General features: G+C 43.8%; 28 protein-coding genes and 1 long non-coding RNA gene across 42 annotated transcripts; 13 read left to right on the forward strand and 16 right to left on the reverse strand.

Annotated features, from left to right (window-relative positions):
• Window positions 1-630: 630 nt before the first annotated feature.
• LOC119550384 (pikachurin) lies at window positions 631-16,720 on the reverse strand. 3 transcript variants are annotated; one of them, XM_037859034.1, is made up of 15 exons: window positions 16,547-16,720; window positions 9,672-10,125; window positions 8,042-8,158; window positions 6,195-7,002; window positions 5,849-5,967; window positions 5,436-5,782; window positions 5,187-5,376; window positions 4,990-5,126; window positions 4,710-4,927; window positions 4,568-4,643; window positions 4,352-4,504; window positions 2,860-4,283; window positions 2,698-2,799; window positions 2,117-2,220; window positions 631-2,055 (listed from the first exon to the last, which is right to left on the reverse strand). In XM_037859034.1, the coding sequence occupies exons 2-15, from the start codon at window positions 9,799-9,801 to the stop codon at window positions 1,901-1,903; spliced, it is 4,080 nt and encodes a 1,359-aa protein (XP_037714962.1). In that variant the 5' UTR covers window positions 9,802-10,125; window positions 16,547-16,720; the 3' UTR covers window positions 631-1,900. The 3 variants fall into 3 exon arrangements, with proteins under 3 accessions (XP_037714962.1, XP_037714963.1, XP_037714961.1); XM_037859035.1 differs by having other exon boundaries at window positions 5,849-5,964; window positions 16,182-16,720; XM_037859033.1 differs by having other exon boundaries at window positions 16,182-16,720.
• Window positions 16,721-19,260: 2,540 nt separating this feature from the next.
• LOC119550978 lies at window positions 19,261-21,077 on the reverse strand. The gene is made up of 6 exons (XM_037860013.1): window positions 20,863-21,077; window positions 20,666-20,788; window positions 20,463-20,609; window positions 19,866-19,983; window positions 19,637-19,806; window positions 19,261-19,523 (listed from the first exon to the last, which is right to left on the reverse strand). Exons 1-6 carry the CDS (start codon window positions 21,059-21,061, stop codon window positions 19,345-19,347), a joined length of 936 nt encoding a protein of 311 aa, XP_037715941.1. The 5' UTR covers window positions 21,062-21,077; the 3' UTR covers window positions 19,261-19,344.
• Window positions 21,078-21,945: 868 nt separating this feature from the next.
• Window positions 21,946-25,504, forward strand: LOC119549886 (FAS-associated factor 1). 3 transcript variants are annotated; one of them, XM_037858192.1, is made up of 13 exons: window positions 21,946-22,184; window positions 22,347-22,415; window positions 22,532-22,778; window positions 22,852-22,980; window positions 23,045-23,234; window positions 23,288-23,489; window positions 23,552-23,756; window positions 23,819-23,964; window positions 24,025-24,179; window positions 24,241-24,386; window positions 24,447-24,721; window positions 24,782-24,901; window positions 24,963-25,504. In XM_037858192.1, the coding sequence occupies exons 1-13, from the start codon at window positions 22,146-22,148 to the stop codon at window positions 25,119-25,121; spliced, it is 2,082 nt and encodes a 693-aa protein (XP_037714120.1). In that variant the 5' UTR covers window positions 21,946-22,145; the 3' UTR covers window positions 25,122-25,504. The 3 variants fall into 3 exon arrangements, with proteins under 3 accessions (XP_037714120.1, XP_037714121.1, XP_037714119.1); XM_037858193.1 differs by having other exon boundaries at window positions 22,857-22,980; XM_037858191.1 differs by having other exon boundaries at window positions 21,947-22,184; window positions 22,837-22,980.
• On the reverse strand, window positions 25,501-33,226 carry LOC119549887 (putative ferric-chelate reductase 1 homolog). Of its 2 annotated transcripts, none has more exons than XM_037858195.1 (8): window positions 33,096-33,226; window positions 28,262-28,756; window positions 27,863-28,194; window positions 27,149-27,300; window positions 26,461-27,082; window positions 26,288-26,400; window positions 25,930-26,058; window positions 25,501-25,868 (listed from the first exon to the last, which is right to left on the reverse strand). In XM_037858195.1, exons 2-8 carry the CDS (start codon window positions 28,738-28,740, stop codon window positions 25,749-25,751), a joined length of 1,947 nt encoding a protein of 648 aa, XP_037714123.1. In that variant the 5' UTR covers window positions 28,741-28,756; window positions 33,096-33,226; the 3' UTR covers window positions 25,501-25,748. The 2 variants fall into 2 exon arrangements, with proteins under 2 accessions (XP_037714123.1, XP_037714122.1); XM_037858194.1 differs by having other exon boundaries at window positions 25,930-26,085.
• Window positions 33,227-34,589: 1,363 nt separating this feature from the next.
• LOC119551843 (ER membrane protein complex subunit 7 homolog) lies at window positions 34,590-35,671 on the forward strand. Its single transcript, XM_037861416.1, has 4 exons — window positions 34,590-34,986; window positions 35,048-35,194; window positions 35,256-35,384; window positions 35,446-35,671. Exons 1-4 carry the CDS (start codon window positions 34,654-34,656, stop codon window positions 35,566-35,568), a joined length of 732 nt encoding a protein of 243 aa, XP_037717344.1. The 5' UTR covers window positions 34,590-34,653; the 3' UTR covers window positions 35,569-35,671.
• LOC119551842 (exosome complex exonuclease RRP42) lies at window positions 35,643-36,806 on the reverse strand. Its single transcript, XM_037861415.1, has 4 exons — window positions 36,670-36,806; window positions 36,423-36,619; window positions 36,202-36,367; window positions 35,643-36,148 (listed from the first exon to the last, which is right to left on the reverse strand). Exons 1-4 carry the CDS (start codon window positions 36,724-36,726, stop codon window positions 35,678-35,680), a joined length of 891 nt encoding a protein of 296 aa, XP_037717343.1. The 5' UTR covers window positions 36,727-36,806; the 3' UTR covers window positions 35,643-35,677.
• Window positions 36,807-36,886: 80 nt separating this feature from the next.
• LOC119550863 (proteasome subunit beta type-6) lies at window positions 36,887-37,884 on the forward strand. Its single transcript, XM_037859842.1, has 3 exons — window positions 36,887-37,024; window positions 37,090-37,564; window positions 37,649-37,884. Exons 1-3 carry the CDS (start codon window positions 36,980-36,982, stop codon window positions 37,801-37,803), a joined length of 675 nt encoding a protein of 224 aa, XP_037715770.1. The 5' UTR covers window positions 36,887-36,979; the 3' UTR covers window positions 37,804-37,884.
• LOC119550862 (monocarboxylate transporter 12) lies at window positions 37,874-42,647 on the reverse strand. Of its 2 annotated transcripts, none has more exons than XM_037859840.1 (4): window positions 42,464-42,647; window positions 39,613-39,728; window positions 39,091-39,555; window positions 37,874-39,031 (listed from the first exon to the last, which is right to left on the reverse strand). In XM_037859840.1, the coding sequence occupies exons 2-4, from the start codon at window positions 39,688-39,690 to the stop codon at window positions 38,162-38,164; spliced, it is 1,413 nt and encodes a 470-aa protein (XP_037715768.1). In that variant the 5' UTR covers window positions 39,691-39,728; window positions 42,464-42,647; the 3' UTR covers window positions 37,874-38,161. The 2 variants fall into 2 exon arrangements, with proteins under 2 accessions (XP_037715768.1, XP_037715767.1); XM_037859839.1 differs by lacking the exon at window positions 42,464-42,647 and adding an exon at window positions 39,848-40,019.
• On the forward strand, window positions 40,272-41,604 carry LOC119550864. 3 transcript variants are annotated; one of them, XR_005219503.1, is made up of 3 exons: window positions 40,272-40,467; window positions 40,523-41,279; window positions 41,338-41,604. It is a non-coding gene; the product is annotated as an uncharacterized LOC119550864 (long non-coding RNA). The 3 variants fall into 3 exon arrangements; XR_005219502.1 differs by having other exon boundaries at window positions 40,523-41,604; XR_005219504.1 differs by having other exon boundaries at window positions 40,560-41,604.
• A 1,591-nt stretch (window positions 42,648-44,238) lies between the features above and the next one.
• On the forward strand, window positions 44,239-48,449 carry LOC119550062 (GTP-binding protein 1). 2 transcript variants are annotated; one of them, XM_037858524.1, is made up of 6 exons: window positions 44,239-44,383; window positions 45,647-46,016; window positions 46,320-46,500; window positions 46,559-46,901; window positions 46,960-48,182; window positions 48,249-48,449. In XM_037858524.1, exons 2-6 carry the CDS (start codon window positions 45,746-45,748, stop codon window positions 48,259-48,261), a joined length of 2,031 nt encoding a protein of 676 aa, XP_037714452.1. In that variant the 5' UTR covers window positions 44,239-44,383; window positions 45,647-45,745; the 3' UTR covers window positions 48,262-48,449. The 2 variants fall into 2 exon arrangements, with proteins under 2 accessions (XP_037714452.1, XP_037714453.1); XM_037858525.1 differs by lacking the exon at window positions 44,239-44,383 and adding an exon at window positions 45,419-45,575.
• A 449-nt stretch (window positions 48,450-48,898) lies between these two features.
• Window positions 48,899-49,364, reverse strand: LOC119550064 (protein NCBP2AS2 homolog). The gene is made up of 2 exons (XM_037858527.1): window positions 49,160-49,364; window positions 48,899-49,098 (listed from the first exon to the last, which is right to left on the reverse strand). The coding sequence occupies exons 1-2, from the start codon at window positions 49,330-49,332 to the stop codon at window positions 49,014-49,016; spliced, it is 258 nt and encodes an 85-aa protein (XP_037714455.1). The 5' UTR covers window positions 49,333-49,364; the 3' UTR covers window positions 48,899-49,013.
• On the reverse strand, window positions 49,327-50,014 carry LOC119550063 (mediator of RNA polymerase II transcription subunit 9). Its single transcript, XM_037858526.1, has 3 exons — window positions 49,787-50,014; window positions 49,585-49,648; window positions 49,327-49,528 (listed from the first exon to the last, which is right to left on the reverse strand). The coding sequence occupies exons 1-3, from the start codon at window positions 49,984-49,986 to the stop codon at window positions 49,364-49,366; spliced, it is 429 nt and encodes a 142-aa protein (XP_037714454.1). The 5' UTR covers window positions 49,987-50,014; the 3' UTR covers window positions 49,327-49,363.
• Window positions 50,015-50,546: 532 nt separating this feature from the next.
• LOC119551017 lies at window positions 50,547-51,655 on the reverse strand. The gene is made up of 3 exons (XM_037860071.1): window positions 51,319-51,655; window positions 50,918-51,258; window positions 50,547-50,865 (listed from the first exon to the last, which is right to left on the reverse strand). Exons 1-3 carry the CDS (start codon window positions 51,584-51,586, stop codon window positions 50,713-50,715), a joined length of 762 nt encoding a protein of 253 aa, XP_037715999.1. The 5' UTR covers window positions 51,587-51,655; the 3' UTR covers window positions 50,547-50,712.
• Window positions 51,656-53,738: 2,083 nt separating this feature from the next.
• Window positions 53,739-76,660, reverse strand: LOC119551768 (cyclic nucleotide-gated cation channel subunit A). The gene is made up of 9 exons (XM_037861295.1): window positions 76,213-76,660; window positions 71,742-71,931; window positions 70,491-70,995; window positions 60,615-60,866; window positions 60,025-60,187; window positions 58,118-58,657; window positions 55,693-56,358; window positions 55,015-55,165; window positions 53,739-54,937 (listed from the first exon to the last, which is right to left on the reverse strand). Exons 2-9 carry the CDS (start codon window positions 71,840-71,842, stop codon window positions 54,787-54,789), a joined length of 2,529 nt encoding a protein of 842 aa, XP_037717223.1. The 5' UTR covers window positions 71,843-71,931; window positions 76,213-76,660; the 3' UTR covers window positions 53,739-54,786.
• Window positions 76,661-79,510: 2,850 nt separating this feature from the next.
• LOC119549052 (coiled-coil domain-containing protein 93) lies at window positions 79,511-81,847 on the reverse strand. The gene is made up of 7 exons (XM_037856748.1): window positions 81,652-81,847; window positions 81,388-81,596; window positions 81,198-81,327; window positions 80,843-81,142; window positions 80,423-80,781; window positions 80,251-80,364; window positions 79,511-80,192 (listed from the first exon to the last, which is right to left on the reverse strand). Exons 1-7 carry the CDS (start codon window positions 81,733-81,735, stop codon window positions 79,604-79,606), a joined length of 1,785 nt encoding a protein of 594 aa, XP_037712676.1. The 5' UTR covers window positions 81,736-81,847; the 3' UTR covers window positions 79,511-79,603.
• A 51-nt stretch (window positions 81,848-81,898) lies between these two features.
• LOC119549051 (protein arginine N-methyltransferase 5) lies at window positions 81,899-84,192 on the forward strand. 2 transcript variants are annotated; one of them, XM_037856745.1, is made up of 6 exons: window positions 81,899-82,356; window positions 82,404-82,863; window positions 82,921-83,086; window positions 83,151-83,313; window positions 83,373-83,884; window positions 83,947-84,192. In XM_037856745.1, the coding sequence occupies exons 1-6, from the start codon at window positions 81,981-81,983 to the stop codon at window positions 84,100-84,102; spliced, it is 1,833 nt and encodes a 610-aa protein (XP_037712673.1). In that variant the 5' UTR covers window positions 81,899-81,980; the 3' UTR covers window positions 84,103-84,192. The 2 variants fall into 2 exon arrangements, with proteins under 2 accessions (XP_037712673.1, XP_037712675.1); XM_037856747.1 differs by having other exon boundaries at window positions 81,900-82,356; window positions 82,419-82,863.
• LOC119549050 (kinesin heavy chain) lies at window positions 84,189-89,533 on the reverse strand. The gene is made up of 4 exons (XM_037856744.1): window positions 88,902-89,533; window positions 87,321-87,780; window positions 85,004-86,883; window positions 84,189-84,938 (listed from the first exon to the last, which is right to left on the reverse strand). The coding sequence occupies exons 1-4, from the start codon at window positions 89,046-89,048 to the stop codon at window positions 84,498-84,500; spliced, it is 2,928 nt and encodes a 975-aa protein (XP_037712672.1). The 5' UTR covers window positions 89,049-89,533; the 3' UTR covers window positions 84,189-84,497.
• Window positions 89,534-90,189: 656 nt separating this feature from the next.
• Window positions 90,190-95,860, forward strand: LOC119551687 (putative uncharacterized protein DDB_G0282133). Of its 4 annotated transcripts, none has more exons than XM_037861153.1 (3): window positions 90,190-90,692; window positions 90,760-95,299; window positions 95,355-95,609. In XM_037861153.1, exons 1-3 carry the CDS (start codon window positions 90,339-90,341, stop codon window positions 95,468-95,470), a joined length of 5,010 nt encoding a protein of 1,669 aa, XP_037717081.1. In that variant the 5' UTR covers window positions 90,190-90,338; the 3' UTR covers window positions 95,471-95,609. The 4 variants fall into 4 exon arrangements, with proteins under 4 accessions (XP_037717081.1, XP_037717079.1, XP_037717080.1 ...); XM_037861152.1 differs by having other exon boundaries at window positions 90,191-90,692; window positions 90,760-92,175; window positions 92,239-95,828; XM_037861154.1 differs by lacking the exon at window positions 95,355-95,609 and having other exon boundaries at window positions 90,191-90,692; window positions 90,760-94,906; window positions 94,960-95,093.
• Window positions 95,861-96,555: 695 nt separating this feature from the next.
• LOC119551711 (protein lin-32) lies at window positions 96,556-97,128 on the reverse strand. Its single transcript, XM_037861185.1, has one exon. It carries the CDS (start codon window positions 97,126-97,128, stop codon window positions 96,556-96,558), a length of 573 nt encoding a protein of 190 aa, XP_037717113.1.
• Window positions 97,129-99,082: 1,954 nt separating this feature from the next.
• On the forward strand, window positions 99,083-99,609 carry LOC119551222. The gene is made up of 2 exons (XM_037860459.1): window positions 99,083-99,160; window positions 99,212-99,609. Exon 2 carries the CDS (start codon window positions 99,326-99,328, stop codon window positions 99,479-99,481), a length of 156 nt encoding a protein of 51 aa, XP_037716387.1. The 5' UTR covers window positions 99,083-99,160; window positions 99,212-99,325; the 3' UTR covers window positions 99,482-99,609.
• A 465-nt stretch (window positions 99,610-100,074) lies between these two features.
• LOC119551317 lies at window positions 100,075-100,838 on the forward strand. Its single transcript, XM_037860612.1, has 2 exons — window positions 100,075-100,452; window positions 100,709-100,838. The coding sequence occupies exons 1-2, from the start codon at window positions 100,159-100,161 to the stop codon at window positions 100,739-100,741; spliced, it is 327 nt and encodes a 108-aa protein (XP_037716540.1). The 5' UTR covers window positions 100,075-100,158; the 3' UTR covers window positions 100,742-100,838.
• A 166-nt stretch (window positions 100,839-101,004) lies between these two features.
• Window positions 101,005-102,403, reverse strand: LOC119550677 (isocitrate dehydrogenase [NAD] subunit gamma, mitochondrial). Its single transcript, XM_037859536.1, has one exon. It carries the CDS (start codon window positions 102,269-102,271, stop codon window positions 101,132-101,134), a length of 1,140 nt encoding a protein of 379 aa, XP_037715464.1. The 5' UTR covers window positions 102,272-102,403; the 3' UTR covers window positions 101,005-101,131.
• A 484-nt stretch (window positions 102,404-102,887) lies between these two features.
• Window positions 102,888-103,472, reverse strand: LOC119550574. Its single transcript, XM_037859365.1, has one exon. It carries the CDS (start codon window positions 103,441-103,443, stop codon window positions 102,949-102,951), a length of 495 nt encoding a protein of 164 aa, XP_037715293.1. The 5' UTR covers window positions 103,444-103,472; the 3' UTR covers window positions 102,888-102,948.
• Window positions 103,473-103,596: 124 nt separating this feature from the next.
• LOC119550573 lies at window positions 103,597-104,271 on the reverse strand. The gene has a single exon (XM_037859363.1). It carries the CDS (start codon window positions 104,247-104,249, stop codon window positions 103,629-103,631), a length of 621 nt encoding a protein of 206 aa, XP_037715291.1. The 5' UTR covers window positions 104,250-104,271; the 3' UTR covers window positions 103,597-103,628.
• A 392-nt stretch (window positions 104,272-104,663) lies between these two features.
• Window positions 104,664-106,873, forward strand: LOC119551844. The gene is made up of 3 exons (XM_037861417.1): window positions 104,664-104,947; window positions 105,360-106,159; window positions 106,538-106,873. The coding sequence occupies exons 1-3, from the start codon at window positions 104,711-104,713 to the stop codon at window positions 106,818-106,820; spliced, it is 1,320 nt and encodes a 439-aa protein (XP_037717345.1). The 5' UTR covers window positions 104,664-104,710; the 3' UTR covers window positions 106,821-106,873.
• A 251-nt stretch (window positions 106,874-107,124) lies between these two features.
• LOC119551671 (MIEF1 upstream open reading frame protein) lies at window positions 107,125-107,538 on the forward strand. The gene is made up of 2 exons (XM_037861124.1): window positions 107,125-107,329; window positions 107,397-107,538. The coding sequence occupies exons 1-2, from the start codon at window positions 107,162-107,164 to the stop codon at window positions 107,433-107,435; spliced, it is 207 nt and encodes a 68-aa protein (XP_037717052.1). The 5' UTR covers window positions 107,125-107,161; the 3' UTR covers window positions 107,436-107,538.
• Window positions 107,403-107,955, forward strand: LOC119551670 (probable peptide chain release factor C12orf65 homolog, mitochondrial). Its single transcript, XM_037861123.1, has one exon. The coding sequence runs from the start codon at window positions 107,438-107,440 to the stop codon at window positions 107,879-107,881; it is 444 nt and encodes a 147-aa protein (XP_037717051.1). The 5' UTR covers window positions 107,403-107,437; the 3' UTR covers window positions 107,882-107,955.
• LOC119551669 (RING-type E3 ubiquitin-protein ligase PPIL2) lies at window positions 107,889-109,734 on the reverse strand. The gene is made up of 4 exons (XM_037861122.1): window positions 109,621-109,734; window positions 108,607-109,561; window positions 108,400-108,551; window positions 107,889-108,340 (listed from the first exon to the last, which is right to left on the reverse strand). Exons 1-4 carry the CDS (start codon window positions 109,650-109,652, stop codon window positions 107,926-107,928), a joined length of 1,554 nt encoding a protein of 517 aa, XP_037717050.1. The 5' UTR covers window positions 109,653-109,734; the 3' UTR covers window positions 107,889-107,925.
• Window positions 109,735-110,180: 446 nt separating this feature from the next.
• LOC119550866 (autophagy-related protein 9A) lies at window positions 110,181-113,028 on the forward strand. The gene has a single exon (XM_037859845.1). The coding sequence runs from the start codon at window positions 110,296-110,298 to the stop codon at window positions 112,843-112,845; it is 2,550 nt and encodes an 849-aa protein (XP_037715773.1). The 5' UTR covers window positions 110,181-110,295; the 3' UTR covers window positions 112,846-113,028.
• Window positions 113,029-119,131: the final 6,103 nt, after the last annotated feature.

A 119,131-nucleotide genomic window follows, 5' to 3' on the forward strand; every position in this document is an offset into this window, starting at 1 on the left:
ATACAAAAGTAAGTCTTAAAATTTGAAATAAAAATATAAGTTTACAGCTTGTATATATTTGGAGACGACTAAAGTTTAATATTTTTCTATATTAGATTGCTGAATTTGACTAGTTTCTTAGTAGAACTAGTTCACCATTGGCTAACCGGTTAAGTGCACGAAGCACTATTTTGAACCAGTTCCAACGGTTAACCGCATAAGGTTAATCAGTTCCAACCGCTAACCGCTAAGGCGCGCGAAATTCAAATTTATAAAATCCCCCTCCCCATAACACCAAAACAACACCGCTTAGAATCTTTTTATCTTTATTTTCTGCAAACCAATGTACGAAATTAAATATCTCAATGCCTCGACTTTCACTTGTCATATAAATAAGCTACATTGAATGTCGTTTAATTTAGTTTTACATTGATTGGTGGTTGTGATTTCTTTATTCATTTTACGCCATTGTTTCTATAGTTTCTCATAGTCATATATAGTTACGCATATGTGTTTATGATGTATATATAACTACATACGTGGTTGTTATCTCATTAAGCTACAAAATTATACTCATAAGACGAATACAAACGTTTCCCTCCTTAGTTATTTTTGTTTTATTTACCATTACCATTTACTTTGTTCGCTCTCTTTTACAATTGTTTCAACAGGCTATTCGGATTAGTTGTTTGTCTCGCATTTTAAAATTTCGCTATGGGATTGTTAAATTGCTTTGCGTTCGTTTTTTTTGTTTGGTTTCCATTAGCTAGTTGTTGTTGTTGTTGTTGTCTCTGTTTAGTGGTTGTAGTGTGTGTTGTATTGTTTAGTATAAATTGTTAAAAATCGCTCACAAGTTTTTTTTAATCTGGTTCAGCGTGTGTGTTCGAGTGTTTGGTGTCCTTACGTATGTCTTAAGTTTCTTTGGTGTCTTTAGTATCTTACGATTTTGATATAAAAGTTAATATAGGCAGGCGTGTGTATGTGACCGAGTGTGTTTGTGTGTGTTTTCGAGTGTGCTGACTTACGATCTAGTACACGCTACACATTTATTAACTTACCACTTAATATGTTTGTTTCCTCATCCTAACTCACATCATCTCATCGTATCTCATCCACCAACTTCCGGTCTTTGATTCGTTCGATTTTTGGACTAGACCTTCCAAGAAGCGCCAAATAGTACAGAATGTACAGTTATACAGTTTACAGTTCATAGTTTAAGGTACAGCAATGCGAAAAACGAAAGAATTGCCAATTTGCATTTGTAGCCGTGTTAGTTCGAGTGCGTGTTAGTATGTGTATTGTATCTGTGTGTGTATCTGTGTTACTGTGTGTGTGTGGTACAAAAAGATGGCAGCTCTGCATTTAAAGCGTAACGGTTCGTTCAAAAAAAGCGACCACACACTAAAGTATCGCTATCGATATTCGTTAATCGTCAATTTTCGCGCCAAATGGACAGCTTGGTTACTCAGATTTTTCCGCTCTTATATCTCGTTTCATATTCTATATGACATACTCCTCCGATATAAATCCTTTGCTAAAGTTATATATAAACTATTCCGATCTGAAGTATTGACAGTCACAGGCTCTATAAGAAGCGTGCCTTGGTTTTTTTGGTTTCTGGGTTTTGGTTTTTGGTTTTTCGTTTCCTCTGCTTTTAAATATATATATATCTATGTATGCCTTTGTATATACTCAATATGCTTGTATATAATATGTAGTATGTTTCCCTTCTAGATTTAGTTCGTCACTCCTGCGTCACCTGGTGTAAAAAAATGTTCCTCACCCTAACTCTCTCTCTCTCTGTTTTTTTTTGTTTTAAAAGCGTATTTGTACAAACACAAACCGACGAAGGACATTTGTGTGGTTAACATAACATTTAAACTAGTCGATATCAAAAGTCTTGAGGCGTGCGTGCAGCGTTTCATAGGAGGCCCGTCTCCACATTGTGCTCCGTTCCCAGCGTGTTGGGGTCGAAGTTCAGTTTCATTTCGCCGGCTAGGACGATTTCCGAGATGCATCCGACGATTCCGCTGAAGTAGCGCTGGTGCGTAAAGTATCCCACGTCGGGCATGCCACCTACAAAGCGCGAATTCTTTTGAATCTTTTCTGGAAGGGTAATTAAATCCTAGATACTTACCCACATACAGGCCCGTGTCTGTGTTTAGCTGGCGTAGTTTGCCAGGGGCTCTCAGTGTGGCTGTCTTTCTTCCATCCACCTCTAGGTAGCCCTCTTGAGAGTTTCTGAAATGGTATGAGATTAGCATTAGTAATATTGAGGTGATCAAACAAAAGGGAGTAATGTCTTTCGACATTTGCCCATACTATTTTCCAATCCAAAAAAAAATTGCATGGGTTAGGCTCAGAACTTACTATTCCTTTTTAGGATCAGAATGAATTATATTAAAGTGATCAATGAGAAATAATGAATGTCCTTCGACATTTACCTATTGTATTGTATATTGTATTTTCGAATCGAAATATGAGATAACATTTTTTAAAACTTATTTCCCAATTGGTTGAGTTCAGAACCTACCATTCCTTATAAGGTTTAAGATCACTCTAATTGAAGTGATCAACCAGACTACATTAATGTTATTCGACATTAGCACATTGTACATTCGAATCCACTTATAAAATAGCATTTCAATCAGCTCATTTAAATTGGGTTGACTTCAGATCTATCTATTCCTTGTAGGCAATATAGTTTTCAATGCTTACCTTATAGCTCTCACACGATGCCACAGGCCATCGCTGACCTTGGTGCCATTGAAGCGGATGTCAACCTCGCCAGATCCCAAATCATAGCGGAAGTGTAAGTACCTAGGGTGCATAAGGCAATATTACTTTCCAAGTTCAATGATAATCCCATATCTAACTCACCCCTGTTCGATGCCTAGCGAAAGGTAGTCGTCGTGCTCCTCCGTCGTTCCCTGGCGTCCCGTCCACAGGATCACCCCGTTCTCCGAGTGCGTCTTGATGCGCAGGTTGAGGTCGATGCTGTAGCTGATCACCTGGCTCATGGTGTCCGCGTCGTTGTAGTGGAAATAGCTGTCGCTGCCGGCAAAGCAGGCCCCAAAGTTCTTGCGTACCCCCTGGATCTGCGTTTGATGCTCGGCGGATAGGTCGAACTTCTTGAGGAGACTCCAATCGGTGTGGGTCTGGGGTGTGCTGGACTTGACTTCCTCCCCGGACTGCAGCACAGGCGTGAGAAGCTCATCATCGTTGTAATCGTCGCTGTACTGAGAGGTGTCTTCGTTGGGCAAACCCCCATCTTGACTGGGCTGCGAGGGGAACTGGACCTCCGCCTTCTTGTGACTCGAGTGCGCATTCGAGTTGGACATGATGCGCTTCATGTCCTGGGCCAGCTGCTTGCGCTGGTACTCCTCCGTTCCATCGGAGGCGTCGAACAGCGACTCATCGAACACAAAGGCGTTCTCATCGTCTTCTTCGTTGTTATTGTTATTGCTGTCACTTGATTGGGGGTTACCAGGGTTTCCGTCCTCCGCAATCAATGGCGACTGGCTGGCCGCCATGGCATCGCCGTACTCCTGCTGCTGCAGACTGGCCACCCAGTCGTTGTTATCCTCGAAGGTAAGGATGTCGCTGTCGGGGTTCGTCTGGAAACTCTCGTAGTGGGTGGGCAGGCGACTCAGTTTGTGGGTGAAGGCGGCATTGGGCTTCTGGTGGTGTTCATGCTTGCTGGCATGGTGCTTCCCAGCAAACCTGGGCTTGGCTTTGGGTTTGGGTGAAGCGGTGCTTGTGGATGGGGCAGGAGTGGACGTCTGCTGCTGCTGCTCCTTGAGCTCCTTCTGCTGCTGCTGCTGCTGCACAAAGCGGAATATGATATCATCTTCGATTTCCTCGTTGCTTAGCGCCCCCGCAGTGGCTTCCTCCAACCCCTCGGGATTTTCAGTGGTTGTGGTAGAGGTGATGGTGGTGGTGGTGGTGGATGTGGTGCTACTTGTGCTCTTGGCAGGGGTTAGCTTATGCAAATTCCTGTGCTTCTTGGAATGCTTCTTGTGCGCCAGGCCAGACACCTTCTTCACCGCCTCGCCATTGTCCTTCGTCTCGAGGACCTTGGACTTGTGGAGGGCCAGCTCGGGCAGCTGCTCGGGCGGCACCTCGGCGGCCTTGTTGCAGCGCTCGTTGTGGATGCTGCAGCGGCACTCGTAGCTCTCCATTTGGGGCACACACTCTGCCAGTGGGCCGCAGGGTCGCGCCACACAGGCGTGGGGGCAGTTGCCGATGTTGCTGCCGCCCAGAGCCTCCGCCACAATGCCCAGCGAGTGGCCATTGATGTCAATCTGTGAGGGGTGAACAAAGGTATACAATGGGAAATTGAAAACGGAAGTGGTGTTTCAATACTACCCACCTTCTGGATGCACCCAACAAAGAAAGGTTTGTACTTGAGGTCCAGGGGCAGGCGATCCACATGGTTGACGCCACCCACAAAGAGATTCTGTTCCAGCGACAAGTGCCAAAAGCCATTTGACGAGATGGTCATGACCTCTTGGTGCTGATCCACCTGGGGGAATGAAAATCAAGAGGTGAGCAAGGGAAGTTGAAGGAGACGTCAAAGACTTCCTACCTTGAGCACCGCTAGTCGTGCTGTTCGAGAGATCTTGATGGTGTGCCATTGACCCAGACTGAGGGAATGCTCACTTCTGTGAAGAGGAACGCCATACAATCCATTAGTGATTTCCTTTAAACGTAATAGGTGTTACACTTACCTGACTAAAGCTGGACCACTGCCCAGATCAAAGGCAAACTCCACAAAGCCATCGTTTAGGTAAAGGGCTATAAAGTCTCCTCGATGTTCCGGACCTGAGTAGAGTATTAGTCCATCTGCCTGCTCCGGCTTAAGAGTCACCTTCAGCTCTAACCAGATAAGGGCACTATCGCCCAGTGGTGCATAGCGCAGGAACGATGACCCATTAAAGGCGGGAACCTAAAAAGAAATACTACATTAGGACCACCGAAAGGGGAGGTAATTCGTCAAATAACACCAACCTGCAGATCCATTCGAATCTCGCAGAGATCTCCAACAAAACCAATGGGACACAGGCATATAGCACCTTGATCTGAGGGCAGGCACTTGCCACCATGCTGGCAAGGATATCTTACGCACTTATCCGTGGAGCAGTCCTCTGTGATATGATATGATGTGATATAAGAGGGAGTTTACAAGAGTATCCCTTATAACTTACGTATATCGAATCCATTAATGACATCGCCCAACGGATGCTCTGTGAACTTGTAGTCATGTTCGTTGGCTACAAAGCGACGAATGCAGCCGGAAAAACCCTCAGCTAAAGGCAATCGCTTGGTCAATCCAGTTATGTTGCCAATCCCACCCAGAAACACTGGTTCTCGGAAGGTAATGCGTGAGAACAAGCCCTGGAGAAGATTGAAATCGTATAGGAAAGGGTTTTCCAACTTTAGAAGGGTTAACTCACATTGGATCTACCCTGAACCTTGGTGCCATGGTTGAGCACCAGCCAGGCATCCCATCGATGACGATAGATAATCACTGAGTTCCACTCGTTGAGTAGGATGGTCTCGCGGGATCGTACGCTGCCCACACCGGATCCACAGTCGAACCAGAACTCCACGAAGCCCTTGTTCAATAGAAGTGCCATGAAGTCACCCGTGAGATCATCACGCTCTCCACTCAGTAGGATAATGCCGTCAAAAGACTCTGGACGGAATTCGATGCGGAGTTGAACATGCTTGTAGGCACCATGGAGAGCCGGAAATGCTAGCCAGGATCGCTTGGCGAAGCGCGGCACATGGGCTCGAATATCTGGGGGTTAAGGGAGTTACTAAATTGTAGTTTACAAGTCCTTTAATCCTCCTTTGAACCACTTACCCTCCTGGCAGCCCGTGCCCGTTTTGCCAAAGGGACAAAGACATCGAGAGCTGGCCGCAGTGGCCTCCAAGGCACAGATTCCATCGGGGCCACAATCCAGATTGCAAGTGGGTGTGCTGCTTTGGTTGATTAGACTTCATTAATTTAGTTTTAAAATATTACTAAGCTTATGCAGCTTTGACAGCCACAATATGCGTACATAAGTGGCTCCAGAATTCATACAATTTCTGCATACTTAAGTTGCACATGACCAACAAAGAAATGTTTGCCAAGAGGATACTCTAACCCCCCTAACTTTATATTGGTCGAGGAATTCCAACCCACTCTATATACTTTTACGACCCACCTGTCTGTTGTCATGGCTCCCACTGTAGATATGTTGGAAGTGGACTCCCTAGTGATATGCATTTGGACCTTATTGCTGGTTACAATGGGGTTCCTCCTCCGGTTCTTGGCCGTGTTGGTATTGCTTGTCTGCTGATATGTTTGCGATTTGCTGTTGCGTCTTAAGTTTAATTGATTATTGTTGACATCGTCGTAGACGGACATGTCCGACTTGTAGCTGTAGCTATAGTCATCGCTGCCATCCTCGCCGTAATCCACATCCACTTGGTTTCGGTTTTGGTTCTGGGTTCCCCCGTTTGAGCTGGGTGCCCTTCTGGTTGTTGTGGTCGTGGTTGTGGTGCTGGTGGAGGTGGTTTCCCTTGTGGTGCTTCTGCTGGGAGTCGGGGGCGCTGTGCTAGCCGCCTTGAAGTCGGCCACATCCGGTTCCTGACCCTCAGACTCTGACTCCGAATTGAAGTTGATGCTCTCCGCTGATATGTAGTAATCGTTTGAATTGACTTTCTGTTGCTGCTGCTGAAGATTCAGCGATTGCTGCTTCTGCTTCTGCTCCTGTGTCTCCGAATTGCTATCCTCCTGCTCGCCATAGTCGTAGCTATCTCCTTCGGAACCCGAATCGGATTCATCCTCTCCGTTTCCATTGCCCGCCGGCAATGCGGATTGCGAGTTGGATCCGGCGAACGGCGACTTGGCCATCTCCTTACCAACATCGTCGTTGGCCAACTTGGCACTGAACGAGGCGCCCTTCTGGTAGAGCACATCCTCGTCCGACTTGCCACGCCCATCCAAGCCATTGGCAGTGGCGTTAATTACTGGAAAATCAAAAAGGATCAAGTTACGGGGGATGCACAACGGAAATCATCCATTTTAATTAAATTCAGTGAATGAACATGAGAAATTAAAGAGATTAACGTTTTTAAACCCTTAGTAAGGAATCCTTGTACTCACTAACGTGAAAACTTTCACAAGGTCCTAATATGTTTGCCTTTTGAAAACGTAAGAAACTAGTTTAAGTTAATACTAAGACAAGTTAGTAATAAATAACTGAAAACAAAATATAGTAAAGTAAGCATATTCTTAAATGCTTCTTAATATATATTCAGTTAAAATATTTCTAAATAGTTAGCAAAGATCTAGTTAATCTCAAATTCTATAAATCGATGTGAACTATTTTTAGGATTATTAACTCAAAAAACCAAATTGCATCTCTATTTAGGCATCGCTTCGACTCAAAAAAAACAAAGAATAGAGTACTATCCATTTGATTTCAAGAACTTTTCTACTCAAAAAAGTGTGAATACAAATTTACCCTTCGCAATACTTCTGGGTGATCTAAATGATATTCTGAATAGTCTTAAATTTTCAAACATATTTTTGTTATAACTATTCATAGCCCTTCCATTAGCCAAACATTTGTGATTTTCAATGAGGGTAAATACTGCATGTTAGCTTTAAAACTGGTTGTATGGCATGTAATTTTTTTGACACACCGTCGAGAATTCACAAATTAAATGCAAAACATACACAAAAATATCAATTTGTCGGCCTGCCGGGGGGCATTGACATTGTTGTAGGGTCCAAAAACAATTGCAAAATAATAATTCCCCAAACAAACCTGAATTCGAACAAATAAATGAATAACAAGAGAATGGGGAATGCAAATTTAATCGCCGGCTAATCCAGATCCAGCCCACTTGGATGCCATCCATTACAGGTGATTTCCAAATAATAACCGAAATGGCAAATCAATTTTGTGGCCTGGCAGGCTAGGATCTGCATCTATGCATTCTCACAGCCATTCCCAATCTAAAACCCTTTCCCACATGGGATATACAACCATCCGGAACGCACCTTGACAGCTGTAACCGTTCTTGTTCAGCTCGTAGCCCTCGATGCAGTCGCACTCGTACATTCCATCGTGGATCTCGTAGCATAGTTGGTCGCAGGGGCTGGTGTGTCCGCAGTGGCCTGTTTTCGAGGGGGGTAGAAAGTAGAAAGGGGATTGTTCAGTTAGCATAGCCATAGTTATGGCTAAAGCCTTCTATAGATAGATGGACGATAGTGGGAGCGGAGCGTTTGGGAACTTTGGGTTTGGCCCGCTTTTCGGTTCATAATTTCAGTTCACTTCAGTTGAGCTTAGTTGAGTGTCCTGTCTGTCTACGTCTACGTCCATGTCTCTGACTCCCCCTCCGCTTATTCCTTCAGCCCAGGAGTGTGTGTGTTCCTGGGTGTGACCGACGTGTCCGCAATAAATTCTAATAAGCTTTAAGGACTTTGGGCCTGGTTTCTGGTCTGGTTTCGTCTGCTCCTGACTGTGATGGCATACGCTTTTCGTAATTTACTGCTGGCCCATGGCAGCATTTCAAATGCATAATGACTACTTAAATAACTCAGTTGGCCGATAGTTTTGCGTGGTTATTTTACGGTTAATGGAAAAGTTTTTGCCCTACCCCAGTTCGACGGCAATTTAAATGCAAATTCCATAGGCAGGGCACGGCAAAAGGATCAAAATCAGAGCCATTTGGCTTGCATTCTCAGAACCCACTCACTTGACACCGAATTTGTGCCATTGCAAAAGGAAGGAGGAAACTCGTTTGGGGAAAAATACACACATATATGTATATATGGGGAGAAGTAAATAAAAAAAGTAAAACATTACAAGCATTACGCATACGCCCGAGTGGCCCGGCACTTACGTCACACATTGTATTAAATGGAACGAACGCAGAGGCACTTTCTGAAGATGGAGACACGAACACGTCAGCTACTCTGTTAAAGTGCCATCAAAGGGGGGGTTTTGTAGGATGCACATGGGCGTAGGTGCGGACCAGGGGGGGATTCGTTTCCAACAAAGCTCGTGCATGCATGCAGGCTTGCTAGTTGATTAAGCAACTGTGGGGACGATTAAAGTGCACTGGACACAGAGGACAAGCACACGAACCCATTTGCATATGCACACAAGAGCTGGTTGGTTGTCACACAGCTCCCATGCCAACCCACCTCCCCCCCACCACCATCAAACCCCTTTGAAACTCCTTTGCCCGCCGGCCATGCATTGCGTATTCAAATTGAAATTGAAAAATCGCATTTTGTATGCAATTGAAATCGAAGTGTCAGCAGCACACATCAGCATCGTCGCCAATGACAGATTCGCCTCCATGGATCTGGAAATTTGACAACAGCCATTGCATAACTTTCGATCCCATACCATTCTGTTCGTTCTGTCCGTTGGGTTTTGTCCGTTCTGTCCGCTCTGTCCGTTGGGTTTGGTTTTGGTTTTCTGCTTTTCTGGTTTTTGGCCCACTCTCACGCATAATTAAGTCGCTCATTAATGTCAAAGGCTACACAATAGGGCCTCGTTTATTGATATCCCCAATGTCGACACCCCAAGCTCTTCAAAACTGAAATGCCCCAAAATTTCACAATTAGGCACTTGAAATCAGGGGAGGCATTGGTATGTATATTCGGTTGTCAAACGCACCTTGAAAGGCCGCCTCCTCGGGCTCCGCAATGGCACTCACTGCGGCGCTGGCCGTTGATGATGATGACAGGAGGATGAGGAGGAGCCACACGGTGAGGACCTGGTAATGGTGATGCTTTGAAGTTGACATGCTGCACTCTGTCCACAGGTGTGTGCGCAATGGGGCGTATGCTTGATGCGGCGAAGGGTTCAAGGGTTCGAGGGTTCCTCTTTTATTTTTGGGAGGGCGCGCTCAATTCAATTGAGTTCGTATGATGTGGAGTTCCAGTTACAGTTCCGATTGCGATTGCGATTGCGATTCCGAGTCCTTTGGCCATCAGCCAGCGGCGAGCATGGAGCGTGCATGCGTCTCAACGTTGCCTCCGCGACTGTTGCTCCTGTTCCTGCCGCAAGTCCTTTGGTCCTCCTGGCTCCGTACCTCCTGGTAGCAGAGCTCCTGCGGCCCTAGTACAACCTGAAAGTATGTACACACAAATGCGACACAAGCGCGCAATTAGTAGGCGGTAAAAGCAAAGGCAAGAGCTCAAGCCAACGCAAACGCAAATCAAGTGGTCATTATAATATAACCACAAATTGCTAAACACGCAGTGGCCAAATGGAACATCGCAGGTTAAGAGGGGGGTTGCGATGGGAAGGAACTGGGTGAACAAGGTGGCGAGCTTAACCATACACACAGAAAAAAAACGAGGTCTTACTTAAGATGGGAATTTAAGAATAATGCATACTTTAATGATTATAATCAAGAAAATCATATGATTGATAGGGTTATTTTATTATAATATCAGAATACATATGTTTAGAACTCAGTCTATCTGTGAACTCCTTTCTTAAACATTCGTTTTCCAGTGATTCTTAATTGGTTACAACGTTTTTTCATAATTTCATGTTAATTTGAACCTTAATTTAATTATGGTTTCACACAAAAAAATTGTAATTAGTCAGGAATCGCGGAAAAAACATAACAGAAGTTTTGTATTCATATACAAACATTATTGAGGTTACAAAAATTAAAGATTAAATTAAAAACAAGTGCGAAATGGTTAACTTTTTATGCATGCTCTTGTAATTTAAGGTTCTGGAAAAATCTAACGTTCTAGAAAACATTATTGGTATATGGTATGGTTGACATTGCCTTCAGAAGGTGTATAGAGTGTTCTTAGGTCTTTCCAAATTGAATAGATTTTAATTTCTCTCCATGCACACAGGAGCATAGGCTTGAGCTCTGGCATGATTCATGGCGTTGGTAAAATCAATAGGAGCCACCATGGCAACGCCGCCACAACAAATAGACAAAGCCCCACATCAGCGTGGCCACTCCTATTACCCACACCCAAAATGCCAACCACCTGACATGCCACCTGGCGTCCTACCTTAAGCCAAATACTGTGTGGTCGAGTAATTAGAAATCAATACGAGCACAATTCGGCAAAGTGTCTACCCTGCATAGCAAATAAGCGGGCATAGATACTTCGATGGGCAGATGGCAACAGTATTCGAAAAGGGCAAAAATCGAAGATGGAAAAATCCGAAATTTTCTTTCTGCCCATTTTTGGGGCCTTCTTTCGCTGGCCAATTTGAAATTGAAATGTCAAATGTCTTTGAGATGGAGGGGAAAACGCGTGCAAATGTTGTTAAGCCTTGGTGGCACACACACACACATCTCCTGTCTCATTCTTCTTCCTCTGTGATATCTCTCTCTCTCCCGCCATGCTGCCATCTCTTTTGCACACTTAACCCGTGCTCGAGAAATGTGTAGCATACTTACTGGGGCAAACATTGCAGCCGCAGCATCTCCGCTGTTTCGGTTGCTCTTCCTCTTCCTTCTTTGCTCCCCACTCTTTGTCTTTCTGCCTTTATTTATTTATACTCTTTGGTGCCCCTCCGGGGTTACGAGGCATCCAGATTCAGGAAGTCCCCCAGACGAACGGATGTTTGATTTGATTAATTAAGCTAACCAACGGGAAGTTGCCTCTATTAACTGTTTGTGCTGATGTTGCCTTATTTTGGTGTTTCATTCGGTTGTTGGTAAGTAGAAATTGGATGAAAATAGATGCGTTAAGAGCACAATTGTTTAAGACTAATTAGAAAAAATTGTTATATATAAAGGTATTCGATGAACTTTTGAACCTATATACATTAAGGTCTTAAATTTGGTACTTTTCTCTACTTTTACTGATTTAGTTTCCGCTGAACGTTTGAACCTATAAACATTGAGATCTTGAAAAACGATATATTTGGTAATTCCCCAATAAAATGTATTTTTACTCTTATTTATTTAGTTACCCATAGTCCATGGCCCTAGCATTTAGAGTTTTGTTAGTCTTAGTTTTGTAACAATTGTAACATCATATAAATTAAATGTCTTCTATTCCAAAACCGAAGGATAAGATCCTGACTTCCCTGACATTGGGTCAATAGCAAACATTACTCTGACATAAGACATCCCAATAAAGATAGTGTAAGCTTGCAATCGTTGTGAAAACTGCGTTACACGCTTACTATATATTTTTATGGCAATTTTCATATGCCTGCGCTTAAAATCGCGTTGACTGCCTACGGCCTCGAGAGGTTTTCCCCCACCACCCCCTACTTTCTCCCCTTGGGGTTTTCCTTTGCTGCACGAGTGTGTGTGTGTGTGGGGGGGGGGGGGGGAGAGAGGAGGTTTGGTTGTACGAGTGGGTAAGCACTCGCGATGGCTGTGCGTGCAAGAAACTTTTCGTTTTTTTATAAGTTTGACGTAAGGGCTAAAAAACCCATCGCCATTCCGCACTGTCTCAAGTTGAGACAGTCGAGGTTTCGTTTTTCGTATGTTTTTCTTGTTTTTTTTGGGGGCGACCAAATGTTGGCGTATTCATTTATATCGATTTTTCCACCTTGGCTATTTACACACACAGAGGCACACACACGCACACTATACGGTGAGGTTGACATACTACCCACATACTTCTTTTTGTATTCGCTTGTATTTGCACACTCTCTACGTTATATTTTCGCATTTCTTTCATTCGGGATTTCCCCCAGAACCAACCCGTTTTATTTTTTTTGTATTTTCCTTCTTTTTTTTTTGCATTTTTATTGCGTTTTTAATGGCATTTCTTTCCGGTACGACGCCTCCGAATGGCCAGCAGTGTAGAATGTTGAAGCCCAGTCTTTTGTGTGGGTGCCACCGTTGAAAGGGGGATTCCCCCAGTTTTCCACCGGCTTTACGTTTTCAAGAGCCCAATTGCAGGACGACGCCGATGTGTGTGTGTGTGTTAGTGTGTGGATGGAAAACTCATTATTCAGGTAAGCAGCGGCACAAAAACGTGCGCTCATTTGCCTGGAAAATGCGACCTCAGAAACTAATTAGAACGCATGGGCATCGGAAATTAATAGGCAGTCGCTCAATCTGCACAAAAACTTCCATCCAAAAACTGACTCCTCTTTAATAACCATACTTGATTCTTGCTTTTTTTCGAAAAAGTTGATCCAACCAATTAGCCTAATGGAGAAAAATGAATGCTTCAAGTGGCAGTGATTTAATTACACAATTAAGAGCTCATTGGGCAGCGGCCTTTCATCTGATAGTGAGTTGGCTTTGTGGAATCCATATTCGTCGCCGGGGTCATTTATCACAGATTACCGACTTTTATTTGAGTTGAGTGAAAGCTCTGGCATAAAGTTTATGCATCGTAAATCGTAAACTCAAAACTTTCGCCCACTACAGATAGTACGTGACCACAAAGTGAGGCGGAATTTTTTGCCGGAATGCCAGAGAGTTCCCCTTTGGTACCGACCATAACAAATGATCAAATTGCTCTGGAGAGTCGCAAACTTTTGTCCAGAGATACCACCATGGCCCGAAAACTATGGGGTTTCGGGTTCAGATTGCAGTGAAAGTGAGCCGGATAAGTGGTAAACGAATTATTCGACTGCCTTACCCAAAAAGTGTTGCCTGCTTTGGAGCGGAATTTTAACCATTTGTGAGGTGGCATAAACCTAAACCTCAGCTGGGTTTTCAATTATTTAGGACCTGCTCTCGATTCCATGGCTAGTTTATTGATTCAAAAGGCAAACAAGGCCAAACAAAATGGCAGCCAGCGGAATAATATCCATGGCTGATGTCACGCAAAAAACTTTATACAGAAAGCCAATAAAGGGGAAGTCCCCGGGCGAACGGAATCAGACCCACAGAACGGAAAAGTTAAGTTGCAAACGAAAACTAAAACGGCAACAGCAACAGAAACAGCGGTATACAATAAAAGTGGTGAAAAGAAAATGGAAAATGGGAAACAGGAGCGGAAAACAGAAAACAGAAGCTGAAGCTGAGGCAGCAGCCAAATACAAAGGGAAAACGTTAGTCCAGCAATAAATTGTGTTTTTATAAGGCAGGTAAATAGAGCACAAAATCCGTGGAGAGCCAATTGGATGGCCAGCAACCACAAAATACACACAAAAACAATGGGGGGTTGTAGATTCGAAGGTTCGGGAACCGAGGGTTCTTGAGGGGAGGAACTCGAATCAACTCGATTCACGCATGCCAGACTTCTGACTCCCCAAACTGTTCGAAATGACAGGCCAGAGACAACGCAGAGACAACCACAGTGGAGCCACGTTAATTGGGCTAATCTGCGACGCTATTACAGCACATTAAGGTGGTTTTAAGGGAAGCCCTAGGTGCACAGACCACCTATGTTCAGGGTTTTCCCTGACAGAGAAAGTAAATCACTCTGTAATATTATTTAAACACGAAATCTGATAAATATGCATGACCTTCTGGACAAGGATTTTTCATGAAAAACTAATCACAGGCACGAGATCTAATACCTCTTAACCTAAGTTGGTGCAAGAAAAAATTATTATACAGATTGAAATCCAAAACCTCTAACAACCATCCAGTAATTAAATGGAAAATATATTTGAGTTGACCTTAAAATAAATCCAATTATAATATAAAGCGGTCAGCAACTGATACGTATAAACCAATTGACAACCTTTGAACTACTATCTGCATCCGTTTTAATTAACTTAAAATATTCGGTTACCAAGCACTCAGAGTTTATATTTAGCGCAAAAACAATTTGCATGTGGCTTACATGAACTGTACAGAGCTTACATTGAAATACCAAACTGTGTTTACGTAGCTTTCAATAACAAACTAATAAATGTGATGGAAAAAAATTATTCAAAACGAAATCAACGAAAATATAATCCCTTGGTACGAATTTTCTGTTTTAGTAAGCCTCAGTAAATACATGTTATTTTTAAAGTATTGAATAAATATGATTCGGCAGTGATATGAACTATGGCCAATACAAACCAGATCCCCTTACCAAACCATCACTAATTAATTAAAAGGTTGTTTGGTTTTCTTCTCTAAAGGGTCTGTAAGCATACAGAAGTAATATTCAGGGGCATTTGGTTGAAGTCCTATGAGTAACATGTGTTAAAAAGTATGCAACACAAAATTTGTGCTAAACACTTCAACCAAATCTAGGTTTCTATCCCAGTGAAAGAAAGTACTCATGAACTCAAGCACTTTGAAAAGAAAATGTTCTGGCTGTACATGATGTTGCCAAGAGTACTCTAACCCTAGTATGAATGAATATTTAATTTCAAATGGAAGATAGTGAAACCTAATACAAAACCGAATTATACTGCTTTAGTTAATTAAAAATGTGATGTACTTAATAAAATAGTAATGTATTCAGGGGCTTTTGAGTGAAATCCTATGTGAAAAAGGTGCTGAAAAGTATGCTACACTAAATTTGTGATAAAAAACCTCAACCAAATCTAGGTATCCGTCAACTCAAGCCCTCTTTATAAATAATGTTTTGATTTTTCAGGTTGTTACCAAGAGATACTCTAGGCCTAGTATCCACTGTGATAGCCTTGAGGTTTGGCGCGTTTTTCTCTTTGCGGCTTATCCTGCTTGCGCTTTGAGTGCTTAGGCATCGGGCAAACGTCGCACTAAATGTATATCCTCCTATATGCGGGACGCGGGCCTAATTTATGGCGAATTCGCAGGTGCGCGCTTTACTTGAAAGCTGTCAAAGACCGCGTTCCTTGCCACAACGACAGCAGCAACAACAACAAAGTAATTTTCCCAGCAAGGACTAAAACAAAAGGAAGCACACACACACGCACGTATATATATATGTGCCCAACTCAAGGGGGCGTTTGTATGTGTGAGTGGGTGATTTTACGTGAGTGCTTGTGTGTGCGTGTGGGCGGAAAAGGGGCAACTCCCCCAAAGACTTTTGAACTGCTGGCGATGTGAACGAACTGGTAATTATCAACATCATCATTGCAACTTTAGTTTGACCCAAAAATCGCAATAAATAAAAGTGGGTAAGTGGTGTGTATGTGTGCAATGTGAGTGGTGGGTATGTATGTTTGTATGTGCTTGGAAGGGCAGTGGAGTGCCCACATAAATTTCCATTATTTCATTTCGCATTTTTCCGTCTCCTTAAACTACACTCACACACACACACACAGGCATACACTGAGAGAACAAGAACAAATCCTTACGGTTTCTGTTGCTCCTGCTGCTGCTTCTTCTTCAGCTCCCTCTTCTTCTTCTTCAACTGCCTCTGGCCAAGTACCGTTGCTCGCTGATTTCTGATTCTCTCCACTCCGCTCCTCTCCTCTCCTCTCCACACCACCTCCTCTACTTCTCTTTCTTGTGCTTTATTTTTCGGCGTTCAGCGATTTTCGTGGTATTTACATTTACACACTCCTGCACACCCACACACTCTCACTCACACACAGGGGGTACTCGCACACTCACACACTGACACATTCAGCTGTCGTATAAGCTGACTTTCACATTGCACTTTCGAATCGCCGAATTTTCGATCGGAGCACTTGAAAATGCAGAATCATGGGCGAATTACCACGTTTTGGCCAGTTTCCTGCAATTGCTTTATCGTATTCGTTGTGTATATGTATTATTTTGGTTGTATCCTGCGAGCGGATGTCTGATGACGGCGGATACGGATGATTTCTGGCGTTTCTAGCGATTCCGTTTGTTTTTCCGTGGAGCGTAACGTTTTTACACTCTAATTGACGGGAGACTACTGAGCGTATGAGTGTCGAAATACGGATGGCAAATGGAAATGCCACTTGCCACGGGAGAGAGAGAGCAGGAAAAAAACAAACCCTCGGCTCGGAGAGAGAGAGCCAGACTCGGAGAGCCCTTGGTCCTTGCCTTTGTTGTAATATCCGTTGGCCGATTATCCGGCCATGTAAAGTTGTAAAGAGGCGCCAATTCAATTCGCCTAGTAAGCTCGGCTAATAGGGTAGCCAGGTCTGATTGAAATTGAATAAAATAGGTTTCCAAGTTTTCAGAATAATTAATTTAATGTGTTTAAAATAGTTGTAATTATTATGGAAAAGGAATGTTTGTGGCAACCAAAATTAAATATCATAAAAATACATAACTTTGTCACTAACTTCACCTTTATTTCAAAACAGTATTAATTAGGATTATTTTTTCATGGGAAAGGATTTTTTCTGAATAATTTAATTTAATTTAATTTTTTTTACAATCTCTTGAAGAGATGAAATGGGAACGGATTTTTACTGAATAATCGTTTTTGGCAACCAAAATTAAATATCATAAAAATAAAAAACTTTGTCACTAACTTCACCTTTATTACCCTTTATTTCAATAGAGTATTAATTAGGATTATTTTTTTTAACAATCTCTTGAAGAGACTAAACATTTTATAGTGTTACAACTTAAAAAAAGTTAACCTAACTAATGGTCACTTTCAGGACACCTGACAACCCTAGAGCAGCTCCACAAGCTCTCTCTCTCTCCCCCTTTCTCCACCCCCTCAAAGTCCAGCCTGGTGGGCGCTCTCGCAGGTGCTCTCCCACGCACGCAGGCGCTGCAGGAGAAAGAGAAAACCAGAGAGAGCAGCAGTCAAACATTTCGGGCTAGCATTACAACAACAGACAGACGAGACGAGGTTGACGGTAAAGGATGAAGGATGTGTGGCGATGGCGATGTCGATGGCGATAGAGAGCCGGAGAGAATGTTAAACAACATGTTGTTGTTGCCGCTGCCAGCGAGTTAACAGTTAACAGCACAATAAACACCTCCGGAGAGTCAGCCACACTTTAAGGGACATAAGCCCATAATGAACTCGAGGACAAGCGTGGACAAAAACAACACGAGACGCCTTGCGGTGGGTGGGGTAAAGGAGGGGGGCTTACTCGCGGGGAGGGGGTGTGTGTGCAGTGGCCAGTAAGTCAGCTGATCAGGTTGCAAGGGTTGTTGAAGGGTTGTTGTTTGTCTGCCGAAAGGAATGATGAAGAAAAAAAACATGCATATTGGAGAAGGAGCAGGCAAGTCCAGGAGGCCAGGACCCAATCCATCACCCCTTATCCTCCCACCCACAATGAAAACCGAGCCTTGGCCATGTCTGCGGCGTTACTGCTGTTGTTGTTGTCGTTGTTGTCGCCGGCGTTGTTGCTGCATTGACAAGTCAACGTTACTAATGACCCATCGCTATTCATGACCCCCGACAAAAGGGAACGACATATGTACAAGGGTGTCTGTGTGTCTGCACCTAAAGAAATGTCTTCTCACGCCTAAGTCGGTACTTCTGGGGTATTATTTAATTTATGACAGCCCCTTATATGGCTAAAAATCTTACAACCCATTAATGTAGTTTTTTAAGCAGGAACATTAAAATTCAGATAGGTTAGTGGGTAGTTTGTAGAAAACCATTAAATACTGAAAAAAAATTCCAGATGCAAAAATTTGTAAGTGCAATATATTTGTAGGATCGAATTGAAACCTGGTTGGTATGGGAATGGTAGATTTCTATATGTTTAAAATAGTTACACTGGAGCTGAGATCCTAAAAGACCTGGCTCAAGCTTATTTGTTACGGAATAGAATTATATATATAACCTATTATAAATATGATAATAGTTTATAGAACTGCAATTCCTTATTCTTGTAATATTACTTCAAACCAGAAACATATTACCTTCTAAAATCAAAAGCTTAAGAAAATATTTTAGTAAAATTAGATGGTTTTTATCTGATTTTTTTATAAATTGAACAGCTTATAAAGCGAACCAAAAAGAGTCTGGTTTTATCTTTTCAGGCTAAGTGGTCTATGTTTCGCTCAGTGCACTTGCTTTGTTGCAGGCTTAGTGGGTGCATTCCCAATGCCGCGCCCCTCGCTACAGAGCCACCCCTTCGACATTCAGCAAATGAGGCATTAATATCCAGCCGGGGACCTCCTGAACCCAGAACCCCTAAGCCGGGGCCCAAAACCCAGCCGGCGACCCCTTTCCTTCCGCAGGCCCTCGGGCTTCGCTGCTCCGGCTTCCATGTTCTCGAGTATGTCAGGGCAAATATTAGTATTCCACTTCAGTGTGAGCATTTTGTAATGGAAAGTGTTGTCGTCGTTCTCGTCCTGCTGCATATCCATCAGTCGGGCAGCCAAGCGCAAGTAATGTGTCACATTACAAATGTTGTTTCCGTTCCGCCAAGTACCTCTCCCCCCCCCCTCTCCCCCTCTTAAACCACCAAGATGCAGTTCAATAACAAAAGTATTAACCACTCTACTTGCTGAAATCGACACAACCATAAAAGCAATAAGCGGCACTTTATTAACTTATCAAGCAGAAGCGAAATTTATGGAGGGGTTGGTTCGATATAGATTAGGGGCTCAATGCAGCAGAAGCAGTGCATTTATATAGAATACCAAGGCCAGATCGCTTATGTGCTGACTATCGCCAACATCGGGCAATATATCCTTCGGCGAATCCCCCTCCAGCCAGCTGCCAATTTCCATTACGTTGCGCCAGTTGACAAACTCATTGTAGCCAAACAACCCGCAGATGGTGGCTGTGGTGTCAGAGATACGTATGTTATAGCGAAAGGTGGCAGAGATATGTGTCAGCGATATAAGCAAGGATGGCCCTTAGAGCACCATCGACAACCCACTGACCCCGGCTCACCTTGCTCCAGATACAGATCGCGATATGCGATGGGTAGCCCCAGGCTCCGGATGGCGTTCTGCTCGCGTTCCACCTCGTCGCACTGACTCCTGGCCAGCAGTTCGTACACCTGCGGGGGACTCAGGTGGGGGGCACACACCTGGTGCTGCAGCACATAGAGCAGCAGGACCCTGGGATAAGATGAAGATAGAGCTGGAATGGGTCTTAGATGGAGGAAATGTACTCTTACTGGTGGGTCCTCTGGTATCCGTAGGCTGGTGCATCACTGGCCAGTAGCTCCAAACACTCTCCGGAGAGCAGCTTGCAGTTCGGGGGCTTCAACTCCACAATGTTCCGGAGGCAGAGATCTGGTTGGTATATCATGGGTATAATATTGGGGTATACCTATGTGTGCATTACTAAGGCACACAAAACTTACTATCCTAAATATATTCATATATGTAGTTTTAAAAAATCATGAATCATAACCATCCAACACATTACATTTTGAAGGTACAAACAGCTTTATTTTAAATGATGATTCTAAAATATTCTGGTATAACTTAGTATAATTAAGAAAATTTAAACTTTTCATCCTTCTATATATTCTTAAAAAATCAATAAAGAATATTATACCTAAAATGTACCAATACTTTAACTTTTTAAACCTCTAAATTGGAATAATATCTTTTCAATCTAGCCCATTCCTAGTCTACCTTTTCATAAATAACAATAATTTTAACTGATTCATAACTAATTAAATTTAGTTTTCCCGCAAAAGGATAACATATGCGTTCTAATTATTAACTAACCCACTATAATCCCAAAAAGTGAACTCAAAACTCACCCGATTGCGTCCTGTTCAGCTGTCCCTCGTTGACGACCTTAGAATAGATTTCAGCCAGCTGCTCGTACTCCCCATTAGCATCCAGTTCCCCCAACCTGAGCGTTGGAGGCAACAGCAGCACATTCCTTTGAAAAACAATGCTAAGGACTAACCATGAAATTAGCATAAGTAATAACACGCAGTTACTTTTGTAGTAAACATACTCTCCCCCTGGACGCCCGGTTCCCGAACCCATCCCGATGGCTCCCTGATGTGCTCCATTCTGTGCAGCAGATGGTAATAGAGCTGCCTCTCGTAACGCGTGGGTGCCACATAGCGCAGTTTCTCTGCAATGGACAGGGCATAAATAAATACGCACATCCGTCATCCGTATCGCGAGTATACGGTTCATTGGGCTCACGTTTTATCAGGAACTGGGAGAGCAGCAGGGCGAAAGTGGAGCTTGAACTCAGTTTATGACCTCCACAGAGTCCATCGAGGAGTCGGTAGATGCGATGCGGCAGCTCCTGGTCAGTTTCGGGCCCAGTTCCATGGACTGGCATCAGGAAAAAGCCGCTAATGGCCAGTATTAGCGAGTATTTCAGACCCACGAGCAACATGTTGTCGGCTCACCAGCTCGGAGGCATCTATACCATGGTCTCATCCTGGCCACCTCGAAGTCACATCGTACCGCGTCTTTGATTTCGCCACTTCATGAAGATTAATTGAGCCGCATTTGTCCTGCGGCGGCGAGTCCGGCTCTCTTATTCGTCCCCAGGGTGCGAAGTATAAAGTTTCTCATATTAATCACAATTTACAGCTGAATACATTTTGCAGATTGAAGGATTGGCTTTCAGTTTTGGTGGGAATTCAAGATATAATTGCGTGGGCAGCTGGTGAAATGGTATCCTTTGAACAAGTCGGATTCCCGCCTTTCAGTTTGAATTTAACAAACGGTTAAAAGAAAACATTTAATTTTAAGTTCCGGTAACGAGGCCACCATTACTCAGCATAAATCGCTTAGGTTACATTTTGTTAATCACAATGCACAGCTACATTTGGAAGATTGAATGGATTGACTTTCGTTTATATTTATTTTTGTGTAAACTTAAACAAGTCGGTTTCCCGCCTTTCAGTTTGAATTTAACATGGCTGCAAACGGTTAACAGAAAGCGTTTAATTTTAAGTACAATTAACAGAGGCCACCGTTACTCAGCACAAATGGCTTAGGATCTATTTTGTTAATCACAATGCTTAGCTAGATTTGGAAGCTTGGATTAATTGGATTTCATTTATATAAGGAATTATTAACATTTTTTGTGGTCGTAACATTTGAACAAGTCAATTTCCCGCCTTAGTATTTGAAATTAACATGACTGCTAGCGGTTAACAGAACTGAATTTAACTGAACTAAACCGGTGGAAATTTCCCATCCGATTTGCCATTGTCTTATTTGTCGTCAAAATTAAACATTTTCTTATAAATACTAAACAAAAAAATATTAAAAAATACACTAATTAAAAGATAAAATTTAATCTAAACTGCCGTTAACATAGATCGCGCTACACCGCTTAAATCGTCCAGACTCGCCTGGCCACACTGACATGTCAACTTTTTTTTCTTTGTGTAATTTTTTGTAGTGAAAATCGGTAGAGTTTCGAGGCAGAGTTTATCGGCTAAATAGAGACAAGCACAAGCGTTCCAATGTCGGAGAACAAGGAAGACACCCTGGCCAGTTTTCAGGTAATCCCATCCATTGTCCAGCGACCGAAACTCTTTCAATTTCGCTGCGCACATTGCGATGCGTGTGCGTTTTTCTTTTTTTTTTTGGTGTGTGGGTGACTTTGGCAGATAGTTCCAATATCGGGGTAATCTATAAAATGTATGCTTTATGCTCTTCCGCAGAACATCACGGGCATTGACGACGTGGGCGAGGCCTTCTCCCACCTGGAGGCCGCCGACTGGAACCTGATGGTGAGTGTGCAGGTCCTTTGTTCGCCTGGTTTGCCCGCTTTAGTCGTCGTCCCCCCATCTCCGCACATGCGTGGTCCTAATTGCGTTGTTGTCCTTTCTTCCCTCTGCCCACGCAGGAGGCCCTGAGTCGGGTGATGCCGCACGACGATGCTCCGCTGGCCCATGTCCATCCCCATCCCCATCCCATCCAGCAGTCGGAGCCGCCACCGCGTCATCCGGTGGAGAGCACCAACGGCTTCCGTCCGCCTGGCTACGATGAGCTGCCCGGGACGTCGAATGCGTCGGGTTTCTTCGCGGCCGCCCTGCAGAACCAAAACCAGAACATCAATCTCAACCAGCCGCACCTCCAGCAGAGATTTCCCAGTGAGTTGAACGTGATTGCGCCGCTTTTGTGCCTTGACTTGAAACGTATCTACTATAGCGTCACAATTGCTAGCCCAGCTGACGTCCAGCATTAACCTGGACCCCGCGTCCAGCCAGAACAACAACCAGAACGTGATCGCCTTCAACATCCACTTCAACCAGCAGCTCTACCAGATCCGCTTGCCCTCGGAGGCCACTGTTGGTAAGGATTTTCGCTGGATCTAGGACCTCAGCTCCTCGACTAAACGCGTGATCCCCTTTATTAGAGCAACTCAAGCGCAAAATCTTCGAGAAGACCAGTGTGCCGATGTGCAGGCAAGCCATCAACGGATGGCCGCCCTCCAAGGCCAGCGATGCCCAGCAACTGGGCACTCGAATCTGCAACCTCGATCTCGCGGCGGAAAATGAGCTGATCCTAGTGGACCTCACCGACGACGGCTTCATGGACACCGAACAGTAAGGGAAAGTGAACCCTTCCAAAAGCTATGTTACTCATTCAACTCTTGCAGGGACGAAGTGACGCAAAGGGTGGACAAGACCTTCACCCTCCTCATTCAATTCGAGTCGGACAGCCCACTCACACTCAGCATGCCCGGACGCACAACCATGCAGGAGCTGAAGATGAACGTGAGCGACATCAAGAGCATACCAGTGCGCCACCAGGAGTGGACTGGCTGGCCAAATGGTTGCAACAACGACACCACTCTGGCGGTAGGTCGATTTGGTAATTTCTTGTTTTTACTTATGACTAACAAATGCTCCGGTTCCTTCAGCAATCTGGTATAGAGCTGTCGCACAGATTCGCCGTGCGGAGCACAGCACGTCCGGCTCAGAATTCCAACCAGCACAATGCATTCGATGTTGTGACCGTGGACAGCGAAAGTTCGGCTGATGAATTTGAGGACGCCACGGACTTTAATAACGCCGAGTACATATTCACCGACTCGCCACCTGCTCAGCCACTCAACAGACATTTAAGTAAGGAACCCTTGTACATATGCATCCTGCAGTATTTAATCGTTAACTCGTTGCTTATCCAGTACCAAACAATACGGACGATGAGACCAGTGGCTCCACGCAGTTTGTGGAAAACTATAAAGCTCGTTATGGCGAGCCATGTCCAGACTTCTTTGTGGGCAGCCTGGAGAGCGCCAAGCAGCTGGCCTGCCTCAGATCCGCCAAGGAGGTAAGTATTGGTATATTTTCCTTTAATTTTACTTATTACATCTATGTTTCTTTCTATCAGCGCAAGCTACTGGCCATTTACTTGCATCACGGCAAGAGCATTCTCATCAACGTTTTCTGTGATCAACTAATGAAGCACGAGAGCATAATCCAAACATTCAAGGAGAAGTTCGTTCTGTATGGCTGGGATATGACCTACGAAAGCAACAAGGACATGTGAGTTGAGATAAAGATGCTCCTAGTTTATTTTCTTGATAATCAAACAACGCTTCCGCAGGTTTCTCTCTTCGCTGACGGCCTGCATCAGCAGCAACGCCTCCCTGACGGCCAGAAACATCAAGCTGGACAAGCTGCCGGCCATCATGCTGGTGGGAAAGAGCCGGCAGTTGGGCAGCAACTGTGAGGTTCTATCTGTGATTCACGGTAGGTTAAAAGAAACTCCCATAAGTGTTTTTATAAGTAACATTTTATAATACTTTTCAGGGAACATTGGTCTGGATGATTTGCTGACGAGGCTCATAGAAACCTGCGAAATGTTCGAGGAGCAGCTGCAGGTGGAAATACGGCAGGAGGACGAACGAGCGGCTCGTGATCAGGTGAAGGCCGAGCAGGACATGGCCTACCAGGAAACCCTGGAAGCCGACATGGCCAAGGATGCGGCTAAACGGCAGAAGGAGGCCGCCCAGTTGGCCGAGCGCAAACGCATGGAGTCGGAACGCGCAGAGGAAGACGCTAGACGCGAGTCCATTAGATTAGTTGTAAGTAACGATTGTTCTTGATACCAGAACAAGTTGGTAAACAGTATCCCCTCCCCGCAGGCTCAACAATCCCTACCTCAGGAGCCGTCCGAGCAGGAGGCGGGCACTTCCAAGATCCGCGTTCGCAAACCCACTGGCGATTTCCTGGAGCGTCGCTTTTTTACCAACAACAACCTGCAGGTAGGTTGCCACTACTTTATACCATTTGAAATACCTTCTAAATTGTCTTTTGTTCCACCAGGATCTGCTCAACTTTGTGACGGCCAATGGTTTCCTCATCGAGGAGTACAAACTGATCAGCAGCTGGCCCCGTCGCGATCTCACGGCCATCGAGAGTAGCCAAACACTGGAGACGCTCAAGCTCTATCCGCAGGAAACGGTCATCCTGGAGGAGCGATGATTCCGCTCGTTACATTAAGGCAGTTTCGTTCGATTGGGTTTAGTTAACGCATTAATATTTGAGAAAATGTAGAGTTACCTATAATTTACGTACTTTAATTAAGCGGCGCAAGCGAAAAGCATACACACCACAAAAACAACCATACATACATATATTACCTATACCTATATCTAAAGATAATGATAATGTCTAGCTGCAGAGTTAAGAGAGTAAAGGTTTTATACAACTACATACTAAACATAGGAGATCCAATGCAATCCGATCGAGCAGCACGCCCCAGCACCAGATACTACCGGTAAACATATAGATATATGCATGTAGCGCAGCAGAAAGAAGGATAAAAACAAAGATCAGAGCAGCAAAGAAACAAAATACTGCATTTATGTTGGCTTGTTTTATTTTATTAATAATAAATTATATAACATGTACTGAACGCTCCGCCCCAGGTTACACTTGCTTCTAATTACACTTAACAACACATCGCTGGAGGGGAATGGGGGCACGGGATCAGGAGAGGATTGGGTGTGGGGGGCAGGGCAGAGCCGTGGGCGGAAGGGGTTAAACAATGAGCACATAAAACTGATACGAGTATTGGGAGGGGGCAGGTTAAAAGACATCCCGGGGCGCCTAGGACTTGCCCAGGTATTGTTCGATGGGTGCCAGCACCACTAGAAGGATTAGCACCACCACGAAGAGAACCAGCACCACGCCATAGACTCCCAGCAATCCCTTGCGCATGCTGCCGTACTGAAAAGTGGGAAATCCCTGTATTATAGAGAAATAAGAGATCATCTTGAGTAATACCCACCGGAGCATCCATTTTCCGCTCCATGCTCATGCCATTCCGCATGGCATGCTGTTGATGATGCGACAAGTCGCCCATTTGGAAGGTATTCGCCCGCTGGCTCAGATGGCGTTCCGAGGCCATTCCCGTGATCTGCCAATGATTCAAACACAATCCGATCTGGACATTAAGGGACGTAGCCAATAGTTCTCGAGGGAATGATGGGTGACAGATGAATTAGTATCGAATGTATGAATATTTAGGGACACAACTAGAACCACTGTACAGGCAGGCGATGCAGGGTCTACTTATTGTACATTTCAGGGTCACATGAGAGGGGTAAAGCCAACCCAGATTAAAAACCATATATGGGTTTACTTACGGAGAATATCAGGTGGACCAGCACGTGCACCACCACGAAGCTGACCAGGATCCAGTCCATCCACTCGGGCAGCTCAGCCTTGGGTAGTTTTACAGAAAAGAAAATGGTGACAACTGCAGGGGGAAGTGATTGTTAAATATCTTATGTAGTGAGTTTTGACCCCCTCAACTTACTTCCCAGGATGTGGGCCAGGTTACCGCCCAGCCAATGACCCCAGTTGAAGTAAGGCCTTTTCTTATCATTCGGTCCCGGTCGGAACAGAGCTCCAATGGGCTGGATGAAGCACAGAAACACAGTGATCATACCAATGATGGAGTGAGCATGCCACACTGCTCGCTTCAGCTCCACCCAGATGAGCACATAGGCAACCACCGTGAGCGACCAGGTGGTGACCATGAGCAGGCGATGCCAGGCGAACCACTGATCCTTTCCACAGCTCTGGCTGCCCACCCATGTCTGCTTGAAGTAGCGCGCAAATATGATGCCCAGCGAGGTGGTTCCAATCCAGGCGGCGATCATGAAGGCTCCGTGGAGCTGCACCAACAGTCTGCTGGATCCGCCCAGATCCTGCACCTCCGCCAGATTGATGGCCTGAGCCGAGGGCAGGCGTCCAATGTCGTGGTAGCCCACACTGTTCTCCTTGAGGCTGCTGCCCGAGGCCACCAACAGGTGGTACCTGCCGTTGCGGAGGTCAAAGGTGCGTCCCTGCACATTGGTCACCGCATCCCTTTGCACCCGGCAGTAGATCACTCCGTCCACAATCGAGGCGTCCAAGAGGCGGGCAGAATTCTGGCTCTGTAATAGATATATGTACATATTTATCATTATGGTAGAAATAGGATCCTGTTACTCCAAGCTTACCACACTGGACCTCACAGCTGCATAGGGAGAGGCCGAAGTCAGGGAGGAGTACAGATTGACCCTTCCATTGTCTGGCACACACTCAGTGGTCAAGTCGTCACCCATCTTGGCGTCATCGGAAAGACCCACCGCCACATAAGCGGCATTGGTTCCTGGAAAATAAAATATATCACTCAGACAAATTTATAATAATAAAGAGAAAATTAAAGTTTACATGTTATCAATTTGAGAATTTGTCTTCTCCCTTGTTCGAGAAGAAACGTTCAAGAAATTATGACGAAAGTGCACTCAAGTTTTTTTCCTTTGATAAGAAGGAATCTTGAAGTTTTTAATGAAGAAAGATTGAATCGTTCTTGGCTGTCTTTTGGGATAAATTTAGTTAATGCTTTCTTTTTTGGTGATCGAGAATTCGCCTTATATATTTTCGAGAAGAAAACGTTCTTAAAAGTAAAGCTTAAGTTCTTTCCAGTTTGATTCTTTCAATTAGATAATTTGAGTCTTTTTACTTCTTCAAGAAAAAACGTTCTTAAAACCAAGACGAAATTAAACGAATTATCGATCTTGATATAGAGATGAAAATAACCTCGATAATGAGAATAAAATTTAATTATTAGATCTGTCTTAGCACTCTATTGAGATCGGTTTTTAAAATGTTATTGTTTTTCTCAGTGACTAAGAGCGTTTTTAAAAAGATAAGAAGAACTGATGACTCACCTTTGCCGGACTGAATCTCGAACTCGAAGACATCTCCCCTCACGGTGACCACGGCGATGGAGGTGCAGGTCTTGGAGGCCACGCATCCGTCGGGGAAACCAAAGCAGTTCTTGCTCTGTCCGCAACCAGTGTAGATGGGATCGGAGACCACTGCGGCCACGTTGTTGGGTGCCGAATAGCTGGGCGGGACATAGGGAGTACGGGTGGTTCCCACGGGAGCAGAAGGACCCTGGGTGGGCAGTGGTGGACCGGCCAGATCCCGGCGGACTATCTGAACGGGCTGCGAGGGCACGCCCACCCAGAATTCATTGTAGCTCTGGGCAATCGTGGCGCTGTGGGGTATAAGATTCATGGTTGAGATTATTGGATCGTTATAGAGAGACTACCTTGATGACTCACTTGAAGACCACCTGGCCGAGGAAGTCCACCGGCGATTGCCACTCCAGGAGCACCTGCTGCTTGGCCCCGGCATTGCTGTGGGTGGCCGAGTTGTTCACGGAGTTTTCGCAGTTCATCAGCTTGATGGTGCCATCGCGGGCGGGTCCAAATTGTCCGACGATCTGATGGGGTGGGTTACGATTACGGGCCTGGATCATGTAGCCGCCGAAGGTCAGGCCAGCCGGCACTCCTGAGAGATCCACGCGGAGTGTCTGACCCTGGCCAAGGGTGGTGGAGGAGGTCTCCACGCTGAAGGGGGATACGCTGTTCTGGGGGAGAATACTGCCGCCCGAGTGGAACGGCAGCATGGTGTCGCACACCGTTTCCGGAGCACCTTGTGGCAAACTCTGGCCGGGATTCGGCCAGGTGACCACCGCCAGCAGCAGCGCCATGACCACCGCCAGCCAACTCCGCTTCGTCAGCGGCCGCGTCATCGTCATCGGAATCGTGGAGCACCTGACGAGTAAACAATGCCCGGTTAGAGTTGCTCTTGGTATCGAATGGGAATTGAGTGATCAGAAGCGAAGCGTGTCCCGGCTTCCGTTCCCCAACCCCCTTTGGCTTCCTCCTGCCACCGAGACATACACTAACTATCTATAGAAACCCTCACCCTCCGTCAGACGACAGATTCGTCATTTCCATCTTCTGTCGTCTGTTTAATTACCATGGCATAAATAATTGCTACCCCGCTTATCGGGGGCACGTTTCCAGCGAACCCGCAAACAATGAATTGCGAAGGTATCTGTGCATCTACATATCAGATAGTGATCAAAACTTCTATATGTGATGAATAGGTGGTTACTTCAAATACCCTGGGTGGTTCTATTAATTTATTTTGGTATATGGCACTTCCCGAGAAAATGTAGTTCATGTTTAAAAGTAACTTTGTTTCTATTATAACTAAGTATGTATATATCTAGAATTATAATATATGTAAAAGGGCTAGTGAGGTAAAATTATTATTAACTGTTCTAATTCTACTAATCAATAAATAAATATTTAAATGATCATACAAATATTGGGAGTACCAATAAGCAACATAAAGTGTTGAAGGTCAATTTAACTGAATACAGCATAGGTATTTAATACTCAAGGCCCAAGTCGTTTTAACATTTCAATTTCCTGAAAGTAATATTCCACTACCTAATAACCTAATAACCTAGACTCCCGAAAACGTTCTCCTATATTACGATGCACTCATTTAATTACAAATATGCTCCCGATACAGGTCGAGATTGGGCCCCCAGATATGGCTATATATAGACCCATGCGGACGTATCGCTTAACACCGTTTAGCTTTCAGTTTGCTGGCCACTCAGTGCTTATCACTTTGGGAATATCATGGGTCGTCAGGCCTCGCTGCGTATGCGTATTATTTGTAATAACTGCAAATATATATAACGCATACGCCTATAAATCCAGCTAATGGCTAGTTAAACTAATTATCCGCTAGCGGGGCCATAAATTAACGATTAACTTGTATTTCATTTAAGCAAATCGCTTCATTATTTTCCGTAGCACTCGTTTTGTCATGGGGATTTACGGGGTTATATGGGTGATAGTTTTCACTTGCCCCCGAATTCGTTTATATTCGCAGGTTAAGAAAACATTAACGAGGTCAGTTCCCTCGTGAGTCAGAAGATGACTTTTGCTTTCGACGCGATCAGCCAATCCAAGATTCAAGATCAAGATCAGTGGGGAAGTGAGTGGGCAGAATACATTATGTGCCTGGGACTTTCCCATGTGCGGTGGGAATACAGACGACTGTGATTCATCGACAACCTCACGGGTCTCCAGTTTGTATCTCCAGTTTGTCTGGGTTTATACACTACATATCTCCCGCTTCGTGTCAAGAATTCGAATTGAACTTGAATTTGAAAGCAGTTACGATTAACCTTGGTGGGTTTATATCGTATATGTGTTTTTTAATCCATTTGCCTTTCTTTGAAATGCCAGCAAAATGTTAATTAAAGCGCGGCTTGACTCATTGTCTAGACCTTATTTTGGCAGCTGTTTTTCGGACCTCTGGCTATTTGGTTTTTTAAGAACCGCACAATGGCTGTTCACATTTGCCAAGACCTTGAAAGTCAAACTTATTGATTGTGAGTGATTTATCTAAAAAACATTCACCCAGACCTTCACGGAGATATCTGTAGGTATATCTATATCTATACTTCGGTGGTTACCTACACATGTATCTGGTAGTTCGCACTCCGTAGAAGGCAAGGTGAAAACCGAAAAAATTTCACCGTCGTTAAATGCTTTCCATTAAATTCTTGGCACATTAATAAGTGTTTCGCGGCTTGCAGCCATATAGCCATTGGCCCCCCTCATATAACCACGACTCTGAAACTTCAACTTGGGATGGGCTTTTGTTTTCGAACGTGGGACAATACTGATTAGCTTAGCGACTTTTCCACAACAACAATGCGCCATTATGTGGGACCGGCCCGAACACTTGACTCTAACATGGTTATTGTGGGGGGTATGTGTATTCCATATAGCGTATATAGCATGCGCACACATAGAGCTTGTCTCATGCCCTTGTTAAAAAGCCAGTTTTGAAACTCGTACAAAAAATAATCGCAATTTGAATGCTGTCGGTGTGGCTCTACACGAAATATCCACTCGCTATTATATTATATATACGTATTTGACAGCCCAACTCTAATTGCTTCGATCAATGCGAAAGGTATGTAGATCGCAGCCCAGAGGTAAACGACTCGTTTAATTCGGTTTCTTAAGATCGCGATGGCTATGTCGACCACTTGAGGTTGTTTAAAGCAGAGTTTGCTGAATCACCCACTTCATAAGTTGCGTAAAGTTCTCATAATGGGACAAGGCCTGTAAGTTGATAAGGTGGCACTTGACTTTGGTAAGTCCTATCCTAGTTGATAGACCAATCAGTCCAAGAAATAGGCCTACTATATCTGCTTGTTCATTTCGCTTTATCATCCATTAGGCTGGTTTCTTAGCCTCACTATTTCTGGTTAATTTTGTAGCACACGCCAACAACAATTGGCTTTTGACCCCGTCCAAAGAGTTCAAAGGGGCGGGTCTTTGGGGATGGGGTTTTGGTCAAGGTGGTCAAGCAATTTCCTTGCATTGCAGCAATCTTAGCCGGACATCGCGTGCCGTAGCCTGTGTAAACTGGGTTAACAACTAGCCCGTTGTGCGCAGTTCCAGGTATCCAAGTATAGCGTCCTTCCACCCAGAAAGTAAACCATCCAGAGGAACCATCAACTGGGGTTGGTAGTTAATTTTCCTGACGGTTCCATGCATACGGAAAAAAGATTGATCAACATTTGCCCAATGGAACTGATTGACATGTGTCAAAGAGGGCTCCAAAATTAGTGTTTAATCTGGCCATAGATCGTTAGTTTCTGATTAACGTTCAGCCTAATAATTTTAATGAATTATAGTGATAGGGGTGTTTACATTTTGAATGAGACCACATTAGATTATCTGAAATTACTCACATTGTTTTCATTAATGTATAAATATATTAAAAACAAATATAACTTCATTTGATGTCATATAGGACTACCAGTTTTGTAAATCCATATATATTTAATGTAATATTGGATTCAAAGGGGTTATACCATTCTTCTGATTAGAGAAATTACAAAGAAATTTGGTTGTATTATATGTATATGTACCGATAATACCCGCCATTTCTCTCATCGCTTTTATATATTATGCAAATTGCAAATTGGATTTAAATTCAAAATTCATAAAATTACTTTAAAACAAGCTATCTCCAAGCAAGTGCCAACAAAATGTCTGAGATCCGAACAGGTGTTCTCTGTAAAACCTCGTAGAATGCGTTAACTGTGCCACAGTTGTGGGGCCGAGAAAAAGGCCTTAACGACTCGAATATTGATTCGTGGTATGCACATAAAACCTCCATTAGATGACATCATATGAGGCATAGATCGAGGAAATCGTCGCATCAGAGTGGAGCCAAAACAAAAACTGTACCAATTGTCGTCATTTATAATAAGTGTTGCAGCGAGGTGTGAGCAGGTTCACTCGTAGAAAGTGACTGTCAACGTTGATTTATCAGCCATCGCGTTGCGTAAGCCACTGAACTCGTGGCCGCGAGTGTGCCAATTCCTATATAGGGACCAGGGCACGTCCCGAGATATAGATATTACCCTCGAATAAGTTCGCCTCTCGCTTTGTTTTCACCATTTTTCCGCCTCGACTTGTTTACATCATATCATCGGTAACTTTGCGCAGGCGCGACGCTTGACATCACTCACTACTTTATTATTTTTACTTCGCTGCTTAATTAATTAAGCGCTGCCATTGTACTAGAAGACTTGCATTGCGTCTTGCCATTGAAATGTGTGTGCGAAAAAAAAATAAATCTATGCAAGTTTTGGATGAATGGTGGAGGTGGAGGTGGAGGTACCGACGAGGGGGGATCTGTGATCTCAGCATCATTAAAAATACTGAAACCGGTTTCACTGTACATGCGACACAGTTCAAGTGGATGGGATGGAAACAAAAACACAGCAGTAACTTTGGAATTTTTATGGACTGATTAGGGGATCAGTCTCTCAGTCTTAGATATTCCATTAACATTGCTTATGGCACCTGGATAACTTGGGCTTAAAACTTAAGGCTGTGGCTCAGGTTGAACTTCACTTTTGGGGAGCTTGTTGCAGGTTGCTTGTATCGCATATTGCATGTGGCACTTATTGCCTCGTGGGCACACCTGCGCCCAGTAGAACTCCATTGCCATTCATTGCGAATAACTCAAAACCCGTTTGACAAAGCACGCACTAACCTAAAATCGCTGTCAACAATATTCGAAAATCACTCCGAGCTGCGTAGCTCTTTTTTCTCGTCGAATCAACCGCCTTTATTTAGCAAAACCGAACGAAACGAATTGCCGCCAACGACTGAAAAAGTCGGCGGAGAGCGCTGAAAAAGAGCTGGGAAAAATAACATACAACTGTTTCAGACTTGTATCGATAGTAAAGTCAACGCAGCGATGGTTCGAAACGCGAACTACTCAGCTTTTCAGGTCTGCCAGAGAAACTGGTTTTCAGAAATTTGGATACAGTTTGGAAGAACGTTTAAAAAAAGGCCTAAATGCTCTCCATATTTTTATTCTATCACATATTTTAAGATGAAATTGTGGTATATAATAAAGAAATATGACATAGAGCTTTAATATTACATTAAACAATATATTCTAAAACCTTTAAATTTTACCTCCGATAACCTATATGTTTGGATTAAAAGTCTAACATTAATTTACGGAAATGATGAAAGTGTGATGAATAATAATTATTACATAGAGCTTTAATCAAAAAGTACATTCTTTTTATATTACATATAACAATAAAAAAGCGGAACCAAATATTTTCTATAAACCTTAAAGTTTACCTCCGATAATCTACATGTTTGAATTAAAAGTCTTACATTAATTAACGGAAATTTTATATTTTTTATTTTTGAAAAATCTTTTTGATGAAATCTTTTTTACTGGTTTTATCATGATAACTATTATAGGGACCAACATTTTAAACAAATTACGGACTTTTACATCCATTGAAATGTCTTTAAGGGGCGGTTTTGTCTGGATGCTTTGAATCATTATCATTGCTTAGATTGCGAACAGAATTTAATTCCCTTTTCAGCATTCGGGCTTGAATCTTAAGTCTTCGGTTCTTGATTTTCAGACGCTTGACCAATACCTTTTTGGGTCTGGGTGCTCTGACTTTTGGTGCCGTTTGAACTTCTGGTGACCTTTGAACTTCTGGGGTCCTTTGAACTTCTGTGGTCTCTTGAACTTCTGGAGTCTGCATTATTGCCTCAAGTTCCTGGGTAAGACTTCCCCAGTCGAAGAGAGGATGTGAGCTTTCCGCATCAGGGAGCTCATTATGACAGGAATCTTCCGGTTGGGCTGCCTTTGGCTTTGATTGTTTTCTATTAATGGGTGCCATATTTCTCTGAGTTTCAGTTTCTTTTATTCTATTAAAGTTTAGTTGTTATTATTCCGGAAATTGTATGTTGTATCTGTCCGAGAGTTGTAAGATCTTTGAAATGAAAAATGACTTCGATCTACGGGGCTACTATATTAACTTATTTTGATATATATTTATGTTTTTGAACGCGTGCGAAAAATCACCTCAAGGGCAAATTATCAGTTTTACAAGATAATGTCTAAAGAAACCTTTTTATTCCAAATTTGAATTTACCGCCTAGATGTTAAATTTAAAATTTTAAAATTTTGTAAATTGTCCAGCCCTGCCATGGGATTTTTCGCCATCCCACGGACGGTCACATTATCGGCTGACAATTGGAAAATTTGGGGAAAAAAGAATTGCAGGCGAATAATGTTCTTTAAGTTACTTATTTTCACGGCGCTCCTCGCCCTGGCCAGCTGCGAAGTTGTCATTGGCCAGGATGAACTGGTGGACGAGGTCTCCGGCCTGTACACAATCGAGGGACGCGTCTCCCCGCCCGACTCCATTTTCCCACCCGCCCAAGGAGGACGAAGTGCTCCGGTGAACAAGGATGCCCCCAAGTGGCAGACCGAGGTCACCCTCTCCATCAACGACGGCGAGTTCAAGGGATTCGTCCGCGAGGATGGCCAGTTCATGATCAGCGGAGTGCCCTCCGGCAGCTACATCCTGGATGTCCACCACCCAGATGTGTTCTATGAGCCGGTGAGTGTACTAAATCCTTTCTAGAAAAGGTCAGCCCTAACACTTAAAAACCCTCTACCAGGTGCGCGTCGAGATCAATCCCAAGGGAAAGTTCCGCGCCCGCAAAGTGAACTTTGTCCAGCCGGCGCAAATCATGCAGGTGCCTTATCCACTGCGCGTGAAGCCATTGATGCCCTTCAAGTACTTCCAGACCAGGGAGCAGTGGAAGGTTGGTTCAGTCCTCAAATCTTGGTATTCTAAACCCAACTAAAACCAATTTTGAATCGCAGATCACCGACTTCCTGTTCAGTCCCATGGTCCTGATGATGGTGCTGCCCCTGCTTCTCATGCTGGTGCTGCCCAAGATGATCAACGATCCCGAGACCAAGAAGGAGATAGACAACCTGCAGTTCCCCAAGGTGAAAATCATGAATCTTGTATAGATATGCCCTATAATAAGGACCATTTCCTACTTCACAGATGGGCAACGATATGCCCGAGATCAGCGAAATGCTGACTTCCCTGCTGACGGGCAAACAGCCCGAACCCAAGGAGAAGAAGCCAGCTCCAGCTGTCAGGCAGACCAAGAAGCGCAAGGAGTAGAAGCTGGCCGCCAGATTGCTTTTAGCCATAAGCCTGTTGAGAGCCAACGAGCTCAAAGTCAGAGTCATTTCGAGTAAATAGTAAATTTTCATTATAAGCCAAAGCCGCTTTATTTGAGAAATCCAACAATCTGCGGTCGCTTGGGACCAACGCGCTCCTGCTCTTGCTTCAGCATTTTGATTAGCAGTTTATCCAGGTGCTCGCCTATGGACAGGCCCAGCTGGAGGCAGTTGCGCATGGTGTCGCGGTGCATGGCCCCACCGCCCGTTAAATGGGTACCCGAAAGGTATGGTTCGCAATTGCGCATGGAAACGGAAACCACTACGCTGACTGTGCTGCAGACCTCCTCCTCCGCCGAAGGATCCACAAGGCTGTAGTCGCCGATCTTGCAAACGGTGACCAAAAGCGGAACAGTCTCAATGCCGATGCGGGTGCAGTCGTATGGATTGTCGGATATGATGAGGTCTGTAATGCCGGCATCCAAAAGCGTGGCCGTCACCCTGGGCAACTTGGTGTTGAACAAGGCTGCTTTGGCGGCCAAGGAAACGGCGTCATGAAGATTGCCGCCGCACTCCAGAATCTTCAAGAACAGATACTGTAACATGGAGAAACTAAGACGGTGTATAGCCTCACCAAGATGTCTATGTAAAGCTTCCAGCACTGCTGACCCGGAATGAGGCACAAGGTGCGGTAGTCAAAGGCCAGCGGCGATTCGTAGGCGTTCTGTAGGGACAACACCAGTTCCTGGGCCAGATCCGAGCCTCCGCGACCCTCAAACTCTGGCGTGGCATTGGCGGAACTGAAAGGCATCTAGTGGTTATCTTACATTTGCTTAGATTCACTTGCTCCCTTACCAATCCACAAAGAACTCCAGTTTGCCAAATTCAGGCGTGAGAGGATTTGGCACATCGATCTCGGTTTTCACGCCCACCAGGATGTCTGTGTTGGCCAGCCGCAGGCGGGCGGAGCCACTAGCATTGCTCACCAGTCCGGTCTCCAGCTCCATGGGCCGGTAATCCCGGCGAGAACGTCCATCGCAGCGAAAGTCGTCCTGAAAAGGATGTTATTTCAAGTACAATTAAAACTTTCCAAATAGCTCACCTCCACGCCGTGTAGTATATAGGTTTTCTCAGCCTCGCTCAGTGCAACATAGGCCATTTTAAACTTAGTTTAATTAATTAAATGCTTAAAACATATATCAAAACAAACTCAACATGTGCAATGGCGATAGTAATTTATAAACCAGGGCTACTGGAAGTTCCTTTTATCGATAGTTCGATTGGAGCATTTTCCAACACTAGAAAATTCCATGACTTGTAACACTGTCAAAAACAAGCCAGTCATTTCGTGCGGCTTTTCAACTCAATAAACAGCAATTGTAAATTGATTTGTGACAAATCTAAGGCTCAAAATGCTTCCAGACTTTGATTTTACCGACACGCCGGTCAGCACTGGTGTAAGTATGCTGAATGTAGACCTTGGAGAAGCTTACTTTAAGTCCAATCTCCTCCTGCTTTGCAGACCACCATCATGGCCGTGGAATTCGACGGCGGAGTGGTCATTGGGGCCGATTCCCGCACCAGCTCGGGCGCCTATGTGGCCAACAGGGTCACCGACAAGCTGACCCGCATCACGGATAAGGTTTACTGCTGCCGCAGTGGTTCCGCCGCCGACACCCAGGCTATCGCCGACATTGTGGCCTACTCGCTGAACTACCACGAGAACCAGACCAACAAGGAGGCCCTGGTCTTCGAGGCTGCCTCAGAGTTCCGCAACTATTGCTACAGCTACCGCGAGTCCCTGCTCGCCGGCATTATTGTGGCTGGCTGGGATGCACAGCGCGGAGGGCAGGTGTACAGCATCCCCTTGGGCGGCATGCTCACCCGCGAGTCCTGCACCATCGGCGGTTCCGGCTCCAGCTTCATCTACGGATTTGTAAGGGAGCACTACCGCCCCAACATGCAGCTGGAGGAGTGCGTCGCGTTTGTCAAGAAGGGTGGGTGCAAAATCCATCGAGAAAATCAAATCATACTACCTTTCATTGCCCACATACTTATCCTATTCCAATCTCTCCCCACAGCTGTCCAGCACGCCATTTACCATGACGGCAGCTCCGGCGGTGTGGTGCGCATTGGCATCATCACCAAGGATGGCATCGAGCGCCGCATCTTCTACAACACAGAATCGGGCGCATCTGCCGTCTCCAGCACTCCCAGCTTTGCCTCCTCAGCATAAATATTAAACGTACCCCAATAAGATCGATCGGCGGTGGAGTTGAAAACTCGCCTCATTCAAATAAACTTGGTTTTTGTAATACGGATACTTGTTTAATTTTTATTTTGGCTCTTATGGCAGTACAAAAAGTTAAGTCTCTACGGGCTAAATGGTAATAAATAATCGAAAACCTAAGCCTAAAATGCATAGTCATACAAATAGTGCTGTTCCTGGCACTGGTCCTTGGTCACAACCCAGATAACTACTGCGGCGAGGCCAGAAGCTTCCCTCCAGGAACACATTCTGCCGCCTATCACATGACAGTCAATACCGAACTTCCTCACTTAAAAATACTATCCAGACCAGTGACGACAGCTATTTACGAATTGAGCTTGGTCACCTCTTCGGGTGCGTCCATAGATTGCGTCTCAATGGACTTGGTGGCACGTCGCTGCCTGCGGTGGCGGTAGAAGATCTCCGGCGTCCAAACCAAAACCACCAGCAGCAGTATCGCTCCCTGAACGTACAGGCAGATGATGTAGGAATCTGCGTAGTCTCGCACCCATCCCAGCAGCTGACCCACTGTGATGACAATAAGACCCTTGGACATCATGCTCAGTCCCAGTCCGCCGGCCAGTTTGTCTGAGCGACAATGCGCCGATATGGTGAGATTGTTGTTAATCACGGTGGCTGACTTCATCATGCCCGTTAGCACCGACATGGAGATGATCACCGGGAGCGATTGACTCTCGGCCAGCACACAACGGGCGACGAAAAGTCCAGCGATGCCGATCAGGAATACGACACGGTAGGGGATTCTCAGGTGATCCGTGATAATGGGCAGTAGCAGGCGGCACACAATATCGGCTCCTGCCACCACGGACATGCAGAAGGCCACCAACTGGCTGTTCAGTTTGGCTGTTTGTCCAAGAAAGCCCGGGAAGATCATGGTGAAGTTAATGGTGGCCGTGTAGACTAGGGCCATGCCCACAATGATGCTCCAGAACACCAGATCCTTGAGCAGCTCCAGATCCATGGCCTGCACCAAACGCTGTGCCATTCGGCTGCACAGAGTATCTGCTTTCGGTGGGCTAACCTCGCTCTTGCTTTGGTTGGAAGAAACAATCACAACTTGCAGGGGACTAGATTGAGTCTTGTCGACATCTCCCTCGGCCAGCAGTCGAATGTGTCTGCGATTGTTGTGCTTGGCAGGCGGATTAAGGGGTTTCAAGAAGACGGCACCAATGAGCTGTAAAGTAATTGGTGCTATTAGCAATGGTTTCAGATGAACTAGTACTCCACACTTACTCCAAGTAGCGATAGGCAGGACATGGCCAGGACTGCATAGCGAAAGCCATGGTTCTCCAGGAAATAACGCACCAGATGAGGGATAAGCACCTGTCCCATGCCAGCACCTGCTAGTGAGACACCCACAGCCCGTCCGCGCTTGCTGCTGAAGTAGGAATTGATGGCCATGAACGTGGAGGGCGAGATGAGGCCCAATCCAAAGCCCACGAACAAGCTGTAGCCCACAATGAAGTGCCAGCTCTGGGTGGCAAAGGCGCAAAGAGTCAGACCCAAGGAGACAAGGACACAGCCTGTGGCGGCCACATTTCTAGGCTTAAAGCTCTTGATGGCGGGTCCAATGAAGAGGCCGGAAAAGTTGAGGGCCAAACTGTTTAGATTGGTGATCAGGGCCGCCGTGAAGGTGTCTCCCTGCAGCTCGCCCGCAAAGAGCTGGCCAAAAACCGAAAGAATGGATTGGTTGGTCATCTGTGGGAGGGTATTTATGAGTAAGTGTTTTAATATAGGGTTAGGTAGTATTCTTACATTGATCAAGGCCACGGCGGCCACAACAACCCATCCATAGCCGCCATCGGGGACAACGCGGTTCGCCTGTCCATCCATATCCGTGCTCTCCGGGTTTCTCGACGAGATTAAGTCGGCTGTAAATAGGCAAGCAGAACGGAGATAAGATGGTTGTTAAAACGTCTGCTTTTGTTTATTGTGTCTAAACTCAGGTGAAGAAATGTGCGTCCCGATAAGCCAGCCAAATCGCACTTACACATCGCGGGCAAGGTAAACGGCTGCGGCTCGTCTCGGAGCTTTCGCCCAACTGCGTGGCCATTTCGTAAACAACGTATTAACAAATTAAGCCGAATTAAAGCTTAAATTAAAATAAATTAATCCCAAAGTCGCAAAAATTTGAGGAGTCAGTATGACCTTTGCGTGAATGCCAAAAAATGCGTATTTTCATAAAACTGCGCATCTATGCTGCACCTGATTTTAAACTTAATTGTTTGTGTTTTATGAAAATTTTAAATTAAGCCACCTTTTTTATTTCTTAATTTTTATCAGTGTTTAATAAATTTTGAAATGCTACTAAAAACAAAAAAAGGATGTAACAGCAAGTATGGGATTTTTAAACCACAAAACTATGGTCCTATTATTCGCGGTCTGTTATCGATAACAGTTAGTTGTGACAACAATCAGCTGTGCTTACTTGTAATTGTTTATAGTTCATTCGAAACTATTTTATGCATTTACTGACTTAGTTTAAATGCAAATGCCTTGTGTTCTGTGCTCTAAGACTGGTAATGATGCAAACTGCATATATAATTTGCCTCGGAAATGTTCACTGAGGCTTACGTTGGTTGCATCGTGGAGAAACACTTTTGGATTCAGGTAAACAAAACTAGACATTTTGGGTTTAATATTAACTAGGATTTCTTAATTCAAGATCTCGGTCCTACGACTATGTGGGCGTCGTCTTCTAGGTGGATCTGCTGCGTTTCCTCATCTATCTGAGTGTGGATGAAGCCCGCTGGAGCAAAAGGTTCCAAAGGAGAGACATGCACCAGAAGTGGATGCCATCATTTACAAGGAACCCTTGCTGAAGAACGAGCAAGCAATGAGCCTAATAGGACTTACCCATATGTCGGTCTTAAAGGGTGCTAGCGAGGAATTGAAGATGGTACCTAAGCAAAGAAACCTCAACTATATTGAAATCGAGTTCCCCTTAGTAGTCTTATTAATTTCTGCTGTGCCTGAGGATAAGGAGGAGCATGATATCTTGCCCAGAAACTACATCAGCGGTAACGAAGAGATGGAAAAGGAGCAAGAGGACTTTAAAAAATCCCAGGCGAAGCCAACAATCCGTGGATACTCTTGATATTTTCCACCTAGTATACAATGAAGCAGCGTGACCGGCTGGTTCATTAGAATTTTTATGCTGTGATGTCTGTGAACAATCGATCAGAGGAAGCAAAGCCTTGGCCAGGCTGATAGAGGAACACAAGGGCACGCCGCAGGCAGCTATAAAGCTAGACCTGCGGGATTTTATGCTACCAACCATTTGACTCACCACATAACAAAGCAGCATACTGTCAATCGTGCTCTTCCTGAAGATCTAGAACAGTCTGCAGGAGCACCATCACCTACACCCGCATCGGGAACCTAAGTGCGATAAGACCTTCATGGGACCAAACGAGCTGAGGGTAATCTTAGCAAGATTATTAACCCCTTTTGTCAGCTATAAATAGAATTTCTTTGGAGAACACATGACTACTCACAGGGGAAAGGTGACCTACACTTCCACACCTACAGGAATGCCCAGCGAAAGAAGGTGCACCGCAAGAACTGGAAGGAGCACCGCCACCAGCGGATGAATCATCCTCGAAAATCGGACCGTAACACCAGGCAGGATGATGGGATCGGAGGGGAGGAGTGATAACAACACCCATTAGCCCTGCAGCACGAGCTAGCCCTAGGTGACCCTTTGACCCAATAAAAACCAAATGAGACACGGCGCGGGGTAAACAATTTGTAAGATCTTTAATTGAAAACCCTGTTTCGATGGGATCAACCGGCTGAAACCGGTTCGTCCATCTGCACCCTGATCATCTCGAACTGGTATAACGGACATCGGAGCCAGCGTTATCAGTGATTAAGGTCGAATATGGTAATTTATATAGATGCATATAGCACATGGTTCAGTTTGAATACTCTTGTTTTGACGACGACCAGCCGCGATGCCAGGCTCAGGCGGACGGACAAACCGGTTCGAGTCGGTTTCGAAAAAGTGGATTTGCTCCTTATCAGCGAATTGGCATTATCATGCTTAGTTCAAAGGTACCATCGATCGGAGTGTTTATAAACATTCTAGTCTTCTGAGGATTCTTCAATCTGTGCCATAGAAATGACGAGACAAGTTCTGTTGGTTTGTTTTTTGTTCTTTGCTAAGGTCTTATTTACCAATGGAATATTTTGAATCCCCCTCGATCCCTGACCTCTTTTGTACCTCCCCTAAGTCAATTGTGGTTCCCACTGGTTTAAGTGATTCCCAGGACTATATTCTTTTCACTATTTTTATGGGGAGCTAATAATTGTAATCTTGCAGTAATATAATCGCCAGACTAAACGAAAGCTATTATGACTGATTCCCTGCCTGATTTTGGTTTAATAGAATACTGTAACAGCCTTACTCGCAATTGTTGGTTGCACAACTAATTAATACAGGAATATACAGCAATTGAATAAATCCCAATGAGTTAACATAAAAGTTTAATTTAAGTTTTAGTAACTTTAGTTTTTTACTAACATATTTAGTATGTTTTGTGCTCCTATTCCCCAATTTTATTTATAATCTAAAGCAAATAATATGATCAAAATTGACACTTACTGGTTGTAATTAGGTAGTTTAAATATTCACTGTCACTGGAGCCAAATTTGTTTACTTTTCAAGACTTTGTTTGCTTAATTTCACACTATCACTGTGCCGCTGTGGCTTTTCTAGATTTTGATGCTTATCGCGCGACGAGCAAATATTGTTTGAATAGAATGCCAGTCCCGCTGCCTTTATACTCTTGAATGGGACCTGAAACCAATGCAAAACAGGCTATTTCCTGTTTATATGGCGAGGTTTAATTTCGCAACTCGGTTGGCGCCAAGGAATCGATTACTATCGATTGCTAATGAATTGGCTACTATTACAAATGTTTGTATTCGAAAAGGGTTCTAGGTTTAATATTTGAAATGTTTATTTTGACTGAATTTCCTAAAACACTACATACAATTGTAACACCCGATAGTTTAGTGAAACTTTATCTTTCAGAAGGTGTGAGGGATATAGGACGGTACCCACATTTTTTTTTTATTATTGTAAATCTTTTTTATAACTTAACTTAGAAAAGCTATTTGGCATCAATTCTAATCCCCCCAAAAAGTTTTTTACAGCGCCTCTGCCTGCACCCACCTCGCTCAGCCGCTGTAGTTGACTCTTTCTCTGCCTCTGTTGATACTCCACCTTCTCTAGGCATCAGTAGAAGCTTTCTTAAGGGCCTTAGTCGGCGGAAGTGAAGTCGCACCTGCTTGAGTGACTGTGCTTTCCACATTCTTTGGTTTCTCTTAATGCAGGTGCTTATTCAGAGCATTCATATTCGTGCTCCATGATGACCAGTAGGACTTCGACTTTCATGTAGATGGATTGACATCCCTGAAATTGATTGGCGGGTATCGCAAGGAGCAACAGTAATGCGGATACCGGCAGACGATTCCCAATTCGCAACTACGACTGCATGGGTACACTTCTTTTTCGGTAGCTGAACTTTGAAGGTGATCCTCATCACCTTCAGACTGGCACCTCCTAGCTGTAGGATTTGATACCTGGCATCCGACAAGGCAAAACACCACCATCTGTTAGGTACCAACTTGTAGAGCTTACGACAAACACCTAGATTGGTAGGAAAAGCTGGAAGCGGATTTACTCTCCGAGGAGCTCGTCAGCGTGATCCAATGGTGAGGCACTTAGCCAACCTCTACAGCCAAAGTAGGCCTGAAACTGCTCCAGCGTAGGGTCACTCAATGGGTATGAAAAAATCAAGTCCCATTGGAGGCCTCCCTTTGCTACGTAGCGTAAGAGACATGGATGGCACCTGGCATCTCAACCTTTTGAAAAGTTTACTGTGCTGCAGGAACTCCACTCCATCAAAGAGATTATTTTTGCTAACTCCACCGTTTCCATCGCCTCCCCCTTGAATGGTACAGAAGATGGTTTAATCATTAAGACGCCATTAGAATAGGAGCCATTAGAATACTCAGAATTATCATGGGAGCAACTTGGCTGGGACATCTAAAGCTTGTGGCTTTTTCCATCACGAATTTCTTGTTTTGGGTTTGTTTACCTTTTTGCGCTAGAGATGGCAGGTGTTTTAGTGTTGTGGAGCATCGACAGTTATCGATATATATGCTAGGAACTGTAGCATTGGGGGTACTCTTCCTTTAAAAAAGCTTAACAAGCTGCTCTGCCAAAGAAAACAATTGCAATTATTGCAGAATATAACAACTTTCAACCCAGTTTCGTGTTATGTTGATATTACCATTATTCCAATTAGTTTTTAATAAGAGACTGATATCGATAGGCCGCATCAGGTACATCCGATATTCAATCGATCTGGTAACGCCGTGCGGTACGTGGCTTCGGGACACGGAAAACAATTTTACAGGAAAAGCTAAACAAATTATGTACAATTCGCTTTAAAAACTATAACCAATAGAGGCAGACACCCGGCGGACAGGAGGAGCACAAAAGGCTATATGAACTGTAAGTGGCGTGGCGAAGATCCTTGTTTGTTTTCCCCCGTTCCCCAGTGTCCTTTCACTTTTAATTGCCCAAGTTCAACATACAACTACAATGGTCAATTCAGCTGATTTACTGTTTATATGGTTACTCAATGGCCACTACCAAACTTTCCCTCACCTCCCGCCGCTCCAGCAAAACCAGAAAATTGGCGCATAATATGCAAATTTTGTGTTTGTTTTGGTTTGCCAAAATATAAATGTATGTATGTTTGTACGCAAGTACATGGTACATATGTTTGGCGCACACAAACATACATATATACAGATTACCTGCGCTCTTTGTTTGCCGCCTATAAATAAACGGCGAAAAATGCGTACTAACTAATGCCATTTGTTGCTATTTATCTGCGCTTTGTGTACGTCAACAAAGCGTTATTATATAAACAAATACAAATCGGCCATCAGCTGTTCTTAACCCATGATGGACCTGTTTGTTGTGGCTTCGGGTCTTTCATAGAGATTGTGAATAAACTTGGGGATTCAGAGACGCAAGTCTTTACTTTCTTGGAAATGGATTATACTACTGGTGTTTTATTATTATAAACAAGTACAAGTTGATATCAATACATTTGTAATGCCAAAATGAAGTGGAACAATGGGCTTATCAAATATGTGCATACATATATATCTTAGTAATATTTTATTACCCTAATAATAGTCATTTCACTTTGAAACGAAATGCGGATATTTCTTATATGTACACTCTTTTTGAGCTCTCTTCTGTTATCTTTTAAGCCTCTCTTTGGAGTGCACAATATTATGCTAATATTGCATCATGCGTAGATTCTACTTTCCTTACTTGTTCATCCTTAAAATTATTTAAAAATCTAGGATCCAAATTGCCAAAAATTATAACTAGGGTTAAATAGAACAAACGCGATAGCAGTAATTTCACTTTCTAACAAAATGTTTGAAGAATGCGGGGGTTTCCCCCGGGAAACTCTCTTCCTGCTCTCTCTTCTTTCACCCCTCTCTTTGGAGAACCCAAGTAGAACGAATATTGCATCATGCGAAGCTTCGGATTTCATCATCCTCATGGTCTGCTATAAAAGCGGCGTCGCTGGCTTCTTCAATTTTATTTCACCATCGCAATGCAAGCAGCAAACACATGGCATAAGACGAAAGCACAACTCAGTCCAATGGGCGTGGGATAGGTGGGGATTGCCTCCGGTCTCCAAGCAACACCACCTTCTAACCGGATGCACTTCCTCTCTGATCCTTGCAGAACTCATCAAACACCAAGCATCACCATCAACCTGCACACTCACACACAGATTCCAATGATTCCAAGGATACAGTGAGGCAACCGATAATCACCAGCACTATGAATAACGTACAGAGCGCCCCAAATGGCGGGGCAGGGGGCGTGGCCGTGGGAGTGGGCGTGGGCATCAAGACGGCCCGGAGTAACATCTTCAACGTGGATGGCCTGCCGCAGCAGATGGCCGCCATGAGCGTGGACTACTCCAGCATAAGGGGCAAGGATGTCCTGGTCCAGCCCACCGACGAGCAGATGGAGCTGCTGCAGAAGAGGCTCCAGGACCGCATAGCCGACAACTGCGGGGAGACCATCTACGAGATTGGCGTGGGCGAGGGTGAGTTCTTCCAAAAGATGACTGGGTGTACTTATTAAAGTTGGTATAAAGTATTGAGGTTTCCAGAATATTGTTGTACCCTCATCATTCCTAATAGTGATTCACGCCATTGGATTTCGTAATTTTTTGAAAGAAGTTAATAACCAGACAATGAATCAATCAGGCTGTCATGATATATTAATTGGGACAAAGTTAAAATATAAATTGAGTTTTAAAAACCCTTTAAAAAATACAACTTAAAGTTTAAATATATTTTCACCCTCACCGAAATCTGTACTAATTGTATGCCCATTTTCATAACAGATGGCAGCGACAATGGCCTGAATCCGGAGCAGTTCGAGGCCTCTGTGGCCACGCTTCATCTTCTGGCGGCCAATATAGATGCGGATGTGGTCAAGCTGCGTGAGCGGCGGGCAGAGAAGGGCCAATCGGCGCAGTTCCTCATCCGAAAGCATATCGAGACGACCGACTTTATGGAGATAAGGTGAGTTAAAATGGTAATATTTCTAAAGAGGTGATCTAACCGTTTTCCCATTCACCAGGGTGGCCGTTGTGGGCAATGTGGATGCTGGCAAATCCACGCTGCTGGGCGTTCTCACCCACGGGGAGCTGGACAATGGTAGGGGCCATGCGCGGCAGCGACTATTCCGTCACAAGCACGAAATCGAGAGTGGGCGCACCAGCTCCGTGGGCAACGACATTCTCGGTTTCGATGGAGTGGGCAATGTGGTTAACAAGCCGGACCATGGTCACCTGGATTGGGTAAAGATCTGCGAGAACTCGGCCAAGGTGATCACCTTCATCGATCTGGCTGGGCACGAGCGTTACCTGAAAACTACGGTCTTTGGGATGACAGGACATGCTCCCGACTTTGGTATGCTGATGGTGAGTACATCTCTTCAGCAATCTTATCGGGTATTAACTCTTGATTTATTCTTCCCAGATTGGCGCCAATGCTGGCATCATCGGCATGACCAAGGAGCATCTGGGTCTGGCTCTAGCCCTTGCCGTGCCCGTCTTCGTGGTGGTCACCAAGATTGACATGTGCCCGGCCAATGTCCTGCAGGAGAACATGAAGCTGCTGTTCAAGATGCTCAAATCGCAGGGCTGCCGGAAGGTGCCGGTAGTAGTGCGCTCGCACGACGATGTCGTTCTAAGCGCCACGAATTTCGTTAGCGAGCGTTTGTGCCCCATCTTCCAAGTGTCGAATGTGACCGGTGATAATCTGGAGCTGCTCAAGATGTTCCTTAACCTGTTAAGCACGCGCATGGCCGGCTCCGAGAGTCTGCCTGCCGAGTTTCAGATAGACGATGTATATTCGGTGCCGGGTGTTGGCACTGTGGTCTCCGGCACCTGCCTCCAGGGCACCATCCGGCTAAACGACGGTCTGATGCTGGGCCCAGACGCAGTGGGTGGATTCGTGCCAATCACCATCAAGAGCATCCATCGCAAGCGGATGAACGTGGCACGCGTGCGCTGTGGCCAAACGGCAAGTTTTGCGCTAAAGAAAATCAAGCGGGCCTATCTGCGCAAGGGCATGGTGATGGTGTCGCAAGATCTCAAGCCGCAGGCCTGCTGGGAGTTCGAGGGTGAGATCCTAGTGCTGCATCACCCCACAACGATATCGGCACGCTACCAGGCCATGGTGCATTGCGGCAGCATCCGCCAGACGGCCTCAATCATACACATGTCGCGCGATTGCCTGCGAACGGGCGACAAGGCACATGTGAAGTTCCGTTTCATCAAGCAGCCGGAATACATACGCGCCGGTCAGCGGCTGGTCTTCCGCGAGGGACGCACCAAGGCGGTGGGCAACATCCTGCGCCCGCTGCCGAATGCTGCCGCCTCCCCGTATCGCCCCAAGCCCGCCAAGATGCAGTCACGTTCGCAGAACGGCGGCAGCAATGGCAGCAACAACCAGCACCGCCAGCAGGGCCAGGGCAGCTCCTCGGGAGCGGGATGCAGCAAGGATGCCGGCGATGAGAAGCAGAACGGCGACAAGCGCGAGGACGGCAGTCGGCGGGGCGGCAAGCGGAAACGAAATAATCGGCCAACTCCGTCTGGCGGTGGAGCAGGCCAATCCAACGGCTCGGCCGCTTTGGGCCTGCCGCTCGGCGAGATTTCCTCGTCGTCCTCCGCTGAAGTTGGGTCGACGGGTCTCACAGAGTAAATTTTGTTCTTTCTAGTTTTGTAAGCTAAAGTATTTTTGAAATCTATTTTCTTACTCTCCAGTCCGGACTTCTGATCTGAAGGGGCGTTTGCCTCAATAAACTGTTCCGTGTCCCCTTCTCGTCCATTGTACACTGTGCGAAATGCCAAACCGAATTCGATATTCTTTTTGTTCTCTAGGCTTAAGACTAAAAATGTCACAGCAACATGAATTTTATTTTAGTTGTCTTTTCACTAAATAAACGTGGATTTATCGACCCTTAATGTTCTTATTTTCTATTATACTTTTAACCAAAACTGGTATTCCAAGGCCACATGTAATTTTCTATTATATCTTTAAGAACTCAAGTGACAAGACGTTGCAGATGTGTTTTAAGTTAGGACCAAAAATTTCAATGTACATTTAAATTGATTTAAAATATTCATCGGCACGAAAGAAAAAATGATTACTTATAAAGTTTAAAGCGTTGTGAATGCATACATTTCGGTTATTTTTTGATTCTGTAAAACTAATGTTTCAGAATGACAATCTGAATTCCTCTTCTTTTGTTAACTAGATTAAAGATCACTTGTGCGGAAATTGAATAATGACCTATCTAGTTTCTCAATCAACTTAATAAAAGCAATTTTCTTCACTACAATGTTGATTTTTAGTTTACCTTTTAATCTCCTGGACGTCGCCTACTCGCCGCCTTCAAAAAAGTTCTTGGAGATGGAGTTTAATGTTCTGACTTTAATGTTTATTCATCTGTGTTTACTAAAGTTGACTAAAATTTATCTTGCCGCGTATATACAATTGCTGTAGTTGACCAAGTTACTAACTGATTCCTAGTTCTTTTTCTTGTTGTTGAGCTCCTTCTTGACTCCCTCCAGTTCTTGTCTTACATTATTCTTGAACATGTTGACGAAGGACCTGCAAGAATTGACAAGAATTCGTTAGCTCAATAATCTCGTTGATACATTTGGACACCCACTTGAAGCGCTCTGGCGTCATCTCGTGCAGTCCCTGCTCCCTGGCCAAGCTCTTGGTGCGGTACATGAGGGAAACGACCATCTGGGCAGCCCGTCTCATGGGGTAGCTATCCGCCATGCGTTGGATGAGCTGCTCGTTGTTGGCCAGGTAGCGCATCAGCAGTCGCAGCACCATCTTGCCGGGTCCTCTGGCTCCTGGATCCTGCCTAGAACTCTGTGTCCTTGTACTTGCGTATCAGCTGCTGCTTGAGCTTAAGCTGATTTCGCAGTAGCTCCAATCGCTGTTGCTGCTCCTCCTTGTTGAAATCGATGCCGGGTAGCTGGCGGATTTGCTCGCGGGCGGACTCGAAGCGTTTCTGCAGCTCAAAGATCTGCAAGGAAGGTGATAGGTTAAAATCTTAGGAGCTCTGTGCATATAGAGACCCACCTTGTGATTGCAATCCTGGGACTCACGGAGCTTCACGGCGTTCTCGAGAGGATCCTTTTCCACGCTGAAAAGCACAAAGACACCTGGTTATATAAGATCGCGTTTTAAGTGCGCATTTGCTGACGCATTGTGGCTATTTTTTGATTTCTCGGCATTATCCGCAGAGGTTCATTAGCCCCAAAAAAGCGTTTTGCCAACCCACCAGCGCACAATGTCGTAGATTATCGGCAGAATCTCGATGTCCAACTGGTCCACGGTCAACTGGCCGCCGATTCCGTTGGATGTCTGGGTCTCCTGCGATATGGTGGGCTCGAAGGGGGAGTTGGAAGTCTGCACCAGGCCGTCGGCGGTTAGGATGGGTTTTCTGTCCTCGATCTGATTGTTTGGCGACAAATCCATCATAAAAAACCCGAATCAAACTTCCAGCGTGAGAAACAGTAGGACCTTACCGTGAATGCTCAATAATACCAAATATACTAAAAGTGTATTTTTTCCCGACACTTCACTAGCTATTTAGCTATTTTCCAGCTCCTTGACATACATTCTTTTTACATGTATCGGAAAATTGTACATGAATATCCTTCATGAATATTTTTTGCCGCCGAACTTTATGAATCTTTCCAGTTCAAATCATGAAAATGGAAACAAGACCATTTTATGACAGACAAATTAAAAAGTCAATAGAAATTATAAATCCAAATCTAAATCTGTTTGTCTTTAAAACTGTAACAGAATCAAAACAAACACAAAATGTAGCTCCTATCCTTCATGAATATTTTTTCCCGCCTAAGTTTATGAATCTTCCCAGTTCAAGACATGAACATGGAATCAGGACCATTTTATGACCGACAAATTTAATCAAAAGTCCCCTACAATCAAATTAAAAAGTCAATAGATTTATAAAACCAAATCTAAATATGTCTTTAAAACTGAAACAATTTCAAAACAAACACAAAATGTAGCTCGGTTTTAAAAAATTGCTAATGTATTATAAACGTTTTCTATTAAACGTTATTGCGACTAAAATTTTGTTACAGGACAAAAGATATGGGGAAAAGGGGCTTGGGTGTTTAAACACATTCACAAACAATTTAATAACTAACAATACAAAGCCCACTAAAAGTCCTTTTAAGACTTTTCGGGAGGCCGTTGGAGGGGCGACTTGGGCGGGGGCGTGGCCGACTTGCTGCAGGACACGAACTCCTTGCTGGGCTGCACACAGCTGTTTTCGCGATCGTAGATGCCGAGGAAGGTGCGGCAGTTGGAGCAGTAGAGGTACTCCTACATTTATAATATTATTATTAACATTTCATTCCAGATAGATAGATCTTACCTTGTTGTCCGAGGACATCAGGCAGGGCAGAAAGCACAGGGGCCAGCAGGAGACCACCCAGGCGGCGCAGCATCCGTTGTCCACGATCTCCGAGGCGGCCTTGATCAACGGACGCTTGCTGCAGGCGCAGCAGGGGCAGAAGATGCGACCCTCCGCTGGAGCCCAGCGCTCGATGGAGGCCCGATAGGAGCTCCTTCGATGGGAGGTAGCCTTGTCCACAGGACGTGGACATGGACATGGGCAGCTGGGCTTCTCCGTCTTCGAGGAGGCTCCACTGCAGGCCACCGGCTCTCCAGCCCCGGAACCACCACTTCGAGTGGAACTTTTCTTCTTGGCCATGTCTGTCCATTAGATATATTCAAATTTTTCAAATTTTAAACCCTCTATAGCTTAAGACTTACACTTTTCCGCCTCCTCCGCCATCTGTGACTCCGAGAGACCCGTCATCTTGCTGATCTTCGAGAGACGCTCTTCGCTGATACCATGATCCGCGGCCAGCTTGTGCAGATTCTTGATCTTATCGCTGGTCACCGCATAGATCTCCGGGTGATCCTTCTCGATGTGGCGCACCAGTTCGCTGGTATCGTAGCGGGAGCAGCGGATCACTTTCATGCAGTGCAGACATCGCAGGGACTGCATGTCACAAGGTTGCTGACTTGCCTGGGACATGGTTTTCCTAACTATTTAATTCTAGGGTTTTTGAACAATGGGAGTACAATGAATCACCTTTGACGTCGACTGAAAGTCGTTTAGTCACAGCCGCCTTAGGATAACATGAATAATACACAGAGATAAAAATCCAAGAGCATTGTTCTTGAATTGAGAACATTCGTTCTTAAAAAGCGTGTAAGTACATTTTCTTATCAACGTTCTCAATACTAGAACGAAATGGTGAGAAGAGAAAATAGAAAAAAATAGTTTATTTGTTGAGATATACAATGTACATAAATACCGCCATTTCAACTTGATTCGAGGAAAATAAAAAATGTTCAACTTTAGAATGTCGTTCTATTTCAAAGAACATTTTTAACTCAGATGAGAACGTCAGAATTATCTCTGAGTATGAATTGTTGAATATACTTCCTTTTCTTTATAATTTATAGCAAGCTAGACATATTTGATAAGAATAAATGCGTCTTACCAGTTCATTGAATAGAACGTGAATAATTGTAATACTTCAAAAAACTTTTTTAACAAAGGTTTTGATTAATAATGATACTTCTAATTAAACGTTGTAATAACAAGAGTAAAAAAAAACTTGAAAACACATCAAATGACATATTATAATCAATGACTTGCAGTTAATAAATTTTCCTGCATAAATCTGTGAAAGGAAACTGTTCTGTCACTCTTTTCCCATAAGCTGAAAACCAACATCGGCAGCCGCACACATTAGGATTTATTTTATGCAGATGTGTGAATTGAAAACCCTCGACATCAATCAGCTTAGGCTGTATAAGAACGCCTGGCTTTAATAAAGCAGGGACCGGCAGGTACCGAAGTGTTATTGTGTTACCCATGGGCGGCGTGGGGTTTATTGAAAGCCCCACTCGGGGACTTATCGACTTAATCCAATCGCCTTCGAGCACCCTGTATCCATAATGCTCTTTGGCTGCGTCAACATTTTATTGTCAGTCATTTTCCAACGCCCCGCGGCCTCTTCACCACAATCGGTTCCGTTCACGTGCCACGCCCCCCCAACACTCAACGCCCAAGTGATTTTCAAGAGGCCCAACTTCCCACCCAATTTTTTTTTTAAGACTTTGAGTGTGTTTTTCAACATTTTGTCAAAATTGAATTTTTACTGCACTTACGGCATGATGCGACCGTTTTGGGGTTCCACATGGCTCCACATGGTTCCGCGGGGCTAATACACAGAGAGAAAATAATGTTGTGATAACTTGATAATGGATATCAAAATTATTTGATTAAACCTAGTGGGTTATGTCTATCCTTGAAATGTTATTTATTTATTATTACCTAAAATCAAACTTAGGTATTATATATTCGTTTTACTGTTAAAAGATTTTGTATTGGCTTTGTTGTTCTGTAAATATTTCGATATATATTTTAAAACCAACGTATTAGACTTACAACTTTGGAACCACAAGGGCTGAAAAGTTTAAAACCCTATTTTAGCAACGATTATAATAATCATTTGGTTCAATATTAGCTTTTTTAAAAAAGATTTGTAATACCATTGATAATAAATCCATGTACTAATACTTTGAAATATTTTTAGGACCTCTAGTAATATAAACTCATCATATATATACATATATCAAATATAATAAAAAGAAAAACTTTTCTTTACCCAATATTGAAGATCTGTTAGGAACTCATTCAAACTATCTATACAATTAAAGGCCTTATAATATATAAAACATGTCAAGATTTTTTTACTTACTTTTCAGTGTAGAATTCCCCTTCCGGGCATGTTAGACTCCCACTACCCCATTTTACCTTTTTAGCTGTGGCATTGGTATTGCTCATACGCCGCGTTGTACGCACAAAGAAAGTCGCACCTAAAAAGCCAACGCGTGTCGCTGTCATTTTCCTCAATGCGTCTGCATTTATTGACTTTTTTGTTGCTGCTTTCTTCGTTTTCCTCCCCTTTCACCATTATATATATTTTTTCTGTACTTTTTTTGTCTACGCCCTCGAAGATGTCATTAGATCCAGTAAAGAGAGTCCTGGAACAGAATCCTTTGGAGTGAATGCTGTGGGCGATTTGCATTTACCCGCCGGCTGAAAAACACACTTGCGCCGGATATGTTTTCGCTGACATAAGTGCTGCGTATAATTTTACTCGATTCTCGTTTATTCTGTAGCTTTAGCCGTACTTACACATAGACAATACATCGTACACTCAATGTCTAGGACTAATATAAAAATACATTTCATTTGTTTACCATTTTGTTTCTTGACTTTGTTTGTTTTTGCATTTTGGTTTGGAAGCTTTGGAAGCTTGGTTGTTAACATTTGCTTTCTTTGAATTCGATTTGTGTGCACCGCACCACAACACACCACACCCATTCATACCTCCCATAAGTAATTCAGCAAAGTCCCGCGGTTCTTGGTTCTTTTTATACCCGTTACTCGTGGATTTATAGGGTATACAATATTCTTCAGAAAGTAATATGTTGTTCTGATTATCAATACCCATCTACATGCCAAAAATTTTTCAAATCGGACCATTAACTTAAAAGTTATAAGCGAACAAAGTGTGCCATCTCGGAAACAGCCGATTTGCTGCATGCATATCGCCATCTCCCTCGCACTCCCTTCAGCTGAGTAACGGGTATCTGATAGTCGAGGCTGTCGACTATAGCCTTCATTCTTGTTCTTTATAAGTATAGTATGTATCTGTATCTGATCGGTTTGATTTGATTTTGGTGCAATTAATCCGGGGATCGTTCGGTGTGTGTGTAAAATCATCCTAGCCTAGACGAACATTTGCTGTTCACGTGTAAAATTGGACTATGCTTAAATTATGTACACTGGATCGTAGTGGGTTAACTAGATGGGTCTCTGCTGCCTCTTAACCTAGCTCTACACACGCACACACTTTGAGGCACATTCAGTTTTGAATCATTTTACAAATTTATAAAGTTTGCAACAAAAAGCCCCCGAACCTCTGCATCCCCCCTATTTCCTCTACGAACTAATTGTAAAAATTAAAAATTGATTTACCCACTTTGCAGCCCAATATAACAGTTGGCTGCGGGCCAAAGGAGATATCTCCCCGCGCAGACAACTCCTGCAAGTTTAATGCATTTATCACTATTTTCCGGCCTCGGTTCCGTGGAGATATGAGGGTTGCGGGGGGGGTTTGGGGATGGGGCTTTTCCAGCGGGTTTTCCGGGGACTTAGAGCGTGTTCTGCTTGGCAGCATCGCCGCTTTTGGCAGTCGCGTCGGGTCGCGAACGTGGGCGCCGCTTGGGCTGCAGCGAATAGAGGCGTCCGCTGCGAGCCCGCGTTTGCGGCTCACACTCCAGGCGCCACGTGCCAGGGCCGCCGCTGAAAGGGGGTTCAAGGAAGGGGGGTTTTTGGTATGTTATATATCCTTCCGAGGCACGCCCTGCCAGGATACTCACTTCATCTCCAGCTTGGCCAGGCGCTGCTTGATCTTGGCCTGGCTGGCCGTATACTCCGCCAAAAGACGGGCCAGCCGCATGTTGAGGTTCTCCACCGAGAGCTCCAGCTTCTCAATGCCGCCCTCGATGCTATCGTGAACCCTTTGGGAATCTGGAAATGAAAACAGAAATAGTTTACTTCTTATTAAATAAGTCTTGATATTTTAAAATACATTCCTAAGGAGGTTTCATTTATTCATAAAGCATTCCAACTTAAACTATACATCCATAAACATTTATTATTTACTTTTCATCTATATGGTTTCATAAATATATTCCCAAATTGAAATCAAAATAATACTTAATAATAAATAATAAAATATTTAGGTACTAAACCTATACACATATTATTAGAGGTTTCCAAATCGAAATAAGTATTATAATACATATATGTTTATGCATTTAATTCTATTTTGAACTCAATATGCAGATATTCTTTAATACTGATAGACTTAATGTGTTGAAATTAATAAGGATATGTCGCATTTAATTAATGCTAGAGAGCTTAATCATTAATGCCAATAAATTATGAGCTGAATATTAAAAGGCATGCATTAATGAATGGGCATGCATTAATGAATACTGGTCCACATGTCGTATGCTTAATTTCTGATTATTAGATTTCCATGAATAACTCACCGGCGAATATCTGCTCATCCAACAGTCCGTCCTTTCGCAGCAGCTGGCATCCACGCTGGGTGAGCGTGGACCTGGCCTCTGGATAATCCGACAGGGTCTCCCACAGATCCCTCTTGGCCAGGCAGAAGAGATCCGAGTAGCCCAGGGATCTCACATTGGCCGTTCGCCGGTTGCCCGTCCGATTGCCGGCGATCTCCAGCACAGAAACCTCGCCAAACACAGATCCTGCTCCCAGGGTGGCCAAGACGGTGATGCCATCATCTCCGACCACAGAAAGCTTTCCCCTCTTCACGATATACATCTCCTTGCCGACATCGCCCTTCCGGCAGATGTAATCCCCAGGACTGAAGACCTGCAGCTTGAGCTTGAGGACCAGGGCCTCCAGGAGACCCGGTTCCGTGTCGTGGAAGATGCGCACCTGCTTCAGCGTGTCCATGTGCACCTGGATGGCTATCTCCGCCTTCAACTTGTCCGGCAGGGCGGCCAGCACTCGCTCCTCGTCCAGCGCCCCACTCTGCGACCAGGTGTAGGCGAACCACCGGATCACCCGCGCTTCCAGTTCGTGACCCACTCGCCGGAAGGCCATGTACTGCTTGACCCCATCCATGCGATTCTGGAACTCCACGCGGGCCACATTCATGTTGGAGATCATGGAGCCAATGTTACCTGGGGATGGGGGAAATCGGAGGAAACTTAGTTAATGAACGGGTGGCAATTCATCTTGGCCATTTCATAACCGGTTCGCCCACCCACTACCACTCCCACTGACGGGCACAATGAAACCCAAGCTGGCAGTGTTCCATGGCACTCATACTTATGTTTTCCGGCGTGCGGATAACGTGGCACAAAGGCGGCTAATGGCGGCACTTCCGGTGCCAGAGTCAAACACACACACACATCCCCATCTTGGTGAAATGGCGAAATGGCCTCGGGGCACTTGGCAAAAAATAGATCCCAAACTTGTAGTTCCCTTGCTAACAAATTTACGTTAAGAAAGAAAATAAACCGTAGTTTGTAAACTTTTAAAACCGGTAGCGAGTCAAATTTATCTTTGCAATATATAAAGTACTGTAGATGATGACGCGTAACATACGACAGCTATTAAAAATAAACAAAATTGATTGTTCTAAACAGCTTTACAAGACATTAAATATTTTATATGAACTTCTAATACATTAAAAAAAAATTTAACAATTAGAATGTTAATTTAAATGTTGAGGAACTAAAATATAAAAGCAATAAGTTGTTATAACGGTAATATCTGGTTAGATTTTAATGGTGAAAACGGTAATATCAGGTCTATTTATAATATTTAAAACGGTAATGAATGGTTATTATGGTTAAATAATGGAAATATCTGGTTAATTTGTAATGCTTAAATGGTTAAGCCTTGTTAATTTATAATGGTCGAATCTGTAATATCGGGTTAGTTTAAAATTGTAATATATGGCTCGATTATAATGAATAAATAAATGGTTATAACGGTATTGCCTGGTTAATTTACAATTTTGGGACGTTTATATCTGGGAAATTTATAAAAGCTTACACGGTTTTATCTAGTTAGTACATTAGTACTAGTCTAGTACATTTATAATGATTATAATAATGATTAGATTGGAGATCTAATTTTGGCAAAACCAAAATCCATAGATTCAAAATAAAGGGTACCTGCTAGGGTAAATGGTTTTAAGGAATTTTTTCACCCACCAAGAACATGGGTTTGAAATAACTATATTTTTGCATGCAATTTCCTGGAGCTTCTTCAGCCTTTATCTTTAGGGATTTCCTGGCAGATCCCTGTTATTATTTTGCCATTTCTCCGAGTGTGCCCGTCAAATTGTCCTGTCCAAACGAACTTGGCATTCATCACAGTAAGTAAATTTGTTTGCAGAACGAGGATGAGGCCATGGAATGATGGGATCTGTGGGGTCAGGCAGCTGCTGGAAATGCGGGAATGCGCCTGACTCCTAGCTACCAGCTACCAGCTCCCTACCAACACCAACCATTTGTGAACAGTAATGGCAACGATAAGGAGAACGACAAAAATGATAAAAAGGCACGTTTGCCAAGCCAAAAAAAAAAAAAAAAAATGGAAGAGATGGGATGTCGGGGGCGACGGCAACAAATCAACCCGACAAAACAAAACAAAATGGCATAGAATAGGACCGAACTGAAGGCGTAATGAATAATGTGGGTCGGGGTGGGCGTGTTCGGGGTGTACGTGTGGGTCCCTGACGTGCGTGGCTGTAAATGAATACCCATTGATGTCACAGATGTCACTCTGGAACCAATTAAACGATCAGACGAAATATTTGCGTAAACAAGCGCAAACAGAGGACCCCAAAAGGGATTTTCTAGGTTGTCACCCCCTGAATGCTGTATCTATGAACCCGCCGTACCCACTGTGACCCATTGACCCACTCACCCACAATGGTGGCAAAGATGAGGACGCCGGCCAGGAAGTCGGCCACCACGAATAGATACTCCACATCGTTCTCCGGCGTCGGAGTCTCTCCAATGGTGGTCAATGTCAGGGTGGACCAGTAGAAACTATAGATGTACTGCCTCTGAAGTGTATTGTTCCGCGTGCCATTCAGATTGTATACCCAGGAGTCGGAACTGAAACCAATCTCATAGCTAATGGCAAAGTACATGCAGGCATTCCAGTGGATCAGCACCAGGATGGCCAGCACCACTTTGCAGATGCGGAAGGCATTGGGATATCCGGTGGCCGTTTCCGTCCGATCGAACCATTCCCACAGCCGATTGATCCGGAGCAGCCGATTGAGACGCACTATCACGGGACATGGAAGATACAGGCTGGAGCAGGTCTCCGGCGGCCACCAGATGTAGGCCAGATCCGTGGGCAGCATCGAGAGCACGTCCAGGTACCAGCCCTTGGTGTGGAAGTAGTTCCTCCGCAGCCGGAAGGCATCGCGCACCAGGAGCCCCTGGTCCAGAAATCCTGCGGAGCATGAAAGCGGAAACAATGCGGTTTAGTTTTTTTATGGCTGTAACTATGGATGTGGCTGTGGGTGTGGCGGTGAGGTGACCTAGAGATTTGCTCCGGGTGGTGACTCTGCCTTTGTCTCAGTCGTGCCTTTTGCCTGCGCCACAGGCGACAGTTTTTTTTATAGTTCTTGGGATTTTTAACGATTTGAATAGAAGGAGGTACCCTGGGATGCCAGGAATGACACGCTTTACAAAAAATAAGCTTTCTGTCAATCATAAGTTTAAAATATATGAGGGTTTCTGTTTAAAACTTAGCATGGAGTTTCCAGATTAAATATAAATAGATTTTATATTATCAACCAGTTTTGAGAAGACTCAATTTACTAAGAAATAAGCTATTCTACACTATCAAGATGTATTGAAAATAAATTTCACATTATCAACCTCTTTTTAAAAAAGAAATTATCTGGTGAAAAGGTACATACACTATCCAGATAAGAACCTTTTTCTATTATTAACATTTTTTAAGAACAAATATTCTGGTGTAGTATTATACTACACTATCCAGATTAAATAAAATATTTTTTATATTATCACTCTCTTTTTGAAGAAGACATGTACTGCGTAAAGGCTATACTAGACTATCCAAACTAAATTCAAATATTATAATCTGGACAGCAGATTAGATAAAAATAGTTTTCATATTATAAACATCACCTATAAGATCAAATTTGAACTTAGTTATAAAACTTTTCTTTGCTTAGCTGATCAAAATATTAGAAATGTATTATTTTACTTTAATTCATTCCAAAGTGTTTTGATAGATACTAGATATTTCAATTTGTCCAGAGATAAGTTCCCTTAAAGTTGGAGATGTTCTGTCATGATAAAATAGTTAGATGTTAGTATTGATTTTAGTTTAACCGAGTTGGTTTGTCATAACCATTAAAATTTCAAGACGACTAAACTGTTTGTTCCGTAATGTAATAAATCCCGAGATGAAGGATACCATACTCCATACCATACTAAGGGGTACTAGAACGTTTGTTGCTATTGTACAAAATGTCAAGGTTGGCTTATCCCCTGCATTTGGCAACTCAACCACACCCACAATCCAGAGCTCACAGGACTCGCATTCGCATATGTGTGGAGATGTGGATATGTGGATATGTGGATATGTCGACTCGGGGGCAGAAATGGGATTCGCCTGCGTGCCAAATGGCTTTGTCGTCAGCCATCGCTTGCCATTGTCTGAAGGCGGCTTAGTGCGGGTCTCATTTGCATAGGTAAATCTCAAATCAGAAACCCACAACGGGGAATGGGACAGGGCACTGGGACAGGTTCTGGGACTGAAATATAGCAGATCTGGATGTGGCTCACCCTCGTGCATGTGGACGAGCGTATCCAGCAGATAGATGAAGTCGCACAGGTAGTCCAGTGTGTACCACACGGCCGGAGCACTCTTGTTGATCTCCCAGAAGACCGCCCGACCCACCACGAAGATGATATTGTAGAGCACCGCCAGCGAAACGATGGCCAGCCACTGCAAAGATATATTAGAAACAGATATTATTAGCAATTACAAATGTGTAGGGATAGGTAACCACTAAAAATGCTGCATACTTTTAGGATTACTTATGGGAGTTTTCTAAACATTAGAGATTTTCATATTTCCTTTAAGATATCTGTGTTAATCAACTTGTTTTTTGGATAAGTTAAGTTTCTTGAGCATAACATTTAAAACCACTAGGGTCGTGAAATCACTTTTAAAGATGCTAGGAGCGTTACGGTTTTAAAATGGCTGTAATTACAATCGTTATTAAATGGTATTACAATTAATAAACACTTAAGCAAGGCACCTTAGCTAATGTCTTTCTTATGTTATTACTAATTTATATCAATAATACTTCATTAACCACAAGTCAATTAACGGGGAGTATCAAGTTTTGTTTGTGCAGAAGTTCACTTACCCTGTAATGGGACTGGAGGGTGGGATCCACGGACAGTCGGTTGCACAGGACACTGGAGCCCCGAATCTCGCTGGAGAGGGCCGCATCCTCCATCGCCGGACAACCCTTGCCAATCTTGTCCGTGTTCGTGGTATTGGAGAACTTCTCGAGGAACCAGTCCGGCGGTTTGGGGCGATTCCTTTTAGTGAGACGCTGGCGCAGGGCTTGCAGGGTGCGTCTCAAAGCCGAAGGTTTGCTACGTTTACTTTGTTCCTACACAGAGAGAAATATCCCAGCAAATAAGATAAGTTTAGGTTTTATATATTAAAAGGAAGTGTGATCTTAGGCATTTTTAAAATACTTAATCTTAACTGTACTGAGGAAGTAAGTACTACTAAATTGTTGGATAGTGCTTTAAAGCTTTATATAGATCTGTTTATAAAATTATCTAGCTTAACATATTGTATTTACATTTATATTATACATATAACTATTTCCCTTTCTTTCGGTGTAATCGAAAAGGGTTCGGGAGTGGGACGTTCTGACATAAGTTTAGCGAAAAGTTTCGCCGAATGTTCACTAATTGAAGCGTTTTAGTGCTCGGGTTATGGGTATCTCTTTTTTCTGGTTCTTCTCCTTCTAATCACATTAAAAGTTGGTCAGCATCCAAGTTTGGTACTTAAAGTTTGTTATGTCTGCCAACGGAATGACGCGTACAATTGCTAGACAGCATTGGGGGTAGCCTTTGCAGCCAACTGAAAACCTAATAAAGTAAAGATTTCATGCTATTTGGAAAGGATTTAAAGAAATTCTTAACAATTTGCTTGGTGCTTATCGTGGAAAGAATGTACTAAGGTAAATGTTATTAAAGTCACAAATTAAAAAGGGGTATTTAACGGGTTTTCTTTTGAGATTCCTGAATGTTTCGTAACGTTTAAGAATATTAACAGCTAAATAACTAAATATACAAAAATTATAATAAGCCACAATAATAAAATGGTGTTTTTTTAATTTTTTAAAGAGAAAGTCTGGAAAACAAAACATATTGCATATGAGGGGTACTTCATTAGGATTCTTGAAAAGTTCCTAACTTTGAAATTTTAATTTCATTAGTTACGTGCTTTTTTAAATATTTAAACGAACTACAATAATACAATTTTAATTTTAAGCCCCTTTAGAAGTCAAAACGTCTAGACATAAAGAAGAATATATCATTTTACCTCTAAGAAATCCCTTTAATGTTAATAAATTTATAGATTTAATAAATATATTTAAATTATTTTTAAGAACATAGAAATCTAAGAACACATAATAAATGCGTCCCAGGACTGTAACTATGTACCCACTATTACCCTTTTTGAGATCTCTCTAGTTCCAGTCGCCCACCCATTTTGTGCGCATTAAAGGCGTGTGCTTGACAGTCTAATAAACGCTTATCAGTTGCCGGCAGCGGTTAATCCATTAAGCCATCTTTAGTTCGAGAAAAAAAGGGAAAAAAGGGGAAGCCCCCGCGCGCTGAAAATATGACGCATACGCCTCGTTGGGCGGCCAATGGCAATGGCAAATGGCAAATGACAATGCAATGCCACGCCCCCCGCTGTGGGTGCGTGTGTGTGTGTAAGTAGCCTCGAAGGCCGCATAATACATATAGAGCATGTGTGCATGTGTGGGTGTGCGTGTGTGTAGGTGGATTTACCGCATCTGTTTGCTGTCCCGTTATGGCGGATATATCCAGCGACTGCACCATGGTTTTGACTTTGAAATGTCGCATACAAATCGAGTGTCTCCTCTCTCTTTTGTCTCCTTTAACTGGCAGTCTTCCCTTTCACTCTGGCACCTTAGAACTTGCGATTTTGGGCTGCGGCAATAACAATAACGGCGGCAATAACGGTTAGTTTTTGGTCAACAGCTGCGCGCATGCGCTCCGTTGCGTCGAGCGGACTTTTCAAACTGTTCGAACCGTTCGCACTGATAACTGCCGCCAAAACACTTGACTCGACTCGACTTGGCCAAGGCGAGGCAGCGACGCCGGCATCGCAGTCGCCACTGACCAAAACCACGACATCCATACACAATAAACCACAGTGGAGCCCCCATAACACGAAATTTTATTGTACCATTCCTAAGATGTCTGTTAATAACATCGGAAATAACCTAATCAAATGATTTGATTATTTTAAGATATTAAAGATATTTAAGATATTAAAAGTAACATATCATTTATGAAAAATATTTTTACGATGGATTTTGATTACGTTTTTTCAAAAAAAACAATATGATGAAAATATTTTTTATAACATTCATATTCTATCTAATATATCAATATAATATTATTAATGGACCGAAGGATTTTAGTTTACAGCGCCTCTTCTTTTTCAAATATTAATTTTAGTATTGTAAACTAGCTTTAATTTGTTAAATAACTAATAAAATAAATATGATTAATAGATTTCCCTCTTTCTTAATAAAATATTAAAGCTAATCAAAATCAGATCTATTATTTTAAAAGATGGTTAAAATGGATCTTGTTATTGAGATATTTTCGAAGTATTATAATAATATTTTCTTAAATTGAAATCTTTAATCTAAATTTCCAAAAAAACAAAAATTATTCTTCATAAAACTTTAAAAACTTTTTTTAATGATAAAAATTAAGAAATTTTTTGTTGATCTAAAGTAACCAAAAACGCAACAAACAAAAGTTCGTGTTCCAGAGGTTCGACTGTACCGCACAATAGTAAAAACCGAGTGGCTTGTTTGCTAGCTGCTGTTGTCAATTCGGAATGCTGTTTTGCAATTTTCTTAATTTGCATCGCCACTCATCGCGCTGCCGCGTTTTAATTAATTAACTTGCACCGCCGACGCCTCGGATGAAGTTGAAGTCTCCAGCGACTTTGGTCCTTCAGCGTCCAGAAGATATCTATATAGTTGTTGGTTCGCAGTAAATCGACAAGATTGATGATACCGGCCGGCGTTTGTCGTTTTGGTCTAAATGCTTTTTAATTGGCCCGGCCAACGCGGTTTCAATTAGGCTGAAAGGCAGCCGGGGGTTAATGTCGAGAAGCTAGTGAATAAATTAATTGCAATTCATTTGACGGATAGCCGGTGCGTTAGATCAGTTTTCCCCGTTCCCGTTCCGATTTTCAATGAGCTCATCACTAGCCAGAAATTCGCCAAATGCAAGGTTATGCACAAAATTCGAGTGGCTTTTGGTTTATTTATTTTACCATTGGCCTCACTTGAAACTGGCATCGAAATCGAAGCACTGACCCAGCATTATCATTATCACCGGACCGACGCCCTGATTGGCATTCATATCGCACAGGCGGCGTGGAACTCACAATAAATTTCCATAATTGCGAGTCCGTTAGGCCGAAATCGAACAAAAACCCACCCAATCCCCCTTTTTACACCTGCCAGGTAACTTTATGCTAAGAAAATCAAGCGTTTTCATATCGCCGTTTATGGCATGCGTGGGCATTTTATGCTCGCCCCATAAAAACATGACTTTGCCAAGGCGTTACAGCTTAACAGTCGAGTTTGAAACGAAATAGCGTACCTGTAATTGAGGAAATCAAACTGAAGGAGTTGTAAACTGAAGTTTATTGGAGGGTGGGATGATATTTGGAATCGTTTGGGAGGTATTTTTGATGGAAATTTAATGGGTTATAATTGGAGCTTAGTTATTTATGAATTCTATTACAAATACTTGGGATACGTTAAAATTGAAGAGTATACATTTCAGAATCAATAGGAGGTGATGATACTTCCTGTTCCTTTGAATTAATATAATATTTCAAGTTAGAAACGAAATAGCTGAGCTATAAGTAAGGAAATCAAACTGAAGGAGTTGTAAACTGAAGTTTATTGGAGGTAAGGATGATACTCGGAATCGCTTGGGAAGTATTTTTGATGGAAATTTAATAAGTGATAATTGGAGCTTAGTTATTTATGAAGTTATGATACTTCCCCTTCCTGATAAAGACTTATAGTATCTAATTTTTTAAGGGGTTCTCTATGATTTAAGAAATTTTTAGCTTGCTCTTTCGCAACGACTTCTTATTCTAGGAATTAGAATACGTTCTTAAAGGAATGCATTTTAAAAAACCCATAGAAAGTTATTAATCTTCCTCTTTCTTTGCATAAACTCAATAAGTTATCACTTAAGGGTTGTTGCTTATGATATCGAGTTTCTGATGGCTTCTTTATGACATAATAAATCTGCACATTGTTCTTTCACAAGGACTCTTAAGTCCTGCCATTAGTGTAATATCTAATGAACCAAGACAAAGAGTTAAAGAGCAGTTTCCGGTGAAATTCCATACATGATGGGATGAATAACAGCAATTTGATAGCTTATCACTTGATGTTTTCGTGGGTTAACCCCTTTGTTTTCGGAAAACCCGTGCACTTTATCACTCTTCCTACTATTGATAGATTTATACTGATTGTGATTTCGATGGGAACGTGGGAAATTATGCAAATTGCGGCGCAGATTGAATGAGGATGACCGTAAGCTGGGTGTTTATCGGTGGGCGTTTAATAAACTGACTACAAGTAGAACCACCTCCCCCCGCCTTTCTCATTTAATCCAATGTCCTGATTGTTGGGTTTTTCCCTTAAAAGTTAGCTGGGAAATCCAGGAGAGAGACCCTCATCAACATGGAAATCCAGTTGCCACCGTTTTTTTGTTTGTTATTGCCGCCTCAATTTTTAAGCCCTGTTTTCGATTGTTTACCGAACGCATTAGTTGACAAGTTCAGCATTGTTTCTGCTTAATATTTTCTGTTTTTTGTTTCCAGTAATTTTATTTATTGCAAAGTAACTCGGTCTGCGAGCTGAGCTGCCGCCTGCGAACGCGTTTTTTTCGTAACTGTCGATGGCGCAAAAAATTTGACTAAGCGGAATGTCCGCAGACAGACCGCACTTTCGCTGTTTGCTCTCGCTCCTTTCTCCGCCGCCCCTTTCTCCAGCTCCCTATCACTTTCTCCCTACCTTCCCCGTCCTTATGCCACCTTCTCCGATTGCCATCATCATCGTGTTGAGTGTCCTGCCGCCTTCTCAAATTGCACAGCAACAACTACATTGTGGCAAAGACAATCGAGAAAACATCGACACTGGCAGAAAAAAGTGGCCACAATTTAGTATGACCTAAAATTAGGAGATCAATCATATTACAAAAGTAATATCACCTCGATTATGTAGATTTTATTTCCCTATTAAAGGTATATTCTAAAAGGATCAACAAGAAGTCAACAGTATATTAAAGTTCTTTACATCTCCCTTTGAAAAAGTATTTATTTAAAGAATTTACCACAATTAAGTAAGGCTAAAAAAGATGGGATTAATATATTTCAAAAGTAATATGACCCCAATACTGTTTTTTACTTCCCCAATAAAACAATTTTCAAAAAAGGTCAGTAAAGTCCGAATACTCAGCAGAATATTATTTTTCCAAGTCCTTATTAAGAAGTATTTAATATTCGCTGTAGCTAAGATGATAATTTCAAAGAAGTAATACTTACTAATAAATTCGTTTATAAGGTTTAAATTTCCCTAATAACAATAGATTTTAAGAAGATAAAAAGTATTCTTTTAGTATAGTATAATATATTTGGCAGAATAGAAGAATGAGAGAGTATTGATCTATAGTACATCAGGAGATCATATGTAATAACACATTTTAAAGATTTTAGTGTAGTCTTTTTATTCAGTAGAATATAGCTATTTTGAAGGCCATATTAAAAAGTATTTAATCCAAAAAGCAGTCTTAAGAATTTCTTTTCAATTTAATATTGCCTATTTTATTGATGAAAATCGAAGCTAAAAATATAATTTTGAAAAATTCCCTCATAATATTTTATTTAATGTGCTTTTTTTGATAATCATACACTTCCCCCTCCTTCAACTTTTTCGCCCAGTGTACGCACGCAGGTATGGCCGGGCAAATAGAGTTCATTAATCGGTTTAATGGCATGACTGGATGACTGAATGACTGTACGGACCAGCTGACAAGGATACACATCGCTGTTGTCGGGGCTGTTCAACTCGAGGACTAGTGACTATTTCGGATTGGCACGAGACTTGTCATATTTTCAATGCCAATTCTATAAAGTTTTGCCTGTTTTTGGCCCATCTACCCATCTACCCATCTCGTGGTGCCCAATTTTGAGTAATGGACGTTTATATAACCACAAAGCCAGCAGTTTGGGGTTTCCTTAGCCTCTCCTCCTCAGCTGTTTGGCTGTTTTTTGTGCTGCTGCTGCTGGACAAACACTCGGAACACACCTCAAAAGCATTAACAACAACCGACCAAGCCAATATTTGGACGACAACGGGGAAAACAACCACAACTATATTGTATATATGCGGGTTCGAAATAAAAGTGGAAAAGTCCGGGAAGCGAGGACTTTGAGGGCTTTTCATTTTCATTTGTATTTATTTCATTGCGTTTTTCTTTCGCTTTGGTATTGGTATTGGCATTGGCAGTGCTGTTGCTGTTGCCATTTATGAAATGACATTGAAACAGTTTTGTGTTGCTGGTTGTTTTTTGCCCTCGGTTTCATTCACTTTGAGCGGAGGCGAAAGGAACTCGAGTCTCTTATCTATCAAATTGGTTGTCGCCCTCGGCTCCGCTGCCCCTCTGTCCCGATATCCTGGCCATATCCTCCAGCTGGCCAACTGTCGATGGAGAGCCAGACCGCCAACTCCCCCAACCAAAATATACACACTCACTTATTTATAGCCCTGCGGGTCGGAAGAAGTCTGGTTTGCCTCGCTCTTCCATTTAATAGGGAAACCTAAGTAATGCAATTATCCCGGACAGGACATGAGAGATCTCCAGCTTGCTGGTGGGTAGTGCAGGGGAAACGAAAAATGCAGCAAACTTAAGTGGGTTGATTCGAAAGGCGAGAGGCGGCAAGTTGGAGATTAAAGATACGGAAGTCAAGGGACACCAGCTGAAGTGGGTGTCTTCCCAAAAGCTTTGCATTTCAAATTAGAACCTGGAAATGCCCATTTGGAATTTGCATAAAACTACTAATACTTTCGTTTTTATTTAGTTCTGACAGTCTGTTATCTGTTGATTTGATGTCCTCAGGTTGTTATTAAATATCTCGAAATATTTCTGGTTTTTTATAGATCTAAATAAACTGTTAGTATCTAAATAGGAATCGCTCGTACACAGAGAAAATTCTGACGTTCTTATTTGAGTTGAAAATGTTCTTAAAAATATAACGACATTTTTGAGGTTGAAAATCTTTTTATTTTGCTCAACAAATTAACTATTATCCCATTTAGTAGTGTGTACTTATCAAAAAGTTGTTAAATAAGCTCAATTTAACTTTTCTCCTATCACCATTTTGTTCTAATAATAAGAATATTGATATTTACACGGTTTTTAAGAACGAATGTTCTCAATTCAAGAACAATGTACTTGAATATTTCTCGCTGTGTACTTGGATAAATTAAGAGTTCTTAAATTTATATGAAAAACATTGATATTTACACGGTTTTTAAGAACGAATGTTCTCAATTCAAGAACAATGTACTTGAATATTTCTCTCTGTGTACTTGGATAAATTAAGAATTCTTAAATTCATTTGAAAAACATAAGTTTCTTATGTTAATTTAAAGGATGTGGAAACTATACTACTAAATCATTAAAAGAGTAATACAATATCACTAAAATGAGGTCAAATAGATAAAAAGGATTTATCTTAAAGAAGTAATTTAAAGGATATTAAGGAATTCAATGATAAGTGAATGGATTTGAGAGGGATTTTACCCATTAGGAACTATTAGAAAATGTATATATTAGCAATCTCCAAACGCAGTCGATTAAATGTTTCTAAAATAAGGTAAAGAATATAATAAGGATACAAAAAGGTTATGCAAATTTAAAAAGCAATGAAATTCGCTTTAATGAGGGTTCATATATCCAGCAGTGCATCTGAACCATTAAACTCTTATCACCTTCAACTCTGTTAACACACTTTCTTTGTCCAAGTATTCAAAATCGTTTTAGCAATAGACCCCTCCTACAAACCCAACATCACCACCCCCTAAACAAAGCACCACATGGCCTTTTTTGTCTTTCTTCTTTCGGTTTTTTAAGTCGATTGACACGTGCTAATAAAAATTTCTGCGGGTAGCCAAAAATGGCATTCAACTGGGTGGCCCGGGGGCTTATGGAGGGGATACTGAGGAGCAGGCGGCTTGGGGCGATGCCTCGGCTACGTGACAATAGAGGAAGTAATTAAAACGCGATTTACGGCAAGGTCAAGTTTATGAAGGTCCGCTCAGTTCATTTGCATTAGTCTGGAGCTGAAAGTCTGCGGGGAGTTATGCAGACAATGCGGAGTTCCGTTCCCAGGGCCCGCAGCTCGGAAAACTCGGAAAACTGGGCCAATTCCGCCTCCCGAGGGCGAGGCGTCAATCAATTAGAGCAATTACTTAATTTCATTTCCACATAATTGAATTGTGGCCAGGGACTGAATGGCATTACAACTGGAATGGCACTGGAGCAGGAGCATAATGTATCGGTTATTGAACGCGGATTATTGGCCATCGTTTATCAATGAGCTTTTATCTGCAAGTGTTATCAAATTATGCATACGCCGCATTGGCCATGAATGCAAATCGATCTGTATTTATTGAACAGGTCTGTTAGTGCGATAAGAAAGGGAAATAACCTTAATATATGAATATTTAATAATTTATAATCTTGAAATAAATAACTGCCACTTAACTGCTGCACAAAAGCAAGGTAGTAAAGGAGAATATTCCGAATCCATACGAACATATTGTAAACCCACCTAATATCTGAGATATTCTACAGCAGAAAATAAAATAATATATAAAATATAATATAATATAATATAATATAATATAATATAATATAATATAATGTAATATAATATAATATAATATAATATGATATAATATAATATAATATAATATAATATAATATAATATAATATAATATAATATGATATAATATAATATAATATAATATTATATTATAAAGATAAGAAGATATTCAACTTATATTTTATATTTTCCTTTACAAAGACGTAGTCAAAGGTTTCGTAGATGGTACTATGTTAGTTAGTTTTAGTTCTGTAAACTACAGGATCATCTTAAACAAATAAATATAAAATAATACGACCCTATATATAGAGCATTTAAGATCTGGCCATGAATGCAAATTTATATATATTTATTGAAAGGGTCTGCTAGTAAGATAAGAATGGGAAATAACCGTAATATATGAATATTTAATAATTTATAATCTTGAAATAAATAACTGCCACTTAACTACTGCACAAAAGCAAGGTAGTGAAGGAGAATATTCCGAATCCATACGAACATATTGTAAACTCACCTAATATCTGAGATATTCTACAGCAGAAAATAAAATAATATATAAAATATAATATAATATAATATAATATAATATAATATAATATAATATAATGTAATATAATATAATATAATATGATATAATATAATATAATATAATATAATATAATATAATATAATATAATATAACATAATATGATATAATATAATATAATATAATATTATAATACAAAGATAATAAGATATTCCACTTGTATTTTATATTTTCCTTTACAAAGACGTAGTCCCAGGCTTCGTAGATGGTACTATGTTAGTTAGTTTTAGTTCTGTAAACTACAGGATCATCTTTAACCAATAAATATTAAATATTCCGACCCTATATATAGAGCATTTAAGATATTGGTCTGCATTACTAGACTAACCCTCTTTCCTTTAATATTTAACAGGTCTTAAGGGTGGGTAGAAGCGATTTTCTAAATTTACCAGACTTACCCATCTGATAAGTATTACTATAGCTACTTTTAAGCCACTCACCTGTATCAGCTTCCTGCCATTTTCCACATAACTGGAATCGCTGGCATTTGGCTGGTGGTGCTGCTTCTGCTGCTGGTCAGCCCGCGCAATCGCCTCCTCCGGGTTATCCTCGCCCACGGCAGCTCCGAACCCTCCGTCCTCATCCTCATCCTCGTCATCCTCATCCTCGTCCTCGTCATCCTCGTCCTCATCATCGTACTCGGCCTCTCCGCCCGTCTGGCGATGATTCCCCTGGCGATATTTGCGTTGCCAACTGCGACGTGGATAATGAAGGTGGTGCACCTCGCCGTCCACCGCCATTGGAATCGAGGTGGCCGCCTGCTCCACCGTTATCGTCGCCGTGGGCGCGAAGGGGGCGAACAGGCCGCCACTAATCTCCTCCAGCGGCGGAGGTGCCACGCCCACCGCCGCCTGATGGGATCCGCAGGGCAGCTGCAGTTGGGCGGGCGCCGAGGAGGCGGGGCCCACGAATCGGGTGGTGCGGTACATGGGACGGGTGGAGAGGCTGGTGGGGATTGGTTTGGTGGTGAATAAAGATGGGTAAGTATTTGCTATTATACATTTTAATCTTTACTTTAAGTGGGGCTTAGTTGTAAATGAAAAATAACAAGGAAATGTAACGATGCACTTAAATAATGTATTTTCATATGCTTAAAATCAGATAACAATTATGTTATCTTGAGTATTTGACTTTAGAGTAATGAGGCGTACAATGTAAATAAACACCCAATGCAATAAATATCATTTTGGTAAATCTTGTATTTAAAAAAGATAAATATCTCACATTTTAAATTTATTGAGAGAATTGGCATATGATACATAATAAAGATAAGATTCATAAGGATACGGAAGTAAATACTTGTATAGAATAAAATTGTTGTTTATTTTTTATTTTTCGATCTCTAACTAGGGCCTGGCATAAAAATATGAAAATAATTTAGTATATATTCAGATATAATATAATCTTTTTTATTTTGAATAGGTTTTTTTAGCAATTATAATCAATCACTTCCTTTTTACTTCTTTTTAAGATAGTAGTGAAGGCCAGTGCCCAATAAAATATTATTAATAATGTTTTAAATGACAGTATACCTATTATAGATATACTCTACTCTACTTACCAACTCAAAGAAGGCTTTATAAACTATATCTATCTATACTTTATAAAGCCTTCATTAAGTTGGTGTGAATATATATCAATAATATATACAGTCTTCCCAGAATGTGCTCTCCAAACGGACATCAACTTACTTGTAGCCGTATTTTGGGGACTCGGTTTCGGGTCGTCGCCGGGTGGACATCATCGTGTTGACCCGATCTCCGCGGGCGGCAGCCATCATGTAGGTCCACATAGCTGGGCGATGGCTGGACGTTGGATGGAGTGCAGCTACGCAAGGCACGAGCCCGTCACCATGATGAGCAGCGGGCGGGGAGTCGGAGTCTGGAACGAACAGACGAAGGACGAAGGACTTAGACTTTTGCATTCATCTCCGGGCCAGGACTTAAGTTGTTTGTGGCCCCAGGGCCTTAACGCCCACTTGGCGGCAATTGTGGTGCTGGCCACGCCCACCGCCAAACGCCCACGCCCCCGGGCTGCTCCTCCGGGCATCCGGAGCAGTCATAAATGCTCCTCTCTGCTGGGTCATAAAACACTTGGAGGGACGTAAACATAAAAGGGGAGGTGGGGTTCAGGGGTCAGGGGTTGTGCCTCTGGGATGTCTGCTGTGCTGCAGTAATTAAGCAATTAAATGCAAAATTGTTGGCTTACGAAACAGTCTGTGGTTGAAATTTTTAAATTGCCCCTCGAGGTAGGCAACAGAAATTTTCCAAGGAAGCCCTCCTGTTTGTAGCTCATGTGGAAAAGTCGGAAAAGTGGGAAAACCAGGGAGACGATATGGCAGGATGCAGGGAAAACTCTTTGGACAATAAAACTTTCTCCGCAGGTAATCAGAAAAGCATTTAATGATGTTGGTAAATGATTAAGGCACTACCTGGGTCTTCAATTTAATGTGTGTTCAAGGTAATTTTTGTGTCATGCATATGAAAGTTCCTGGAAAACTGTAGCCCTTCTGGTGCACTTTTTATGGAGTTTGCTCAGAAAGGGCCCTCAATTTGAAAGGTTTTTGTATAAAATTAAAATGAATTTTAGTTTGCTTTTCGTTAGGGAAAGTTATTAAAATGAGAAGTTCACATTTCCAGTAAAATATAATGTGGCCTTGTTTTATTATAATAAATGTTTTGCTCCAGTTTAAAAGTTTATTAATTCAATTGTGTAATAAAAAAGGAATTAAAGCTCATAGTAGAGAGTAAACGAAGCTGCTTGAAAATAAAACTTTAATTGCTTAGAAAGATGTATGGAATGGTAAACCAAAAATGGATTTAGACATTAAAAACTATTATAAACAGCTCAAGCAAACGATTAAATATGTTATCTAGACAAACAAGAAAAGTAAGAAAAGACTTCTGTTACTTTGAAAACCCCCCACTTTTAATAGTTTCAATAAATGCCAGCAAAAGCAGACATTTTACTTATGGAATTTCTTTGTTCAACTGGAAAAACTCACACAAAATTCTCAGAAATTCAAAAGAAAATCCTTAGTGCAGAACTTTTTGCACTCGAGCTGGTGTTAATTGAGGAGTTCTGGGGATTCTGGAGACAGCAGCAGCTGTCCAACTGGGGAAAGTTCCCACTCGGCAAATAAATAATTCCGCTTAGACGCGAGCTAATGATGCGCAAATGATAAATACAAGCTGCCAGATGAGCGAAAATTTCAACAGTTCTGGATAAAATGCAGCTGTGACTCACGAAAAAAAAAGAAAATCGAACCGAGGGGGGGGGGTTTGGTTCCCTGAAAATGGAAATGAAAATGAAAATGCGAATGGGAATGCAAATGCAATGGCTGATAATCAAAACGAGCGCAAAAACGAAGCGCCAATGCGAGATTTTTTATGTAATTTCCAGTCGAGTGGATGCCACAAAAAGAAGGTATCTACATGGGGGTACACATTCCCCGCGCAAAGGAAAAACACAAGCTGCAGCTGATCCTTTGTCCTTTCCCTTTGTCTGGCTTAAGCAGCGTTTACTGTCGCGTGATTTTATGTCATAGATTATCTTTGGGTTGCACGCTCCTCCAGCCAAGCATTCAATTTGAAGTGCAATTTTGGTTTTTGGCCAGGCGAAATGGCATCCTTCGATGAGTCAGAGGCGGAGGCGGTGGGGGGTTTTGAAGTCTTTGACCGCCCCGTTTGGTCAATTGTCTCGGTTTTGGCTCTATGCGCGGGATTCAAATAGCACAAGTACTGGGCTCCCCCCTAACAGCATCGATTTTTCGCTATAAAATCAAAGTAAATCCATTTATCAACTTCAGCTGCAAACATTTTTCGTGCAGATAAGCATTGACTTTGATAAAATGTGGCTCTTCTGGCAAGCCACTTTGGATGTTTGCATCTACCCGTCGGCCCTTTGGGCGAATCAATCCCGAAGATAGGGTCTAGGGATGGCCCATCCTGCAGCGGGATATCTAGGCAATTAACCCACGGACCTCAAAGGCAACCGCAACCGCATTGGCAGCAACTTCAAAATTAGACAATCTTTTCGTTCTGCCTCTGGCATAATTTCCCCGATCTCATGCCCTGCGGAATGAATTGCTAACGAGCCATAAATGTTGCCCCCTGCCTGGTGTGCACACGGAAAAAAGCAGGCCATATAACATTTGAGAGGCCATTACAATGTATTCATCACCCACTTTGGCAACAAAGTTAATTGTAATCACATAAATTGAGTAGGAATTTTATTGCCAAAAATGAGGGAAGGTAAAAGGAAGAAATTTTCTAAATCGGAAGAGAGGTAGAAACTACTAGTGTTTATAAGGCTAAAATTTTATAAAGATGTTCTAAGGTATTTCATTTCAGTATGTTTTTTAATATTTTTAGTTTATTGACTAACATATATTATTTCGTTATTGGTTTTTAAGCATTTAAATGCTTTTATAAGGATTTTGTGAAGACATTTATTTGTTGTTCACTTCAGTATATTTTTTAATATCTTTAGTTTATTGACTAACATATATATTTTTGTTATTATTTTTAAAGCATTTAAATACTTTTATAAGAATTTTGTGAAGATATTTATTTGTTTAAAATGCGATTAGTTAAAAATAATCATAATTAATTTTCTTTTTATTTTAATAATGTTAGTTTGAATATTTACTAATAAATATTTTATTATTAAAGCATTTAATTAAAGCATTTTTATAAAGAATTGTTAATGAAATCTCATTATTTAAGTTAAGATTAGTTAAAAACAATCTTAAATATTTAATAAGTTAAATTTGAATATCAACTGAGTAATATATATTCTTATTGGTCTAAATAATTTATTGATTTTTGTTCTCTATAAAAGAATGAAAGATTAACTGAAAGTTATATATAGAATAAGTGAGCCATAACCGCTTACAAAAAATGTCACGTAAAATATTGAAACTCTCTTTTTTAACCTCTAACCAAATCCGATTTGAATAAATTTCTCCCTCTGCATGGATGTGTCTTATTTGTAATGATTTAGTGGCACCCTGGGGGTGCGAGTAAAGCGATGCTGGGGTAACGTGTGAGGTTTATGCCCCATGGAATCGCTTACACTCGGCACTCCCTTGGTGGGGATTATGATTGTCCAAGTGCCTGGAGACGAGGGTACAAAGGACCGAGAGTCCTTAATAAGTAAACACATGTCCATATTGAAAACAAATTTCACAGCGGCCCTCTGTCCATTTCCGCCTGTCAGCTGGGGGGCATCAATTAGAACTTCCCACAGAGTGGAGGACTCAAAAAAGAAATGTTTATTCAATATAGAGCATCGCCCACACTCCAAAGCACTTAGTGTTTAGCTCAGAAGTTCACCAGTTCAGCGGTTCAGCAGTTCACCCTCTGTTTGCCAATCGCCAGCTAGCACTGTTTAATCCTCTCAGACGCATCACGTATACGCCATGTGGCTGCGGCCAGGGGAATTTCAAGTTCAATCATTATACAGAAGCCAGTAGAAAGTTAAAAGAAATGTTCTAAAAACAGGATGTACACGCGCACATGGATACACTTAATGTACAGGATGCACAAAATATGCTAATGTCAATTATTTTGTGCGTAATTTGCTTTTCATGCTTCGACGGGAAATGTGTGACTGGCGCCTCATTATGAATATTCATTTCCCGCAGACAAGTGTTCACTTTTCTATTCATCCTGTAGAGCTGGGACTCACATCCACGTTTTTAGTCCACATCCCTTTGTTCGCTAATCATGCCGCAGCCATCGACTTATCTAATCTGTTTTGGTGGTTTTGCTGGTTTTGCTGGCCTGATAAGTGCCAATGTGGGGGTTAACACAGGGGGCTATAGTGGGTTAAGGGGTAACTGCCAGGTGTATCTGCCACCATGCCATAAAAGCTGAGGTGACTTCAATTAACATTCGTGCACGTAGAGGCAATAACGCAAATGGATTCGGGCTTTGTTTAATAAAATGTGATATTTATGGAGTTTACTGTTCCTCTGGAGGCACCCCCCAAATCCCCCGGATGCCAATTAATATGGCACCAAGTTCGTTATTAATTCGCTGAACAATTAGCCAGGGCGATATCAATATCGAAATGGGCCTGCAAATCACGCATACGCCGTGTGGTCTGGTCTAGCTTAGTGACTGTGATTAGAGGATGTTTTTTGATGGTTGGCTGTACCTTTCGGATTCCTGTTCTAAACTCTCGGGATGCCCTTATAATCCAGGCCTCTGTCAGCGCTAAAGGTGCTGGGTAATCCTATTAGCAAACGCTTGAGTCGAGTCTCCTTACTTTCTGCACACTTGTGCTGCTGCCACTGGATTATTTAAGAATGCGTGCAGTAATTTCAACATGAAATTTGAATATTTTTTACGCCTCGCGAACTCACAGAACTGAACAGAACACACAATAGACACACGGCTGGCGATACGAAATGAAAGGCATTTACATTTGCGATATCCTTTCTTTTTATTACTATTATGATATTTTTGTGCACTTTTTTTTATGGAATTAAAATTCAAATCAAATGTGGATGGCTAGAACCGCGTTGGAGGAACTCGAGACGAGGTTTTTTGGTCCTTTCGGTTGGGATCTCTATGGATGGGGTTCCGCGACGTGTACGTTCGCTTGCCCGGTTGGCGGCGCAATGAGAGCTCCGGAAACTGAAAACAGAAGCAGAAGCTGAAAATGAAGCCGAAATCCGACTGCTTTTCATTCATGAGTTCGGTTCGGGTGAGCTTTTCCCGCAAAAAGCTCTCACCACGACGCCCCACGGAAGCTGGCCAACCTGTTGAACATGCCTCTAAGAAGGTATCCCGAAATCCCAACATCCCTAGCATCCTGGCCAGAGTTACCAATGTCGGCTGTTGCCAGGCCCGTGGGGATAACATAAATTAATTAAATCAATGCTCGTTTCGGTTGATCATCTGACACATTGACAAATCGAGAGTTCAAAGGGAGTGGGGCTCCGGCTCCTCCTGGGTTCAGGGTCACTTGGTGGGTTCGGTTCCAAACCAAGCCATTTGGGCTTCGGCCCCGGGGCCAACTTGGTTCATTTGCTGAAGTTGATTAATGCATGCAGCACTCGCTTTTTGTTCTGGCTTGATTTAAACTTGTCTGCCACATATGTTGTCCTTCTGCTTGGAGAAGATTGTAGTGGGGGGAACCGGAGCATCTTGGACAAGGGAACTTTCTTTGTTGACAAAAAGGTGCACTGACATCGGAGCAAATCGAACACAACTAATTCGGCACGATTATTCACATGCCACAGAAATTAGATTAAACTTGGCCAGAACATTGTATGGTCAAGCTTGCCCCATTGGCTTGCTCCCTCTTGTTCAGCTGAAATGGGCATAAAGTTTTCCTCGAACATCTGTGCTTATCTACGTTTATTGCTTTTGGTTTTAATACACTTGGACAAAATATTTTTGGCTTGGAAATACACAATTAATTTTTCAAATCCGAGGAAAATCGTTGTTAAGTCCTCACTCAAGGTCCAGTGATTAAAATAGAATACTATTCTTATTATAAAACATGTTTTTATGCCCCTTTAAGATCATACATATATTTTTTGACCTATTGCTTTTTATAAACAATTTTTACTATTTAATAAATTGTAGATTTAAAAAGGTTCTGAATAAATTAATCACAAATCTACGATATATAATTTTTAAAAAAAACTTCTTCGACATTACCGTAAGGTCTTAAGAAACGGGACTTACTAAAAAAAAAACTAGGTACATTTTAAGGGAATAAATCACATCTATAAGGATAAAGTTGTGTATACAACATTTAATAGTAATATCTTTGATATTGATACCTAAGAAAACGGGATTTGTTTTTAAAACATAAAGTTCATTTTAATATAATACATCGTTGTTGAACTCTTCTTTAAGGTCCTTCGACATTTTTAAGGAAGCACTTTATGGAACACTTCATTTATCGCAAGATCTAAAGAAAGGGGACTAGTTTGTCTAATATTTATTACATTTCAAATTATATTCAATTGCTTGTAAAAATAATAAAACTAATATTTATTGATAACGTATTATATTAAACTTATGAATGTAAGGTTGATCATAAGCTTTTGAATATTTCCATTTATTAAAACTTTTCAAATTTTCTTCGACTGTAAGCTGCGGACCCTTTAAGAAGCAAATAGAAAGGACAGTTCATTGTTTGAGCCCAAAGTTCAATAGTTCGAGTTCGAGACAAAAGTTCACTCGCCAAACAAGATGGCAGAGGCCAACAAGTGGCATCGGGATTCCGGGGCTGTCAGAATGGAGATGTTGGAAATCGAAATCGAAATCCCGGCGACACTGACAGCTGCATACATTTTAATCCCCTTCAATTTCGCCGAAAAGTACTCCGTGTTCAGGGGCCTGTGGCACAATGACTTTCGCATTCACAATTTCCAGTAATTTGTTATTCAAACACATTGCGAATCGATTATCCGCTTGGCATGCTCCCTCCAATCGAGCAAATATGCTGATTGACTTTTGTCAAGGCTTATGTGCGTGGCCCCCTTAGTCGCATCCCCAATCAATCCACATTCGATGCCATACCCATTCCCAATCCCATTCAGCCTTTTGTGTTTGGATGGGCGAAATGCCAAAGCAAATACAAATGAGGAAACGCGGGAGGATATGGGCCCTTGTGTTGGCTTTCGCTTTTATCTGGAGACGGGGATCCACGACCTCCTCCTGACACCCATTTTACACATATTTATACCGACTATATCGATGGGCGGAATGCCTGACTGGTTCTATATGGGTGTGTTTTCAGTTCGATAAGGGCGATTTGGTAGGGTAAAAGAGGAGACATCCGCAGTCGGGAGCAGAGTTCTCATAAAGTTAGTTGTGAGATGTCTGCCAAGGACTGCGGTTTAACCTTCGCCAGAGGTCCCTCGCTTTAAATATTTGTCATTCGCTGGAAATTTATCTTGGCCAAATGGCCGAGGCCGAAGGCAGAAGACAGGAAGTGGGCCACAATTCTCTTTTTCCCTTCTTTTCTGCCCGTCTCAATGTCACTTGTTGAATGGAATTGATTGCCACGCAATAAAATGTAATTGCAATGGCTCAGCTTGAATTCAATGTTAAGGTGCAAGGACATTAATTAACCGCAAGCAGCAGCTGCAGTCCTCCGTTCCAGGACCCAGGGATCCGCATCCTGAAGTGGCTCTGATTGCTCGGCATGCCACTAAGCGAGCCGCATATTAATTAGAGCACCAAATGGAATGGAATAAAGTGAGCTGCCAGGCAATGCGGGTATGCAAATTTTACTGGGTGCATGTGGGAGAGCTTTATCAGCGTCTGCTTTATGGAAATAAACTGCTGACCCAGCATTGACAGGAATTCCATAAATACTCGAATACATATATATGGGAAAATATGAAAAATGAAAGGATAAAGTTAAGCTTGACAGATGTGCGCACTCGATTCGTTCGAGGAAAATCCTTGGATAACAGAGTTTGATTGCATTTCTGGATAATTGCATTACAATAAGGGCGATATAATTTATTAACGCCCTCGCAAAGAGTGTTTCGTGGTAGTTAATCAATAGTTAAAACGGGCTAGGACTGCGTCCTGCTCCTAATTGACTTTAGCTGCTGCTGCAGCTGCTCGCAGAGCTGGCACTCCCGGGTGAGCTGCTTGACGGCCAGGGCGTACTGGCGCTGCAGCTCCAGCAGGGATTGCAGCTCCTCGTTCAGCTCGTCGCGCCGCATCCGCTCCTCGTTGTACTTGTGACGCACCTTGTCCTGGGCGCTCTTCACCCCGTCCACAATGGACTCGAACTGGCGGATGAAGTCCTCGCGGCCGTGCGGACTCATCATGCCCTCGTTGTAGGCCTCGCAGATGGAGTTCAGGAGGGCCAGCTCCTTCTCCAGATAGCGCTTCTTGTCGTTGAGAGTGTTGTACAGGGTGTAATATTGCTTGGTTTCCAGGTGCTTGCCGCTCATCTCGTTGTGCAGTTCGTGGAAGCGTCGCTGGTACTGAGCCAGCTCTGTGCGATCGGGTATGGCGTCCAGCTTTCGTTCGATGGCCACAATGCCACGATTCCGCTTGGCCAACTGCAGGCGCAGCTCCTTCAGACGCTGCTCCTCGCCAGCCACGGCTGCGGCTTGGGCCTCCGCGTCTTGGGCACTGAATGCCTCCAGGTCACTGAAAAGCAAAGCGAATTGTAGGGATTGTTCCACTTATAGTTGTAATTAATACTCACTCGATTTGCTGTTGTAGGTTGGCCAAATCGGTGCGACAGGATTCCTTGAATTCCGCCTCGCTTTTCTTCAGCTCTTCATGTTGTTGCAGCAAGCTTTGTACCTTTTCAAGGAGCCTTAAAAAAAGCAATGAATTAAAAACTATTCATAATGTTATTCCAATTTAAAACCAACTTTGGATCTGCCTTATCCTGTGTATCTTTGTGTGCTTTGAGCTCAGTATTTAGGGCATCCAATTGCTCCTCCACTTCCTTGGTCTTCTGGCCCTGCTCCTTTTCCGCCTCCTGCAGCTGTTCGTTATCCTTGCAGTAGCGCCTAACCTTGTGCTCCAGGGCAATTTTGGCCGCTTCGAGCCGTTTCTGTTGGTTTTGTGCCTTTAGCTCTTGGGTGTCCGTTTCCATTTCCAGCTTGAATTCAGCATAGTGCTGTTGCAGCTCCTGTCGTGCGGTAGGATCGAGATCAATTCGCTTCTGAGTGCCCGTTAGGTCATCTTTTGCGAGGGATAAACTGCGCAGATACTCCTCCAAATCGAGCTGAGAATAAGAAGGAATCTGTTTGGGGGATATACATCGAATATATCAAGCTAAGACCCACCTCTTCAGCTTCTCCAGGACCCTGCTCTGCCCTTCTCTCAGCGCTGGTCTTGAACATTGGTCCTGGATCTCCATATTCCAGGAGAGTAAGACGCACCCGGGACACGTCATCATCTCCGAGAGCTTCCTGACGTTCGTACAGCCTCCTGGGGCCGTAGAGCTCCTGAATGGCCTTGATGTTGTTGGAGGCCAGGCGTATTTTAGTGAGATTGTCCTTGTCGCTTTTGTACTGGTAGTGATTGTGGAACTGGCCGATGGCAAATCTCTTCAAGCGCTGGCCACGCTCAGCTCGATTTTCCACCTAAATAGGGATTTTTAATAAATTTGTACTTATTTTTACCTATAGCAGTACTTACAGAGGTCTTGACCAACCATTGGATGACGGGATGTATGGCTAGGAACTCCAGACCCTGCACTTGATGGGGTTCCAGGCTATGTGGACACTTCATGTCAATCAAAACAGATACGATCTTCTCCACCAGAGCGCTGTAAATAAATGATATTGTATGATAAATTATATAAAGTGCATTATTATGTATATCTCACATCTTCTGCCCTATGGAGAGACTTTCGTGGAAGAGCAGGTCCACATCCACATCGTAGTCGCAGCACTCGATGCACCAGGTCATTCCGCCCACCACCTTATCAAAGGCGGAGAGGCCCTTTATGCGGGCCCGGTAATATCCCGCTGCCACCAGGATGTCGAAGGTGTCCTGCTCCTTGGCCGTGGCATCCGAGTCCTCGCGACGCTCCACCTATAAAGTAAATCAAATTAGTATAAGGAATCCCGGTAAGATAGGCTAGACTCACCTGAACTTCACGCCCATCCTCATCGTAGCGAGTGCCCAGCCTGACATTCGGCAGGATCTTGGAGAATACATCGCGGTTAGCCATGAACAATCACAATTACATGCTACTGGAGGCCCGGAAGCTATTGCTTATCATATAAAATCGGGAAAACACAAAAATTGGCAAACGACACAAAAATTGTCAACAACAACATTGGCTGAAACGCCGGATTTTCCCGCCCACGCGTTGCGGTCCCACCAATCGTTCCATTTGAATTTGCCACGCACGGTCACACTCGCGCCGGTCACCGCATTTTTTGGGCTTTTTGAAGAGCCGAGTTCGGATTTAAGATGAATTACTACGTCTGCCTGCTCCAGGAGGGAGTCAGCAGCATCCCAAAGCTGATCGAGAAGGCCTATGCGAACAACTACAATGTGGTGGCCACCTCCATCAACGCCAACATGGTGCCCTTCGAGCCGGACGAATCGGATCCCACATATCCGGCAACAATTCTAAGCGCCATGGACTGGAACTCCAAGGTGATATTCACCATGTCCGACGTGGATGTGGACTCGCCGAATGCCAAACTGCGTCAGCACGCCAAGGAGGTGCTCCTGCGGGACGTGGTCTGGGCGGAGCACCTGCAGAACATGGGCAGCGTGATGGTGCGACTGCGCGGCCCGGAAAACGACAATCTGGCGGCCATTGTGCGGTCCAAGACGAAGGGTAAGGATCTGGAGGCTTGAGCGGAACGTCAAACAACTTATTGGAAGATCTATATCTTCTAGGAAACTGGTTCATTCAGGTGCCCATCACCAATCCCGAATTGGCCACCTTCGAGCACCGCAAAGATGCCACCGCCGAGGAGGTGGCCCAGGCGGAATCCAATGATCCATGGAACTGGTGGAACAATCTGCGCATCGCCGCCAAATATAGCTCCAAAGTAAAGGTTGTGGTGGAGCTAAACGACTCCGATCGGCCCAGCAAGGAGACTGTGCGTCGCTGGTTGGGCGAGCCCGTCGAGGCAATCATCATTCCGTCCTCCCTGTTCGTGAGAAATCGCTCCAACTACTGTGTGCTGAAGAAGGAGTGGCAGGCCATCATCGGGCAGTTCATCTCGGTGCGAGCCAACATCATCATCTCCACGAATCCCAAAGATAATGCGTTGTCCCAGTATGCGGACTACCTGAAAAAGCTAATCAACGAGAACTGCGATACGCACGTGCTAAACAGGTGGGTGTGAGGCATAGGTCTTCTATAAAACCGAATAACAAAGCTCTTTTTTGCCAGCTATGAAAACATGTTAGAGATTCCGTTGCAGCCTCTCAGCGATAATCTAGACAGCTATACCTATGAGGTGTTTGAAACTGATCCTGTGAAATACAAACTTTACCAGAACGCTGTACAGGCGGCTTTGTTAGATCGAGTGAGCGATGAAGAGGCCAAAAGCAAGTTGGTAAGGGAAGATCTTTTCTGAATATAAAATAATTTCTACTAATGTAAAAATTATTACCCCTTAGACAGTGGTCATGTTGCTGGGAGGAGGACGAGGTCCTTTAGCGCGGGCTGTTTTTAATGCAGCCGAGTTGACGAAGCGACAAGTGCGCCTATACATCATAGAAAAGAATCCCAATGCCATCCGCACGCTCTCCAACATGGTTAAAACGCTTTGGGCCAACAAGGGTAAGGAATCAAAATAAGCCACCATAAAAACAATACTAATCCCCCGTAAAAACCCTTAGATGTTCACATTTTCTCGAAGGACATGCGCGACTTCTCCCCTCCCGAGCTGGCTGACATTATGGTATCCGAGTTGCTGGGTTCCTTTGGCGACAATGAACTTTCGCCCGAGTGCCTTGATGGAGCCCTAAAGCTGCTCAAACAGGATGGAATCAGCATACCCTACAAATCCACCTCCTACATTAACCCACTGATGTCAGCGATCCTGCATCAGAATGTCTGCCAATTGGTATCCACCGTGCCTGCCTTCGACTACGGCTATGTGTCGCTATTGAAGAATATCTACCATATAGATGAGCCGCAGGCTTTGTTCGAGTTTACACATCCCAATCGGGCGGCGAAAATAGACAATACGCGATGCAAGGCGCTCTCGTTCACTGTCAAAAAGGATTGTGTGCTGCACGGAATCGGCGGCTACTTTGATACTCATTTGTACAAGGACATCTGCCTGAGCATCAACCCACTGACCCACACGGCTGGGATGTTCTCATGGTTCCCCATGTTCTTCCCAACGGTGAGTTAGATTTGAATCCCTTAAAGATAACTCTTGAATTAATACCCATTTATCATTTTTAGCGGCCAAGGACTCTCAAGGAGGGCCAGACCATCTCCATCAAGTTCTGGCGCTGCGTGGATGCGGCCAAAGTGTGGTACGAGTGGCAGGTGGTCAATTCCCCCGACGATTGGGAGCACCACAACACATGCGGCACTGGCTACAACATGCGACTGTAGCAGCAGCAGCAGACGAGGCAAAACCAAGTTGCCAAATGACTAACACTTATTTTGACAACTGAAAATATAATCAAACTATAGCGACCTTAATTTGTCTGCGACTTTTATTTAGGTTTATGTTTGAAAAGTTTATAAATACTCTTAACGTACATAGATGTCCTTACATATCTGTGGGTTTTATTATTTTCGGTTTGTAAAATTTAGTTAATTTCCGGTTTCCTCTCATTTATTTAATTAAATTATATGTATGTATATTTAAAGCGCTGCACATGATCGCGACACGACATCTCATCTAAGCGAAGGCAATTATCAGTTATGTTAAGTATGTATAACGTAATCCATTTAGTTTAGTTTAAAGCGGAGCTGAACTGGGCGGCGACGGGTGGTGATCGGATCTACGAGTTGACAGCACTAGCCTGGGCCAGCGGCGCTCCTCCGCCGACGGCACCACCACCACGAATGGCGATCGCACCCTGGCCGGCGCGGATGGGCTTGGCGATCTGAGCCTGCGGGCCGCGTCTGCCCAGATGCTTCTGTCGCACAGCCTCCTTGATGCGGTCCACCTCGTATTGGTAGCGCTTGCGATCCCGCATGGCGCCCTCCTTCGCCTCCTTGAGCGCCGTCTCCAGAGCCTTCACCCGCTCCATGGTCGTGCGCAGACGCTTCTCCAGCTTGGGCAGCTCGCACCGCAGATCGGCGTTGTCCCGCACCAACTGCTTGTGCACCTTGGTCAGCTGGTCGAGGTTGTTCTCCAGGAAGGAGATCTTCTGCTTTTGGGCGAGGGATCCGCCATCCTCCTCGCTCTCCTCGTTTACCACGTTCTTGCGGATTCGTTGCTGTTGGAATAAACGCAAAATACAAGGGTTAGAGACTAAAAGACACATGCCTGGTTTGAATTTACCTGTAGATCCTGAACGAAAAGCTTGCGCAGGTTGTGCAGCGTCTGCAGCTCCTTGGCCACAGTGTCCTCCAGGCCCTTGAGGTCCTTGCGGGCCTGTTCGCGACGCTCGTTGGTGAGAATGATGTTCTGCAGCTCGCTGGACTTCTCGGCCTCCTCCTGGCGCACCTTCTCGTAGTCGACCGACATCTGTTGGTGTGTCAAGAGCAGCTTCTGATGGACATCCTTCATCTCGTCCATTTCGTGCTGCTTGGCGGCGATCTCGTCCCGCAGCTCGGACACCTGGCGGGTGTGGGCTTCGCGTAGCTCGTCCATCTGGGAGTCGAACATGGAGCGCAGCTCCTCCGCCCGCTGTTTCTCCTCGGCATTGACGGCGGACACGTGCTCGGCGGCCTTCAGTTTGGCGCACTCCTCGCGTAGCGAATCGATTTGCTCCTCGAGGGTGCGCTTCTTGTTCTCCGCCTCGCGCATCGATTCCTGCAGCGACTTCATGCGTGCCTCGTGTTGCGAGATGAGTAGACGGTACTCGCCCAGGTCCTTCTCGTACTCGGAGATCTTCTTGTTGGAGTCCGACTGCTGGGCCTCCATGTTGGAGCACCGCTGGGCAATGTTCTTGGCCTCCGTCTTCATCTTGCTAATGTACAAGCGAGCCATGGTGAAGTCCTCCTCCACCTTGCTGGCATCCGTGCCAGCAAGAGCACTCATCTTGAGGTCGATGCCGGACTCTCCGGGGGCGATGGCCTGGCCCACTTCGCCGAGGTCGCGCAGCAGATTGGTCAGCATTTCGGTGATGCGCTTCTTTTGGTGCGTGGACATGTCCTTCAACTGCTGCAGCTCCGTGGACGCGGCGCTGAACACAGACTGCTTCTGCTGCAGCTCCTCGTTGAGGGCGTCGATATCCTTGTTCTTGTTGTCGATCTCCTGGGACTTCTGGTCGTAGTTTACAGCCAGCTCCTCGAGAGCTTGGAGCACCTCCTTGACCTCTTCCTTGGCGGACTCGTTCTCCTGTTGGATTCGCGCCATCTCCGACTGCAGAGTCTCATACTCCCGCCGTGCGTTGGCGATGAGCTCCTCCTGCTCCATCACCTGCTCCTTGAGCTGCTCGGCATACTGGCTCTGCTGGTTGATCTCCTCGTCCTTGTCGTCCAGCTGCTGGTACAGTCGCTCGCATTCCGTGGCCAACCTGGCCTGCTCATTTGCGGCCACCGAAGCGGACATGTTGGCGAGGGCAGTTCGCTGGGCGACCAAAGCCGCCTCCGCCGCCGCCGCTTGGGCTGCCTCCACTTCCAGATTGGGCGTGCTTGCCTCCATGAGATCCTCCATGTTGATTTGCTCCTCCGCCTTAACAGTTTCACCAGCCCTCCAGCGCGCCAGCTCAATCTCCAGCTTCTCAACCTTGCCCTTGAGCCGGGCGTTCTTTTCCTTCTCCTTCTCGTAGCGTCGCTTCCATTCCTCGGCAGTGAGCTCCTCGTTCACGCAGACCACGTTCTTCACGGTCTTGGCTCGTCGACCGAAGTCTAAAGTAGATTTGGTCTCCGATTCGTTGAAGCTGGCCGGGGAGCAGCAGATGACGATGGTTGTGCGTGCGTTGCCTCCCAGCGACTCCTGCAGAATGCGCGTGAGTTTGGAGTCGCGGTAAGGGATGTGCGTTTTGTTGCCGTCCGCCAGGGCGGAGATTACGTTGCCCAAGGCCGACAGCGACTTGTTGATGTTCTTGGCTTCATCGAGGACCGTGCCCTCGGCTCCTGTCTTGGAAACCTTTTCGGAACCGGCCAAATCGACCAGGTAAAGTTTGCCGGAAAGCTTCTTCTGGTTCTCCAAATTCTCCTGCTTTACGTTGATGAGGAATACTGAGTGGGATCGCGAAGAGTGCTCGTTCATGTCTAAAAATGGGCGGAGAAATCATTATAGTAGGCGATCTAGGTCAAGAAAATACAATAGGGATCAGAAGAAAGGCATTGGAATGCTAATATCTTAAAGTTTCTTGACTAAAAGCATTTCATTATATATTCATCTTGTTATAAAAACTAATTTGATAATTAAACCATGAGGGCTTGTTAACAGCTAATTGAAAACAAGTGACTAATTATAATATCAAATGCCTGCCACATCATATATGTACATTGTACAATATATACATATATATTATACATACACTAGCCGAAATTTAACGATCCTATTTTATTATAATCTTCTGTATTATTTTATATTATTCTTTTAACGATCTATTAGATAATGTTTTCAGATATTTGTCATCCTATACCTATATCTTATATCCTAGCTGCCTTTACTCTGATCTCGTTTACTGTTTAGTACTCACTTGTCACCGCGATGTGGCGATTGGATTTGCCCTCCTCGATCACCTCGAATACATCCTCCGGCGAGGAGACGAACCGCTCCGTGGCGCCCTTCACGTACGGCACCCGGTTCTTGTCCTCGTGCACGCTGAGGTTCACCTTGGAGACGTCCAACAGATCCCGGATCTTGTCCATGTAGATCTCGTAGTAGGAGACCTTGATGTGGAACTCCAGGTTCACCTCCATGGCGTAGATGTGGTTGAAGATGTCGTTGACGATGCGTGGTATGATGCCCTGCTTCACGGAGTCCCCGATGACGCCCTCCATCGTGTGCGTCTTTCCGGAGGACGTCTGACCATAGGCGAATATCGTTCCATTGTAACCGGCCAGGACGTCGGTGACGATGGACTTGGCCGCCTCATTGTAGACCTTCTCCTGGGAGGCGTTCGGCTTGAAGACCTTGTCGAACAGATATACCTTGCCCTGGGGAAGGAGGGGATTGTGTTTTTTTTTTAGTATGTAGTTATATCGTAGTGCTAGTTGCGGTGAAATTTCTTTCGGAGATTCATTCCCCCCCGTACCCCCGCTATCCAACTTTTTCCCGCTGACTGCTTTTAAATCATTTTCAACGCATGGCCGCGAAGCAGATTGTAATTATGAGCATTAAGAAATGGTGAGAGGAGTGAAAGGGGGGGAAGAATAGTGAATAACGAGCGGCAGAAGAAAGACGGAGCGAAAGAGAGAGAGGGAGAGAGTAATGATAATGTCTGTGTGTATGGAGGCTAAACTACATTAGTGCTGATTTTTTTGGAACTGGTTCAATTGCTCAAGTTTTTACCAGGAAAATGAGGGATTACACCTGGCCGAAAACCCAAAACATACAATCCAATAACATTTCATGTCGAATAAAAGCAATACAGCCAAATTCCAATGCCTCCAAAGTTGCTCTTATTGTTTTCCTTCTTTTTTATGGTTTGCGTGTGCATGACTCACTCGAGCGGGAAAGGGGGTGGATGGGGGGGGGGGGGGACTTGGGGAGTGGAAAGGCGGTCTCTTTCTGTCTGTGTGTGTGTGTGCTAGTGCTTGTGTGGAAATGTATGTATGTAAGTGAGGTAAGCAGCGAAGGCGGACTGGAAACTCTAGAAAAGCGCATATTTATGCGGCCCAAAAGAATGGAACACCCGCTTTTAGCACAAAAACCTTCTAGTGGGTGGTCTACCCCTTAAAACCCCGCGCGCATACCCCATGTTCTATGCCATTCCGCGCACGGAAAATCAATTTAGTGCCAAGCAATATTGATTTGGAGTAGTTTCTTCATGTTTCACCATCTAATCTATCGTTTCGGTTTTGCATAGATGGTTTTTCTGCAATTATTCATGGCTAGCTCTGGGGCCCCTCTCTCTTTCGCCAGCCCAATTCCAATTGGTCGGCAATTTGGGGAAGGGTAATGTACGCTAATAGGCATGACGTCATGGCACAGCACGCAGAGATTAATGCATAACACACATAGAGGGAAGACACATTGGGGGAAATCTCTGGAGTGAGGCAGGGTTCGGGTTCGGGGATTTGGGACACCCATCTGGGTCTGGGTCTGGAACACATACCGCTATGGATATGCAGTTCTCCTCCACATTGTTGGGAAACTTGACCACGAACTTGGAGCCGGCCTTCTCCTCGCTATCGTTCAGCGGTCGGAAACGGCAGACCACCTTGATGCTATCCTCGGCGGGAATTTCGCGTTCCGCGGACATCGCTTACGGGCGGAGTTGGCTCTTTCTGGCGAAGATTGCTCTGGAGCTCTGGGCGCGACCTCTGCGCATGCAGCTGTTTACGTGGATGGTCCGCGAGTCACAGCACTGCACTCCCCTTTCCGGCACTATCTGGTACTGGTACTCTCCTCCTTGGGTCTATACTAACTCCGGAACTCTGTGGTGCTACGATTCTTTTGCCTGATTTTCCGACTCTTCCGTCGCACTCGCGAAAATTGGGTTGGGGGCGGCTCAGTAGATGCAGTGAAAATTTTGTGGTTATACCAGACACAAATGTCGATTTGATCGAATGGTTGGATTGTAAAATCGCGGCTTTTGGGGGTCCGCGTACGCTTTTTGCACTAGCCCGGAATGATTAAGTGCGGCCGATAAATGCACTCTCATACGTCAGTGGGTCGGAATTTGTGGCACTCGAAACTCTATTTTACTCGACTATTTTATTTTCGCCCGTACGCCAGTGTGACCGTTCTGGCTAGAGGTGGAGAAACTTCGATGTTAACATCAATGTCATCGATGTTTTCATCGGCATCGATGTTTTTCATTTGGCAAGCCAACATCGGTTTTCTTCCATCTCTATTACCGACTGCCTGCTCTCTCGCGAGCAGAAATCTTTTATCTCGCTCTTTTACTAAACTTACGTAGTTGCTATCTCGCTTTTCATTTTTTAAAAATACCGCAAAAATACCGTTAAGAGCTTTTCTTTCTGAATACCCTGTAATATTTGTGAACTGTAACGGAAATTAAAATTTAAAAAGGGCGATAAGTTTTTTTTAAATTACTTAATAAATTAATTTAAGCTTTAAAGTAAATGTAATACTAATTATTATACAGTCTTTCCTCGAAAAGGTGAATTAAAGAATAAATATTTTCATTCTATCAGATTGGTTCAATATACATAATTTTACATAGGGAGACATATTCTTTAGCACTTTTGTTTCATGTTTAAATGAAAACAAGAAGTAATTGAATACTAAAAGGTCTTCAATGGGTATACTTTTAAAATTAACTTTGTTTGTGCTATTCACAACTTAGAATTTTTCGTATATAAGCTTTTTTTAGTCTTTTTGAAACCCATCCATTTCAACGCGTTTCTAAGTTCTTTTTTTGAATCTCTGAATTTTATGTCAAAATTCTTCGGCTTGGGGGCAACAAAAAATAGTTCCAAACTTGTGTTTAAGGCTTTTCTGTGTTTCCAAACTTTATAGGTCAGGGACAACGCTATGGAAATTTGATCACCGAGTCTGGGAGCAGTGTGAGGGACTGAGAGGCAAGATGGCATTGGCACCCGAGGATAACTCCTCGTATTTGAATATGGAACGCTTAAAAAAGACCCAGAAGCTTATCCACCTTTATCGATCATACGAATGCCTATGGAACCCCCAATCTCCTGGTTACCACAGCAGTACTGTAAAGGATGACGCTTGGCGAAGAATAACTCTCCATATGAAGAGCGGCTTAACCCCTGACCAGGTTAAGCTGCAGATACTCGGCCTCCGAAACTATTACTCCCAGGAATGTTCCGCCCTTCAAAGGAGTCAGCAAGAAGGTTATAGTTATGTTCCCAGGCACTCTTATTTCCAGGACCTGCAATTCTTGGGTAACCTGGATGTTGAAGAAACAAATGAGGTGAGTGATGAGGCAATAGATATAGGGTGTACTGAAGAGTGACCCAGAATTATCCTTTAACCCCTAGCCCAAGGCCAGTTTTAGCATGGGCCAAGTCAATGACCTCCTGGATGATGCTTTTCTTCTAGAAGATAGTACTACTATTAGAGCAAACAATTCGCCCAACTTTTCGGAGGCCGCATTCTTTTCTCCTTTAGCTTCATTGAGTCCCTGCGTTAGTTTAACCAAAGACGGTTACACCTTCTATAAGATGATATTAGAACCTGAACCACCCAATGGAGAGGAACTAAGGGAGTTTAAAAAACGATCCACCTCCGGCAACGACCGCTGGTATCCCACGACCTACTGTGTGAAGTGCAAGCAAGAGGAAGAACATAATCGCGAAGAAAGAGGTCAAAGCCGTGGGATTAATTCTGAAAGTAAAAGTTCCTCGGATGGGAATCAATGCAGTTGTAGCAGAGCGCGGACGGATGAGTGCTCGTGTTCAAACCAATCTCAGGATAAGCCAAGAAACGTGACAAATCGAAACGGTATTCAGTATCGAACACAGGATCAAATTCCTTTACCGAACAGCCGTAAACGCTATCCACGAACCCATCAAAATGGGGTCTTTGTAGATCTAGGCAACTGGGACGATGGGGAGTCCACCAATAATGGACAGCGGAACGATAAGTGGCCAGGTCCCAGACTATGTTCCCAAAACCGCCAGGAATGGCAGCCCAGATACCGCAAAGTAGTCCCAAATGTCCCAAATGATGATCGAAAGTCCAAGTGCGGAAGCTGGAAGCGGAATAATGATGCCATATGCCAGCGACTTCAAAATCAGTTGGCGAGTCAGGAGAACCAAAGTGCACGTTACTCCGAAAAAGGCTCCGAAGAATTCTCTGCCCAGAGTCAAGAGAATAAGAATGATCGTCGGCGGTCGGGCGAGGATCAATTGAATGCGATGCTATTACAGAAAAAGGCGCAGAAGAATAGGAACTCCCAGAACACTCCCATTGATCCGGCACAGTATAACAACAATCAACCGATTTCAAATCAGGCTTACTATAATACAACCCAACCGGTTGAAAATCAATGTTATTGCGATACTAACCAATCAAATGTGGATCCCCAGCGATGTAGTACGTATGGATGCCAGTGCATGTACTGCAATCGAACTGTGATTCCACCCCAGGGGAATTACTACGTAACGCAGCAGATCGATCAGAATGCCCCAAACTATTCCAGAGCAGTTCCCCCAGATAATCAAGTGGGACAGGCTCAACCTTATGGAGAAGCGAATTATTATAATGAGTACGGACAGCCTGCATATACCAACCAACAGCAAGTCTATTGCATCAATACAGAAAATGCAGAAATATGGGTAAAGGATCAGTCCGCGCCTGGAGCTCCAAATCCTGCCCAGGTGCCCATGGCTCCGCTATCTAGGTCCTGGCCGCAGGAAACGGAAAGTGGTCTACCCCAGCCAGGTAGTCAGGCCGTAAGTGCTCCTCCCCAAAGTCTAGAAAAGATCTTTTCATCAAATATAAATAAAATTCTTCAGCCCGAGCAACCTATTCAGCATCCTACTGAAAAGAAAAGACCAGTGCCACCGCCACGGGATATTAAATATGTGGAGTGCCCTGCCTATAAAGGGGTACAAAAAACTGGTGACCAAAGAGAACGATTAGGAAAGGGAAATTACCAAAGTCAACGAAGAACTAATGATTCTGAGGAGGATTCTGTTGGTGGGAACAATCAACCGATAAGATCATATGACGAAGGGAACCGATCTCGTAAGAGACAACGTAATCAAGACCCAGATCGTCAAGTTCAAAATCAAAATGAAGAACGTCCTACACAAAGGCGATCTCGCAATGATGATGGGGTTGTTAGTAACCCCAATTCCAACTATGAAGATTCTCCTCCACGACGGGGTAGAGATCCTAACGGCAGCTCAAACAAATCAAAAGTTTTTCAACTTCAAACCGACGATTCTCAATTTATAGAGTGTCCAGCGTATAATCGTGAAAATCCCAAGGAATGCCCCAGTTTAAAATGCAGACTAGACGATCCCAGTCAACCAAGCCGCGGAGAAAGAAGTGTCCGAAGGAGAAGGCCCACTTCAGGGGATCGGGACTATGATGAGGAGGAAACTCCAAGTTCCAGGAGAAGATCCCAAGGTCAAGATAGAAATAGGCCAGAAAATGGTGACTATGAAGAGCAGAAACAAAGTGTCAGGGAAAAATACGCTGGTCAAAGGCAAGATGATAATTCTCGGATCAAAGGAAAATCAGATGATGAAGCTTATAGGTCAAAAAGGCGAAAGGAAGAAAACTGCACCGACAAAACCTGTCCGTTTAGAAGTTCTACTAAAAAATATAAAGATCGTTCCGGTCGGGAGGTGGAAAACCCAAGAAATGGTAATGGCAATGGTAATTATCAAAGCTCAAAAAGAAAATATAATGAGTGCGATGATTACACGTGTCCATATATTAATTCTGGCGAAGTAAAAGCATCCCCTAAAGAAAGGTCGCGAAGGCAACGAGATCAATCCTATCCAAAAGAGTACGACGAGGAAGAAAGTGAAGCCAGAAGAAAGTATAGAAGTGAGTCCCCAGCAAGAAGGCCACCAAGGGATTTTAATAAATTTGAAGATTCCGAAAAAAACCAGAAAGATGTTAGGAATTATAGGCGAACGAGAAATGAGGCTTCCGCTGATATTGATGATTCAGATGACAATGTATATAAGTCAGAAAGATATAGAAATGATAATCGCAACTATAATAAAGACCAAGATATTGATATTGATGATGCTGATGACAAAGCATATAAGTCAAGAAGATATAGAAATGATAATCGCGACTATAATAAAGAACAAGAAGATGGGGTGCCTACAGAAAGAGTTAACAAGTATTCGAGAAGGGAGGAAAGAAATTATTCAAGTAAAGATAATGAAAGGTATCAGAGAGGTTACCGCAATGGAAACGATTACAGAAACAATACAGTAGATGAGTGCATGTGTGAAGACGATTTTGAATCCGATAATGCCTATGGTGCCTATCCTATGAGGGAGAATAAGTATCGAGGTGACAAGGTATCGAATGATTATAAAAGAACAGAAACATCCAGAAGAATCAAAAGTTATGATGACTCGGAAAATGAGGATGGAGAATACGTAAATTCGGATAGGAAAAACAATTATCGGAAACGATATGAAGACCAGCAACCTTTTTATTCAAGGGGAACGGACATGGCAACTTCTTATTCGAGGGGAACGGATGTATACGAGTCGGAATATGACTGCCTTTGCAGTGATAATGAAGATCCTCAGAGCTCTAGGCAAAACAGGAGCAATCAAGCAGCCAGAAACGATCAGAGGGCCTTAGGCAATACCAAAAATGAAATGAAAGAAAGAACCAGAGGAAATATAAACAATACAGGGGCCGATTTTAATGGCAACGATTATCCAAAATACGAAAATAGTAATAGCAATAGGGCACCTGAGTCTTCTGTGCCAAAAAGAAGTAGACAAGATAATCAGAATTCCGAAGATCATGGAAAGAATGACAGAGATAGGAGTAATGAAATAGACGGCTGTTTATGCGAACCTGCAGGAGGTGAATATTACTCAAAATACCAAAATGGAAATACCAATAGGACGCCAGAGACTCCCTCGACAAACAAAAGTAGAAAAGATAAACAAGATCCCAATGATCCTGGGAAGGATGACAGAGGTATAAGAAATGACATAGAGTGCTGTGAGTGCGATCCTAATGAAGCTGAATATTCCAAATACGAAAAAAACAGCTCCAATCAAGCAAATGATAACGAAGTTTCTTGCGAGGATTGTACATGTGATCCTAACGAACCAAAGATTACTGTGGGCAAGGAACGAAATCAAGCTGGTAGTATCAATGCTTTAGCCGAAAGCCAGGATCACAAAAAAGAGTCCAGCGGAAGGCCCAAGAAACCATCGAAGACGGAACGAAAGGAAGCCAAAACTAAGCCAGTATCTACCAGTGATAACCAGACGCCTACTGTCAAGAAGAGTTCCCGCCCAAAGACGGGGGTTTTCCCCAGAGTTCAGTCCCGATCTGCAAGTCCCGCTCATCTCGCTGCATCTCTGAGGACTCAGCCAGGAGAGCCGATCAAGAGACGAACCTCGTTGAGGACTGGAGGACAATCCAGTGCCGCCAAGAGAACCATGGACACACATGCAGCTGCCAACAGCAAGTTGCCCTTTGATCTAAACTCGGCCGCCTATTTTATTTGCAAATTACAGGACGAAGGTAACAACCATCAGTACCTCCTTGTGGTGCCAAAGAAGCCGATTGGACCACCAGATGGCCAACGGATGGGCCCAGGACAAGAGTCTGTGAAGCAGCTGCACTGCCAGCGGCAGTGCTCCGGCTTTCAGAGCATGTCCTGGGTCGATTCGTCGGCCATCAGCCAATCCCAGCCATCCCAGCCATCTCGACCATCCCGCCCATCCCAGCAATCCCAGACGAGGAGTGGTGGCCTATCCGTATTGGGCTCCTTTAGGGTCCCACCTGTCCTGGCCAGCACGGCGCTGTGCATCATCAAGGAGCACCTCAATAGATCCACTATAGACACAAATCCAGGTTATAGAGAAGCGTTGTCTCGCCCCCATAACAAATGGCGTTCTTTACTATCCAGAGCGACGTCTTCGAGGCCCAGGAGACCCGTTCTTCGGCCATCCCACAAAGCCTATGCCCCGACTCTGGACGAGAACAGGACCTTACTGCTCACCAACAATCCCTTTCAAGATTTGAGCTACGGTGACAACAGGCGAGAGATTATAGTGCTACATCCACCGGTTCCGGGTTTTCGACCCTCGAAGAACTCCTTCAGCAAGGACGAGGTGGAGATGCAGCACATCTCAGTCCCCAGCCAGGACACCGATGTGCATCGTAAGCCACCCAGGCCGCCCATAAAACCCAGGAAAAAGCATCCTCGGTGATCAATCCATAGCTGTAATGTCCTCACACATACTTCCCGGCCCTTGAATCATCATATAAAGAACAGCACCCAACCGAAGCCGAAGGACTCAGCTGCCTTTTATTCAATGAGAGATGTTTTAGGCCAGGAGTCGAGGGGCTTCACGCTTCGCCGTCCACTGTGGTGGCTACGGAGTTTTGGGATCGTTCGGGGTTAGCCCAAAACTTGACAGACTCCTATCAATGAACTTTTCAGTAATTAATTTACGATCGTTTTCGAAACCATTGAGGCGTAGCCAAACGATCCGACGGCCAATTGAATCTGGGGTTTTTGAAAAAGCGGGTCTTAGTAGGGGGTGCTAGAACTGCCTGGGGTAAAGGGTTAACGAAGTAGCGAAATATATCAGTTGTATTTTTGTTAGTTTTGGAACCTATCATCCATTTTAAATACTGACATAATGGAAGTCGACAATATAAACTGAAAAGACTTATTTTTAAAATAAGACACATTTTTAGAAAATGCTATGAAGGGTGGGGTTACCCCTCTTCAAGAAAGTAGCTTTAAACCAACGAACCAATTTGAATAAAGACCCATATTTGAATGTCTAAAAAGTGAGCTTTTGGAATAAATCGTTTTATAGTGGGAACCCTTTTCGAGTTTTCAAGTTTGTAAAGCAATCGAAAATATTTTGCAAACATTTTTTCTCCTTAAAAGAAAGACGCACCAAAACTTTCTTATATACCATGCCATATGAAATGCAACCCAAGCTAAATATTAAAGGTCCCGAGTATACCATCAGTGGTTATGTCACTAAAATGCATTCGAATATCATTTATTTCTTTTGTATCTTTAGCCTATTCTACAGTAAGAAGAAAATCACATAGCTTAAGTCTAGGAGAGAATGATGTGCAGTATCCATCTATGATAAGGATCCTCCGCTCAATCCGAAGCTGCCTTCGCTACCGCCGAAGATTGTGTAGGCGGCGGCATCCACCTCCACATCGCCATTGTTGAGGAGATCGCATAGCGCTAGGATATAGGACTGGGCCATCTGGAGGGTCTCGAACTTGGACAGTTTCTGGTCAATGGAGGGAGCGGGCACTACTTCCCTCAGCCGATCGAAGGCCTCATTCAAACCATTCATGCGTTTTCTTTCCCGGGCATTGGCAGCCTGTCGTCTTTTCTTCTGGACCGTGGGACTGAGATTGGTCTGCTCTAGACTGCTCTTCCTTCCATCCGATCCCATAGAGCTGTTACTACGCCGTTTGTGAGTCTGCTGTTGAGTTGGTTGGCCTGGTACTTCCAGGATGGGCGCCTGTTCCGTTTGAGTTCCGCCCGCGGCATCTAGGAATTGCCATTCCGGTGATAGGAAAGCCGACTGTCCGTAATCCTGCGAAGAAACGGGTAGCTGACTGAGGTTATAGTTGGGACTGCCCAGGTACTGAGAGCTGCCGTCCTCCTCGGAGGAGGCAGACGAGTAGTAGTAGCTCATGGCAGATCCGCGCGGCTTGAAAGTTTCGATGCAACTGAAGCGATCCCGAGAAACGGCGCTACATTCTGCAGTCAACCCCCGCCTCGATGCGTTCTACAAATATTTTCACCGCCGTTCTGGCCAAGTTTGTGTAAAACGGCCCGCAAATGACCCCTGGCCCCAGGATCCTCGCAGTTATTACCATATCCCGGCCGAAGGATCTCCCCGAGGAGCAGGGGTGACTTTGACCCCCGGCCGCACACTTAGGGGTTAGAAGTGTGCCTATCCCTTTCTCTCTTTGTTTCAAGCGAGCACGCCTACACTCCGCCTGCTGCCGTCTCGCTCTCGCAGGGCACGCGTCATATCTTGCCAAATTGGTGCTATCATGCCATGTGATCTTCTCCTCTCCTCTGTTCCCCGTAATTTGTGACTTTCACGCTCAACGGCACACGGGTGGGAGAGGGAGAGGTGGCGAGGATGAGCTACTGTACTGGATGGACGGCAGGGGCCGTCAATTAACCCGCTGGCGAACTGCATTCTGGCTCGCGTCTAGTGACCATATGCTGTGCTGCACCGACCCAACTTCGGTTAGGAACCAACATATGGTCGAGTTATAGGCATAGTGCTGTGACTCTAAGTGGTGGCCTTTCGTCCTGCAAAGGTTTTGTCCTTGGCAGACACACGACATTTGCCGTCTAGCCAGTTGGGGAATCAAACTATTAACTGCCATTGAACAAGTATCACAATATTCAGTGGCTATTAAAAATATATCTTTGAATGGATAGTTAATTGCCTTGTCTTTGATGACTAAAGGATGTTATCCCTCGGGATATTATTTCACGTTGGAAATATTTTCATATATTAATATTAACTGCCATTGAACAAATATCACAATATTCAGTGGCTATTAAAAATATATCATTGAATGGATAGTTAATTACCTTGTCTTTGATGGCTAATGGATGTTATCCCTTAGGATATTATTTCACGTTGGAAATATTTTCATATATTAATATTATATTATATTAGTATTAATTGCCATTGAACAAATATCACAATATTCAGTGCCTATTAAAAATATATCTTTGAATGGATAGTTAATTACCTTGTCTTTTGTGACTAAAGATGTTATCCCTTGGGATATTATTTCACGTTGGAAATATGCTCACCGAAACTTTAAACTATAATTGATCTCTAACTATAAAAAAAAATGGAAAATTAAATCTTAGAAATCATTTACATGTTTAATTAGTATTACTTTTCTTTTAGAATAAAATATTTCATCAAATATTTAACTTATTGAAACTGTTTTAAATGAAGAACTGTTTAATAAATTCAATCAAAACTTAATTATTTTTTTGAATAAAAAATTATTAAACTTCATTTGACTTTTCATGTTCTTAAAGATACATTTTTGTAATGGTAGAAACACGTTATGGATATTAAAAAATTGTTAAAGAATCATTTTCTAAAATTTTCAACTTACCTATTAGATCCCAAACATAAATAATTTAAATTAATTAAATTTCTGGTAAACTATAACATACTTCACATTTGTCGTTTATTATTTCAAAAAAAATGTATTAGATTGCTAAATATCTAAAATATGATACCATGTATGAGGAGAAACCACATATCTTGACTTATTCAAAAAGAACTCTGAGCTCTGCGCACATCTGCTACAGAAAGGAGTTCTAAAACAAGAATGTTTAGCACAAAAATTAAATAATAGAAACTTATAATTGTTTGTGAAATAATAATGAAAATAATTTTTTAAATATAATATTTGTATCTCACCATAGCCCCTAGGTCCTATATTTTTTGGCCCTTCGTCGAAGTGGAGTAAAACCTGTTTGCGCATGCACCGCCGGTGGCAGGACTCCCATCTCCTGGTTATCCCTCTGCCTTCCTCTCTCGTTTAACTCTCGTTTTGTTTAGTAGAGAAATACGAGGCGAGGACGAAGAGGAGCTTCGTGTTTTGATTCAGCAACAGGATTGAATATAAGGGCAGCCAGCCAACACAGTGTTATCATTTGAAGAAAAGAGTTCTGTCGTAAATAATCACAGTGAAATTAACCAGGAGGTTCTATAATAATCATATCAGGCTTATCAGGATATTCGAGGGCACCAGCTAAATCGGCTCAGGAATCATCTGAGCGAGGGATAACCTATAGTTGCATTCGGAAAGCGAAAAACCCACCCACTCACTCACCCACGGATGTGTCTGTACTTGGGAGTCGTGGAACACCTGCTGGATGTGGTGGCCTACTGCATGTGCCGTGTCCTGGAGCTGTCCCTGTTCACCTGCATGATGGTCTGCGGTTCGCTGAAGGCCAAGCTGACCCATGGACCCACCAACGAGCTGGAGCAATGACCAGGACACTACGAGAGCTGCTAAAGGATGCGCTCCCTGCATTTGTGTGTGTTTCGACTAAAATTTAATAAATGAATCTTTTTCTATAGTGGCGAATAAATTACGACTTATATATGTGTGTGTAAAAACGATTGTCTTTTCCTCCTGGTTGGCCGGGAATTGAGCCATAACTCAAGATTGCCCACGGCAAGGATTTGCTCTACGACTCTTTGGATTTTTTGCTGCTTGTTTATCCACCAGCTCCCTCTTTATTTGTTTGTGTTGCGGAGTCGTTTATCGTACTTATTACCCCAGGGGAAGGGATTATAAGGGGTACAATGCCCATTTGCATGATGATAAAGTATCGACTGGGGCCTACGTACTGGCCAATTGTGTTGTGGCTTTTGTTTTTGGCGCCTGCAAATATGCTTCACTTCTAGCCAGACATTTTATTGCCATCCCCCATACCCATACCATCCATACATAGGTTCTACTCCTGTATTTATGTAGTTGTTTACAGCCTCCGGCTGAAACATAAATTTATTCAAATTGTACGTGCAAATGGTAGGACTTAACGTTTATTACACAGCACCAGCAAACAGCAGGCCCTGGTATTCCAACTTTTCCGACACACACAAGTGAAGTTTTGATACTTTTTGATAGCTCAACAACTAAATCCTACTAAATTTCCCCCGATCATGGACAACCCCATAAAACAGCGCCATAAACTGAAGAAATTCAACACCACCAAGCTGGAGGAAGATCTTTCGAAAGCCGTCGAATCGAAAAATAATATTACCAATGAGGTAGAAGGTCAGCCGATCGTTTACGATTACATGAAGTATCCCAGTAACAAGGCAAAGGGCAAGCATATCAAGAGCGTGAGGCCCCGGAAAACGGTTACCTTCAAGATGATGGTGGAGCTGGTGACCTTTACGGACAATTGGAAGATGAAGATGATCGAGAGTAAGCTGCGCACGGAGGAGGAACAGGTGTGGCTACGGGTCCTAAAGTCTAGTCTTAGGCGCTCTAGAACCTAGTATTTCTGATGCATTTAGGTCGACTAGGAATACCTTTCAAAACTTTTATGAAAATAACTCTTAAATATTAGCATCCATTTCATATGAGATAGATGAGATTTGGATATACTAAATCTAATAAAAAAGTATCTTTTAAATTAGAAATATTATTTTTGATATATCTTTTGGATAATCCAGGTTAAAACTAATCCTTTTTTCTCATCCCCAGCTCAAGTGTTCCCTGAAAAGGCGCAACTTCTGAAGATTTCCGTTTGTGGATTGTTTAAAATTACGTCATAAAATAAATTTGTTCTATGTAGCAGCCAATATATAAAATTTATTGTTGGTTAGAAACCTAACCTTGCGTTCTATTCAGTTTCTATAAAGTATCTTCTTTATTACAACACCACTAAGTTTCACGTTATTAGATACCAGCGAAAGACAAAGTCTTATTATTTGAACTTACTTAGTAGATATGTTTAAAAAAGCCTTGGCAACCTGATTTAAACATGATATATGGTGAACTTTTAGGTAGTTGGAATTTGATTGGGTTTTATTTTAAACTGAAGTTTTGATAATATCAAGTATTTCTGAAGGTGTCCTTGCAAACTTCCGTATTTTATTTACAATTTCAAGCCCCTTACTTGGTCACCTATGACTTTTCACCCATCGCATGGCAGCGTAGATTGTTGATGATGTTGCATATGACGTACTCGCCGCTGTCCTTGCCCCCGAACTCCTTGGTGCGGATTCCCTCGTCCATGGTGCGCAGCATCTCGCACCACAGGGCATTCGCGCAATTGTGGTGACCCAGATGCTCGAAGAGATCCACAATGGTGGACACGATGCCGTAGGCACTTAGGGTGGCATAGTTGGTCAGCGAAAGCTTCGTCTGCAGGGGCTTGAAGACGGCATGGTGGTTCCCGATCTCCACGGCACTGAAGAGATTGGATCCGCCACAAACGGCGCTGCAGATGGCGGATAGGAAAGTGGCATATCGATCGCTGGCGAAGAGACAGTCGAAGTAGGCGGGATTCGTGACCAGCCGGCTGATGGCCTCCTCCACCTCCATAAACTCCAGCTCCAGGCAATCCTTGTAGGGGCAGTGCATCCTCTTGGCAGCCTCCACCATATTGCCATCGCTAATTGGCCACTCCTTGGCCTTGTTGATCAGGGTCACCCGCTTTCGACCCGCCTTAACAGCCGCCTTGAAGGCGTACTTCAAGTACTTCTCATTGCTCTTCTGGCTCACGACGGATAGGGCCTCCACCACACCTTTAACAGGGGAATACTCCAGTTCATTGTAGTTGCCCATGTTGTTCTGGCCAATCATTTGGATGTCCACACCAGGAAATCGACACTTGAAGCCGGGAAAGCTGCGCGTTCGAGTCTTCAGCACATATAAATCCAGATCGTTGCAAATCTTCAGAGCCTTCTGTTTGGCCTCCGCACCCGCTTGGTTCTCCACATGAACGGCCGTTCTGTTACGGAGCACCGAGTTGAAGTACTCATCGTCCTGGCCCGCCTCGATGATCTGCACCTCCACGGGCACCCGGCTGCTCTGGAGCAGGGACGTCACGAACTGGGCTCCCTGCTGGCCAATGGTCGTGCTGCCTGTGAGCAGGGAGACCGTATTGATCCCGCCGTACTTGGACTTGGGCAGCACGTTGACGGGGGCCATTCGAGTGTCTCCCTTGACGAACGCCGCTTGCACACTGCTGTTAATGGCTTCCGCGTAGTGGCGGGCACTGATCCCGGCCAGAAACCGGTTCACTTTCGGGCTACGCAGCATTGTTTTGGATTTAAACGGAGGGGAGTCCTAAAAATGTGCCTAATAAAATGACAAGATCCGCCTTACAACTTGATCTTTAAAGGTATTATCAATTCTACATATTTTCTTATGGTAGGAAAATGTATAGTATCTTATAGTTCATATTGTATCTTGTTATTCTGACAATTTAAGAAATGTACTACAAATATTCAAGGGTACAAGCATTAGTTGTACAAATTTCCATCAAATATATATCTTCTTATTTCGCCATTGAGTTAAAATGTTTCGGAATTCAATGAAAACTTTTAACTAGAGGAAAATCTCAAGTTAGAACAAATTTCAAGCTTCAATGTGGAATAACAGATTCTGATTATTAGTTTTTTTAGATTTTAAGTTTGAATAAATCGAATGTGTTGGTCTGAAGAATTAAATAATAACAAACTATAGGGCTAACATGGTAATTAGAAATTGGTTCGAAAAAATAAAAATATTAACCTAAGATAAGACAACATAATGATATTTAGGAGATCAAGAACTTATTAAAAAAGGAAACGATTTTTGGAAGGAAACATTTTTTTTAAATTACTATTTTAAAATCAGGGCTTAAAGAATTTGTTGAATAAAAAACCATTACTCATAACTTATTTCTCATCGTACTCAGAAATTTTATTGATTGCGTAACCGAAACCTGCCCAGGATTACATATCGTAGCAGCGCGATTTGTCGGGACAGGGACAGCCATCGATGCCGTAGCGCCCGATGGGGATGTCCGTTTGGGTCTCCTTGTGCTGGGGTCCGGGCAACTCGTAGAACTTCTCACTGAAGTACCGATCCGGAAGGTAGTACGTGGGGTACTCGGCCCTCAGCCGTTCGTGGTCGTCGCGCAGCCATTTGGCCAACTCGGGATCTGCTCGTCGGGCCTCCAGGCGGTACTGCTTCGGTTTGGCCATCCGTACTGGAACCTCCAGATGCAGTTTTGAGTGTGGTATGTAGGACAACAGCTCCTGGTCCAGTTTCACCGCCTGCTCCGCCCGGATCTTGGCGCAGGTGGCGCACTTGCACTTCCCACCATGGTAGCAATACCGCTTCCTTCCATCCTCGTCCACCATCAGCAGCGGGGTGCAGACGGGCAAAGGATTCGGCTGGGCCTCCGTTTGCGTCGCCACCGAATCCTGGGCAGGATCGGAATACATTTTGGTAGTGTGTTAGTTTATTGCTCCGTCGACAGCAGTACTAACGATTTGGATTTCAAAAGATGACTGAAACTACGAGGGAAAGGGTGTTCCATAGGATGGCAGCAAAGGCATAGCTAACTAAATATTGGCTTTAATAAATCCTAACGACTTACATATTTCGTACAATGACCTGTGAATAAAGATCACACATGGTTGGAAACACTTCTTCGACATCCACAACTCATTCCTGAGTTGGGATATACCAAAGAGGAGTTCCACAACCAAGTAAGATCCTTATACCGATCACCACACCGAGTTTTACTCCGCCTCAAGTTCTCATCCCCCGTGCAGTAAATATTCTGGGTAAGATCCTTCCTATCACGCTTTGGCAGACCACAATCTGAACACAAATGGGACAAAACTGGAACCCTTTGAGCGGCCTTCATCTGTAGATAGTAGTTCTTGAGCTCCCGTTGTCGCACCTCATTAAAAAACTCCCGCATGCGTGGAGAATCCTGGACAACAGGCTCCTTCTTGGGAATGGAATTGGATTTCAACGGACAGGTTTCCATTATTTGGGGACTCTTGGGCTCTTTTAACTGACCGGAACGGTTGCTTATCCCCCTGCTTCTTCGAGAGGAAGATGAAAGGTATGAAATGCGATCCAATTCCGAGATCTTGAAAGAGGTAGATTTTTTCTTCGCAACTTTTGGGGCTGTGCTGAGGACTCCGCTGCGCTCTGATCCCTCCGTGAACTTTCGAATGTAGGTGTTGACCCTGGTCATCGACCCGGTCGTTTTTAATAGGTACCAGTTAAGCGGCATTTCTTCCTCGGTCCTTAGTCAATCCGCAATGGTGAGAGAACATCTATTTAAAAGTCGAAATTTTGACAAAAATATTCTGGCAACCTTAGAATAAGCCAAGTATTATACTGTACTACATATTTTCCAAAGAGCTAAGAAACCAACTTTAACGAATATGTAAGATTCTACTGTTCAGAAATAGATTCGTTATCTGAATCCCAAAGATATGAATTTTAATCATCATCATGAACTCTCAAATTGCAAGTATTTGCATTACTCTTAATTTACATTAAAACGCTCTTAATAAATATAAAGCTTTCCATTTCGCTCTTAACTTAATAAAATTCATTTTCTGTAATCTCTGAAAGAACGTAAGCTTTCCGAGAATACAAAACAGACGGTAAGTACTCGCAATTGCACATTCATTTGCCGGAAGCAAAGCGGTTCGGATTGTTTCACTACTTAGTATATACAAAGATACAATGGCAAAGATAGAGGCAGAGACCCAGTGGCTGCGTTCTACGATTCTTCCGAAGATTTTAAAAAGCGGGAGACTGGTGGACAATTACAGCGATTCCAAGGAGGACACCTTCAAGTTGGGAGACATCGAGATCGATATAATCGGTCACTCTGAGGCCTTTATGCTGACCTTTTGCTACAGGACAACCATAAACTTTGAATATGACGGCGAAAAGTATCAGCGAAAAATGGTCGTTAAGGTATAGAAATTTTATTGTCGCACTAACAATAATTAAATATGATAGGTGTTTGGAATCTAACAAAAATGAAGTAATATCATCGCATTACACGAGTCACGGAATGGTTTATAGCACTGAGTGCAGTGTACACCCCCATTTATACTGCATAGTATAGATCACCTCAACTGCGTTCTACGGATAAAGATGCATATTGTTCGTATGTCAGTTCCGTTGGCTCCCATGAGTTGAGGTAGTCAAACATGGTGAAATACACGAAACATCCAGTTTTTGTTGAGACTGCCTTATCAAAACAGTTGTAGACCAAAACTTATTGGCCGATAAGGCTTTCTTAATCTTAAACCAGCAATGAGTTTCTGTTTTTAAGTCAGATTTCCCAAGCAATAAATAACTTAAGTAATCTCTTTTTTCGTAGAAAACTCCTACGATGCCCCCAGAAGTATATGATAGCATCCAGTTTGGAGATCTCTTTAGCAACGAGATCAACTTCTACACGGAAATCCTACCAGAGATACAGAAGTTGGCCGATGGAAAGTTTGCCGCCCCCAAGTATTATTATAGTGAGTTGAATAGGCATTCGGCGGTGGCCATTCTGGAGGACTTCGCAGAGAAGGGATGGCGGGTGACCAAGGATCGGGTGGGTCTGAGTCTGGAACACGCCCTCATCGCCGTGGATTATCTGGGAAAGTTCCATGGCTTTGCCTACGCTATGAAGCACACGAATCCGGAGAAGTTCTCCCAACTGACCAATAGTCTGAAGGAAGCTCGCTATGCCAGAGACGATATTCATCCAGAGTGGAAGCTTAGCATGACGATTAGCATCGAACGGGCGGCCAAGGCGGTGGCTAAATTTCAGCCCCAGATTGATGAGGAGTTTGTGAAGAAATTGTCCTTCCTGATCGCGGACTATACCCTCTATGGCCGGCAGCGGGTGGCACCCAGGGAACCTCTGGCCACCCTTTGCCACGGAGATTATGTGAGGAACAATGTGGCCTACAAGTATAATGACAAGGAGCAGCCGCAGGAGATCATGATGTTCGACTACCAGACCTTGCGTGTCTCTTCTCCCATGATCGATCTCTCGGTCTTTCTGGCCGTATCCATCTATGCTGATGTGCGCTATAAGAATTTCGATGCAATCTTCGATAAATACTGCTCGGCGCTATATGACAGCTATAAGAATCACGCCAAGCAGGAGGTTCCAGAGTCCATGAGGTGAGCATTTGAGATATAAAAGGAATAGTATACTTTTTTTTGTTAATCATATTATATTTTATCATAAAACAAAAATGATATAATATGAAACAAATCTCTTAGAAAAATTCTCTTCCAAACGATCTTCAACTAAAGTATAAATAACAGTTTCACAGAAACTGTTTCAGAATCAAGTAGAATTTTTAAAAACAACCTTATAAAAGGACTAGTTTTTACAAAATTCAAAAATAATGTACTTCGAAAGACATGGAAAATGTTATGTGTAGATTCTCAGACACTAATGGATTTTTTTGGTTGGTTTTAATATGATAAGTTATAAATGATAAGATAACCAATCGTATTTGACTCTATATAATTTATGACATGATTACCTTTCAGTCGGGGCGAGCTTCTGAAGGAGTATGTGCGATTCCTGCCGTACAGCTTCTCCATTTCGGCCAGTTTCCTTATGACCTTGGTGGAGCCTTTGGACATGTCACCGGAGGAGATGTTTGCCACTAAAATTACGGAGGAGGAGATCATCGAACGCACAATGAAACAGGGAGGGGAAATAGTGGACAAGGAGGTGGCCCACCAGGTTCAAGAAATGCTGGAGCTGAGCCTGCTGACTGGTGTCCCCATAGAGGACGGCATCGATGTGGACAAGTTGCCCAAAGTGTAATCATTTCCATTTCGTAGTGCTTGATAAAACCAAAACTAATCAGATACTTGAAATGACCTGCATTATTTATATGGTGTTTGGGGGAAAGGCTAAAAATGTAGTCTAGTCATGACTGCAAACTTTTTATAGTGATTAGGGAGTAATATACCAACTGCCCATTTCCAAATTTGGCCACTTAAGTCGTTTAATCTTATCATATCGTTATTTTTCAAAATGTTCTTATCACCATTGTTTGGATCGCTAGCCAAAACAGCTGATTGGGGCAGGGCTGCCAACCTGTTTTGACACCAACGTTTACCAACACTGCCTCACATGTGGGAATATAAATATCACATCCAAAAATGTTTCTACCTTCTCGACAGCAGATTCTGCGTTTGTACAAACATTTAATACGCTACGGCAATCACTTAAAGCTGACCGACAAGAACTACTTCCTGGGAAGAGTGCGACACGAGTTCCGGGACAACCGGTCCCTCACAGATCCGGCGGAGGTGGAGTTCAGCTTCAAGGTTTGTAAATAACACCTGCGGTATTTCATAACATATTAAGAAAATTCCTATGATCACTAAATTTTAGCGCGGAGAGACCCTGCTGAAGAAGGGACGCATCCTGTAGACATGATCCGCGGTCTGGTGCGACTCCTGGCGCTTCCTCCGCCCGCTGTGCGCTGCAAATCCACTGCCAATCTGGACTACTCCCGCTTTCCCACGCTCCAGGAGTCCGAGATCGAGGAGACCTTCATGCGCGGCAGTGGTCCCGGTGGCCAGGCGGTGAACAAGACCTCCAATTGCGTGTTCCTGCGCCATCTGCCCACCAACATCACCATCAAGTGTCACACCCATCGATTGGCTTCTAAAAACCGGGTGGAAGCGCGAAAACTCCTGCTCGAGAAACTGGACATCCATCTTAATGGGGAGCATTCAATTGCGGCGCAAATCAAGGCCCAGGAGCAGAGAAAGTCCACAGAGCGGCGGCGACGTCAGGGAAAACTGCAGGAAATGAAGAAAAGCTGGCAGGACAGAGAGCGCACAGATGGAGGAAACGAATCCACAGATAAATAGCTAATGTACAATCTCTTAAACATATATTTTAGTATGGGTAGAGGCTACCAACTGGAAAAATTTCCAAAACCATTCGCAAGTTTCTTTTTCTTGGCTGCTTGAGCAGAGGGAAACGACGTCTCCGGCTTCTTTGCCACTGCCTGAAGCTTCAAGTACTTTCCCACACCCTCCCTGTACACCTTCAGTGGTTCTTTCATGCGCTTTTGCTGCTCCTCTTTCTTGACTGTCTCTTCCTTGCTGGCCGCCTCCTCTTCGCGCTCCTTTGCCAGCTGCTCAGTTGCCTCGGCAAAGGGATTAACGAAGACCTGTGAGGACTCAATGATAATGTCCTCAATGGGTCTGTCTTTGTTGTCCACCTCGATGTTCTCCATTTTCTGAAGAGTGTCCAAGCCGCCGACCAGTTTGCCGAAGATTGTGTGTTTGCCATCGAGATGTTTGCAAGAGCGATAGGTGATAAAGCTGTAAAACATATAATAGATAAGCAATAGCGTTGGAAAAATGAATCCTGGTCTACTCACAACTGAGAACCATTAGTATTGGGCCCCGAATTGGCCATGGAAAGCACACCTCGACCCGTGTGCGTTAGATTGGGCTTGAACTCGTCCTCAAACTTCTTGCCCCAAATGGATTCGCCACCAGAACCACTGCCCGTGGGATCACCACCTTGCACCTAAACCAGAAAAAATTATAAGTTTAAGCTTCCTCTAAATATGCACCAAACTTACAATAAAATTCCTTATGGATCGGTGAAACATAACATTGTTGTAGTAGCCATTTGCGCAATGCTTTATAAAGTTATCGCAGGCTCGAGGTGTTTGATCGCAGAAGAGTTCCAGATTGAGAGGGCCGAAATTGGTATTCAGGCGCACGTAACCCTTCTTTTTTACCCTCTCGTATTTCACCAGATCATCATCTATAATAGCCGCCTCTATTTGGGACACGGGCACCATGGCGGTGGATGTGAAACTGGCGGCCACTGCTCCAGTTGAATAGTGAGCCGCATTGAACTTATCGGCTGTGCGCTTCGAAGTGGAGGACTCCTCCTCCGCCGGCTGGTAGTCCTGCTGAAGCTGTGCCAACGTCTCCTTGGTCTCCAGATTCATGGTCTTAATGCGCCCGCTGGCTGGATTCTTTCGCTCCTGCTGCTCCTCTTCGGTCAGAACTCGCAGGTTTTTCTTAATGTGATGGAAGGTGGAGATGTCATACTTCTCCAGCTTCTGAGGATCCTGTATGGTGATGATGTCCTTGCGCAGAAAGGGCGTGTCGTCCACCAGATCCTTCCAGTTCTTTGTCTTGATGTTCAGTTGGTCGATGGCCTCCCAGCAGTAGACATTCCCCGTGGTGGCCACCGCCACGATGTGCGAATTCTTGCTGAAGGGCTTGAACAAGGCTGGGCAGTGGTACTCATCGTTGGCATTGCGGTGAAAGTTCAGTTTGATCAGGGATTTGGAGTCCATCTTCTGTCCGTTAATGGGATTCACCTTAAAGGTCTTCAGGAACTTCAGGATGGCCTCGTACTCGAACACATTGCCCTGCAGATCGCAGTAGGGCATCTCGAAGGGCGCCATGGTGATGCAGCAGTGCTCGAAGGGTAATCTCTTGAACTTGACATGGTCGTTCTCCGCGGATTCCACCTTTTTCCCGCCGTACAACTCACTCCACTCCGTGTACGTGAGGTACCTGTAAAATTAAGGGGTCAACTGAATATGTTTCGGTTTCTGGATGTCCTTAACACTTACATTTTGTCCTTTTGATGCTGTCTTTTACCCATCTTGGCTGTTTTTAATTAATATTTGTAAAGAAAAGCGAAGATCCACAATATTTGTTTACAAATGTGAAACAGAACTGCCAACTCATGTGCAGACTTGTTGTTTATGAGTTTCAATCGTTTCACACTTGGCGCATCTTTCAAATGCAGCTAGAATATGGTAATACTTATTTGATTAACTTATAAAAAATGGGTTTATTTTGTATTACAAAAGATTTCATGATTTCCATTTAATTCTAGTCTTGCAATTATTTATTTATTTATATAAAGCTGACTTACATTGTAAGACTATGAGCTTACTTAAAATTAGAGCTCTAGCAACTAAGGCTTTCGGAGTCTTGCAATTATACAAATTTTGCTTGTTTTATTTCTCCAAACAAAATAAAAGGTAATAATAATTATTAATTAATTAGTTTTCCCAATCATATCCTACATAAATGCAGCGACAGTGTGAACGCTTTGCAGTGGGCACTGCGTAATTCCTCCGACCCACCACTTTCCCAGTATTTCGCTGTTGTCCAACACTGCACTTAGTAGAGTCAGCTGTTCGCTGGGAAGGTTCAGCAGAATCAAACAACAAAGAATTTTCCAACTTATACTATACGGCGATATAAATAGGCAGCAGAATTGACCTTGACGTTGGGCAATGTCTAGCCCCCATATCAACTACCGCTCCCTGGCCGAGGAGGCGGCCAGTCCGTTCCTGGAGCAGCATCCCTCCGCAGGCCAAGGCCCAGCAAAAACACAAGACGCAAAAGCGAACGCAGCTGCTGCGCATTTAGACCCCCTCGGCGAACACGGAATGGAGCAGGCGCTTGATGATCTCGACACTGAGCACGAGGCCGAGGACACGCCCCGGAACAGTGGCGTCATGATCCACATGGTCCCGGAGACGGGGCGTGCGCGGTGGAACCACATCGAGGACCTCGACTCGTTCTTCTCGCGAATGTACCAATACCAGCAGAAGCACGGATTCACTGTGATTGTGGTGGACGAAATGCTACAGGTTCTGGAATTCGGTTTCGTCGTTTGGCTTCTGACCGTTGTGATGCACTGCGTCCGCTTCGATGTGCTCTTCGGTGATGCCCCGCCCGGTGGAGCCAATCCCAACAAGACTACCCTCGGCGATGTGATGGTCCCCACGGGGGAGTGCTTGGCCAGTTTTAACTGGTTCACCTACCTGGTTGTGTTCATTGCAGCCATCTATCTGGGCATTCGTCTGCTAAAGATGGTCTACCACATTACGCAGTACGCCGATATTAGGAGATTCTACAACTCTGCGCTTCACATCGAGGACGCAGATCTGGACAACTTCACGTGGCACGAAGTGCAGCAGCGCATCCGTCGCGTCCAGGCTGAGCAGCACATGTGCATCGACAAGGAGTCGCTCACGGAATTGGACATCTACCACCGAGTGCTGCGTTTCAAGAACTACCTGGTAGCACTGATGAACAAGCAGCTGCTGCCCGTGCGATTCCACATACCGCTGTACGGAGAAGTGGTCTCGCTAAGTCGGGGTATGTTGTTCAACATTGACTTCATCCTGTTCCGCGGCCCGGGATCTCCTTTCCAGAACAACTGGCAGCTGCGGGATGAGTTTGCGGTGAGAAGCAATCAAACGGAGCTGGCGCAGCGCCTGTCAAAGCTAATCTTGGGAGTGGCGTTGCTGAATTTGCTCCTGGCTCCTGTGATCTTTGTGTGGCAGCTGATCTACTTCAGCTTCTCCTATGCGAACATTCTGCGCAAGGAGCCAGGGGCCCTGGGACTGCGAACCTGGTCGAATTACGGACGCCTCTACCTGCGTCACTTTAACGAGCTGGATCACGAACTGGATGCCAGGCTGAATCGGGCGTATGATTATGCGGACCGCTACCTGAACTCCTTTTCCTCGCCACTGGCCGCTGTGATAGCCAAGAACATGCTGTTTATCAGTGGAGGACTTCTGCTGCTCATCCTTGGATTGGGTATCTACGAGGAGCACGTTTTCCAGGTGGAGCATTTGCTGTTCATCAGCGCTGGACTCGGCGCCATTGGTGTGGTCTGCAGAACTCTCATACCCGATGAGAACCTCATATGGTGCCCGGAGCAACTGATGACCGCCATCCTGGCGCACGTCCACTACCTGCCCTCCGAGTGGCGACAGCAGGCGCACACGGCGCGAGTTCGTCAGGAGTTCAGCAGCTTCTTCCAGTTCAAGGCTGGCTACCTGCTCAGCGAGATCTTCAGTCCGTTCGTCACACCGTTTGTGCTGATCTTTGTGTTCAGGCCAAAGGCCATAGAGCTGGTGCGTTTCTTCAGGACGTTCACCGTATCCGTGCGGGGAGTGGGCAACGTTTGCTCCTTCGCCCAGATGGATGTCCGCAAGCACGGCAATCCCGACTGGCAGCTGACCAGCGAACTGGAGGAGATGACGCGGCCGGCAGCACAACAGCCGCATCAGCAGCAGGAGCCGCAGCAGCAGAGTTTGACCGGCGGCAAGACGGAGATGTCGCTGGTGCGGTTTACGCTCAACAATCCCGAGTGGCAGATGCCCAAGGAGGCCAAGCAGTTCTTACGCGGCGTTCGGGAGCACGCCGTCGGTGAGCTGGTTCAGGCTAAGACTTCGATGGTGCAGGACAACCCGCTGACCAACAGCCTCATCTCGTTTGGCACCATGGGAGCGGAGTACTGTTCACTTGCCAACTCGGTGCTGACCGCACAAGTGACGCCCCAGCAATTGGAGATCTCGCAGTCGCTGCGTCCAGGACTGGGACCAGTGTCCGGAGGATTTCCCGTCGCAGCCAGCGACTTCCGTCAGATGCTGCAGCAGAACCTATCGGCCAGCGTGGGCCCGCTGGACAGCATGCGCCGGTTGCGTCTCAGCCGGGCTGAGGGCCGCTTGGAGGGACCGTCGGACACCCTGCTCTACGGACTCTGTGGAGTGGATCCGCGCGTGGGCAGCAGTCCCCTGAACGTGGGCGTGGCCGACATGTGCCTGAGCGCCCTCTATCTCCACGAGCTGAACCAGCAGAGGCGCCAGGCGCGTCAGTCCCGCATCGAAGAGGCCGAGGACGAGCGTCCGGGACCAAGCCAGTGGCCACCGCGGCCACCCGCTGCTCCGTCGACTGCCGGTGGCACCGGATCCGGCTCCCGCCATACCGTGATTACCTCAAAGGCTGCCGAGAGCACGCCGCTTCTGGGCAGCATCCGCTCATAGCAGCGGCCAGAGTGGATCTAACCACTTGTAGAGCTAAGGACCCATTCTGCTATTAGTGATTAACCTAAGTTTTAAAGTGTGAACGAACGAGCGAGCGAACGACGTCGTCTAGTGCGTAGCTAAACTAATCTGAAATTAAGCTAAACTAAACGAGAAGCAATAAACCTAACTGCATTATCAAAATGAGGAGTTGTACTTCTTTTGGTGGAATTTTAATAGACTTGTGCAAGGGTAAGTCCATTTAAACAAAGTATCTTTAATAGAAATAAAAATGTTTAGGGATCAATCTGAAATACTAAGTATACTTGATTTACTTTGATTTGTATATAATTTCATAACTTGAAATATGATTTACGATATATTTTAATGTCATTTGACCTATACAATCCAAGTAGGCACCATAAAAATTCCGTTTTCATTGTGAGGATTATATTTAATGGCCTTACGGCTTATCCCGATCTTACCGCTCCGGGTTGTGGGAATCCTAAGGTGACACCCCTGCCACTTTCGGGGTCTCTGATGGATGGCCCCCATTTGTAGGCATTGTTGGCACACCACACCACACATCCACCTGGTTCCGAGATCCAGATGCGAGTGGATGAGGAGAACGCATCCAGCTGTGCTGCAGCGCCTCGTGTGTCACTTGCCACACACGAACGCCATTTGGCGATTGGTGTTGATGGCCAATGCGGCGAGCAGAGACTGAGACCGCGACGGAGGATCGGGTCCACAGCGGTGGAGCCGGCCAAGTGCGTGCCTATGGATCTCCCAAAACCCGCAGACACCGATACAGATGCAGATACCGCCGATCCCCGCCAGCTGTGGCAACATTTATGAATTATGTGCGTGCCGCATGGAGCTGGAGCTGTTGCTGTTGCATGGAGCTGGAATCTGCGGCTGGATCGCGCTGGAGAGTCTTTGGATCACGTTGTCTCATTTTTCCGCTGCACGCCAATTTTGGGGGGAGCATTGCATGGCCATTGCCCAACATTACACGAACGTACGAGCTGCCAGACGGCCCGGCCACTTGCCCGTTTTGGATCCATCCTCCGACTCTCGCAGTCCGATGGACGCTGGAGATGCAGTTGCAGTTGCATGTAGTACTAATTGTAGAGCTCGCGATATCTGATCCGGCACAGAAAAAAACGATTTCAGTATCAGATCAGAGTTCTTAGCATTTAATGATTTTAAAACTATATATTGAATTTCGTTTGATCTTAGCCTAAGCTAGCTTATTCTAATTTAAATGTTATAGAAAGATGTAAGGATCTAATTTACTTTATGTCTGAATAATTCTAAACTTATGAAAATGTTTTTTTACCGTATATATTAAGGATATCTCTGCAATATATTTTAAATAATATGGATTGGTGATCTTATATTGACAGTTTTTTTTCGATTTCTTAAAATTGCCTAAAAGATACGTTTAAAATGGCACAAGGTTGTATCTTATGGGTAAAAAGAACACTAACTTCTTCATGTAATTTAATGTTTTATAACAAGTAAGAGGTTTGTATTGTTAAGACTTATGAAACCCCAATTTGGTATGTATTAAAAAGGTAAAAAATTAAGAAAATCATATCAGTGCGGAAAAAAAGGATATAATTATTTATTAAGATACGAGTAATATTTTTAGTGACATAGGATTGTATCTTATTAATAAATGGCATACTAACAATTTAAAGAAATGTAATATTTTAGAATAAGTTACAGGGGTATATTCTTTATGATTTTTTGGACCCATTAATTGTATGGGAGGTATAAATATGATATAAATATAATATTAAGAACGTTATGCTCTTACTTTAGAACCATTCTGAACTACCAAGATGTTAAAGTGGATAATTATTATTGGAAATGCCAGTTATGGGTGATGTATTTTCCAAAGTGCAGATAAACGCAATAGAGTGGTGCGACGCTTATGGCTCAAATGGAAACATTTCGCGAGCCTTGTCAAACAATCGAATTTAATTTATGATTTCCTGCGCCAATCGAGTAATGACACTGCATGTGGTAGACCTCGGTGGACCCGAAACTCTGGATATCTGGTGATCACTCGATACGCAATTTGGTCACAGCAGGGCCCGAAAAACCAACGTCGGAGTATGGAGTATGGAATATCGGAATTGGAAAGGGAATGGGAATCGGCATAGGAATGGAAATGGATTGGATATGATCGTGCGGCGACGGGAGCCACTTGCATATGCGGCTGTCTGGGATTCTGATGGCCGTGGACCACCGCGTGGCGATCGGTCGGCAGAACCAGTTCAAGATCAGGCGTCACTTTGCGGCGCTGAGTGCCGCTGACAGTTGGATAAGGTTTCGAGTTCGACTGGGAGTCGCAGTCGGAGTTGGAATTGGAATAGGAGTTGGAGAACAGAGCTCCGAACTGCAGTCTCCAGATCGCAGCTGCCATTCCGCAATTAGAGCTGTTCCTGCAACTGCACGTCGGCTGCTATCAAACGTGTCTCTATGTCTCCGGCAGCGACTAATGATGATGGTTCCATGTCCAGCCATCTGGTCCCCCCTGATCCCCGCCAGATTCGAGTGTGAAGCATCAGCGTCGCCTTTGATTGACAACTGATCAGCGTTTTGGAGCCAGAGGTTTCCCACTTTTGGAGCACGCACGTTCGCCCCATGATAACTTATCGAGTTTTTTCATAATTAAAAAACCGGCTTGCGATGGCTCCTTACAAATAGCTTCAATCGCGGCCAGAGGATCGGTTAAGATTGGGCTCGGTTCAAATGGTTTAGTCGCCGCACTGGATTTGCATTGCAAATGAGAGTCGCCTCCAAAACTGCTAACTGCTTTCTCTTTCTCTTTCTCCCCTCTGATCTTGGTAATCGAGAAGCATCCCGATTCAATAAAACATTTAAACATTAAACTGCTTTTATGCAAATTGCCGGCATGCGCTTAATTTTGCGATCAGCCAAGGAGTCGGGTTTTTGGTTTAGCATCCGCTTGAATTATCTCCCCATCGCATGCCTGCAACACCTTACGATCTTGCGATCCCGATCCGATCCCGCCTCCTCTTGTCCACCGAGGAGATAGCATCTACAACGGCCTCGTATTTTGCTTGGAGGATTTTGCTTGCCTCCATCTAATGGCAGTGGCTAAAATGCTAATCAATAGCCTTATCGCTATTAATCTCGGCTTCGATTTACCTTTTGCCCGGCTCTCTGTCGGCTACTTGTTTTTCGAGATGCGATTCAGTGGAGGATCGGGGGAAAGGGTATCGATTGGAGCTCGCTATCCATTAAACATCCAATTGCTGTTGGCTGTTTGTAAATGTTTGTTGGCTTAAATTGTGCTGCGTTTGTTTCCCAGCCATCATTAAGTTAATTAACGTTGAGCATACGCCGTGTGGGTCAGCAGGATGAGGGCACCTCTTCGGATGTGGGAAACTTGGGAACGCTAGCGGGATGTCTGGGTATATATAAAGATGTTGTCCTATAGTCCACATTGAAAACTAGAACATTTATCAGTTAAATTTAACTTTTTTATGATATAAGAACTTGAAAAGGTGCCTAAAAAGTTCATACTCTCACCTAATTAAACTAGTATAACTATATCTGATCAAATCCCGGCAGCTGGTTCTATAAGAACCTATGTTAATCTTAGTTTTGTAAATATTTCTATCATACAAAGTTAATAAAATAATTTAGATTTATATTCAATTGCCATTTAAAACTTAAAATATGTTATTGGTAGATTCAGTTAAGATAATATAGCTTCCTTCAAAAACTACCTAATTTTGGTTATATTATGCTTAAGGAACATCATTTTAAGAGTAAGGTTAATATATTAATAGAGTTTAGTAAGTCGAATTACTATCTAACCTTTTTACTAAAACAAAAATTCGTATTCTTAAAAATAGGTGCTTCTGATTATAACCTTTTTATAAACAATTCTATCTGGATTTTTGATACTTATATCAAGGAAACGGAAGTGAAATCATTCTCTCTTTGAAAAACTAGGAGGATGACTTCCAATATAGATACCACCATACTACAAGTTACAGTTATAGGTTTGCCCAATTTACAACCCGTATTGCCGCCACTCCTTCACGCAATCTCCCCACGATGATCAGGAGGAGATTGCATTCTTCGGACTCATTAATTTGGTATAAGCCCTCCAGCTGCAGGTCACTTGGAGATCGAAGGAGATCGGGGTGTATCCAGGAAAAGGGGCCAAGTCATTGGCATATTTATGAGGCGGCCGCTCCCCACAGACGGAGCGTCGAACATGAGCCTGCCGGGCGGCAACAGTCTCCAATCTCCCAAGTCCCATCTCCACCTCCCATCTACCGAATCTCAACTCCCGAGTACCAACTCCCGATCCCCTACTTTCCCGGCTTTTATTGGCTCCATCTCCATTGGCGCGTGGGCTGGATTGCCGCGATGCTGGGATGCTGTCGCCCGAAGTGGATTTTCTGTTCAACAAGTAGTTTATGATGTTTTTGTCAATTCATGGCAAAATTAATGACGCTGCAGAAAAGCACACGCACACGGAATCTGCTGCACAGCAAGAAAATTCAGGGAGTACGGTTTAAAATTTGTATTTGAGAACGTTATGATGGATGTAAAAGGGATCTAAATTCGCTGGCATTCGAAATTCTGAACCGTTTGTGAGTTCATTGTGATTTTATTATTTTTTTCTGACATATTTAAGAACGTTATGATGGATTCAAAAGGGATCTAAATTCGCAGGCGTTCTAAATCCTTAATTCTTTTTGATTAACATTTTTATTTAATTTTCTGACATGATTCTAAAGTATTAAGTTGAAAATACCACGCTTAATTACTCCAGTTCTCAAATAAATCATATCAAAACACATAAAGTGTTTAAAAAGCAACATAGAAGTTTGCTCAACGGCTATTACAATCAGTTTTATTAGTATTAATTGATATTCAACTGTTATGGTAATTGAAGCGAAAAACTGGTTCAAGAAACTAGAGCAACTCATGTACTTAAACTTTTTTAATGAGTAGTTTTATATTCTAAGAAACTAAATTAGTTAAATACAATGCTGGGTTTATTTTCCTATATATGTATGTATATATACTATTTTTTCGGCAATTTAAAAATAGGATCAGAAGACTTATGATGTGGTTCTTTTCCCATAAGACATGTTAAATTTAATGCTGGGCTTAATTTCCTATATATGTCTACTTTAATATTTTTTTGGTAATTTAGAAATAGGATCAGAAGATGTATGATGATGTAGTTCCTTACCCATTAGATACGCACTATCTACAATGTAGCGAATTCTTTAGATTTTGGGGCAGTGTGGAATTGGTCTCCGTGGCAAGGCGTTAAAAATTGTTGCCTATAAACTTAAAGAACTGCAAAGGAGTTGGCTGCACCTCCCCCTGCCCCTCCCTGGAACCACCGGATGATCCCCCGGCTGAATCTGCATTCAGAAATGCCATTAGTCACATTTGTGGGCCAGAGTCGCAGGCGCTTGTAGCCATGACTTGTAATTTTCTCCTCTTCCTCTGGGGAACCCGTTTGGATATTATTATTGGGAATGGGAAGGCGAATGGGAAGGGGAATGGGAAGGGGAAGTAGAAGGGGAATGGGAATGGGATGGGGAAGGTAAGGGGAAGGCCTTCGGGCGGCCTGCACAAATATTTCTATTGCCGTTAATGGCGTTAATAATTCTGCTGGCCAAACGCTGGTGTGGATGTGGCAGCGGGATTAGCCCGCGTCTGTCATGTTCCCGGATGACGTTACATGGCCCCAACTGACAGCCGGCAGCAGCGAAATATGAACAAACACTCGGCTCAAATCGCCAGCGGAGAACCCCACTTTGGGCGGTGGTTGCACTAATGCGGAGTTAATTGGAAAATGCGAAAATGCCAGCCCAGAGTGGGCAGAGCATCCCGAATCGCATCGGGATTAGTCGGAGCAGCAAATGGCGTATCGAATTTCCAGCTGCCCGCTGGTAGCCACCGCCTGTCACTCGGCGGAAAGTAGCGAAGCCACCGAAGCCACTGCACCGAGATAAGTAAGTCCGCATCCCAAGCACTTGTTCAACACGCGGCTGGAAGAAGCAGGAGCAGCGGTAACGGGAGAAGCTAGCGAGGCTAAAGATGCCTCCGGGCTGACGACATGCAGCGCATCCGATTACGGGTACAATCTTCGAGATACTTTGTGACGTTGCGCAGGTGCAAATTCCATAAAAGTATCTGGTGGCGGAGTTCGAGTTTCATTTTCTTCTACTTAGCAAATACCTGCGGTCTACAAAAAAGCCCCTAAGATTCCGCAACTAAGATAATATAA

Source organism: Drosophila subpulchrella, chromosome 2R (assembly GCF_014743375.2).
Source record: "Drosophila subpulchrella strain 33 F10 #4 breed RU33 chromosome 2R, RU_Dsub_v1.1 Primary Assembly, whole genome shotgun sequence".
NCBI classification, from domain to species: Eukaryota; Metazoa; Arthropoda; class Insecta; order Diptera; family Drosophilidae; genus Drosophila; species Drosophila subpulchrella.

Bases quoted from the DNA above. Each gene is read 5' to 3' on its own strand.
- LOC119551844 (XM_037861417.1), top strand. From the start codon at position 104,711: ATGGCAAAGATAGAGGCAGAGACCCAGTGGCTGCGTTCTACGATTCTT. The intron at 104,948-105,359 runs GTATAGAAATTT...CTTTTTTCGTAG, and splicing joins AGCGAAAAATGGTCGTTAAG to AAAACTCCTACGATGCCCCC. The intron at 106,160-106,537 runs GTGAGCATTTGA...ATTACCTTTCAG, and splicing joins GAGGTTCCAGAGTCCATGAG to TCGGGGCGAGCTTCTGAAGG.
- LOC119551768 (XM_037861295.1), bottom strand. From the start codon at position 71,842: ATGTGGACCTACATGATGGCTGCCGCCCGCGGAGATCGGGTCAACACG. The intron at 60,188-60,614 runs GTAAGTGAACTT...ATATCTTTGCAG, and splicing joins CCCTCCAGTCCCATTACAGG to TGGCTGGCCATCGTTTCGCT. The intron at 54,938-55,014 runs GTGAGTATCCTG...ACCCCCTTTCAG, and splicing joins CTGGCCAAGCTGGAGATGAA to CGGCGGCCCTGGCACGTGGC.
- LOC119549886 (XM_037858191.1), top strand. From the start codon at position 22,146: ATGTCGGAGAACAAGGAAGACACCCTGGCCAGTTTTCAG. The intron at 23,235-23,287 runs GTAAGGGAAAGT...CAACTCTTGCAG, and splicing joins GGCTTCATGGACACCGAACA to GGACGAAGTGACGCAAAGGG. The intron at 24,180-24,240 runs GTGAGTTGAGAT...ACGCTTCCGCAG, and splicing joins TACGAAAGCAACAAGGACAT to GTTTCTCTCTTCGCTGACGG.
- LOC119550862 (XM_037859839.1), bottom strand. The intron at 39,556-39,612 runs GTAAGAATACTA...ACCCTCCCACAG, and splicing joins CCGCCGTGGCCTTGATCAAT to ATGACCAACCAATCCATTCT. The intron at 39,032-39,090 runs GTAAGTGTGGAG...ATTACTTTACAG, and splicing joins CCTGCCTATCGCTACTTGGA to CTCATTGGTGCCGTCTTCTT.
- LOC119550062 (XM_037858524.1), top strand. From the start codon at position 45,746: ATGAATAACGTACAGAGCGCCCCAAATGGCGGGGCAGGGGGCGTGGCC. The intron at 46,501-46,558 runs GTGAGTTAAAAT...CCCATTCACCAG, and splicing joins ACCGACTTTATGGAGATAAG to GGTGGCCGTTGTGGGCAATG. The intron at 46,902-46,959 runs GTGAGTACATCT...TATTCTTCCCAG, and splicing joins CCGACTTTGGTATGCTGATG to ATTGGCGCCAATGCTGGCAT.
- LOC119550064 (XM_037858527.1), bottom strand. From the start codon at position 49,332: ATGGTGCTGCGACTGCTGATGCGCTACCTGGCCAACAACGAGCAGCTC. The intron at 49,099-49,159 runs GTGGGTGTCCAA...CAATTCTTGCAG, and splicing joins ATGACGCCAGAGCGCTTCAA to GTCCTTCGTCAACATGTTCA.
- LOC119551222 (XM_037860459.1), top strand. From the start codon at position 99,326: ATGTGTCTGTACTTGGGAGTCGTGGAACACCTGCTGGATGTGGTGGCC.
- LOC119551842 (XM_037861415.1), bottom strand. From the start codon at position 36,726: ATGGCCTATGTTGCACTGAGCGAGGCTGAGAAAACCTATATACTACAC. The intron at 36,368-36,422 runs GTAAGGGAGCAA...GATGCCTTTCAG, and splicing joins CTGGAGTTCTTTGTGGATTG to TTCCGCCAATGCCACGCCAG. The intron at 36,149-36,201 runs GTGAGGCTATAC...CTGTTCTTGAAG, and splicing joins AGCTTTACATAGACATCTTG to ATTCTGGAGTGCGGCGGCAA.
- LOC119550863 (XM_037859842.1), top strand. From the start codon at position 36,980: ATGCTTCCAGACTTTGATTTTACCGACACGCCGGTCAGCACTGGT. The intron at 37,025-37,089 runs GTAAGTATGCTG...CCTGCTTTGCAG, and splicing joins ACACGCCGGTCAGCACTGGT to ACCACCATCATGGCCGTGGA. The intron at 37,565-37,648 runs GTGGGTGCAAAA...CTCTCCCCACAG, and splicing joins CGTCGCGTTTGTCAAGAAGG to CTGTCCAGCACGCCATTTAC.
- LOC119550384 (XM_037859034.1), bottom strand. From the start codon at position 9,801: ATGTCAACTTCAAAGCATCACCATTACCAGGTCCTCACCGTGTGGCTC. The intron at 7,003-8,041 runs GTGCGTTCCGGA...TTGATTTTCCAG, and splicing joins GAACGGTTACAGCTGTCAAG to TAATTAACGCCACTGCCAAT. The intron at 2,056-2,116 runs GTAAGTATCTAG...CGCGCTTTGTAG, and splicing joins AGACACGGGCCTGTATGTGG to GTGGCATGCCCGACGTGGGA.
- LOC119551711 (XM_037861185.1), bottom strand. From the start codon at position 97,128: ATGAGCTACTACTACTCGTCTGCCTCCTCCGAGGAGGACGGCAGCTCT.
- LOC119550573 (XM_037859363.1), bottom strand. From the start codon at position 104,249: ATGCCGCTTAACTGGTACCTATTAAAAACGACCGGGTCGATGACCAGG.
- LOC119551017 (XM_037860071.1), bottom strand. From the start codon at position 51,586: ATGTCCCAGGCAAGTCAGCAACCTTGTGACATGCAGTCCCTGCGATGT. The intron at 51,259-51,318 runs GTAAGTCTTAAG...TCTAATGGACAG, and splicing joins GGCGGAGGAGGCGGAAAAGT to ACATGGCCAAGAAGAAAAGT. The intron at 50,866-50,917 runs GTAAGATCTATC...TTATAAATGTAG, and splicing joins TGATGTCCTCGGACAACAAG to GAGTACCTCTACTGCTCCAA.
- LOC119551670 (XM_037861123.1), top strand. From the start codon at position 107,438: ATGATCCGCGGTCTGGTGCGACTCCTGGCGCTTCCTCCGCCCGCTGTG.
- LOC119549052 (XM_037856748.1), bottom strand. From the start codon at position 81,735: ATGGCTAACCGCGATGTATTCTCCAAGATCCTGCCGAATGTCAGGCTG. The intron at 81,597-81,651 runs GTGAGTCTAGCC...TTTACTTTATAG, and splicing joins AGGATGGGCGTGAAGTTCAG to GTGGAGCGTCGCGAGGACTC. The intron at 80,365-80,422 runs GTTGGTTTTAAA...GCTTTTTTTAAG, and splicing joins CAGGATAAGGCAGATCCAAA to GCTCCTTGAAAAGGTACAAA.
- LOC119551671 (XM_037861124.1), top strand. From the start codon at position 107,162: ATGTTTCTACCTTCTCGACAGCAGATTCTGCGTTTGTACAAACATTTA. The intron at 107,330-107,396 runs GTTTGTAAATAA...ACTAAATTTTAG, and splicing joins AGGTGGAGTTCAGCTTCAAG to CGCGGAGAGACCCTGCTGAA.
- LOC119550063 (XM_037858526.1), bottom strand. From the start codon at position 49,986: ATGATGGATTTGTCGCCAAACAATCAGATCGAGGACAGAAAACCCATC. The intron at 49,649-49,786 runs GTGGGTTGGCAA...TGTGCTTTTCAG, and splicing joins ATCTACGACATTGTGCGCTG to CGTGGAAAAGGATCCTCTCG. The intron at 49,529-49,584 runs GTGGGTCTCTAT...CCTTCCTTGCAG, and splicing joins CCCAGGATTGCAATCACAAG to ATCTTTGAGCTGCAGAAACG.
- LOC119550574 (XM_037859365.1), bottom strand. From the start codon at position 103,443: ATGTATTCCGATCCTGCCCAGGATTCGGTGGCGACGCAAACGGAGGCC.
- LOC119550978 (XM_037860013.1), bottom strand. From the start codon at position 21,061: ATGTTGCTCGTGGGTCTGAAATACTCGCTAATACTGGCCATTAGCGGC. The intron at 19,807-19,865 runs GTAAGAGTACAT...ATCTTATCCCAG, and splicing joins GGATACCAGAGGACCCACCA to GGTCCTGCTGCTCTATGTGC. The intron at 19,524-19,636 runs GTGAGCCGGGGT...CTGACACCACAG, and splicing joins CGATCTGTATCTGGAGCAAG to CCACCATCTGCGGGTTGTTT.
- LOC119551687 (XM_037861151.1), top strand. From the start codon at position 90,339: ATGGCATTGGCACCCGAGGATAACTCCTCGTATTTGAATATGGAACGC. The intron at 90,693-90,759 runs GTGAGTGATGAG...TTTAACCCCTAG, and splicing joins ATGTTGAAGAAACAAATGAG to CCCAAGGCCAGTTTTAGCAT.
- LOC119549887 (XM_037858194.1), bottom strand. From the start codon at position 28,740: ATGACGATGACGCGGCCGCTGACGAAGCGGAGTTGGCTGGCGGTGGTC. The intron at 27,301-27,862 runs GTGAGTCATCAG...TTTATTTTCCAG, and splicing joins CGAGATTCAGTCCGGCAAAG to GAACCAATGCCGCTTATGTG. The intron at 26,086-26,287 runs GTAAGTAAACCC...CTTAATGTCCAG, and splicing joins TGGTCCACCTGATATTCTCC to ATCGGATTGTGTTTGAATCA.
- LOC119551669 (XM_037861122.1), bottom strand. From the start codon at position 109,652: ATGGGTAAAAGACAGCATCAAAAGGACAAAAT. The intron at 109,562-109,620 runs GTAAGTGTTAAG...TTAATTTTACAG, and splicing joins CAGCATCAAAAGGACAAAAT to GTACCTCACGTACACGGAGT. The intron at 108,341-108,399 runs GTGAGTAGACCA...TATGTTTTACAG, and splicing joins AATACTAATGGTTCTCAGTT to CTTTATCACCTATCGCTCTT.
- LOC119551843 (XM_037861416.1), top strand. From the start codon at position 34,654: ATGTTCTTTAAGTTACTTATTTTCACGGCGCTCCTCGCCCTGGCCAGC. The intron at 34,987-35,047 runs GTGAGTGTACTA...ACCCTCTACCAG, and splicing joins CAGATGTGTTCTATGAGCCG to GTGCGCGTCGAGATCAATCC. The intron at 35,385-35,445 runs GTGAAAATCATG...CCTACTTCACAG, and splicing joins ACAACCTGCAGTTCCCCAAG to ATGGGCAACGATATGCCCGA.
- LOC119549051 (XM_037856745.1), top strand. From the start codon at position 81,981: ATGAATTACTACGTCTGCCTGCTCCAGGAGGGAGTCAGCAGCATCCCA. The intron at 83,087-83,150 runs GTAAGGGAAGAT...ATTACCCCTTAG, and splicing joins AAGAGGCCAAAAGCAAGTTG to ACAGTGGTCATGTTGCTGGG. The intron at 83,885-83,946 runs GTGAGTTAGATT...TATCATTTTTAG, and splicing joins TCCCCATGTTCTTCCCAACG to CGGCCAAGGACTCTCAAGGA.
- LOC119550866 (XM_037859845.1), top strand. From the start codon at position 110,296: ATGTCTAGCCCCCATATCAACTACCGCTCCCTGGCCGAGGAGGCGGCC.
- LOC119551317 (XM_037860612.1), top strand. From the start codon at position 100,159: ATGGACAACCCCATAAAACAGCGCCATAAACTGAAGAAATTCAACACC. The intron at 100,453-100,708 runs GTGTGGCTACGG...TCTCATCCCCAG, and splicing joins TGCGCACGGAGGAGGAACAG to CTCAAGTGTTCCCTGAAAAG.
- LOC119549050 (XM_037856744.1), bottom strand. From the start codon at position 89,048: ATGTCCGCGGAACGCGAAATTCCCGCCGAGGATAGCATCAAGGTGGTC. The intron at 87,781-88,901 runs GTATGTGTTCCA...CTCCTTCCCCAG, and splicing joins AGAACTGCATATCCATAGCG to GGCAAGGTATATCTGTTCGA. The intron at 86,884-87,320 runs GTGAGTACTAAA...GCCCATTTTTAG, and splicing joins TCGCCACATCGCGGTGACAA to ACATGAACGAGCACTCTTCG.
- LOC119550677 (XM_037859536.1), bottom strand. From the start codon at position 102,271: ATGCTGCGTAGCCCGAAAGTGAACCGGTTTCTGGCCGGGATCAGTGCC.